At 43.9% G+C, this 144,179-nt stretch overlaps 1 long non-coding RNA gene across 1 annotated transcript; it reads left to right on the top strand.

Moving 5' to 3' along the window:
• The first annotated feature begins 872 nt into the window (after positions 1-872).
• LOC137568843 (uncharacterized) lies at positions 873-82,158 on the top strand. Its single transcript, XR_011030986.1, has 3 exons — positions 873-1,002; positions 1,115-1,216; positions 81,767-82,158. It is a non-coding gene; the product is annotated as an uncharacterized lncRNA (long non-coding RNA).
• The last annotated feature ends 62,021 nt before the right edge of the window (positions 82,159-144,179 follow it).

A 144,179-nucleotide genomic window follows, 5' to 3' on the forward strand; every position in this document is an offset into this window, starting at 1 on the left:
AATGTGTGTTTGGGGGAGGGGGGGGCGCATTTCCTACTTGCTTTTTTTAGGGTCACTTTACTCATACCCGGGGAGAAAACATGGCCCCACCGACTTTGGGCTGCACTCTTACTAGAAAATTTTAATTGGTCACACCCACTGTGTTATGGACACGCCCACTGCATTCTGTGGCCACGCCCACTTTTAGCCGCCTGCGGGGGGGGGGGGGGGAGCGCCATAGGTTTGGGGTGCCTAGGGGAGCCCAAACCCTAAATACAGCACTGGTTCAGCCTTAACCCCCTCCCACTTTCAGGTGGGGAGGGTTGTTAAATTCAGGTCTACCAATCATCTCCTTGAAGAAAAGTGTGTGGCTCATATAGAGGGACAACAAGGAATAGTAGTTTACACCAAAAAAATGGTATTTCGTTTTTTTAGCTCACTTCTAATCAACTCACATTAGTAGACAGAGCGAGTGATAATAATAAAAATAATAATAATAAAACATTGAGACAGTAGCTTTAAAATGTTACAATGATTGCTTTAACTTATTCCATGGTATTTTTAAAACTGTTAGGGCCTGTTCATACTGGCTGCGTTTGCAGAACGCATGGAATTAGTACAGAAACGCATGTAAAAAACGCATGCGGATGTACGCGTTTTTTACGCGTTCCAACGCGTTTTTTTGGTCTGTTGCAGCAAAGCGTTTTTTGTCTAAAAGGGGAAGTGTTTAATAAAGATGGATGTGTGCAGCTGACATCATATCCTGGGTGTGGGTTGTGAAGGTGTTTTGAAGGAGAAAGGAGTGATTTGTTTGTGCTGAGTGTGGAAAATGTCGTATTTAGCTGCATTAGCTCTGATTATTATCATTGCGATTTACATTCAGAAGAAATCAAGGCCCAGGAGGTTCTGGGTACACCCCTTATTGAAGGAGCGGAGAGAAAAGGGGCAATTTTGGACGTTATATGACGATTTGCGGAAGCATCCAGACAAATTTTTTAGTTATGCCCGGATGTCCATTGTCAGGTAAGATGTTAGCTACTTTCTGTGCTTCATCACTTGGTAGTGAACAATTATGTTATGTGCAAGTCTATGCAAGTAATATTAATGTTTTAATATTTTGTATGTTTCTTTGTAGTTTCGACGAACTTTTGGAAGACATGTTTACTGAACTGCAGTATCAGGATACCACTTTCCGGCGTGCTGTTCCTCCATGTGAAAGACTTCTGTTAACTTTAAGGTACTTATATTAACCATGTTGTCAGTATGAAGCCCCTTATATTGTATGCAACCTTGTTAAAGTGAAGCAGAGACGAAGCACCCTCTTGTATTTCACCATATATATCAGTGGGAACATTAGAGAAAACACCTGCCCTGCTCTCTGTTAACTGTTCAGCTTGCTTGTTGTCAGCCCTGATATAATCCTCGACTGAGCATTCAACCTGGATTTGCTCATGAATCATTACAGCTGAGTCATTATAGCAGAGCCAGAAGGGGGCAGGCTTGGGTTGAATAAGACATTAGAGAAGACAGACTCAGCTATACACTTTGCGTATAAAGTTAGACTGAATGCTCAGTCGTGGATTGTTATCAGAGGTGATAACAGTCAGATTAAGCAGAGAAAAATGAAACAAAGAGCTGATTAGGTGTTTACTGACATGTTCCCAATAATGTATAAGTTACAAAACATGCAGGCCCTTCATCTCTGGTTCTCTTCAAACATGAAGCTAGCCCAGTCATGAACAAACTTTTTTTCGCTACTTACCTTGAACTTCGCTCAGACCCAATCTTCCACCACGTCCCTCGCCGAATATTATTGAAAGATCTAACATCATTTTTAGAGTATTCCATAGGAGCCATACTTTACACATTGTATTCATTGGAACTGAACCCTTGTGAGAAAAAATCTATGCAAAATGCTGCACAAAAATATGTTATATAGATTAATTTGTGTAACAGACCACTATCTGCTACTGATCCGTTTCAAATTCAAAGCGACAAAAATGCATCCAAACTGCAAGATATCTACACATCCTCATACACACCTTGTTTCCTAGACATTCATCAGCAAATCTAACAATGTTTTCAAGATTCGTCAATCACTAGTGCTGGATTACATGTGCACATAAACTGTACATGAATGTCTGGTAAACTATATATGTATGAGAATCTGCAGAAATTTTGCACTATCAATACATTTCACAGGTACAGTAACCAGTTCGGCCTATCTGGACGAGCTTCCTCGTCCAGATAGGCACTGCTGCTGCCGCCGCCTCGTGCGCGCGATCGGGCGCGCCCCCGCGCGCGCTCCCGCTGCCCGCCGCTAGCCCCCCGATCAGTGAATGGGAATATAATTCCCATTCACCGATCTATCTTCCCCGCAGAAATACCGACGCTTTCTCTCCAGAGAGCGTGGTATTTCTGCCCCCAGGAAACATTTCCCCTACTTTTAAGTTCCTAGATGCGAAATTGTTCGCATCTAGGACTTTTTTCACTGTGGCCATCTTGTGGCCGAATAGTAAACTGCACCACAATTTATTTTTAATTAAAAAAAAAATATATTTTACATTTAAAATTAACAGTTTCCCTCCCACACCAAAAATTACCCACATACACTTTTTTTATTAAAAATAAAAATAAAAAATACAATTAAAAAAAAACAAAAACAACATAAATAGTTACCCAAGGGTCTGAACTTTTTAAATATGCATGTCAAGAGAATATGTTATTATATTATTTAAAATTATAAGCTTATAAACAGTGATGGACACAAATTGAAAAAATGCACCTTTATTTCTAAATGAAATATTGGCACCATAAATTGTGATAGGGACATCGTTTAAATGGTGTAATAAGCGGGACAGATGGGCAAATAAAATACATGAGTTTTAATTACGCTAGCGTATATTAATTTCAAACTATAATGGCCAAAAACTGAGAAATGATTTTTTTTCATTTCTTTCTTAATCTTCCTGTTAAAATAGATTTAGAAAAAAATAATTCTTAGCAAAATGTAGCACCCAAAGAAAGCCTAATTAGTGGCGAAAAAAACAAGATATAGATCAATTCATTGTGATGAGTAGCAATAAAGTTATAGGCGAATGAATGGGAGGTGAACGTTGCTCGGATGCATGAGATTTTCGGACTGCGGTGCTGAACCGGGTAATGTAGGGGGAACCGATCTGTTAACCTCCCTGGCGGTAAGCCCGAACTGAGTTCGGGCTATGCCGCCGGGAGGCACCGCTCAGGCCCCGCTGGGCCGATTTGCATAATTTTTTTTTTGTTACACGCAGCTAGCACTTTGCTAGCTGCGTGTAACCTCCGATCGCCGCCGCTACCCGCCGATCCGCCGCTATACGCGTCGCCGCAGCCGCCCCCCCCCCCAGACCCCGTGCGCTGCCTGGCCAATCAGTGCCAGGCAGCGCCGTGGGGTGGATCGGATTCCCCTTTGACGTCACGACGTCGATGACGTCGGTGACGTCATCCCGCCCCGTCGCCATGGCGACGGGGGAAGCCCTCCAAGAGATCCCGTTCTTTGAACGGGATCTCTTGATCTCTGATCGCCGAAGGCGATCGGAGGGGCTGGGGGGATGCCGCTCGGCAGCGGCTATCATGTAGCGAGACATTGTCTCGCTACATGAAAAAGAAATTTTTTTTTTTAAAAAAAACGTATTTGCTGCCCCCTGGCGGATTTTAATAAACCGCCAGGGAGGTTAAAGGACTTCCGAGGCCAAAATTAATAAAATCACACTATACCTTTTTTTTGCAGAATCCACGGAGGACGTCCTGCCCGTCCTCCGCTCTGTTCCGCCATCAATGCACGTCTTATTGTTCCCCTACGGCTCGGCCCGACCCCACCGAACGGGTCGCATGGATGCCACCTCTAATATGGCCGCCGCCTTGCTCCGCGGCTGCGCAGTACGCTTTGTCGCTAGCGCGACTGCGCAGCCTATTGCCCGCCTCCCGCCGCGTACTAGGTCCCGGCATGCTCCCCAAGCGTACGTCAGGCGGGCGCACACAGGCTGCGCAGTCGCGCTAGCGACAAAGCGTACTGCACAGCCGCGGAGCAAGGCGGCGGCCATATTAGAGGTGGCATCCATGCGACCCGTTCGGTGGGGTCGGGCCGAGCCGTAGGGGAACAATAAGACGTGCATTGATGGCGGAACAGAGCGGAGGACGGGCAGGACGTCCTCCGTGGATTCTGCAAAAAAAAAAGGTATAGTGTGATTTTATTAATTTTGGCCTCGGAAGTCCTTTAAAGAAAATTATCTTTACAATCTGGTTATATACAGCATTTTCCAAATTTTTTTGTGTATGGTGGGGAGTTCAGCTAAATAGAATGTATTGTGTACATAATGACTGTGATAGTACATGGAGGAAGATACAATTGGTGAATGAACTATAATTACTTGTACAAATGTGTATAGACCATAGCTGAAAGGATTTTTCCAGCAAAATAACTAAAATAAGTGCTACTTAGGCTGACCTTCATACAGCCCCAAGTTCGTAACATATCCCTTGGCGCAGCTGTGCCTGTACTCTTTAGCTGCAATAGATTTCCATTCCCCAGCGACGGCGTTAGGGCGACTTCAAGGTTGTGCTGTACTGTGCCTGCGTAAGTAGTGGTGTCAAACACTTCCATGTGACGTGGAGCGGACTGCACAGGACAGTATTACTACTGCTGTGTTTCTAATACCCATTCACGTTACGTGGCAGTGTTTGACAGCACCACTCATAGAGGCGCAGTGCATGACAACCTTGAAGTCGCCGTCACTGGTGAATGGTACTCAATTGCAGGTAAAGACTGCAGGCACAACTGCACCAAGGGACATGCTTCAAATTTGTGGCTGCAGGAAGGGCAACCTAAATGGCAATTATTATTTTTTAAGATACCTCCTTTCACCTACGTTAACCAAAACATAGTGATGTAGTGGGTTAAAAATTACGTTTCGGTGATGTTTTAAGGGGATATTGCAGGGGATACTTCTCATGAAGTATAAAGTGTGCTGTGAAACTATGTCACATTAATTATAAGAGTATCACAATGTCTTTAATTTGGTACAAGATACTATAGGAATGCAGGTTTGTGTTGGAGTAACCTCAATTAATCATTACAACACGCAAAAGAACCCAAGCACATCCCAAGAAAGAAGGGGTGTACTGCATGAATAATGAAAAACAGTAATTTAGCAATAGGTTCTGCATATCCAAGTGTCTGTGTAGGGAAATTACCACAAAATGAGGTACCACTATTGAAAACATTTTAACGTACTACATTACTGATTTTTGTTATAGTGCTTGTTCCCAAAATTCTTTTACTATACTATGAAGTAATGTCAAAAGTGCTTAACCATAAAAATAGAGTTACAATCTTAACAAGAATTCTAGAATTGTAAACAATATACTGTTCAACAGAACATAACATGACTAAGGTAACACAAAGTCAACCGTTCTATTTTTTTAAAGATCTGTTAGGTACAATGATTCGGTCAGCGAAGATGAGATAGTATTCATCGCTGTTGCACCTTGCCCACTCATGCAGGGCCAGGCCGAGGCATAGGCTGGAGAGGCTGCAGCCTCAGGGCGCAGTGTAGGAGGGGGCGCACAATTCATTCAGCTGTCATTCCTAATTGTGTTTGAAGCAGAAAGAAATAAGAAAAGGGGATACATAGCAGTGACTGCAAGCCAGATAACTACATATTAAGGTGTTGGGGAGGTTGTGGGCCCTGTGGCCCTCTTAGTCTAATAGTAATCAGTGTGTGACAGCTGAGGTGGGAGGGATGGAGGGGCGCACTTTGGTGTCTCAGCCTTGGGTGCTGGAGGACCTTGTCCCTGCTCTGCACTCATGTCACCATGTTGCTGACCTACTTGCTGTGGCCTATTGTGTTGTGCATCACCTTCTCCCAGTGTGTGCATGTATTGTGGAGAATATGCGTGACGTGGAAGTTGCATATAAGGTGCATGTTGCGACTCATGTACCTGTTCAAAATCAGGACGCACATTAGAGTGTGCAATAGCCTGATAGGGGTAGTTAAGTGTACGTCCCATTGATTCACCACCGTAAACGCTAGTACGAGGCATGGCACAGTGAGAGTATTGCACATTGGGTACATTGGTTGGGACTTGGTGGCTTAACATTGGTGGTGGAGCAGTTGTAGGAGCCTGTTCTGTATCCTCTGATACACAGCTTTGAATTGTGTCTATTAATGCATGACGTAAACGAAACATGTTACCTTTTGGTACAGTCTCGATAAGTGTGATTAAACTAATTGCAAGTGTGTAGGCGGGATTCTTTTCTCTTTCCATCACATTCATGACAGATTTGAGAGAAGTTAGTAGGTCGTCACTGTCACTTTTCTTACTTTTTTTCTTTGTATGTTCACTTGCTATGCTTCTAGATACTGTAGAAGCAGCCTTGGTAGAAGTATTCCCTCTGTCACTAGTAGATTGAGTATCAGAAGTTGTTGGACTTGGAGTATCGGAAATGGTACAATCACCAACAGATTCCAACATGGTACTTTCACTGTCTGAGTCGAATACAACCATTGTCAGATTATCCTCCGTGCTAAAAAACATGAACAGACATTATTAATGATGTATTCATATTAATGAAAAGTAAATAAATAAATAATTATGCAAAACAATGAGTTGGAAACATGGCGGATTGGGATTACATCTACAGTGCCGTTTAAAAGCACAAAGACCCACGACAGTGGCAATAAATTTCATGCTTGGGACAGTGAAACTACCTCCCTCTCCGCTGTCTTCTACTAATGGATGGTCTCCAGGTTCCGGTGGCTTCACTCAACTTCCTGTCCCGGCAACAACTTCAAACACTAGACCAACCTCTACTGTTTACACTTCCCATGGAAGGAAGTGAAGTCCACCCACCAGGACCTGCAGAGCAACGCTTACAAGAAGACAGCGGAGACGGGGAGAGTGACATTGGTGGGAGCAGATACTGCATACAGGGTCTACGGCTAGTTCTGAAGTTAAATAGATTGTGTTCAGGTTTATGATGCAATCTATTCACAATCTGTTTAAAGTAAACGCACTCATATCATCCCTCTATGTTCAGATTACATCAAAGAGGGATCTATTTGTTGGCCGATCGGATGGGAAATTGCGCTGAATGTGGCTATCAGAAACACATACAAATCCATTTGTATCACAGAGGATAAATAGCCACCAGGAGATTAGTAAAGCAGTGATGACTCAACTACACAGGATATATACGTATACTGTGTCCCATTTTTCCATTTAACTTCCTTTTCAAAATTGTACACGATGCACAAACAGTAAAATAGTTACAATAAACCTACTTTCGTAATTCCACACAGGGGCGTAGGAACTCCATATTTTGGGCGAACTTGTATGGTTTTCTTTTTGACAGTCCAGAACCACTTCTTGATTCGTGAATCTCCAGTTTAAGATCTTTGATATAAGCGTCTTTGACTGATCTCCACCGTGTTTTGCATTCAAGCACTATTAAGAAAAAAACAACAACAAAATGGACTAGGCGTATAAACAAACATAGTGATATCAGCTACAGCAAACATAAGCATAGCACTACTTGAATATTGGTTACTATCAACACATACAAAACTGCAACAAATACACATTATACGGCTAGCAGGGGTGCCACTGCTGGGCTGAGGTAGCTATAGGTAGGTAGGTATAGGTGCCCTTGCTGAGCTGAGGTAGGTATAGGTAGGTAGGTATCGGTAGGTATAGGTGCCCCTGCTGGGCTTAGGTAGGTATGGGTGCCACTGCTGGGCTGAGGTAGCTATAGGTGCCATTGGTGAGCTGAGGTAGGTATAGGTAGCAGAGCCGGGACAAGGTCCTCCAGCACCCAAGGCTGAGACACCAAAGTGCGCCTCCCTATCCCTCCGACCCCAGCAGTCACACACTGATTGCTATTAGACTAAGGTGCCCTAGAGCCCCCAACACCTTAATCTCTAGTTATCTGGCTTGTAGTCACTTCCATGCATCTCCTTTTCTTATTTCTTTCTGCTTCAAACACAATTAGGAATGACAGCTGAATGAATTGTGCGCCCCCTCCTACACTGCGCCCTGAGGCTGGAGCCTCTCCAGCCTATGCCTCGGCCCGGCCCTGATAGGTAGGTAGGTATAGGTGCCCCTGCTGGGCTGAGGTAGCTATAGGTAGGTAGGTATAGGTGCCCTTGCTGGGCTGAGGTAGGTATAGGTAGGTAGGTATCGGTAGGTATAGGTGCCCCTGCTGGGCTTAGGTAGGTATGGGTGCCACTGCTGGGCTGAGGTAGCTATAGGTGCCCCTGCTGGGCTGAGGTAGGTATAGGTAGGTAGGTATAGGTGCCCCTGCTGGGCTGAGGTAGCTATAGGTAGGTAGGTAGGTATAGGTGCCCCTGCTGGGCTGAGGTAGCTATAGGTAGGTAGGTAGGTATAGGTGCCCTTGCTGGGCTGAGGTAGGTATAGGTAGGTAGGTATCGGTAGGTATAGGTGACCCTGCTGGGTTGAGGTAGGTGTGGGTGCCACTGCTGGCCTGAGGTAGGTATGGGTGGGGCAGATCATGGCTGCAAGGTATTTAACAGTGACCCCCGACTGTACCCATCCACTACACCACTATACAAAATACAATTGACCATATGTCAAAAAGATAACAATTACACCAAATTAGTACTCACTTAGTTCCTCTTTCTCTGAATCTTGAAGGGTGGTGTACCAATGTTCTGCGAAGAAATGTTCAGCTATCTCGAACCACACGAGCCTGGTGTGGCTAGGGTCTTTGTACAGCGTATGACCCTTGTCATATAGCTGAGGGTACAGCTGTACCCTCACTATGAGCTCCTCTGTGGAGAAAGTTTTTCTCCCTACATCCACGCCGCTGCTTTTTGCAGGAGCAGCGGCGCGCCCTCCTCTCTTCTTCTTCGGCGCCATCTTGAAAGGAACTGACGTCATCCAGGAAACACAAAAGAATGCTGGGAACCGCGGAGGGAAACGCACGCTAAAACGCAATAGTACGCGTTTTTGATACGCGTCCATAGACTTTCATTGCGTCCGTTTCTATGCGTGACGCACAGAACTGCATGCAGCAATGCGGATAAGAAACGTATGCGTCTCATACGCATACATGTGAACTAGTCCATTCAAAAGCATTAGGAGCCGTTTCTATGCGTATTTGCTACCCGTGAAAACGCCTAGGAACGCGCATAGTATGAACGGGCCCTACGTGTTAGAAGATTACTTGATACTTCCCCTACTCCATAAAAAAAAGTTTTTTTGTTACCATTTCTATACCTTTTTGAGAGATTTAAGCATTTTTTATGAAGATGGAAAATAGTAGAAATTCTGCTAGATAGGGGCACAGATAGCTGTACAATCTCTGAAAGAGTCCCTTTTGAGGTGCCTGAAAAGAAATAATAATAATAATAATAATAATAATAATAATAATAATAATAATATAAACAATAACAGAAAATAAATAATAATAATAGTAATACTACAATTGTAGAAAAGAAATAATGATAATAATAATAGTTATAATTAAAATGATATAAACAACAACAATACACCATCCAGGACACCTTTTGAACAGAGTATGTTTATTGCTTGTTTCCTCTGGATGCTCATCTTATACCCTAAAAACCAAAGCTCATTTGGCTTTTCCCTCTCTGCAAAGAATAGGTACAGTATTATAATTATTTATACTTTTTGTTTTGAACATTAGAACTCTAGACATTATGAGACAACCACGTTTATACCAGTCATAATAAACATTCTCCATTGCACAGGGCTCAAACTAAGTGCCATATTTTCGTTGTCCTGTCCTGAATGTAGAATATAGATAGATAGATAGATAGATAGATAGATAGATAGATAGATAGATAGATAGATAGATAGATAGATAGATTTATTTATATTATGTATGCTGTGCTAGTAAAAGACAAACATGGGGTATATAATAACACAGAGAAAAGTATACACCAATATGCTATATACATATATATATATATATATATATATATATATACATATATATATATATATATATATATACATATATATATATATATATATATATATACATATATATATATATATATACATATATATATATATATATACATATATATATATATATATACATATATATATATATATATATATATATATATACATATATATATATATATACATATATATATATATATATATATATATATATATATATATATATATATATATATATATATACAAATATACAAACATATTGGGTTTACATTAAACTGTAGATGGAATACTTTGTTTCTTCCAATTTGTTGTCCCATACATGCACACACACTGGAGATTCGGCACCGGCACCGGATGGTCTGACCTGCATATATGCTGTGTGTGATCGCGCTGTTGTACCAGTAGCTAGCCGCATACGCAGCCACATAACACATGACTAAATACAGGCATCTATAGTTGCAATGGCAATATACTGTATATATACTGTCAGTGCACGGATGGAGGGTAACTCGTAGTAGCCGTACAGAGCAGTGACCGCCGGTGTAATACATATCTCTGTGTTCTCTCTCTGGTTACCTTGTAGCTGTCAGCTGATTGTAAACAAGCGCTGAATGCTGAGCAGGACTGCCTATAATGTGACCTCGGCTATTTTCTGCTGTGTGATGGTTTGTTTGTTGTGTCTTCCAGCGTGTCAGATGTTCGGGGAAAGTATACAGATGAAGTGATAGCGGAGCTTGAGATTTAGCACACCCCGCAATGACTGGCTCTTTACTTGCCTTTGGGTGCGGGGGACTATATTTGCATACCAGAGTGCTAGACTTCTATTCTCATTTTTATGTCATGATTTTCTTTTTTTGTTTGTTTTTTTTGTTATACCAGTTTATCATTTGGGCTAGAAAACGGTAAAAGGCAAATCAAATGCTTTACTTTCTAATTTTGTTTCATTCATTTATATTCATTTAACTATGTTTTATCAGTACTAGTTCAATATTTTTTTTATACTACTTTTGTATATACAGTATATTATAATACTGTTGTTATTACTATTAGATTTATAATGTGAATGATGTTTTTTTTTATTTACACATTAACTCTCAGCATTCAAAATAAACAAGGTTATTTATAAAATAATAAAAACATAATTGGGTTTTCCAAATTATGTTTATTTTTATGTGTTTAGCCTCTTTTTACTTTTGCCAGTCAGAGCTGACTTGATCTAGAGGGTTAAAAAAACTCTTTCCTGGACTTATTTCATTTTGCATATATGTGAAATAATGCCCAAGTAAATCATGTATCCACCTTATGATATGTGATAACAAAAAAAAAATATGTATGCTCTGAGGTAAATGTAAAAATGTGATGTGCATAGAGTGGTCCTCTGGGCTGAACCAAATATAATGCCATTTAGGAGGAGACTTGTTTAGTACAGGTGAGATGACCTGTTTGTAGGGGCAATGAGACCCAACACAGCAGCACACAGACCTATATAAGGATGTGTGTAATAAGTTCCCTGTGTGACTATTGTGTATAACATCAGCTATTCAGCATTGAAGTGATTAGAACAGCATCATGTACAGTAACTCTGCTATGTGGCATTATAGGTGCCCATTAACAGTACAATTTTTCACTAAATCTTTCAATGCGATTTGAATGATCATAACTAATCGGACGGCAATTATCGATTGTTCACATTTACTGAACAATTCTTTTTCAAATTCAATTGCCTTCATAAACGGCGAATTTTCTATACAATTCGATTGTAAAAATTGCATCGAAAAATCGCATTTGGTGAAAAAATTGTACCGTTAATGGGCACCTTAAAGCATAGGAAACCCTTCATTCACATTCTGTATAATATGGACAAACAGAGTCATGCTTACAATTTACAAACAGTGTAAACAGAACAAAGGATAAGATTTAGGGAAGGGAAGGTGACAGGAAAAAAGGAAATTACCTGTGTATGATTGGCTTGAATTGAACATTGTCAGCTATTGCGCAAGCAATGGATTGAAAACCAAAAACAGAAAAACAGCTGATTTATTCAAACCAGTTCATGGGAAGTGGAACAGACATCCTGGTCAAGGAGTCCCACATTCTGATTGGTTGTTCTCAATCTCAACTTCCAATCCTGCACCTGCTCCAGCACTCCTTGCACTATATTTACAGGTATGAATGGTTTCAAATTAAAAAAAAAAAAAAAAAGGATCATGTTCAACTCACGCATACTATACATAGCATCACAATTTAATTTAGAGCTCTCACCAATTTATTTATTTTTGTTAGGGGGAGGGCTTGGATAGCATTATAGGCGTCCTCTGTCAGAGAGTATTTAAAAGTATTCTGTTATCTGGTTCCTGTCACTCTGACAGAGCGAAAAGTGAAGGAATCATGGCAGTACAGAAAAGAAAATAGTAATAGTGCGAGACATTGCTACCTTATGGTTTTTTATCATTGACTGCGTTACCTCTGAAAAGACTAACTAGCGTTCTGCTTATGGTAATAACAACTAATGGAACAGGAATTACTGTAATGTCTCTACAGCCAGGATCCAGACCTAAATAGACAAATATCCAAATACAATTTAACCCCTCCGTATCAAATTTATTATAGTAATACAGGATGGAATTGTACTTTAACATTCATTTTATATTCTAAAATGCTTTAACTGAATATTTTTTTATAATTACTTGTAATTCATGTTAAATTTACCGTCTGTGATCAAAATCATTAAAACATAATCCAACTGGGGATGGGGGGGGGGGGGGGGGAGAGGGGGGGAGAGAGAGTCCACATGAATCTGTAAACTGCTGGCACACACACATACTAGCATGGATATGGACTGATTCCTGTCTTTTTTGCACTGTGTTTCTATGCAAATAAGGTAAATCTTGATGTATAAAATAACAAGAATTACTGATTTAATATTCAACACTAAAGCTAGGTGTACACACGCACACACGCACGCACACACGCACGCACGCATGCACACACACACTTGATCCCTTGGATGACAGTTCAGGGCCAATAGCAGTACAAGCAAATTGCTAGCCTAGAGCAGAGTTGTCAACTCATCCCTTTAAATACTGACACATCTATGTTATACAGGTTCTGGGGCTTCTCACACATAATCAGTGCCTAAACTGCATTTAACTAGCCACAAGACATGTATAATTCATAAGCGTCATTATTTAAAGGGATGAGTTGGCAACACTGGCCCAGAGGCTAGTGACACATCTGTTGCTATAGAGAGAAGAGGTGGGACAATGCACTGTGCATGAGGAAGCAGTTTCTGGCAGGATGAGGGGGACAATGGCCTCAATTCACTAAGCTTATCTCCTGTCATTAATAACGTTTCTAGAGTTATCGCCATGGTGATGAGGCATGAAGTATTCAGGAAACATTTTATAATAATAATAATCTGAACATTTATATAGCGCTTTTCTCCTGTCGGACTCAAAGCGCTCAAGAGCTGCAGCCACTGGGACGCGCTCAAGAGGCCACCCTGCAGTGTTAGGGAGTCTTGCCTTTAACTCTTTACTGAATAGGTACTTGACCTAGCCAGGATTCGAACCCTGGTCTCCCATGTCAAAGGCAGAGCCCTTAACCAGTACACTATCCAGCCTCAGACAATCCTAAAGTTAACTCTTCAATCCTTAAAATAACTCCAGAATTCTAAAGTTAAAGACAGGCTGTAAATTAACTGCGTGTGAAAATAACTACAGAGGAGGTAACTTAACTACAGAAGAGGTAACTTAACTACAGAGGAGGTAACTTAAAGGGGTTCTTTCGCAAAAAAAGTAGGCAGTTAAAAAATGTGAAAGATGACAGGTTTTGGGCCAGTCCATCTTTTTAAGGGGGATTCTCAGGGCTTTCTTTGTTTTCAACAGCATTTTCTGAACAGCAGTTTAACTGCCAAAATAGCAAGATACCAGCCGGCCTCCCTAATCACTTGCACACTATTATGTCAGTTAGATTTTGCAACTGCGCCTGCACAGTACAGCCCGGCGGACGTCCGATGACGTCAGCGCGCCGGCGTGGGACGCAGAAGTGCCGGGCCTTGGAGCGCAGAAGAGCCCGACCTGGCAGCCGGCCTGGCCAGGTCGGGTCGGCCACCGGAGACCACAGGGAGCCTGCGGAGCGGCGGCGAGGGCACCTCCTGCCTGCCACGGGCTGGAGGAAGCCCCAGGTAAGTGGAAATTGATTTTTATTTTTTAGGCACCCTCCCTGAACCTTCCCTTTAAAAAGATGGACTGGCCCAAAACCTGTCATCTGTCACATTTTTTAACTGCCTACTTTTTTCGCGAAAGAACCCCCTTAAGGAATGAAGAGATAAGATAGCTCTCTCACTGTATGGTGGCAAGTTTTCTCTTGCCTTATTATCTCCAGCATGATCTTAGTGAATTGAGGCCAATGTGTTGTGGCCTCGGTTGGGTGTCCATGTTGCTAAAGATCTGGCATGCCTCTTGCCCCTGTGGTTCATCTGCTCCATCAGTGTTCATCTGGTCATTGTATTCCTGTAAAGTCTGCAATCCAGCTGTGTTGTGGGCCGCTGCGCACCTCTTCCATCACGTTCTTGTGTCCAGGAAGTGCAGTTACAGTTTCAACTAACTGCACATGCGCAGAATGCTTCCAGCCATGAGAGAACGATCAGGTCACATGCTCAGTATGGTGCTGACAGCAGTGCAAATGAGGGGACCAGAAGGACGGCAAGAGAGCAGATGGACTAAAAGGGACTGGAAGAAGCTTTTATCAATGTGTCTCAAGTACACTTTAAAGAGAACCCGAGGTGTGTTTAAAGAATGTTATCTGCTTACAGAGGCTGGATCTGCCTATACAGCCCAGCCTCTGTTGCTATCCCAAACCCCCCTAAGGTCCCCCTGCACTCTGCAATCCCCCATTAATCACAGCCGTGCTGTGAGGCTGTGTTTACATCTGTAGTGTCAGTCTCGGCTGCTCCCCCGCCTCCTGCATAGCTCCAGTCCCTGCCCCCATCCCTTCCCTCCAATGAGCAGGGAGGGGAGGGATGCAGGCGGGGACCGGAGTTCTGCAGGAGGCGGGGAGAGCAGCAGACTGACACTATAAGATAAACACAGCCAGCTCTGACAAGCTGTTTGTCAGCAGCGTGGCTGTGATTTATGAGGGATTTCAGAGTGCAGGGGGACCTTAGGGGGGTTTGGGATAGCAACAGAGGCTGGGCTGAATAGGCAGATCCAGCCTCTGTATGCAGATAACATTCTTCAAACCCACCTCGGGTTCTCTTTAACAGCTACCTTGGCAGAGTGAGCTGCCATTTAATCAGAAGCTTTTAGATCCGATTAGCTCCCTGCAGGGTTCCAGTTCAGTTCTTCCCTCTATTTCTGGTTCATGGGAAACCAAAGTTTGCCATTTCAGTGAATGTTTTAATTATCAGTTCAGCTGCACAAAGCTTAATTTCCCCCATGTGACTGTGTATACCAAGCATCAGGGCAGGGATGCAGAACAAGTATGGCAGAGTTAACTTTGACCAACTTCTCTGGCAGCTTCAGATGCACTTTGGGCATGTCCACACCTAACCACTAAACATCAAATAGTTCTACTGCATCAAAATTCAATACAAGGCAGCTTCACCTTTGTTGTGTACTGTAACTGTATGGTAACTTCATGTAATTCTCTGCACACGCTGCATTCACTCTGCTAATGGACAGGGAGGGTTATAAAGTGTTCAAACGTCCGTGTTTTCTGCATTGCATAGTGTTGTCAATTTAATATTAGAGTACCTAAATTATAAATTACAGTTTGCTTTAAACCTAATAAGTTGCCAAGATATATAAACTCACACATGATAAAGTGTGATTTTCTCTCCCCAAGGGTCCGCATTCCACATATGGTCTTGATATCCCCGCCCCCAGTATGAAATTGGGCCTTGGGCCTTTTTTTTTTACCAAACCATAGGTGAAAAGGATGCTGGGGGATTGATGTTATAACTCCACCCCCCTCATGTCCATGTGATCTAATCTAGGCAGACAGACAGACATCTGAAATAAGAATTATAGCACACAGACATGATGAGATATGCTGCAGCAGTTTTCCTGTGTCTTCTCTCTCCTACACACTGTGAAAAGAGAAGTAATTTGATCCAGGCAGACAGAGAGCAGGGGAGGGAGGGGCAGGGGATTTAACCAGGCTGAAGAGGTGGGCACAATGCTTTAGAAAGGCTTCAGCTTTAGGAGGAATTATTATTATTATTGATTTATAAAGCGCCAACATATTCTGTGGAGCTGTACAAAGTAGGAAACAAACATGAGGTACATAATAATACATACAATGGTGTACACCAATATACAAGATACATAATTAGTGACAAAATACAAAGAATGATACAAAATATAGAATTGGTAATGACAGTGATAAAAGTAACATGATGAATAAAATGTATAATGATTTCCAAGACACAAAAGGGGGAGAGATCCCTCCCCTTGCAAGCTTACAATCTAAAGGGAATGGGGGGAAACAAGAGGAGGGGTAGTATGCAACAAATATATAGAGGCAGTGTGTTTTAGGATACCTAGTAGGAGTGGCCTAAGGTAGCGCATATGCTTGTCGGAACAAATGTGTTTTTAGAGAGCATTTAAAGGTAACAAAGGTTGGCGAGTGACTGATCTGTTGTGGGAGGGCATTCCAGAGGAGGGATAAGGAAGTGCTGCTTACAGATATAAATGTTAGTCTGTTCTATCATATATGATGCACCAGATGTAAACTTTATATGTTATCTAACTGTACACAGTCCTAGACTACATATATGTATTGCCCTTCAGACCTTTTGTGGGCTGTAGGTGGTCTTTAATTTATTATTATTATTATTATTATTTAGTATTTATATAGCGCCGACATATTACGCAGCGCTGTACAGTGTATATATATATATCTTGTCACTAACTGTCCCTCAAAGGAGCTCACAATCTAATCCCTACCATTGCCATATGTCTATATTATGTAGTGTAAGTACTGTAGTCTAGGGCCAATTTGTTAGGGGTAGCCAATTAACTTATCCGTATGTTTTTGGAATGTGGGAGGAAACCGGAGTGCCCGGAGGAAACCCACGCAGACACGGAGAGAACATACAAACTCTTTGCAGATAGTGCCCTGGCTGGGATTCGAACCAGGGACCCAGCGCTGCAAGGTGAGAGAGCTAACCACTACGCCACCGTGCTGCCCATTTATTTACAGTAAAGAAGAGCAGGATGATAAGCCAATGTTGTGCTTCATCTTCATCATACTGTCCAGTCAGCATCAGAGGTATAAATATTGGGGAAGAAGCCCTTGCAGCTGCAGTAGGGCCCAGGTATGTGGAGGGGGGCTCCAACTACTCACCCCCTCCCCCTCTAAAACATGGACTCTCATAGCAGTTGTTGTTGTCACCATAGTTGTTAAAGTGGAAGTAAACTCAGAACTTCCTCTCTGCTCTAAAAGATTGGCCACAGAATGATAACCCTTATTGGGGAAACAATTGTCTTTATTACAATTTATGAAATCCTGAAAAAAAACATGAAGTTTAACTTGGTGTCACTTTTGAAGCGAGCGGTTAAGCCTCAGTGTTTAACTAGTTGAGGACCACAGACTTACACCCACCTAGTGACCAGGTCATTTTTTACAATTCAGCACACTGCAGCTTTAACAGTGTGCTGCACAGCCATACAACTTAGCACACAAATTAATCTTGCCCCCTTTTCTTGCCACTAACAGAGCTTTCTGTTGGTGGCATCTGATTGCTGCTGCTATGTTTTTTGTTTTTTTTAACCACTTCAGGACCGGACCCTAACCCCCCTTAAGGACCAGGGCATTTTGCGGTGGAGGGGGGTGCGCGCGTTTGGGGGGGTCGGGCGGCCGGATCCCGTCTGTGGTGTGCTGGGCTGTGTGTCCCCCATTGAGATAGGTGTCCCCCCTGTAGCTGGAAGCAATCACTCACCTTCCAGGCTCCAGCGATGAGCCGCAGAAGCCACCTCTTCTCCAGCCGGCATCTCCGCTCCGTCTGACGCTCAGGTCGGGTCGCGGCTTGATGACGTCAGATGGAGCGGAGATGCCGGCCAGAGCGGAGGGGGGCGCCGATCGTCACTGGAACAGCATGGAGGTGAGTGGATCCTCTTCTTTTCCCCCCTGCCGCTGCCGCTGTCAAAGTGATCACTATGATCCGACGGCGATCGTAGTGATCACGTGATCAGCAGCCATACGCGATGGCTGCTGATCACTCGAGGGAGATATCAACTGTCATATGACAGCTTAATCTCCCCCTCCGGGTGCGCACGATTGCGTCGGGAGAGGTTCTTTAGCGCGGACGTTGAATGAACGTCCGGTCAGAAGGGTACCACCACCTGCCGGACAGTGATTCAACCTACGGCGGTCCCCAATAGGTTGAATTATTAATTTTAGTTTTTTTTTTGTTTCCCACCCTCTTCATTCCCCCCCCCCCCCCCGTTCCCACCAAGAGCCAATCAGTGAGATCGTCTCTCATAGGCATCAGCCTATGAGAACGATCTGTTTGTTATCCTCTCCTGGGGACAGCTCAGTGACAGAGCTGTCACCCGTACAGCGCTGCACTAGAACTCAGTGCTGTACATGGACTTTCGGCTGTTTTTTTTTCAGCCTGCCAACCACGATCGCGGCTGGCAAGTTGTTTACCAAGCAGAGCTCCATAACTCAGCGGGGATGAGCGCTCCCCGTTAATCTCCTCCCCCAGGACTTGACGCCGAGCGGCGTTAGGTGGTCCTGGGGGAATCCACCTTGCGGCAGCCAATCGGCATTAGGCGATCGTAAGGTCGTTAATTTATGGTAGAGCTCTCCTGTGGTCTATTCACAGCTGCTGATAAAACAGTTTGATCTGCCTAAACAAACAGAACAGAGAAGTGAATTTCTTTGGCAACTACAGGTGTAACTCAAAAAATTTGAATACTTAAAAGGTGAATCTAGTATATGAAATAGGAACACTTTGTAGGTGTTTTGGATTAATTAGCTGATTAGAGTCTGACACTTTGAGCCTAGAATATTGAACCTCTTTTCACAATATTCTAATGGTCTGAGATTTTGATTTTGGGGTTCTCATAAGCTGTAAGCCATACTTATCTAAATTATAACAAATAAAGGCTTGAAATATCTCACTTTGCATGTAACAAGTCTATTTCATATATTAGTTTTACCGTTTAAGTTAAATTACTGAAGCAATTGGACATTTGCACGATGTTCTAATTTTTTGTGTTTCCCCTGTATATGTGCAATAAAGACTTTTCCTTGTGTGCTGTGCAAAAATGTGGGTTCACTTTAAGTGTAAAAGGAGTTATGTTGGATACACCTTTAAGGGAGATGATCATGGGGATCAAGGAGAAATTGAATTTTTCATTTTTAATGTCTATGGTCAATGATCTCTGTTTATGAACTATCTACCACCATCCACCATCATCAATCCAATCACTTGATGTCTGCTCATTTTAAGTTATTAAACCCTGCAACGGAGTGCATTGATTTCCAGTGAAAACACTTGTGAGAACATACAGTATGTAGTCCATTTCTATAGTCTTTCATTGTGTCCGTCAGCACATGTAGCATCTGCAGTGTTCAGAAAAGTCATAAAAGATGGAGCGTTGCATTCCCATACTGCAACAGAGACAATGAATACATTGAAACCGGTCATGTCTGAATGGATTGTATTGATAACATAAAATCTGCCGTTTATCCTCATTTATTTTTCGCTTAATAACGCTCCATTTTTAGGTCTAGTGTGAACCTACACATAATGTAATGGATTGAAGTTTGCAAACCTCAAAATCTATCATCACAAATATAAAGGGTGTTCTATATTTCAGCAATTTCATTCATATTACTCCTCCACCAACTTTTCAAAAAATACTGCTAATAATTACACCCACAAAACAATTCCATACTACAGTATTCCAGTAAGGATAAGTCAACTTATGGAGACCCAAACGTTAAACCAACAAGATTTTATGCAGTAGAGTAAAATCAACTTAAAAGCCCATGTAATAAAATACTGCAAAGTACAGTATTGCTTTCTTGAAACATGGAAAGTGCTGATCAAAGCTATACACTATATAACTCATATTACATATATGCACTAATAGTGACTACAGTCCTTTATTGACAGCTTGCTGGCTCTTATTATGGGGAGAGGACCAATGGGACAAGAAGGCATTTCTTCATGACACATTCACAGGCATTGGGAACGACAATGGGGAATAGTATGTCAGCAGAAAGCCATGAATCAGCTTCTATGTGGCTCCGCACTTTGAAAACTGTCAGACTTGGAGCAGCCTCCCAGATGATGATAACCATGCTTTTGTTTTATAAAGGAGCCGATTCATCTGCTGCACAGAGTTCAGAGGGTTTCGGCGGCTCTCTGCACGCAGGTTCCTCTGTGGATTTGGCCAGTGTTGACAATGGTCTTATGGAGAGTTTAATGTGATAAATAGCAACATTTAGCAATTACCCGCATTGTTCTTTAGAACTCATAGTAGCGCACTCTCAAGACTCCCACCTCCCAAAATAGAAACACTTCCCATGTAGAGTGCACTCTGTCAGTGTACTGTATTCATTCATTCTTATTTTACTCTACCTATTATCTTTCCGAGTACAAGGAAATAAAGGGGGAAAAAAGGACAAAACAAAAAACATTTTTTTTGAGAAAAACTTTGATAATAAAATTACTTTAGAAAATATTAACTAAATATTCAATCTAGATAGAATCTAAACAAAAGCAGAACAATAGCGATAATAATAAAAATAATTGGAATTTATACGTGGACTTTGGTTGATTTAGTCACCAATTCTCTAGGTTGAGAAAAAGACACGTCCATCAAGTTCAACCTCACAGATCATCTCCCTGATAGTGTTGTTGTTCGAATCCGAGTTTACTCTATTTGGAAACCTTGATAATGCCATCCAAAGCAGTTCAGCACCATTAGGAACGGAGAGAGTCACAAAGTTGCATTCCAGGTCATGCTTCACATGACTACGATGCTTCCTCCTTCTGACTTGGAAGGAGGAAGTGCAAGTGTTACATGAAGCGGGATTTGGAAATTAAATCTTTTACTCTGGCGGAGATGGTGCTGAACTGCTTTGGATGGCATTATCCGGGTTTCCTTATTCAGGAACCCAGATTCAAACAATTCCCTTGCAGGATCAAGGTATCTTCTTCCTACATCTAGCAATCCTAGCTGTGGATTCCCTTTAAAGTAAAGAAAGCATTCAAAACCTTTTAAAATGCAGTTATAGAATTTACAATACTTACTTCCTGTGATAAGATAGTCCATATTTAACCACTATTAATGTGAAGAGGTGGTAAAACCTTCTTTTTTTCTTTCACACATAGATTATGTCCTCTTGTTCTTTGTACAGATCTATGGATAAAAGTCGAATCTGCCGAGTTTTTCTATTGCCCTAAGGTATATTTATACATATCAGTTAAGTCACTCATTTGTCTTCTTCCAAGCTAAATAAGCCCAGTTTCTACACCCTTTATTGGTAAGAGATCTTCTATCCCTTATTAAATGAGTTGCCTGTCTTTGTACCTGTTTTGTAATGCCAATGTCCTTTCTGTAGTGTGGTGCCCAAAACTGTATCCCATACTCCAGATGTGACCATCAAGGGATTTATAATAGCATACTAGCATCTTGTGATTTTATGCATCAAAGAATTGTATTTGCTTTAATTCCTGCTGCTTGGCATTGAATACTGTTGCTGTTTATCCAGAGATTAATGAAGTGAGTTTATTCCCCATCGATGGTGCTTATAAGGGTCACCTAAAGTGGGAACAATATGAAAGCTGCCATATTTATTTTCTTTTAAACAACTTCAGTTGTCTGGCACTCCCGCTGATCTGTTTGGCTTCAGACTGAATCAACAAACATCATGCTAACCATGTCAGTTTATTTTACAGTGGGTTGCAAAAGTATTTGGCCCCCTTGACGTTTTCCACATTTTGTCATATTACTGCCACAAACATGAATCAATTTTATTGGAATTCCACATGAAAGACCAACACAAAGTGGTGTACGAATGAGAAGTGGAACGAAAATCATACATGATTCCAAACATTTTTTACAAATAAATAACTGCAAAGTGGTGTGTGCATAATTATTCGGTCCCCTTTGATCTGAGTGCAGTCAGTTGCCTATAGACATTGCCTGATGAGTGCTAATGACTAAATAGAGTGCACCTGTGTGAAATCTAATGTCAGTACAAATACAGCTGCTCTGTAAGGGCCTCAGAGGTTGTCTAAGAGAATATTGGGAGCAACAACACTGTGAAGTCCAAAGAACACACAAGACAGGTCCAAGACAGGTCAGGGATCAAGTTATTGAGAAATTTAAAGCAGGCTTAGATTTCCAAAGCCTTGAACATCCCACAGAGCTGTTCAAGCGATCATTCAGAAATGGAAGGAGTATGGCACGCCATCCACCTAAACTCACAGGCTGAACAAGGAGAGCGCTGAACAGAAATGCAGTCAAGAGGCCCATGGTGACTCTGGACGAGCTGCAGAGATCTACAGCTCAGGTGGGAGACTCTATCCATAGGACAACTATTAGTCATGCACTGTACAAAGTTGGCCTTTATGGGAAGAGTGGCAAGAAGAAAGGCATTGTTAACAGAAATGCATAAGAAGTCCCGTTTGCAGTTTGCCACAAGCCATGTGGGGGACACAGCAACCATGTGGAAGAAGGTGCTCTGGTCAGATGAGACCAAAATGGAACTTTTTGGCCAAAATGCAAAACGTTATGTTTGGCAGAAAACTAACACTGCACATCACTCTGAACACACCATCCCCACTGTCAAATATGGTGGTGGCAGTATCATGCTCGGGGGGTGCATCTCTTCAGCAGGGAGAGGGAAGCTGGTCAGAGTTGATGGGAAGATGGATGGAGCCAAATACAGGGCAATCTTGGAAGAAAACCTCTTGGAGTCTGCAAAAGACTTGAGACTGGGGCGGAGGTTCACCTTCCAGCAGGACAATGACCCTAAACATAAAGCCAGGGCAACAATGGAATGGTTTAAAACAAAACATATCTATGTGTTAGAATGGCCCAGTCAAAGTCCAGATCTAAATCCAATCGAGAATCTGTGGCAAGATCTGAAAACTGCTGTTCACATTGCTGTCCATCTAATCTGACTGAGCTGGAGCTGTTTTGCAAAGAAGAATGGGCAAGGATTTCAGTCTCTAGATGTGAAAAGCTGGTAGAGACATACCCTAAAAGACTGGCAGCTGTAATTGCAGCAAAAGGTGGTTCTACAAAGTATTGACTCAGGGGCCGAATAATTACGCACACCCCACTTTGCAGTTATTTATTTGTAAAAAATGTTTGGAATGATGTATGATTTTCGATCCACTTCTCACGTGTACACCACTTTGTATTGGTCTTTCATGTGGAATGCCAATAAAATGGATGCATGTTTGTGGCAGTAATGTGACAAAATGTGGAAAACTTCAAGGGGGCCGAATACTTTTGCAACCCACTGTATCTGAAACACCTAATCTGCATGTTTGTTCAGAGTCTATAGTAAGAAGGCTTTTTGGACCATTGTAACCCCTTACACACTCCAATGAGTTCTGGTTCAACATGAGCATGCTGGTTAGTCTGTAGTTTAGAGTCTATGTAAGCATATTAGAGGCAGAGGATCAGCAGGACATCCAGGCAATTAGCATTGTTTAAAAGGAAATAAATATGGCAGCCTCCATATCCCTCTCACTTGAGGTGTCCTTTAATGAAAACTTGTGTCCTTTAATGGAATTTTGCCTATGAGTGATAGTGAAGTTATAATGCATCTGGATGCTGGAATTACATTACAAACAATTTTACACTGTAGCTTTAGAGAGGTTGAAGTCACAGACCACAGGTACTACAGCTGTTAATGCAGCTGACATCCATGGTGGGGTGATCATGTAATATTTTTTTAGATTGTATAATTGTTGTACAAATGTGTCTGTGCACAAGTTCTGTGTTATGCTCCATCATCCTCACAGTTGTTTCCATAGCTCCTCAATGTAAATGGTCAATGAAGCAATCCTCTACATTTACTTGAGATCTCGTTGTCATAATGTTTTATAATCCCATTGTGAAAAGTACCTCCCCAACCAACCCTGACACACTTAATAAAAGTCACATAGCAGGACTGCTGCAGCAACATTGCATTCTCAGGTGAACCAGAGATGAGTGGATGGCTGGAAGAGAGGAGAAAACATGTCCTGTAGTGTTTCCCTGTGGCTGCTAATTTGTGGATTCTTCTGACTAGCACTTATTTAAGAAAGCCAAGCACAAGTTATTCATTGATGGTAAAAAAAAACATATTTATGGTTTGTTAATTGTGCCATATATACATCCTATAACTGGGAAAAACAGAAAGCCAACAATATACATCAGATGAACCAAAAAACGTAGGAGTTTATCCTACTGCAATGTCAACAGGCCATGAGAGATATTTTGCTAAGGCTGCATAGCTCCAGCGCGGTGTGGGAAAAGAGGAGCTGCTTATTAATGAAAATGCATTGGTGATCTATCTACCACCGTGACCCACATCAATCCGGTTGAATCACTTGCTAGGGTTGATTTCTCTGCTCATTTTAAATTATTATAACCTGCAATAAAGTACAGACAGGAAATTCATCACGTCTGATTTACAGTGAAAGCACTAGTGATAACATACAATATGTAGTCCATTTTTATAGATTTTCATTGTGTCTGTCAGCACATGTAGCATATGCGGTGTCTAGAATAGTCATAAAAAACATATTTTACTGGTTGAACTCGATGGACGTATGTCTTTTTTCAACCAAAATATCTATGTAACTATGGTTTGTTATGTGTGCCATATATACATCCGATAACTGGGAAAAGCAAAAAGCCAACAATATGCATCAGATGAGCTGAAAACTTAGGAGTTTATCCTACAGCAAGATAATGACTCAAAACATAAGTCCAAGTTATGCCAGGATTACCTCAGGAAAAAAGAAAAAGATGGTAAGCTTGTAAACACAGAGAGGTCAGCACGGTCACCAGGCTTAAAGAGACACTGAAGCGAAAAAAAAATGATGTGATTTGTATGTGTAGTACAGCTAAGAAATAAAACATTAAGATCAGATACATCAGTCTAATTGTTTCCAGTACAGGAAGAGTTAAGAAACTCCAGTTGTTATCTCTATGCAAACAAGCCATTAAGCTCTCCGACTAAGTTAGTCCTGGAGAGGGCTGTTATCTGACTTTTATTATCTCAACTGTAAGTGAACTGTTTACTTTTTCTCTGCTAGAGGAGAGGTCATCACAGACTGCTCTGAAAGACTCATTTTGAATGCTGAGTGTTGTGTAATCTGCACATATTATAGAATGATGCAATGTTAGAAAAAACACTATATACCTGAAAATAAAAGTATGAGAATATTTTCTTTGCTGCTAATCTTCTAGTAATTATTGATAGTACGCAACCAATTCACTATACCATATATATTTTTTCGCTTCAGTGTCTCTTTAAACCCCTTTGAGCTGGATTGGGATTAATAGGACAGAAGAGTGAAACCAAAGCAACCTACAAAGGCCACATATTTATGGGAACCTCTGCAGCAGAGTTGGGAAGAACTTTCTGATGAATATTTGACTTCCATTGTAGAAAGAATTCCACATGTGTGTTCAGCAGTTATATCTACCAAAAGTGGTTACATTGATGAGTCATAAGTTTAGAATATATTTTGCTTTAAACATGGATTCCACAATTTTGTTTTTTAACTTCAAACATAAAATCTCTTGATCATCAACACCATTGATGCGGCCCCTGGTTGTTTGCGCGACCCAGTGGACAGTGCCGTGCGCAGCAGGCTATGGGGGTGGGGGTGGGGGGGGGGGGGCTGGGGTGCGGCTGCATAGCTAGCATAGTTGCCCCAGTGTAGGGAGTTTAGTTGCCTCAGTGTAGCTAGTATAGTGCCCCAGTATAGCCAGTATAGTGCCCCAGTATAGCCAGAATAGTGCCCCAGTATAGCTAGTATTGTGCCCCAGTATAGCTAGTATAGAGCCCCAGTATAGCCAGTATAGTGCCCCAGTATAGCCAGTATAGTGCCCCAGTATAGTGCCCCAGTATAGCCCCCCAGTATAGCTAGTATAGTGCCCCAGTATAGCCAGTATAGTGCCCCAGTATAGCCAGTATAGTGCCCCAGTATAGCCAGTATAGTGACCCAGTATAGCCAGTATAGTGCCCCAGTATAGTGCCCCAGTATAGCCCCCCAGTATAGCTAGTATAGTGCCCCAGTATAGCCAGTATAGTGCCCCAGTATAGTGCCCCAGTATAGCCAGTATAGTGCCCCAGTATAGTGCCCCAGTATAGCCCCCCAGTATAGCTAGTATAGTGCCCCAGTATAGCCAGTATAGTGCCCCAGTATAGCCAGAATAGTGCCCCAGTATAGTGCCCCAGTATAGCTAGTATAGTGCCCCAGAATAGTGCCCCAGTATAGCCAGTATAGTGCCCCAGTATAGCCAGTATAGTGCCCCAGTATAGCCAGTTTAGTGCCCCAGGATAGCGCCCCAGGATAGCCAGTATAGTGCCCCGGTATAGTGCCCCCCGCCCGTCCACGCCGCTGTTATTACCTTAACAGCTGCCGCTCTCCCCTCTCCGGCGCGTGTATATTCAAGCAGCGTATCTCCGGCTGCTCTGTGTGATGCGGAAGGAAGCAGGGCAGCGGCTTCCTGTAACGGCGATTTGTATAGCCGTTACTATGGTAACCAAACCCTGCCTCCTGCGCATCACATACAGAGCAGCCGGGAGATACGCTGCTAGAATAAATACATGCGCTGGAGAGTGGAGAGTGGCCGCTGCTAAGGTAATAACAGCGGCGGCCGCGGGGACGGGCGAGAGGGGGATAAGAGGACGGCACACCAGGCAACGTTCCGCGGCACACTAGTGTGCCGCGGAACACTGGTTGAAAAACGCTGCTCTACCAGAAAGCAAAGCATCCAAGCCTGGGGACAAGTGATTCTTACAAGTAATTTTTTTTTCATTTTTTATCTCCTTACAATATCTAGATAATTTCAGTGTGGCAAGTAGAGATAAAGTTATTGGCAAATGAATGGGTGGGGCATGATGTGAAAATTGCTTTGGTTTTGAAAAGAAAAAAAAAACCTGTGGTAAGGAAGTGGTTAACCAGTATTCCCAAGGCATGCATGCAAGTACAGTGCAATGCGAAAGTTTGGGCAACCTTGTTAATTGTCATGATTTTCCTGTATAAACCGTTGGTTGTTACGATAACAAATGTCAGTTAAATATATAATTTAGGAGATACACATAGTGATATTTGAGAAGTGAAATTGATTTACAAAAAGTGTGCAATAATTGTTTAACCATTTCAACCCGCGGGGATTTTTCTCCTTATGCATCAGAGCAATTTTCACCTCCCATTCATTCGCTAATAACTTTATCACTACTCAACACAATTTATTGATCTATATCTTGTTTTTTCCACCACTAATTAGGCTTTCTTTGGGTGGTACTTTTTGCTAAGAATGATTTTTTTTATAAATGCATTTTAACAGGATTAATAAGAAAAGAATTGGAAAAAAATCATTATTTCTCACTTTTCGTCCATTATAGCTTTAAAATAATCCACGCTACCATAATTAAAATCTATGTATTTTATTTGCCCATTTGTCTCGGTTATGACACCATTTAAATTTTGTCCCTATCACAATGTATGGCGCCAATATTTTATTTGGAAATAAAGGTGAATTTTTTATTTTGCGTCCATCACTATTTACAAGCTTATAATTTAAAATATGTTCATAGTATACCCCCTTCAAATGCATATTTAAAAAGTTCAGACCCTTAGGTAAATATTTATGTTTTTGTTTTTTTTTATTGTAATTTTTTTTTCCATTAAAATTTTTATTTGGGTAATATTTTGGTGTGGGAAATAAACAGTTAATTTTTAATGTTATTATATGTGTAAATTGTAATGTAAAAAATATGTAGCTTTAGTTTTACTATTTGGCCACAAGATGGCCACCTTGAGTTTTTTTTCTCCTTGTGCCTCTTGCTAACCAGAAGCACAAAGGGGACGGGGAAAAACATTTTTTGCTTTTTTGCAGAAAGACTGAAGCCTCTAGTTAGAGCGCTTCAGTTTTTCTGCTGGGGACACGGATCGGTGATCGGGAACCATGTTCCCGTTCACTGATTCCAGGGCTACCAGGGGACAGCACGGGTGCACGGGAGCGCAATGAGAGTCTGGATTCTGGTTGAAGGTATGTTGGACCATTCCTCTTTACAAAACATCTCTAGTTCATGCAGGTTTGATGGCTTCCGAGCAGGGACAGCTCTCTTTAAATCACACCACGTATTTTTAGTACATTTTGAGCAGTGTTAGGGCCGTTGAAAGATCCAGCTCCGGCGCAGCTCCAGCTTTGTCACTGATTCCTGGACATTGGTCTCCAGAATCTGCTGGTACTGAGTGGAATCCATGCATTCCTCAACTTTGACAAGATTCCCAGTTCCTGCACTGGCCACACAGCCCACCAGCATGATGGAATCACCACCATATTTTACTGTAGGTAGCAGGTGTTTTTCTTGGAATACTGTGTTCTTTTTCCTCCATGCATAACTCCCCTTGTTATGCCCAAATAACTCAATTTTAGTTTCATCAGTCCACAGCACCTTATCCCAAAATGAAGCTGGCTTGTTCAAATGTACTTTAGCATACCTCAAGCGGCTCTGTTTCTGCTGTGGGCGGAGAAAAGGCTTCCTCTGTGTCACTCTTGCATACAGCATCTCCTTGTGTAAAGTGTGCCGAATGGTTGAACAATGCACAGTGACTCCCTCTGTAGCAACATGATGTTGTAGATCTTTGTTCTTGGTCTGTGGGCTGACTCTGACTGTTCTCACCATTTGTCGCTTCTGTCTATCCGAGAGTTTTCTTGGTATGCCACTTCGAGCCTTAACTTGAACTGAGCCTGTGATCTTCCATTTCCTCAATATGTTCCTAACTGTGGAAACAGACAGCTAAAATCTCTGAGACAGCATTCTGTATCCTTCCCCTAAACCATGATGGTGAACAATCTTTGTCTTCAGGTCATTTGAGGGTTGTTTTGTGACCCCCATGGCGCTACTCTTCAGAGGAAATGAAAAGAGGAGGGAACATTACAATTGACCCCCTTAAATAATCTTTCTCATAATTGGATTGACCTGTGTATGTAGGTCAGTGGTCCCTGAGCTTACCAAGCCAATTTGAGTTCCAATAATTAGTTCTAAAGGTTTTGTAATCAATAAAATTACAACATTGCCCAAATTTATCATTGTGTGTCTCTTCTATGTGATGTATTTAACTGACATTTTTTTATCGTAACAGCCAAGATTTATACAGGAAAATCATGATGATTAACAAGGTTGCCCAAACTTTTGCATCCCACTGTAGATGCTGGAAAATTTGGGCACAGCGTGAATCAGAAAAATGTCTCACCCTGCTAGTGCAGATTTCCCAGTGGCATAGATTACTTTACTCTTTCCATGCCACAACGGTCTCAAGGGCTAGATGCAATTTGGCTGCAAGCTATTGCTGGCGGCTGAATTGCACAGTTTTTTTGTAATTTGGGCACTGTCTTTTGCCCATGCCAAAATTATCCTCTGAGCGCTGCTATAGCTGTAATTCACATTACATGCTATGGCAGCACCCTTTTTGATTGTCTCGGTTCCCAAGTCCTTCTCCAAATCTTATGTATGCCATTTATTTTATTTAGTGCTCTACTACTGTTGTACTACTGTTGGAACGTCCAAGGTGCATGACTTTACATTTATCAACACTACATTTTGTCTGCCATATGCCTGCCCATAGGGACATATTATCATGCTGTAATGTGTCACTATGCTGCTAAGTGTCTATAATTATTCATTATTTTGTATAATCCGCAAAGATGGCAATATTAACCTTTATTCCATCTACTGGATTGTAGATAAATGAATACGTTGAAAAGGGTTGGACTTAGTACTGGGTCTTGAGGGACCCTACTGCTAATAGTTTCCCATTTTGAGCATGATCTTTTTACCACCACTGTTTGCCTTCAATACCTTCATTATCTCTCTCTCCATGCACACACATTTCCTCTTAGTTCTTGTATCTTCAGCTTATGCACCAGGCTATTGTGGAACATAGTGTCACGGTCACCTACCTGTACGGACTCGGCGGCTGACACGAACGGATGTCCGCGTGCGTCCTGGGGCAGGCCGCCGCTCCATTAGGCGTGGGGTCTTGGCGGTTTGCGTCCGTTCGCGTCATGTGCGGTGGCATTGGCCTCAGCGCCGGAAGGCGCGGGTTGAGTGTACTGCGCAGGCGCGTTGCGGAGGGACGTCCGCGTGTACATGACGTAATTACGCATGCACGCGCACGCGTACGTTTGGACGCGTTGACGCGGCCATGCGTCAAACGGCCTATATAAGTCCAAAGAGAACATGGCCTCAGTGCTGTTGTATTGCAGCAAGTGAGAGGTTCTCCCGTGACGTGAGCTTTGACTCTGCCCTTGTTCCTGTATTCCTGTTATATGATTGCCTGCCTGGTTACCGACTTCTGCCTGTTACGACTACCCGCCTTGTTACCGACCTCTGCTTGTCTGACTACCCGATTTGTTACCGATTCCTGCTCTGGACGACTACCTGCTCTGTTATCGACCCTGGCCTGTATGAGAACCCGCTCCGTTGCTGACCTCTGGAAAAGGATCAAGACTACGCTGTTGCCTCACTATCCAACTACTGCATCGGTTGCTGAGTTATTGCACACCCGTACTCAGCCCGCGGAAGTGCTGCAGATTCATCCTGGTCACGCCGCTTGGTCTGCTAGCGCTTCTGCCCTTTGCCTCCCAGAAACGCTGTCCTCACTTCAGAGGTTCTGTGGGGTGACTTGCAAGAGCCGCTGCCCTCCACACTTCAGACTCCAATACTGCAGGTACGTGGTCTGTTTCGTTACACATAGTCTCAAAAGTGCCAAATTAATTTAGATTATCATTTTCCAAAGAAATTATGAAACAGACAAAGGGCTCTAAAAAGAGGTTTTCAATATTTTTTTTTATTTTTAAAAAGGAAAAATGCAGTGTGAATTTCATTTGACAATAGCTGCTATTTTGTCTGGATCAATACATTTGATTAACTTTAAAGGTTGTGGAAAAAATGTGTCTGTACAAAAGCAAAGTACAAACTGTAACAATCGGTGAAGCACAGAGAGGATCTGATTACCGGTGATCTGCAGTATCACTGGGAATACAGATGTATACCAGATTATAAGTGATCTGCAGTATCACCGATAATCCGATATACTAGCTAACCTCTGTTCACCTGAGTAGAGTGTAGTGTTTGGTGTAACAGTAACACTTTAGAGGACTAGGCCTCAGTGCAGCAAGGAGTACTGCACAGATTCCTTCCGCAGACCTGAGCTCTCCAAGACGGGAGGAGTCAGACTGACAGTAGGAAGGATGGTCTGAAAGTGACACTCAGGAGGAGGTGTCACTGACAGGACGGGGAACCGCCTCCAATAGTAAGGTTGGTTCTCGAGGTCGGACAAGCCAGGTAGTACACACACGGACAGATACAGTACAAGATCAGAAGACAAAGGCGGAGTCTAAGTACAGGCAGGGTTCGGCAACGGGGTATCAGATATATTGAGGTACAGAATCAGGAGGCAGAAACGGAGTCTAGGAACGAGCCGGGGTTCGGCAACAGAGTATCAGAAGTATCGAGGTACAAGATCAGAGTTCAGGGGGATAGTCAAGGCAGGCAAAGGTCATAACAGATAATCACAATCAAACTAGTACTTTAGCTATCAACAGAATCTAGCTAAGTGTAGGATTACAGCTCCAGCTGGTCCCGGCACACTTGCGGATCTGACTACGGATCTGGGTGCTCCCACATATGTGATCGCAACGCCAGACAAAGAGCAAGTGAACAGCCAGCAGTATATATACACAAGGACCTTTCCAGGACCTCCCTAATTGCTGGACCAATGAGAGTTGTGGAAAATGTCAGCTGACCCTCCTGGTCAGCTGACTCACTTCTGGCTGTTATTTAAACTCAGCCTCTGTGCCACTCTACTCTACTCTACTCTACTCGTGTCACTCTAAATCTTGGTGGACTATCAGTCCCAGCCACACCAGTACTGTCTTGCAATGTATCTTGTGAACCGCTTGCGGGGGCCGCCTCCAATGCGGATTCCGCCGTTCTCAATGCGGATTCCGCCGTTCCCAATGCGGATTCCGCCGCTCTGCCTAAGCGGCATGCGGCGGTTTTTCCGCGTTGTGACGCCCTGCTGGACGCGGAAACAGCCGCCTCACTTTGAGAGACGACGGCTTTTCCGCGTTTCCTCACAATTTGCTTATATTTTTTTCAATATGTAAACAAATAAAAAAACATAAAGAAACAAAGAAAGCCATACATTTTCATGAAACAAATGGACAAGAAAGCATACAGATTACAAGATTAGTAGCACAAAGACATTTAAGGCACTCCAAGTATAAAACTTGCATCCATAGGAAAAAATATATAGGAGATGCTCAGATGTAACATGTGTAGCCGAACTTGAAAGATTGTCACCCCCTCTGCATAATAGCGGAAACCCAGTGCCAACAGGTGGAGTTCAACTGTATTGAAGCGAAAGCCCACTGCCAATTGTCCCCCAAAAAGGCAGGAGTTAAGCTATAGCCTAACTCGGGTGCCCAATTTAACCACATGGCACACCATAGACACAAATTTACATTGTGGTCTATGGCAGGTTTCTTATTTCCGGACCAGTAACAGGGCCCAAATTACCTGCCTCACACAAATAGTATATAATAAGTGGTTATGTTCAATATTGATGTAATTCAATTCTAAAGGATTAAAAAAAATCATATTGGCATGTTGCAATGCGTTTCACAGGTCTAGCCAACTTCATCAGATGTTTTTGCCATTTTGGCTACAATCTCACACTGGTATGAGCACCTCGATCTAGGCACACAGACACGTTTAGTAACACTGCATAGACTGCAAGTCTGGTGTTGCACATAGAGATTCTGAAATTTGCTTTAAAAATCAAAAATTAATGGTTCAAGTAAATGTTATTGTTCTAAACTAATTAAGCAACATTTTTAGAAACGCCAAAATGTCAGTGACTTTCCTAGCACTGGACGAGAAAAACAGTTTAAAAATCCCCTGACTTTTCTAGTAGGATAATGACCTACTGTATACTGTACATATAAAGTGCAATTTTAATTATTTTGACATTTTGAAATTCTTTTTTTCCCTTTTCCCTTATCCAGTCGCATATCTGTTCCTACTCTGGTGGCAATAGGTATGCTAACATGGTGCCTTGATGGTGCTCGATATGCCATTGCCCCAAGACCAGCAAGTTTTAATATCTGAAGAAAGCCAAAAAAAAAAAATCAATTTCGGAAATAATGCTGAGAATCAAATTTTAGAGCAGATTTCCTAAACAGAAAAAAAAAATAAAGCAATGAAGTCAATGAGTACTGTTGTGTGGAATATGTTTGAATATACTGCCAGATAGGGATTTGTTCAAATTCAAGTCAGTTGGATTTGTTGGAATTTTGGGGGGAAATTTTGTTTTATTTTCATTGATTAACCAGTTGAGGGCCGCAGTGTTAAACTCCCCTAAAGACCAGGCCATTTTTCACAAAAAGGGCCACTGCAGCTTTAAAGGGATACTGTAGGGGGTCGGGGGAAAATGAGCTGAACTTACCCGGGGCTTCTAATGGTCCCCCGCAGACATCCTGTGCCCGCGCAGCCACTCACCAATGCTCCGGCCCCGCCTCCGGTTCACTTCTGGAATTTCTGACTTTAAAGTCAGAAAACCACTGCGCCTGCGTTGCCGTGTCCTCGATCCCGCTGATGTCATCAAGAGCGCACAGCGCAGGCCCAGTATGGTTTGTGTCTGCGCAGTACACTCCTGTTGACATCAGTGGGAGCGAGGACACGGCAACGCAGGCGCAGTGGTTTTCTGACTTTAAAGTCAGAAATTCCAGAAGTAAACCGGAGGCGGGGCTGGAGCATCGGTGAGTGGCTGCGCCAACACAGGATGTCTGCGGGGGACCATTAGAAGCCCCGGGTAAGTTCAGCTCATTTTCCCCCGACCCCCCTACAGTATCCCTTTAAAGAGACACTGAAGTGAAAATAAACTTATGATATAATGATTTGTATGTGTAGTACAGCTAAGAAATAAAACATTGGGAGCAGAGACATAAGTCTAATATGGTTTCCAGTACAGGAAGAGTTAAGACACTCTAGTTGTTATCTATGCAAAACAAGTCATTCAGCTCTAATGCTGGGTACACACTATGGGCTTGATTCACAAAACGGTGCTAACTGCAGCTGTTAGAACGGCGTTTTAGCGCGTTTTCACGTGAAAAAATGGGTTTCGCACGAAAAAACAGTTATCACGTGCAAAAATTTGCGTTCACGCGTCAATGCGAATTTACCGCGCATTAACATTCGTGTTCGCACAATAACACACATTTTTTGCGCAAACGCTACCGTTAATGCGTGGAAAATTTGCATTAACGCGCGGACGTGAATTTTTGCACACAATAACAGGTATAAGCACTTTTCACAGCGTGCTAACAGTTAGCATGGTTTTGTGAAACAAGCCCTATAAGATTTTATGGTCGATTTACTGCATTTTCTGATCGATTTCCGATTAAAGTTAATGAAAGTCGATTGGAAAATGCTCTGACATCGATCGGAAAGCAAATTGGACATGTTGGAAATAATCGATCTGACAGTAAATCGACCATAAAATCTCATAGTGTGTACCCAGCATTAAACTTTCAAAGTCGCAGAGAGCTTTGTGAAGTTTATTATCTCAGCTGTCAGGCTTTTTCTTCTGCAGAGAACAGTTCAGGCAGGTCAAAAGTTCACAGCCTGCTCTGTAAAAATCATTTAGAATGCTGAGTAGTGGGGAAACTGCAAATATTAGAGAATGATGCAATGTTATAAAAAACACTATATAACTGAAAATAAAAATATAAGGATATTTTCTTTGCTTCTAATATTCTAGTAATTATCCGTACTACACAATCTATTCATTATATCATAATTTTTTTTTTGCTTCAGTGTCTCTTTAAGGCCTCGCTGCAGAGCCGCACAACTTAGCACACAAGAAAATTCCTAGAAACTATTAAAATATATCTGTAGTAAAGAAAAAAAAAGATAGATACTAACCTATGGAGAGGGAAGGCTCTGGATCCTTTAGAGCAGGGGTAGGGAACTTATGGCTCAGGAGCCAAATTCTTAAATTCCAGAAGTGAACCAGAGGCGGGGCCGGAGCATCGGTGAGTGGCTGCATGGGCACAGGATGTCTGCGGGGGACCATTAGAAGACCTGGGTAACTTCAACTCATTTTCCCCCGACCCCCTACAGTATCCCTTTAAACGTCATGGCTGTTGTCACCACGGCGGCCGCCTCGCTTCATCACGGTGGCCGGCGTGACAGTATACCTGAATGATTTATCTGCACTGTTGTGCAGAGCTCCAATAACTAAACTGGACTATATTACACAACTAGCACTCACTACAGGCAAAGGGGGGTGTTAGCTTCAGTGATAATGTGTGCACAAATTATTACCTAATAGACTTCCCCACGGCGGTGACGTACCCCCTTGGGGAAGACCTAACACTAATCTAACGCTAAAAACATAATAATCCTTGTGCTGCTTATCAAATGAATACATTCATAAATTTCATAAAACAAACAGACAAAAAAGTGACAGCGCTCAAGGATGCACCTGAATTGCAAGCCTACAGAAGCAATGCAGAGCCCCTCTGGAACTAAATGCATTCCTTGAATACAAAACAGATGCAAATTATGCGCTAATTCTAATCTAAATATTTTTTTTTTAAGTGGCATTGTGAAGCAGTGAATGCAGCTAGCCAAAAGTATACTTACATTCAATTTGCACAGTGGGAGACATGGCAGCGCTTTCAAACAAAACTTCTACCCCAATTCTTGTGACCATACAGAAATTTGCTCAGACGTAAACATCATTCAGAAAATGACAATTTTTTGGTTCATTTTTAATGTGACAGGTGTCTCTGCTATAAAGCAATGGCTATTTATTCCATTATTATCATTATTACCTGGGCATGTTGTACACATTTATTTTTGGAGGGCACCATCTAAACATTGGAGGGTTACCCTCTGAACATCCAGACTACTACTTCTGCCTGTTTTGCTCCCTCCTCTTGGATCCGACAGCCCTTTACCCTGAGGCCGGCTTCAAACTATGTATTGGTGGCAGCACCATCAAAAACAGGTTTGCAGGGATTACCACGTTAATATGCGGTAATCCCCTTCTGGCCAGGATCCAAACAAGAAGTGACGCTTGCTTGCGGTACTGTTTTGGAGATACGGCAGAGGGCAGAAGTATGTTGTAAAAATATGGTTACGCGCATCCACGCCGCAACGTCGCAATGCCAACATTTTGGCAAACCCTGCGTTACCATAGACTTACATAACTTCCGGTCTGCCGCACGTTGCCACAGGTCGTTGTAAACGTTAGTTTGTCCCCGCGGTAGATCGGCAACCTCCGACACACCGCACCGCATGCTGTATGAAAGCACCCGTAGGCTTTCATTAGAGTAGTGGTGAGGTGCGGTAAAATGACCCACCGCACCAGTGTGAAAGGGCCCTAGAAGGAAACTTCGAGAAATGAACCCTGTATGTATATAGAGAGTTTAGCCTGTCTAATTCCCTGTCATTTAAGTCTAATCGAAAGTTGTAATTTGATCTCTCCCCTGTGTCACATAAAATAAATGCACCCTGTATGTATTCAGAGAATTTAGTCTGTCTAATTCCCTCTCATTTGAGTCTAATCACAAGTTGTAATTTGTTCTCTCCCTGTGTCACATGACTGCCATGGCAGAGATGGCAGATAAGCTGATTTGAAAGCACAGGATGTTATCAATATAGCCATTTGGTTCCCAACTGCTTCTGAGCTCAATACTTTTGCTGATCTGACTTACTGTTACCAAATTTTGCCTAGATTTTGAGTACTCTCTGCCTGCCGCCTGCACTGACCTCTGCCTGGATTTTGACTACTCTCTGCCTGCCGCCTGTACCGACCTCTTCCTGGATTTTGACTACTCTCTGCCTGCACCAACCTCTACCTGGATTTTGACTACTCTCTGCCTGCCGCCTAAGACTGATAGTAAAGGGAAAAAAGTCCAAAAGGAATCACGTTTCTGGGAAGGTCCTTGACGATCACCACACTATGGAGGAGAATGTCTTAGGCCTAGGGAAAGGATGAGACCGGGAGCCCTTATCGTGCAGTATCGTTAGGACAAGTGGAATAAATGATAATAAATGATAATGTGGGTAATGAATACTCACAAAGGTGGGTTGCGCTGATGCAACCAATGTCAATCGTATGCGGAAAGGAACCGTTTCTACTCGGTGTCCTGGAACACACTGGGACCAGGCGGTCGCTCTCCTCCTGTGCTCCTATACCAGGGGCAAACCAAGGATTTTCAAGGGTGCCACTTTGGGTGGGAGGAGGTTGCCACTCTGGGGGGGGGGGGGGGAGAGGAGGGTGCCAACATGGGTGGGTGGTAAGGTGCCACTTTGGGTGGGAGAAAGGTGTCAACATGGATGGGTGGTAAGGTGCCACTTTGGGTGGGAGAAGGGTGCCACTCTGGGGGGAGAGGAGGGTGCCAACATGGGTGGGTGGTAGGGTGCCACTTTGGGTGGGAGGAGGTGCCACACTGGGGGGAGAGGAGGGTGCCGACCTGGGTGGGCAGGAGTGGGTGCCACACTGGGTGGGGTGAAGGGTGCCACTCTGGGGGGAGAGGAGGGAGGAGGATGTCATTCTGGGTGGGTAGGAGTGGGTGGGTAGGAGTGTGTCATTGTGGGAGGAGAGGACAGAAGAGAGTGCCAACACGGGTGGATGGTAGTGTGTCACTTTGGGTGGGAGAAGGGTGACACTCTGGGGGGAGATGAGGGGTCCAACCTGGGTGGGTAGGAGCGGGTGGGTGCCACATTGGGTGCGTGGTGGGGTGAAGAGTGCCACTCTGGGGGGAGAGGAGGAAAGAGGGTGCCACTCTGTGGGGGTTGACTAAGGGTGCCAGTGGGCAGAAAGCAAGATCGCGGCACCAGCCGCTGAAGTGTAATGCAGGGTAGGAGGGGGGGGGGGTGACATCAATCCTCCCTCCCTCTCCATCAGTGCCCCCCTTTTTAGTCCACTTGCAGAGAACGCGCAGCGGGCGTTTACTTTACTTGAGTATCTGCGCTCCGGCCGGCTTCTTCATTCTGCTTCCTGTTTCGTGTCATGGAAAACAGGAAATAGAATGAAGCTGGCAGGAGCGCAGAGACAGGTAAAATAACGCCCGCAGCGCGTTCTCTGCAAGTGAACTCAAAAAGGGGGCACTGATGGCGAGGGAGGGAGGAGTGATGTCGGCCTCCCTCCCCGCATTACACTTCGGCGGCTGGTGCCACGATCTTCCTATCTCTCCACTGGTGTGGGGGGAGAGCAGCAGGGGGGAGGATTCAGGGCATCGGTAACCCCCCCCCCCCCCTGCGTGCACCAGTGTATACACTGGTGGATGGTCTCATCAGTAGTATATTAGCACCTGAAAGAGGTGAAGGATACAGAAGCAGAATGGTGGAGGCGCCTTTAGAACTTGTCAATGAATCAATATTGGAAATGCAAAATAAATAAAAAGAGGTAATAAAATAAATAAAAAGGAGACTTTATTAAAATTAAGGAGTTAAACTGTAGACAACGCATTTCACGGGACACAGCCCGCTTCATCAGGTCATTAAATATAAACCTAAAATCAAAACATTTACCTTAAAATTCCGATCAAGGAACATGTAGTCAAGAATAAAAGTTTCACAATTCAGCACTGCACAGATAACAAAAAAACCCTTAATTTTAATTAAGACTCCTTTTTCCACCTATGTGAGTCCTCTGATGAGGTAAGATACCTCTTTTTTATTTATTTTGCATTTCCAATATTGGTTCATTGACAAGTTCTAAGGGCGCCTCCACCAATCCGCTTCCAAAAGGAATCACGCTTCTACTGCACCGATTGTGATGTCGCCCTCTGTGCCATTCCCAGTTTCAAATTATACCACACGTACAGTTTCACTATTTTTTAAGTTTATTCATAAATTTAATTATTTCAAGAATTTTGTGTTCTAGTCTTTTATTATACGCAGGATGTCTACAAGACCTTTAGTCTGACATATTTTAGTGAGTTATGACTCAAGAAGTGGAGGCCTAAAATTCTTGAAAACAATGTACCGCTTTTAGACCCATAAATCCTGACAAATGCACCACCAGGGAGGTTAAAGTACTCCTGAACTGAGAGGAATATGGAGGCTGACATATTTATTTCCTTTCTAACAATACCAGATGCCTGGCAGTCTTGCTGACCTCTTTGGTTGCAGTAGCATCTGAATCACGTACCTGAAACATGCTAATCCAGTCAGACTTCAGTCAGAGCAGCTGATCTGCATGCTTGTTCAGGATTGCTGCATAGTGCAAATGTACATAATGTGTGCAGAATTGGGACAATCAGAATTGACAGGAAGTTTACATATGTCCCTGATAGGGGCATTTCCTCAGTCTCTATTCTAGTGATCAATGTGACTGAGAACAGGAGGAAGTGAGGTAACCCAACTGGAACTCCATAATAAAAATCTGACAATCAGATAGCAAATTCTCAGCTTAGCACAAAATTGGGAGCCCTGCTGAGAGACACTTAGCGATGTGAATTGTTCAACGTACTCTGTGGAGTGCTATGGGAAATGTGTCATATGGCTACATAAGTGTATACTAATAATGCTCCTGTTAGTTGTTACTCTAATGCTAAGCTGTTAATCAGAACAATAAGTTTAATCTTTTAAACACATTACTAAAAATTCATATCAAAATGAGTGTTATCTTGCTTTTTATTTCCTATTTATTTTTAAATGCAGTCTTTTAATGCACTGTTTAGGCAATGTTGTCATTTTTACTGTCTGCCCATAAGAGCTATGCAATCCAGAAGCAGGCCAGTCGAGAGAGAGGACCTCTGTTTGTTTAATTACTTCCTGAACGACTCGTTTTGTCTTATTGGCTAATCTACTTTTAAATAGGCAAACCTTTCAAAGAAAGCATAATTGTTTAGTTATACTTACTTCCCCAGCTATATATCATGCCTATCAAAATTAAACGTTTCCAACATACCTCCATGAGGCTCCCGAGCCGCACATCACTCCACTAATAGGTTTAACATTTAGCAGTGACCTTTTAGATCTGTAGGAAGAAATGTAAAATAATACCGGGCTAATAACAACATTTTGTCAAACTGTTCATTAAACAAGGTATGCCATCTGAGTGCCTGATTACATATGAAGCTGAAAGACTATTTCATTTTTTTTTGCCCTTTGCAATGACTTGGGAATGGCTCATGTATCAGTTTGTCAGGGTGAGTGTTTATGGTGTGTGCATTCCACAGAGCATAGCTCATGGTGGCACTGGTGTGACAATGCAAAATATAGTTCAGTTTGATAACAGGAGGTGTGTAGATGGCATAGCGTGACTGTTAGATCAGCTGGAGTATACCACCACGCAGCCTATTGATCTCCTCTGAGTTCAGGCAGTCGGTGTGAAGAATCCACACTCCACCACCAGCACCTTCAACCAGGGCCTCCCATCCCGTGTGTTGCTACCACACTACAGACAGCCACGAGCGCTTGTACACAGAACTGCTCTCTATGCTCAAAACCATTGCTCCCTCCCCAATCTCCATGCTCCCCAGCACATGTTCTGGTCACAGACACACTAGATGGTCTCTCACCATTACTGTTGCTGTCCAAATGGAGCAAATTTAAAGAGAACCTGGGATCAGCCATATGGGTGTATTTATACTTACTTGGGGTTTCCTCCAACCCCATTAGGTGCGTGGGGTCACACACCATCCTCTCCAATCTCTTGTAAATCCCCTCATTAATCTGGCCGGCCACGCTCTTCTGCACATGCACGGCTCAGCCACACCCCCAGTGCACTCCCAGAACCTGGAGCATTTTGTGTCTGGTGGCTAGATAGAGTAATGGTTAAGGGGTCTGCCTCTGACGTAGGAGACCTGGGTTCAAATCTCGGCTCTTCCTATTCAGTAAGCCAGCACTTATTCAGTAAGGAGTTTTTTGGGCAAGGCTCCCTAACACTGCTGCTGCCTACTGACTGCGCTCCAGTGGCTGCCTCACAAGCGCTTTGTGTCCGGCAGGAGAAAAGGGTTATACAAAAAAAGGAATTACGGTATTATTAGTACTTTGTGGGGGCAGAACGCTCCCGGGCCTGGGAGCGTGGCAGGGGTGCATGCTATGCTGGGTCCTACATGCGCAGAAGTCCATGATTGGCCAGATTACTGGAGGGATTTACAAGAGAACAGAGCAGCCGGCGAGGACAGAGAAGGACCTCAAGCACCTAATGGGGCTGGAGGAAGGCACTGGTAAGCAAAAATACACCCACACTGCCCATCTCGGTTACACTTTAAGATGCATTAAAACCACTTGAGCCCAATCTAAGACTACATTGGTTCTGACCTACCTCCTGGCTCCAACCAGGTGGCAGATTATACTGGTTTCAGTATCAGAAACTCTTCCTATAAGTTATTATTGCTTTACATTGCTATGTAGTCCCACCCTCCTAGTAATGCTTAGCCTAGGCTATGATGTCGCACCCCAGAGGACTCTGAGAGACTAAGGCCCATACGCAAGTCACTTTTTCACCCGAATTTTCTCCTCTCCTTCCATCTTCGATTTATAACTTTTTAGCATTTTGCAATGGAAAAAGTCCCGACAAGTACTTGAAAAAAGTGCTATAAAAATTATTTCAAGTATTTGCTTGGTGGTGGTTTAAAATTCATTTTATTGGCAAGTTTGGAAATTTCACCGAGGAGAACACTTAGGTGAAAAAGTGAATTGCATATGGCCCCAAGTGTTGTTTCTGCTTTCAAGCAAACATTCCACAGTGATGCCTTGCCAGCAATAAAAATGTCACCCTATGTGATAAATTTAGGAAAATAATTCATGGTGAGGAAAGAGTTTACAATGGGCAAACATTTATAAAGTAATACTGTAAAAAAATAAACTATTATATTCACTAAGTTATATTAAGTAATATTCATCTTTAAAATGGGACACCTCGTGGTAAAAAACACTTTTTAATCAGAGTGTGGCATCAAGTAAATAGTATTGATCTGGTCACTTAAAGAGACACTAAGGCGAAGAAAAATGATGATATAACTTGGCCCTCCAGCTGTTGAGGAACTACAAGTCCCACAATGCATTGCAGGAGTCTGACAGCCACAGTGATGACTAATAAAGGCAAATGCATTGTGGGATTTGTAGTTCCTTAACAGCTGGAGGGCCAAGTTTGCCCATGCCTGGCCTAGTTATTTGTGTGCTTGGTACTATACATACACATGTCTATCTCATCATGTCACATGTCACCTCGGTTGTCCTTTAAGTAAAGTACATACAAAATCTAGATACTTACCACAGCAAGGGGAAGCCTCTGGATAGTGTGCAGGCTTTCACAATTTAAAAAAAAAGCAAAATTTATTATAAAACGTAATAAATATTTACAAAAAAAATAAAATAAACATCCGAGGGGCGATTAGACCCCAACAACACAAAGCTCTGTTGGTGGGGATAAAAGGGAGGGGGGGGGGGTAGGAGGAATCACTTGTGTGCTGAGTTGTGTGGCCCTGCAGCTTGGCCTTAAAGCTGCAGTGGCCCATTTGTGGAAAAATGGCCTGGTCTTTAGGGGGGTTTAACACTGCGGTCCTCAAGTGGTTAAGGTGACACTGAAGCAAAAAAAAAAAAAAAAACCTTATGATATAATGAATTGTATGTGTAGTACCGATCAGTCATGCTCGAATGTACCCAAATTCGATTCGAGTACATTCGAATTCGGGTCTGGGTCAAATTCAGATTCAGCTGTGTTCACGACCATAGAATTCGATTTGAATTTGAGTCGTGATCGGTAATTGAATTTGGGTAATAGTCGTGATCACGAATTCAGATGGCCTTAAAGCATTTTTTTAAGGGAAATCACAATTAAATAGGTGTAATTTATAAAAAAAAAAAATTTGATGGAAAACTTTTTTTCTGCATTTCTTTGTTTATGCTTCTTCACCCTCTTAAACTTCTTTTTCTTCTCTCCATCTTTTTCTTCACCGTCTTTTTTTCCTGTTTTACCATCTTCTTTCTCATCACCATCATCTTCATCATCTTCTTCTTCACTGGCACCTAGTTCTTCTTCTTCTTCTTCACCTGGTTCTTCTACTTCTTCTTCTTCTGGTTCATCTTCACTTGGTTTTTCATCTTCTTCTTCACCTGGTTCTTCCTCTTCTTCATCATCATCATCTGGTTCTTCTTCTTCATCATCATCTGGTTCTTCTCCTTCTTCATCATCTGGTTCTTCTTCTTCTTCATCACCATCTGGTTCTTCTTCATCTGGTTCTTCTTTTTCTTCTACTTCTTCTGGTTCTTCTTCTTCTTCTTCTTTACCTGGTTCTTCTTCTTCTTCACCTGGTTCTTCTTCTTCACCTGGTTCTTCTTCTTCTGCACCTGGTTCTTTTTCTTCCTTTTCCCCTGGTGTTTCTTCTTCTTCTTCACCTGGTTCTTCTTCTTCTTCTCCACCACCATCTTTTTTTTGTGTGTTCATATTCTTCCTCTTGTACCCAACTTAATGTTTTTCCCTTAACTCAACTTACAACTCAACTGTTGTAATTTTTTTCTTCAACACCATAGCGAAATTTGTGGCATAATAGCTAGTGGCACATGGCAGCAGTGCATACTTCTGTGGACCCTGGCGGCAGGAACACAGACAGCAGGAGGTTAAATGCAGCAGCAGCAGGAGGAGGAGTGACGTGTGGCAGAAGGCAATGTAACGGGCCATGGTACCTAGCATTGGTACCACGGCTGTAATAATAAACACCATACAGCAGGAAGTTCCGGACAGCAGTCATGAAGCCCACATTGTGTCCAATGCACAACTGGGACAGCACAGTTTTCAACTCAGACACCTCAGAATTTTTTTTTTCACACAAAAAATGTAGCTATTGTAGTGGCGTAATAGCAAGTGGTGCATGGCAGCAGCGCATAATTATGTGGACCCTGGTGGTGGGAACACAGCAGGAGGTTAAATACAGCCGCAGGAGGAGGAGGAGGAGTGACATGTGGCAGCAGGGAATGTAACAGGCCATGGTACCTAGCGTTGGTACCACGGCTGTAATAAACACCATACAGCAGGAGGTTCCAGACAGCAGTCATGAAGCCCACATTGTGTCCAATACACAACTAGGACAGCACAGTTTTCAACCCAGACACCTCAGATTTTTTTTTTTACACAAAAAAATTTAGCTATTGTAGTGGCATAATAGCTAGTGGCGCATGGCAGCAGCACATAATTCTGTGGACCCTGATGGTAGGAACACAGACAGCAAGAGGTTAAATACAGCAGCAGCAGGAGGAGGAGGAGTGACGTTTGGCAGCAGGCAATGTAACGGGCCATGGCACCTAGCGCTGGTACCACGGCTGTAATAATAAACACCATACAGCAGGAGGTTTCGGACAGCAGTCATGAAGCCCACATTGTGTCCAGTACACAACTGGGACAGCACAGTTTTCAACCCAGACACCTCAGATTTTCTATTTCGTTACACAAAAAAATTTAGCTATTGTAGTGACGTAATAGCTAGTGGTGCATGGCAGCAGCGCATAATTCTGTGGACCCTGGCGGTGGGAACACAGACAGCAGGAGGTTAAATGCAGCAGCAGCAGCAGAAGGAGGAGGAGTGACGTTTGGCAGCAGGCAATGCAAAAGGCCATGATACCTAGCGTTGGTACCACGGCTGTAATAATAAACACCATACAGCAGGAGGTTCCGGACAGCAGTCGTGAAGCCCACATTGTGTCCAATACACAACTGGGACAGCACAGTTTTCAACCCAGACACCTCAGATTTTTTTTTTTACCAAAAATTGTGCTATTGTAGTGGCATAATAGCTAGTGGCGATTGGCAGCAGCGCATAATTCTGTGGACCCTGGCGGTGGGAACACAGACAGCAGGAGGTTAAATACAGGAGCAGCAGCAGGAGGAGGAGTGACGTTTGGCAGCAGGCAATGTAACGGACCATGGTACCTAGTGTTGGTACCATAGCACCTACAGATAAACCAGGCCAAATTAGGGTTTTAAGGTTTAAGTTGTGAAAAAATAATTCCCAGGCACCTCATGTCCTCTTCTCGCTGACAACAGGTGCCTGGAACGTGCCTTCAATCCAGGCCTGGCTGATTTTCAAAGATGTGAGTCTGTCCACGAACTCTGGGGACAGACAAGAGCGCTTCTCCGTGACCACGCCACCGTGACCAAGCACCTCTCAGCAGACAGCACGCTGGAAGGGTGGCAAGACAGGACTTCCAGGGCGTACTGCGCCAGCTCACTCCAGATCTGCAAGCGCTTGACCCAGTACTCCAAGGGGTCCACAGGCTCCTTGCTGGTGTCAAGCCCACTGAAGGACCCCATGTAGTCGGCCACCATCTGTGTCAGGCGCTGGCTTTGACTTTGAGAGGAGGATGCTGCTGCATGCACCTCCTCTCTCGGCTGCTCTAACGTCATGTAGAGTGCCTTTGTCAAGGACAGCAGTTCTCCTGGGCACCTGATGCTGCTGCTGGCTGCAGGCACTGGCTGCTGTGCTGGCTGGACAGGGACAGAGGGGGTGCAAGGCTGGGGGAAGGCTTCCTCCAATCGCCGAACAAGGATCTTCTGCAACTCCCTTGTTCGCTGCTCAGGGTCTCCAGCAGGCAGGAACTGAGCCACCTTCCCCTTCAGCCATAGGTCCAGGATCATGCTGATGCAGGCGTCCTCCCGAGCCCGCATCTGTTTAACCCTGGGGTCTGTGGGCAGGCACCGCAGCATGTTTGCTGCCATGGGGAACAGGGTGGACCGTCCAGCAGAGACATCAGGGTCAGTGGCCTCAAGTTCGCTGTCCTCCTCCTCTGGCCCCTGAGCCTCTTCCTCCTCTCTCCACCCTTGCACCACTGCAGCAGCGCTCTGCTGTTCCCCCTCAACAGCAACGTCCAGGACCTCCAACTCTTCCTCCTCCTCCAACAACTCAAAATATTGTGCAGAAGTGGACTGAGCAAGTGGCTGCTGTTCCAGCTGGATCAGGGCCTCCTCTTCCACATCCAGCAGATCACAAAGTACCCTGTCCAGCAGACAAACAAAGGGCACCCACTGGCAGAGAGATGCCCATTCCTCGCTGACCAGGTTGGTTCCCTGCAGGAAGGGAGCCAACACCAAGCAGACCTGCTGCATCTGCCCCCACTGTGAGTTGGAGAGGAGCTGGAGTTTGGTGGTGCTGGCGAGAGTGCCCGCAACATTGTGTGGAGGTTGACAGCCCTCCTCTGCTCAACCAGCCACTCCAACATCGCCAGGGTAAAATTACAGTGAGTTGGCACATCAATGACAAGGCGGTGTCATGGCAGGCCCTCGCGCTGCTGCATGTCGGCCAGGTTTGCTGCGGCAGCGGCTGAGCGGCGGAAACTGCGCACAATTTTCCGAGCCACTTCCAACAGATTGTCCATCCCCTGGTAGTTGCGCAGGAACTTCTGCACCACCAGGTTCAGGACCTGGGCCAAGCATGGGACGTGGGTCAAGTGTCCCCTGTTGATGGCAGCCAGCAAGTTGGCCACATTGTCGGACACCACCAATCTGACTCTGAGGCCTCTGGGGGTCAGCCACATCTTCTCCTGGTAGCGGAGCACGTTGGCTGCCGTGAGACTGTTCTTCCCTAGGCTTCTCATCTCCAACAACAGCGCTTGGAATGGCGGGCCTTCACGCTGCTGTTGAGGCGGGGTCGCTTGGCGGCGGGAGCTGGTGCTTCTCCCCTGACCCCGCGTGGTGGCACCACATAGTGGACAAATGGTGCCTCTGATGCGCCCGAGGATGAACCTGCTGCTTCCTTGCTGGAGCATTCCACCAGGCTGACCCAGTGGGCCGTGAAGGACAGGTAGTGGTCTGTCCAAAACAGCTGCTCCATGAATCCATGTAGACGTGGATCCGCTCACTCACGGCGTGATCGAGCGAGCGGCCCAGGTTCGCCATAGCAAAGCGGTGCAATGCTGGGTTCGCCGTGTGGGAGAAGTAGTGGCGGCTTGGGATTTGCCACTCCGGGATCCCGTACTGTATGAGCGTTCTCATGTCACTCCCCTCCTGCACAAAGGAGTATGGCAGGAGCTGGGAGCACATGGCCCAGGCAAGCAACCCGTTCAGGATGCGCCTGTTGGTGGAAGGCAGAACCTTGGTCACAACAGGAAAGGACTCGCTGAGCAGGGTCTGGCGGCGTTTGCCTGCACGGGAGGATGAGGAGGCGGCTGTGGAGGGAGCAGATGAGGCCACTGAGGACTGGCTGCCTGGGGGGGGGGGAGCAGTGAGTTTCTGTGCTCCTGCTGCTGATGCTGGATGAGCAGGAGGGTGTGATGCTGCTGCTGCTGCTTAAGTCTGTGCAGTTGCTGTCTGGCTCTGACCACTGCCTGCGCCACTGTCCTTCAGCTTCAGAAACTCACTGTAGTCCTGAAAATGTTTGGTCTCCAAGTGGGTCTGCAGGCACGATGTACCTAACTTGTTCAGATCGCGACCTCTGCTCAGGCTGGCACCACAACTTTAGCAAATGGCATGGGTCTTGTCGTCAACGCACACAGTGAAGTACCGCCAGACTGGAGATTTCAACTTGCCTTTCAAGCTTGAGGGCTAGGGAGGTTTTTTGCCTTTGGAGGGCTGTGTTTTTTTCCCTTTGCTTGGAGGAGCTTTGGTGCGGGTGGTGGTAGCGGCTGAAGCAGCAGGCTGTGGCTCCTGCCTTCCACGCCCTGTGCTGGCCGCCATGCTGCTGCCGCGCCTCTGTGCCAGAGACGCCTCCTCCTCCGATGATGAGCTGCCTTCAACCAACTGTGCTGGTCAGTGGCAGACACAGCCAGCAGTGGGCCCCTGTGCAAAATTCCAATTGTGGGCCCCCTTGACCTGCGCCACGGCAAAAAATGGGCGTGGCAATGACCGGATGAGGGCGGAGCTAACTGTAATTTAAAGTGATCCCGGGGTGAGAGTGATATGGAGGCTGCCATATTTATTTCCTTTTAAACAATACTAGTTGCCTGGCGGCCCTGCTGATCTATTTGGCTGCAGTAATAAACTGAATTACACCAGCAACAAGCATGCAGCTAATCTTCTCAGTTCTGACAATATTGTCAGAAACCCCTGACCTGCAGCATGCTTGTTCAGGGTCTATGGTTGAAAGAATAAGAGGCAGAGGACCAGCACGGCAGCCAGGCAACTGGTATTACTTAAAAGTGCAACGCAAAGACAGTGCGCCCAAGTTTTGGTGACCCTTTCTCAAGAAAATACACATAATGTGAGCAGATTTGCCCAGAAAATACATTCAATCATGTCGGCATATATGCCCAGAAAATACATTCAATCATGTCGGCAGATATGCCCAGAAAATACATTCAATCATGTCGGCAGATATGCCCAGAAAATACATTCAATCATGTCGGCAGATTTGCCCAGAAAATACATTCAATCATGTCGGCAGATATGCCCAGAAAATACGTGCAATCATGTCGGCAGATATGCCCAGAAAATACATTCAATTATGTCGGCAGATATGCCCTGAAAATACGTGCAATCATGTCGGCAGATATGCCCAGAAAATACGTGCAATCATGGCGGCAGATATGCCCAGAAAATACGTGCAATCATGTCGGGAGATATGCCCAGAAAATACGTGCAATCATGTCGGCAGATATGCCCAGAAAATACGTGCAATCATGTCGGCAGATATGCCCAGAAAATATGTGCAATCATGTCAGCAGATATGCCTAGAAAATACGTGCAATCATGTCGGCAGATTTGCCCACAAAATACATGCAATCATGTAGCAGATTTGCCCAGAAAATACATGCAATCATGTGGCAGACCTGCCCAGAACATACACCTGCTAATATAAATAATAAAAAAAAAACATTTACTCACCTGCAGCAGCAGACCTCCTGTCCCAGCCTCCATCCGGCGCGCAGCTCCCATGGGTAGTTGGGTGGATAGGTAGCCTGGTGGGTGGGTGGGTAGGTAGGTAGCCTGGTGGGTAGGTAGGTAGCCTGGTGGGTGGGTAGGTAGGTAGGCAGCCTGGTGGGTGGGTGGGTAGGTAGCCCTTAGCCGGGTGGGTAAGTAGCCTGGTGGGTGGGTGGGTAGGTAGCCGGGTGGGTGGCTGGATAGCTGGGTGGGTAGGTAGCCTGGTGGGTGGGTAGGTAGCCGGGTGGGTGGGTAGGTAGCCGGGTGGGTGGGTAGGTAGCCTGGTGGGTGGGTAGGTGGGTAGATAGCCGGGTGGTTAGGTAGCCTGGTGGGTGGGTTGGTAACTAGCCCGGTAGGTAGGTAGGTAGCCGGGTGGGTGGTAAGGTAGGTAGCCGGGTGGGTGGGTAGGTAGCCTGGTGGGTGGGTAGGTAGCCGGGTGGGTAGGTAGGTAGCCTGGGGTTCTTTAGGTAGGTAGCCTGGTGGGTGGGTAGCCAGGTGGGTAGGTAGCCTGGTGGGTGTGTGGGTAGGTAGCCCGGTGGGTGGCTGGGTAGCCGGGTGGGTAGGTAGCCTGGTGGGTGGGTAGGTAGCCAGGTGGGTAGGCAGGTGGGTGGGTAGCTGGGTGGTTAGGTAGCCTGGTGGGTGGCTTGGTAACTAGCCCGGTAGGTAGGTAGCCGGGTGGGTAGGTAGGTAGGTAGCCAGGTGGGTGGGTAGGTAGCCTGGTGGGTGGGTAGGTAGCCAGGTGGGTGGTTAGGTAGCCGGGTGGGTGGTTAGGTAGCCGGGTCTTTAGGTAGGTAGCCGGGTGGGTGGTTAGGTAGCCGGGTGGGTGGGTATAGGTAGGCTACCTATCCTGGGCGCATATACCCCCTGGCTACCTATCCTGGGGACATATATCCCTGGCTACATATTCTGGGGACACTGTCTGTTTGTCATTATGTGCATTTACTGGTGAAAATCTCTCTTATGTGCATTTGCTGGTGAAAAGCTGTCTTCTTATGTGCATTTGCTGGTGAAAAGCTGTCTTCTTATGTGCATTTGCTGGTGAAAAGCTGTCTTCTTATGTGCATTTGCTGGTGAAAAGCTGTCTTCTTATGTGCATTTGCTGGTGAAAAGCTGTCTTATTATGTGCATTTGCTGGTGAAAAGCTGTCTTATTATGTGCATTTGCTGGTGAAAAGCGGTCTCTTGTTATGTGCATTTGCTGGGGAAAAGCGGTCTCTTGTTATGTGCATTTGCTGGGGAAAAGCGGTCTCTTGTTATGTGCATTTGCTGGGGAAAAGCGGTCTCTTGTTATGTGCATTTGCTGGGGAAAAGCGGTCTCTTGTTATGTGCATTTGCTGGGGAAAAGCGGTCTCTTGTTATGTGCATTTGCTGGTGAAAAGCGGTCTCTTATGTGCATTTACATGGGGAAAAGCTGTCTCTTGTTATGTGCATTTACATGGGGAAAAGCTGTCTCTTATGTGCATTTAGTGGGGAAATTTTGTCAGTAAAAATAATCTTTTGTCAGTAAATTTTTAGGTATTTGTCAGTAAAAAAATAACGTGAAAGGTTGGTAACACTGGCAGGCTGCGTGGCGCAACGGGAAAGATACAGGCAGCCCACCTCACGCTTGGGCTTGGCGGGGGGAGGAGCCTACGACAGCGAGAGTAGGGTTTCCGCAGGCAGCCATAAATACGCAGTGTGTGACTGCGTCGCACTCGCAGAGCCTCTCAGCCTGAGTCAGTCCAGAGACTAGCAGACTCGCAGGAAGCCAAAGCCAGCCAGGAGCAAGCCCATGGAAGAGGGGTAGGAATGGGGTATCACATGCATGCGGAAAGAGGTGGAAGGTGTGGGTGTGATTAGGCAGGACACTGGTGTGGTTATGTGGTTGGGCGCGGTAAATTTAACCACTCCCATAGGCGCCAGAGAAAATCTTGCACCCAGGTGCCAGGCACCCCAGGCTCGCCCCTGCCTGCGGCACTAAATAAACTCACAGACTAGCAGTACAAATTAAGTAAACGAGTACTTAGGTAACACAACTACTAGTAACTATAATCCCTAGTAGTAGTGTAGTCTACAGTAGTCGATAACTAACTTTTGTGACAGACAATGAGTGACAATAAAAGTCTGTCTCACATGGATGCAATCAATAGGGTCGGGCAGATGACTAGGGCCTCGGCTGGAGGCCTTCTGATTGGCCCAATGACGTCATCCCCTGGATACTGAAGCCGAATTCGTGATCACGCATTAACACCCGTGATCATGGGCGAATTCGAGAGTGACTATTCGGGTACATTCAAATTCGAATTCGGGAGCAGTAGCGATCTTCGAATTCGAGTTCTGCAATCATGAAAATTCTGGTAAATTCGAATTTGCGTTGACTGGCGAGCAACCCTGGTACGGATATTATTAATTAACATTAGTAGCAACATTAGTAGTAACATTAGTATTTTTATTTTCAGTTATATAGCTTTTTATTTATAACATTGCATCATTCTGTCATATTTGCAATAACAAACCTTACTCTGGCCCAGATGCAATTCACTTTTTCTCCCGAGTTTTCTCCCAGGTGATATTTTCACAACTTGTCAAAAAATGCATTTTAAGCCACCAGCAATCAAGATAATAGTACAAATAAATTTGATAGTACTTTTTCACTAACGTTTAGGTACTTTTTCAATTGTAAAATGCTGAAACATTTCTTTAAGGAGAAGAAAATGATCTCCTAGGACACAGGTGAAAAAGTAAATTGTATATGGGCCTCTGTATTTTAAATTATGAAACAGAGCTAATGACCCTTTGAACTTCATTGCAGGAAAACCCTTATCTACCTTATCTAAATCTGTCTCTGACTCTTTCTTTGATGTAAAAGTGGTTAAAAAAATAGGACTGTCTCTGACCCAAGTTGCATAGATACTAAAGTTTCTTAACTTTTCCTGTACTGGAAACAATAGTAGACTTGTGTCTTTACTACGAATGCTCTATATCTTAGCTGTACTACACATACAATGCATTATTTCATAAGTTTATTTCCACTTCAGTTTCCTTTTAAAGTGACCCTTAAGCCAAAAACACCTCACCTTTACTCACCTGGGGCTTCCAATAGCCCCCTGCAGCTTTCCGGTGCCCTCGCCGTGTCCCTCCGATCCTTCTGTCCCCGGCGGCAGCCACTTCCGGTTTCGCCGTCAGGACTCGACAGGCTGGGAACGCTAGTGATTATTCGCGTTCCCAGCCACAATAGCTCCCTCTATACTGCTATAGCAGCCCTCTATGGGCTTGATTCACAAAGCGGTGCTAACCTACTTAGCAGGTCTAAAGTCTTTAGACGTGCTAACCAGGGTGCTAAGTAGGTTAGCACCAGATTTCTCAATCAGATCGCGCACAAAGTTTTATGCGTGCGCTAAGTCCCATAGGCTTTAATGGGCACTTCGTGCGGAGCGCCCTGCGCTCTGTGCAGTGCGCACGTAAAGTTTTACGCGCATAAAGTTTTGTGCGTTTAAAGTTTTATGCGTGAAAAGCTTGTTTAGATGTGCTAAGGGGGTTTTCACAGGCGTGCTAACAGTTAGCACCGCTTTGTGAATCAAGCCCTATGCCTGTCGGGTCCTGACGGCGAAACCGGAAGTGGCTGCCGCCGGGGACAGGAAGATAGGAGGGACACGGCGAGGGCACCGGACAGCTGCAGGGGGCTATTGGAAGCCCCAGGTGAGTAAAACTCATCTTTTGTTTTTGGCTTAAGGGTCACTTTAAAGCGGATCCGAGATAAAAAACTAACTATAACAAGTAACTTGTCTATATATCTTATCTAAAGTTTAGATAGTTTACACAGCAAATCTAGCTGCAAACATCTTCAATAGAATATGATTAATTCTTCCTGTGATACAATGACAGCAGCCATGTTGTTTGTAAACATTACAAACAGGCAAGCTTATCTGCATTTTCTGTGAAAAAAATGTAATCCCCCCTCCTCCTCCCACCTCCCCTCTGCCTCTGAAATCTCTGGCTAGTAACCTCCCCCTCCTCCTGCCCAGACTGAGCTCCCATGAGCCCTTGCTACTGCCAAGGCTCTCTGAAAAACTGTGGGCGAGGCTTGTTTAGTTTATAGGGAATTAAAGTATTAAAACAAAAACAAAAAGTATTTGGCTTGAGGGATGCCCTATAAACAATAGGAAAGGAACACAAATATGCAATGAGTAAAAGTTCATCTCGGATATACTTTAAGTTGTTTGATGATGACTGTTTTTCAGATACTGTTTGGCTTTGACCCAGAAATGGCCCTTCTGTTTGTCTGTGTGAATGTGTGACTCTTGTAGTGACATTAAATTCTGAGTTCCCTTGGAAGTGGTCATGGTTTGCTCTAAATGGTCCAATGTGACTTGTAATATAGTACTACCTACTTTTTTGCATTGTCAAAAATAAATGAACATGAAGAGCATGATACAAATTCACAACATCAATAGCAATACCTATAACTTTTTAATTTACGTTTGCAGACAGAATGCACTGAAATGTTTCCTCTGAAAATAAAGCAAGGGCTGAATGGGAAAAGCCCTGATAAAATATGACTCAAGAGGGAAACAAGTGGAGTTCATATAGTGTTTTCTGATGGAAGCCGACAGTAATATGTAGAAAGAAGTACGTGTTACTCATATTTATGGTGCAGCTTTATCTGGGGAAGAAGCCTATTTAATGACTGTGGCATTCAGTGCATAATGATAAATAAGCGGATTTCTTTGTCTGAGGAGGAAAGAATGGGATGATTGTGCTTACCTTTGGTAGTGCAGGTTAAAACGAGGAAACCTCATATTATTTGTCTCAGTCTAATATGGTGAATGTGAAGTGGATGCTATTTATATTGGTTAGATATTAGAGCTGTACAAGGTGTGGATCAAGACAGAAGGGAGAGCTTAGAACAGCATAGTTGTGGCTGACTAATGGCAATTTTCTGCAGCTGTGCATGTTACATCATACGCTCTATATCATTATATACATAGGTTATATGGATGCTTCCAATTGCATGCAGACAATCTGGGTCCATGGAAGTTAACCTTCATAATTAAAGAGGTTGTATTTTGCCTTTTATCTCATATTGGCCTCAATTCACTAAGAGCAGATTGCTAAAATAATTTAGGTCGGTAAAATGCCACATTTCAGTGTGGTAATAAGGTAAGTGAATTGGCATTTGACAAGGTGATCAGTTTAATCAGCTGTTTTCTGCATTAGTGACTGCGGTTGTGCTTAGTGAGTGGCCAGTCTTTTTCATTTCTCAAATCTACAGTGGGATGTGAAAGTTTGGGCAACCTTGTTAATCATCATGATTTTCCTGTATAAATCGTTGGTTGTTACAATAAAAAAATGTCAGATAATTATATTATATAGGAGACACACACAGTGATATTTGAGAAGTGAAATTAAGTTTATTGGATCTACAGAAAGTGTGCAATAATTGTTTAAAGGGAACCTGTACTGAATAAAATTATTTAAAATAAACACATGAGGTAACTTCAAATGAACATTACATAGTTACCTTGCCATCAGTTCCCCTCAGAAGCTCACCATTTTCTTCTGACAATGATCCCTTCCAGTTCTGACAACATTTTGTCAGAACTGAGATATATCAGTTGCTGTCAGTTATATAACAGTTGCTGTCAGTTATAGCTGAGTGGACAACGGATGTGCCCGGTAATGTCCATGTTTCCCTATGGCTCAAGTGGACGATGTTACAGTTTAACAGTGTGCTGACAAGAAAGCTGTTATGGGGTAATGACCATTTTCAAAATGGAAGACGGAGAATTCCATTGATCACAGTGGACAAACAGGATGCAGGAGAGGGGAAAGAGATTGAGGAGTAGACTACATGGGAGGTAAGTATGACCTGAATATGCTTATTTTGAATTTTAATTTTCAGTTCAGGTTTTCTTTAAATAGAATTAGGCAGGTGCATACATTTGGGCATCACAAAAAAGAAATTAAATCAATATTTAGTAGATCCTCCTTTTGCAGAAATCACAGCCTCTAAACGCTTCCTGTAGGTTCCAATGAGAGTCTGGATTCTGGTTGAAGGTATTTTGGACCATCCTCTTTACAAAACATCTCTAGTTCATTCAAGTTTAATGTCTTCCGAGCATTGACACCTCTCTTTAACTAACACCACAGATTTTCACTATACATTACATTCAGGTTTGAGGACTGAGATGGCCATTCCAGAACGTTGTACTTGTTTCTCTGCATGAATGCCTTAGTGGATTTTGAGCAGTGTTTAGGGTCGTTGTCTTGTTGAAAGATCCAGCCCCGGCGCAGCTTCAGCTTTGTCACTGATTCCTGGAAATTGGTCTCCAGAATCTGCTGATAATGAGTGGAATCCATGCGCCCCTTAACTTTGACAAGATTCCCAGTCCCTGGACTGGCCACACAGCCCCACAGCATGATGGAACCACCACCATATTTTACTGTAGGTAGCAGGTGTTTTTCTTGGAATGCTGTGTTGTTTTTCCTCTATGCATAACGCCCCTTGTTATGCCCAAATAACACAATTTTAGTTTCATCAGTCCACAGCACCTTATTCCAAAATGAAGCTGACTTGTCCAAATGTGCTTTAACATACCTCAAGCAGTTCTGTTTGTGCTGTGGGTGGAGCAAAGGCTTCCCCTGCATCACTCTTGTATACAGCATCTCCTTGTGTAAAGTACGCCGAATGGTTGAACGGTGCACAGTGAGTCCATCTGCAGCAAGATGATGTTGTAGGTCTTTGGTGCTGGTCTGTGGGTTGACTCTGACTGTTCTCACCATTCGTCACTTCTGTTTACCCGAGATTTTTCTTAGTCTGACACTTCGAGCCTTAACTTGAACTGAGCCTGTGGTCTTACATTTCCTCAATATGTTCCTAACTGTGGAAACAGATAGCTGAAATCTCTGAGACAGTTTTCTGTATTCTTCCCCTAAATCATGATGGTGAACAATCTTTGTCTTCAGGTCATTTGAGAGTTGTTTTGAGCCCCCCATGTTGCTACTCTTCAGAGAAAATTAAAAGAGGAGGGAAACTTACAATTGACTCCCTTAAATACGCTTTCTCATAATTAGATTCACCTGTGTATGTAGGTCAGGGGTCACTGAGCTTACCAAGCCAATTTGAGTCCCAATAATTAGTTCTAAAGGTTTTGAAATCAATAAAATGGCAACAGTGCCCAAATTTTATTTAAACAATTATTGCGCACTTTCTGTAAATTCAATAAACTTCATTTCACTTCTTAAATATCACTGCGTGTGTCTCCTATATGATACATTTAACTGACATTGTTTATCGTAACAACCAATGATTTTTACAGGAAAATCATGACAATGAACAAGGTTGCCCAAACTTTCGCCCCCCACTGTATTAGAACTTTGTTAAATCACCATTCATATGAATCAGGAAGATCAGCGGGAAAATCAAATAAACTTTGCTATGCCTAAGTTGAATTTCCCGCTAGGTGCTTATTAGGATTTCTAGTAACATGAATGGAACACTGTGAATTTTACAGTATATATGGTATGCCTCAGACAAGCTCTTGATCACTATAGTAACAGAATCTGGAAGGGACCAATTGCAGGCAGCATGCTGCAAGAAGAGAAAAAAAAGTAGAAAGATAAAGACAGAAGACATCAGATCTACAGAAATCAAAATAAATGCGCAGAAGAAGCAACACAAAAGAAAGTACAGAAGATGATGGAGTATACATATATGAAAAAAAGAAGAAAAAAAGCACACTAGTAGAGAGAAATGTACAGATGAAGAATGGTTTCCTGGGCAGTACTATATGCCGCCAGAGAGAGATGGAGGGAATGCGAACTTACGGGAACCCTTAAAGGGACTCCGAGCAGTGCAAAAACTATGGAAAGATGCACATCATTTGAAAGCTCTCTTTCTCCTCTTTCCAATGATATATAAACCGCCACCCTACGCCTTTTAGTTTTCGCTATTTTCGCGATTGAAATTGCCGCGGCCGCGATTTCGATCGCGAAAATAGAGAAAACTAAAAGGCGTAGGGCAACGATTTAGGTGTCGTCAGAAAGAGGAGAAAGAGAGCTTTAAAATGATATCCATCTTTCCATAGTTATATTGTATTACACAGGACGACTTTTTGTCAAAGTCAGCAGCTGCATTCAGCAGAATGGAGCTTCTGACACTGGGGAAAGTGTCGTCCTGTGTAATACAATATAACTATGGCTTGATGGATATCATTTTAAAGCTCTCTTTCTCCTCTTTCTGACGACACCTAAATCGTTGCCCTACACCTTTTAGTTTTCTATATTTTCGCGATCGAAATCGCGGCCGCGGCAATTTCAATCGCGAAAATAGCGAAAACTAAAAGACGTAGGGTGGTGGTTTATATATCATTGGAAAGAGGAGAAAGAGAGCTTTAAAATGATATGCATCTTTCCATAGTTTCTGCACTGCTCGGAGTCCCTTTAACGAAGATGGAGAAGACTGAAGACGGCTGCATGGGAGCGATCTGTGCGGATGGGGCTTGAGGACGCCCCAGATATGTATAAAACTTTTAAGATTCATCATCTCTGGTTTACTTTAAGAGTTCCCTCAAAACTCACCTTTTACAGCAAACGTATGCTCTAACTTAGGCCATTCTCCTTCAACTTCTGGCTAGATTTTACTCCTTACTAAATATAACCGAAAACACACTGCCTCTAGCTATTAATATTATATACTACCCCACCTGTTGTTTCCTCCCTATTGCTTTAGGTTGTAAGCTTGCAAGGTCAGGGCTCTATCAGCCTTTTGTGTCTTGGAATGTTCTTTATATTTTGTTCATCATGCTGCAATTGTAACTGTAATTACAGTATAATCTCATTATAGTAAACTCCAAGGGACCAGTAAAAGTGGTTTACTATATCAGAAGTTTACTATATCAGATATTGTCCTAGAAATGGCCCAGCATGCCCTGGTACATTTTCCGAAACAAAGGACCAACTCTGTCCTTCCATTGGAGGTACAGTACAAGCACTTGCACATTTGGTGGACTTCAAGGTTAAGTATGCCTTAGGGTTGCATAGCCAGGCTGGACAAATTGCTAGTATCAAGGCCTCCTTAAAAATTGCAGTAATCACTGAATAGAGGCAGCTGCTCGCTTCCTGTGAGTGACTCCGATACCTCTGCAGATGGGACTTGCAACACGTTTCCTGCAAAACTTTCTGTTCACACTTAAGCCAGTCATGGAGCCTCTCTTCAAAATGCAGCCAATCATGATAAGCAACTTGCATCTGTAATGCGAGTTCCTCTGATTCCTCCGCGGCCGGACTTAGAACTCTCCTCTCCACTCTCCTTAGTTAAGCAGCGAATAGCCTGCTCTGATCTGCACTACAATTGATAGTAACTGGGAGGTAAGAGGCATCCCAAATGAAAGATGACTTAAATGGGTGGTGTTTGTAAAAAAGGCTTACCTGAAGGCAGTAAACCACTAAAATGAATAATTCAATATTCTTTATTAGCACTGGAAACAACACTTTTCACGGGTCGCTGCCTGCTTCATCAGGTCAATAGTATTAGGTAGCCAGAGATACCCTCAGTATTAAGTAGCTAGATGTGCCCCTGACTGAAGGGAGATCTCATCAGTGGAATGCTGAGAGCTGGGTGAGTAACCTCTCTTTTACACTCTCATCAAGACTCTGCATAGGGAAGGAGGGAGAGGGCACTCAGGGAGGGGAGTGAGCAGCCTTTCCCTCATCAGGCGCCTGTAGGCACGTGCCTACCCTGCCTTATGGTAAATCCGGCCCTGGCGCCACGGAATGTGTTGGCCATTTATAAATAAATAATAACAATAATAATGTGATAAGCTATTACATTTTAGTCTGGTTTAAAACTGCACTGTTTGTTTTCTATAGCTCAAGTGTCTTTTCACATAATTTGCTATTTTTCCAGCTTTACCCTGATTTTAAAGAAAACAAAAATTGAAAAAAATAAATGAAAATAAAAAATAAATAAAATGAAAATAAGTTTTTCTATGCCTCTGTATGCATAGAAAAACAGAAGGATGTACTTTCCATCTCAGTAAATACCTGAATCACATGCCTTTGATTAGAATTGGGTTTTCAGAAGACATATGTTGTCTGTTTTTTTGTGTCAATGACCTCTAAAAGCAATGTTATTTTGTAAATGCAGATAAATCATATGTTTACTTGGTGCTGATAGTTGTCAAAATGAAACAACATCAAACAATCTGTCTGACTAAATTTCAAAGTCTAAGATTCCTTCAGGGTATAATATATACTATATGTAGCAAGCATTATGTCCCACACCAGAAGACAGGTTACATGGTAACTTTGGATATCAGGTAGCCAATAGCATTCCATGCACGTTCATACACCATGGATTACACGAGTCTTAAAGCAACACTTAGACAAACTGTGGAGAGCAAAGGTCCAGGATATTCTCATTGGTCCACTAAGAGGACAAATGGGGAGCCAAGGAAGCAATGAAGATGCTTTTGCCAGGGCTCCAATGAAGAGGTGGAGAAGGAGAGCAGTGGTGGTTACAGCAAGTCAGGTGAGGCGATGCAGAATGATGGGAAGCATCGGGGAGTGTCAGTGCCAGGTAGGCCTGGCATGCAGTGATGGACATTGGGTAAGTCCCAGGAGCCTTCTGGCTCTAGAGATTAATGTCGGGTGCACATGCATGTCCCAGGGGAGCAAGGCAGCAGTGCCATGGTGCTGAAGGACAGCTCCACAGCACACATACCTCACTCCCCCTCATTTGGAATTGCAGGGGACACAGGGACATTGCTTGAACTAATAGCTTTTTACTCTCAGACATCGCTTCGGTGAAACCAGCAACTGAATTTGCCAGTAAATTCTGAGCAATGTCAGTTGATAAGAAGATCATTCGTTATGAGAATTGCACAAAGGCCTCATGTGTCTAGGTTGTAATTTCCAGGGTGTACTTGTGACCAGTTTTAAGACCCTATTTCTAGCAATAGAAAATTGTCACAATAAAACTTTTTAAAGGAGAAGATTACCCTGTAGTTCTGGATATATTTATCTTCTGCTAAGGGTATTTTTTTTTAATGTTTTTTTTTCTGTGTTCCCATTCACTGATATCCAGGCTAACACACAGCGAGAGGATCGAGCACAGGTGTGCACACAGGAGCGAGCATAGATATAATGCCGCGGATGGCATTAGTAGTTGAAGCAAAGCAAAACTGGTATTTCAGAAAGCACGGTACAAGTTTCTTACTCCAAAGGAGTATTTTTGATTTTACTGCACTACAGTGGTCGATACTATGCACATTGTAGTTTGCCTTCTTAAAACTTAAGATATTTGTGACAATTCAGCTTTATGTGAGCGACTGCGGTCTCCCACAATGCATCACTACTGAATATGCAAATTGTCTCTTTATGCTATCCCCATTTCCCAGATTACCACAGTTCCCTTTTTACATGTATGCCCATACTCCTCCTGAGAGTTCTGTCATGTAAACACCCATCATTTCTTTCTCCTCATGGGTGTTTGCAATACTGTAGGTACTGAAGTGAAGGGCTGCTTATGGTTATACAACCACAGGGGAGCTCCAGAGTTATAGACCCTAATTCAGTAGGGATTGCATACATTGTTCTTCATTAACTGTGAGCGACTATGCAAATGGATGGCTGACCAAAGGTGCTTACTGCCCTACTAGACCACAGATTTAAGTATTATACCAGGGCTGGCATTATATCACTGTGGGGGAGGAAGCTCAAGTCTTATTAGGAACAAGTTTGTACAGCTAGGCCCATTTTAAACAAGTAAATTTGCCTTTAAACAGATTGGACCAGATGAAAGAAATGGTTCCTTGCAGGGCCAAAATGTAATTATTATTTTCCCACATTTTATCAGTAGGGAAACAGTGATGAGCAAAAATGCCAATATTCTTTTTGCATTAATTTTGCACGAGAATAATGTTAAATTCGACTTTCAACCAAAGATGCTATCGAAAATCATTTTGTAATAAGTTTGTTGGATCTTTTTGCAAATTTTGGCACTAAAAATAAACAATTTCGTGCTTTTCTCAAATTTTTGGGATAAAAATATCAGAATCGGAAATAATCAGAAAAATGTATTTCCTTTAACCATATTGCAAAAATAAAATGCATTTTCGCAAGTATTTTCTCGAAATCAAAAATCACATTTTCAATCGGACAATGCAGGGAAGCCTTTTCCAGTCACTGAGGGCCTCCTGGTGGCTGTGGGTCCATAAGTAGATACTTAGTTTGCTTATGGTTTAGCAAAGTTTTGAAAGCTCGAGATAATGTGGGAAATATGTTTAACTAAATATGACAGGAAGAAGATAGTGAATAAATGTGAGGTTTGAAAGCGAGCACAGACTTAAATATAGACATGTGATTGATATCAGCTTAATGTACTGCATATAATCTTATCAGTGTGTGCTAATGTTATACAAACTTATGGTTCATTAGCAGTTATACAGTATCTATAATTGTTTATCTCCTATATTTATATAGTGCTGATATATCGTGCTATGCAAAGTACCGTATATGTGTGTACCAATTATAGAAATAGCATAGCAATCATTTTGTATTTCCTAAAAAAACAAAACAAAAAACGAAATGGTAAGACACGCACACACACACAACACACACGCAGACAACATGCGCACAATACACACACACACACACAACATGCGCACAACACGCACACAACATGCGCACAACACACACACACACGCACGCACACAACGCGCACAACAGACACACGCACACAACAGACACACACAACACACATACACACCACAATCTCTCACTCACACACACGCATGCTAAGTTTACACAAGTATGATCTGAAGACGTAACCTACCATACTAAAATATAAATCCTATTTCAAAGAGATTTTGTATTTTCTTGCAAGTGATATACATGTTTTCGCATTGCTAATATTTGTGTAAATAAAGACAGACTTTACTTCTTACCCTCCAAAGACTTTGTCATCCCTTCCCTGACAAGGAGCATATTGCTATTAAAGTAGAAAAAAAAGCACTTTCTAATGTTCTTTAACCTCCTGCCATTTGGACTTGCTTTCCCAAAACAGATATGTTTGAGTAAGTGGCCCATTAGCATTATAGTTCTGGAAATGTTGCTTTCTACCAATGAACCTCTTGCCAGATATGCCTAGGCTGATATTCTGGCCACTTCACAAAACCAAGGCTACTGAGTGGATCTTGACTCCAAATCAGCGCCAGTTCCAAGTTCTCTGCAGCCTAAGTAAAGCAAATGTCAGACAGTGTTTATACAATGTTAATCAGCATAGTTAATGTAAAATACACCAGCATGAATTATGATAAATCTTCTGACTGGGGATAAAGATAACACGTGGAGGTGGAAGCAGAGGATATCTTTCTAGAGGGGAAAATTGATGAACAAGCATTCCCTTCTCATGGCCCTCGCTATGCAATAATTTATCTTTAACCACTGGGATTTTCAGTTCCGGAGAATGGAATGTGTGCATCAAATGACCCCTAAAGTAAAATATGTTTGTCACTATTTTCAACTTATGTTCACCTTACAGTAGGAGAGGAGAAGGGAAGAGGAATCAGTTTGACTGATTTGGAATTTCCAAGCTGAGTAGCTCTACGTTGCTGTTGCTGCAAGTTGTAGTCTTAGAGAAAAGTTTTATCCCCATGCACTTGTTATCAAGAATCTGGCTCATAAAATAATAACAAAGCACTCAGCTGAGAATTATGTATGATGTAGTTAACCTAATGCCATGAAAGTATTGTATTTTTAAACAAATTAACTATTCTTTCATTCAAAGGAACAGCATCATTTTCATGATCTTGTGACTTTTAAAGTGATGTATTTGCACACTTAGTTAGACCTACTTTTACTTCTAAGAGATAATGGAATACATTCATTTTGCATGATGCAATGTAAATTTTAAGTTTTCCTGCATCATTATCCGCACATGTTAGGAATAACGTTCTTAAGTGATTCAACCCCTATATGTGCTACACGCAAAGTATGAAATCATTTCAGGCAAAGCACAAAATGTTGTGTATTTTGTGCTATGACTAGCCGTCCTATAGAATGACTAAAGGTAATCCAGGCAAAGTATATAATGAAAAATGGCAAAACATTTATTTGTTTTATTTATTCATTATGGTACCATTTATGGCATTTAACCACTTCACCACTGAGGGGTTTTACCCCTTGAGCACCAGAGCAATTTTCACCTTTCAGCGCTCCTTCCATTCATTCCTCTATAACTTTATCATTACTTATCACAATGAAATGAACTATATCTTGGTTTTTTTTGCCACCAATTAGGCTTTCTTTAGGTGGGACATTATGCCAAGAATTATTTTATTCTAAATGTGTTTTAATGGGAAAATAGGAAAAAATGTGGGAACAAATTTATTATTTTTCAGTTTTCGGCCTTTATAATTTTTAAATAATGCATGCTACTGTAATTAAAACCCATGAAATGTATTTGCCCATTTGTCCCAGTTATAAAACCGTTTAAATTATGTCCCTATCACAATGTTTGGCACCAATATTTTATTTGGAAATAAAGGTGCATTTTTTTCAGTTTTGCGTCCATCCCTAATTACAAGCCCATAGTTTATAAAGTAACAGTGTTATACCCTCTTGACCTAAATATTTAAAAAGTTCAGTCCTTAAGGTAACTATTTATGTATTTTTTTAATTGTATTTTTTTTTTATTACAAAAAAAAGTAAAATTGGGGAGTGTGGGAGGTAATGAGTTAATTTTTAACGTATAGCTAATGTATTTGTATATGAAAAATGCTTTAGGGTGTAGTTTTACTATTTGGCCACAAGATGGCCACAGTGAGTTTTTGTTTATGCGATCTGCAAGCGTACAGGAAGTACGCTTGCAGGAAGTTCAGGGAGGCTGGGCAACTTTTTTTTTTCACAATGATCTTGCCGCCTCTCGTAGAAGCAGCTGATCATTGCGGGGGGCTTAGATCAATGAACGGGAAAGGTTTTTCCAGTTCATTGATCTTCGGGCGATTGGGCGGCGGCGTGCATGAGCGCGGGGGTGCGCGGACGAGCGAGCGGGAGCGTGGAGAGCGGCAGGAGCGGCATCAGGTACGGATTTCTCTGTCCCTTGGTGGTAACAGGGTGGAAAAAGGGACGGAGAAATCCGTACGGCTGTGGGTAAAGTATTTAATCTTGGATTTCTGTACTAACTTCGGGCTCTTGTGTCTTCAAGAATGAGTCCCAGCTTGATGATGTCATCAAGCCGGGACTTGGTACTTGCAGACACAAGAGGCCTACCATCAGCACAAGTGAGGGGGAGAGTCAATCGCAACAGGAACCAGGAGGGGTGAGAAATACTTATAGCCAATCTGATGCCAATCTCTGAAAGGGGTGGTTAGTGACCACTAGACTTCCAGGATATTAAGTGGGATCCTTAACCTCCCTGGCGGTATGATTATTTCTGGATTTTAGGATCTAAAAGCAGTACAATTTTTTTAAACCCTAGAAGCAGGGGGAGATGAGTTGAAATGCTGCCACACTGCACTGCCTCTGCATACCTCCCAGCAGCTACCTGAGTTAGGCTCAGGATTACCGCTCCTGGCTTTTTTTTTCAACCCAAGCCAGACTCGGGTTACCGCCAAGGAGGTTACCACTATATATCGCTAGACTGCCAAGGAATGCTTAAAGGCAGAGCAGGGATTTCACTAGTCCACCAGGAAATGTGGAGGGAACCACTACACTACTAGGGAATGTTTAAAGGGGAAGGAGGCAGGACCTCTAAACTACCAGGGAATTCCTTAAAGGAGAAAAGAGGAGGACCACTACAGTACCAGGGAAAGTTACAGGGGTAAAGCAGCACTGCCAGACTACCAGGGAGAGCTGTGGGAAAGGGGAAGGGGGCACTCACTTATCAGGAAATACCAAAAAGGGAAAGGGGGGACCACTACACTACCCCTGAAAAATAAATGAATTCGGGGAAGGACCACTGAACCCCAGAGAAAGGTCCACTAGACCTCACCCCAGAGAAATCTATAAATAAAATCTCCAGGACAACTTTAACAAAATTAGAGGGCTATTACTATGAAACACTGCACTTTATACATTGAAATATGTTCTTGTCATTGAGAAGCCTTTTTAGGTGTCTGTAACATATACTGTATATGTAAATAGACAACTGATTATGAAAAAAGCAGCAATCAAGCCTGACACCTTCTATTTATAAAAGTCAGATTTTTTTCTTTCCTTTTTAACCTTTCTAGCGGTGAGGCCGAGCCTGACTCATCCTAAAAAAATTGCTGGAATCAGTAAGAATGAGTCAGTCTTGTTTATTTATTACAATTATTTAAGAACATCAAACCTTCTGTATTACAATTATTCGCCTACGTTGTCGTTGGCATGCGGGATCCCTTGTGGGCATCTCACGGCTTCCCTGCATGCGTATTCCCGTCTTCTTTATAGCGATTCCTGGCAGTGATCGCTTCTTCTTTCTCCTTCGTTCGCTTCCTGTCCCCATTGTGTCCCTCTGATGGCGCTGCGTGCACCCTCTGGTTTCATCAGCATCATCACATCAGGCGGCAAATTAAAACTGTTTGTATTGGATTAAATACAAACATCTGTATGTTTGTCTGTAATGTCTGTATTAGACCTAATATAAAAATATGTAGAAAAAAAAACCAAGCTAATAATAAATAAAAAAAAAATAAATAATAAAAATGTTAAAAACAAAAGTGCTTTTTTTTATACTGTACGCATGCTAGCGGATAGCTTGCAAGACCACAACTTGCAAAAATGCTCACAATATATAGAAACGCTTAAAAAATGGTACTGCTTTTGGTACAAAAATTGCAGGGAAATTAAACACTGGGGAGTTTAATTTCACCTTGTTTTGAGACAATAATTGGCACCATATACAGAACGTATTGCTAAGAAAAATAACATTGCGATTGTACTTATGGAAATGCTATACAGAACACATCTAGATCAAGTCTGCAAGATGGAATCTTGAGAAAAGTTAAAGTTTTCACATGCAGGGGTGATCAGAGACGTAGCTTCAATATTTAATGTTCAGTTTCAACCTCCTAAATCACCGTCAATAAGAAAAGAGAACATGTAACATGAAAACCCTGATCAAGGCCTCCATGAGAACATTCTTATCAATGACCCCGATAACCTGTGCCTAACATGCTGCCAAATAGCTGATGTATCTTCATATGAACTGGTAGAAACATTCATTTGTGCTAGACTATGCATTTTCTGTACATTTCATTTCTCCCAGATGTTGTAGTGTGTATTTACTACTGGAGATGGCCAAAGGATTTAACCAGCTGCCACTGCTATGGGTATTATTATGCTTTGAAGAATTGTCAATAGTTTTATGTCAAACCGATTCCTGATTCAAGGATATTGCTTTCTATGTTTGTAAAACATAACTGAGGTAGATCATTATTACTAAAAACATAATCTAAATATCTGAACATCTCTGTCACTCATATAATACTCCCTCAATGAACACAGGTACGCTAAATGGTTTTGGAACAGATTTTAGATTTCCAGAATTAAGGTTAGTCCTCTATGACTATAATATCTAATTAGAAGTACTGGATTAAATATAATAATGCACTAATGTTACAGGGTTGGTTCACACAGACGCTTGGCGGACTTTTACCCCTGGCATCCGGGGACCGGAACTCATTGTTGAAAACTCCCATTCAAGCGAACGGTAGCTTTTGTATTGGGCTTTTACCAGCGTTTACTATCCCAATTTTTCTAGTCGTTTCAGGTGATCCTGGAAGTCGCATGTATCGATTACTGCCACATCTTTGTGCCCCCCTGTGAGGATAAAAAATCCTGATCAAGACAGGAATTGCACTCACAAACATCTGAGAAGTTCAAGCGTATAGCGGAGGTACTGCAGGTTCCCAGGTAAACCTCCCACACAAGCGCTGCTTCGATATCTCCGTGGCTTCTATGCCATTCATCTGGATCCATTCACAGCGCTCGTGTGGGCGGTTTACCTGGGGACCTGCTGTACTTCTGCTATATGCTTGAACTTCTCCGATGTTTGTAAGTGCAATTCATGTTTTTCATCTGAATTAAAAAGTGGTTTTACACAATTCAGAGCTGTTTAGTTTATAGGTGAATACCTGCAATTTTTGGACAGAAAGTTTGATGCTCATCCCCCTATGCTTTTGAATCCTACCTCCGACACTGATTGTGGTATAACTATTTATATATGGTGGAGCCATGGAGGTCATGTCTCCCACGGCCAGTGGTGGAGGGCTATTGCAGGCAGCCTACGATTTTACACAATTTTGCTTTTTCTTCTGTTTCTGTTCCATATACATGTTGGTCACGAGTATTGGGCTGATTGTAGAGGATCAAGATCCCCCTGGATGGATTGAAGTTAAAACTTGTCTGGGACATTTTAAGGAGTTCCTTTCTGTGCAAGTAGCAATAGCCTGTGTTTTGTACTCTTATGGCCCATACTCACGGGCTACATAAGTGGCCGGCACACGTGAGCCAGCGGCAGTTGCGGCGAAGTTGCGGCGGCAACTGTCGCCGGGCGATTGACCGTGCCAATCGCCTGGCGACAGCAGCGACAGGTGCGCGCCCGTGTTGCGCCTCATACTCACAGGCGACCTGTCGCTGCAACACGCGCGCGCTGCGTGTTGCGGCGACAATTGTAGCCCGTGAGTATGAGCTATTAGATCTGAGCGTGATCTTCCTTTTCATCTTTTACTACATATGATTTGCTCCACATTTTCTCTTCCTGACATGACAAGCACTAATCCTTGAAATGGGCAATTTGGGCACAAGCAGCGCCTAGTAGAGAAATTCTGTAGGAACGGCGGGCATGCTGGGAGCAGTAGTGTTAGGAGTATGTGGGCGGAGGTTAGTGTTAGAAGTATGTGGGGAGTGGTTAGTGTTAGGTGTAGATAGGGGAGGATTCAAACGAAAATCAGGTTACAGAGGGTGATAACAGAATATTGTTACAATTACTGATATTCTACTATAAAATATACATTATATATTGGTAAAATAATTTTGCGCTCCTTTTTTTCGTGCCTCTCTTCCATACACAGCTTTACCTGTCATCACCAGCATTAATCCTGTTCATTCCTGTGTGGCTGTCATCCCCAGCCCACCAGGCTTGTGCCACAAATCTGGGATTCTGGTCCCACTACACAATGATCAGGTCAGGATATTGAGCATCAAAAGGAACCCTTGCACAACTACTCCTCTCCCTTGGAGTTCTGTGTAAATGCTGATGATGGATTCCTGTTGATCTTAGGACCTCTGCAAAGTCTAAAGTTGAATAAACAAAATACAAAATATCAGGTCCTCAACCCATATATGAATTATATTTCAGATGAGCATTACCTACAGATATGAGTTTGGCTCTCTATGTAGCCTCAGTGATTGCACCAGTTAGCACTACACCTGTGGCTGCATATCAGCTGTGTGTCTGGTAAACAGTATTTTGAATAGCACTATATTCATCACATGCATGACATCCTGCAGTATATAATATTCACAGACAACAGTTATTTTAGGAAAATGAAGTATAGGAATGAGCAGAACATGGAACCTGTTCAGGATTTCTATTTTTATTACTGCAATATTTTGACACAGGCATTTTCAGTACACTACAGCACAAGGCAGGTGAATCAGTGGGGGAACAGCATCATTGATATATATGCAGTGACTGGCTCACTTCACTGGCTAAAATTCTTTAGTGGGACAAGCTTTGGTGAAAAAGGCACAATGCCACTAGGTGGCAGTAAAGTATCCTAAACAAAGTAATGTAACAAGCATCCTTGCTACAGGAAAGTCCAAGCTTTTAAATGTTGTTTAGGAGATTTAAGGCTGAATATACAAATACATAAGCAAGGATCTTCCCCAAAACAAACAAAAAAAAGAAAGAAAGAAAGAAAGAAAAAAGAACAGAAAAAGAACAAATTAAGCACAGAGACAACTTTTTCCTAATTTTGGATCTGTATATACCACAGTCAATTTTAACCACTTCCCCACTGCCCATAGGTGGCAGAAAGTGGCCAAACACATGTACGCATGCACATGTATGTGCACCCTACACAGTATCCGTAGGCATATTGCGATTGCGTCGTCTGCAAAACAGATCATTTTAAAACAACTGTTTTGCACTGCAAAAACAGGGTTTTTAAAACGTCAGTTTTGCAGGAAGTGAAACAACTCGGATGCAGTTGAAGTGCAGGCTTTCATGTCTAATTCAGTGGGGTGAACAAAGCAATTGCATAAAAATATGAGGCGACTAAAGCATTTTTAACACAATCCCTTAATTTCAGGGGCTCAAAAGTAATTAGACAAATTAAATACTGTAACTGGAAATAAAATGTTCATTTCTAATACTTGGTTGAGAAAAACAAAAGTTTGCTTTCCTAAAACAGAAAGAATTTGCGATAATTCAGGTTGGAGTGAGCTTGAGATGTCTCCCAGAGCAATACTGCTGAATATATGCAAATTAACCATTGTGCCCTTAGAAGCTAAACACACCTCCAGAACCGCTGGAATGCAATGATGTGTCAGCTCGTTAAATTGTACAGAGCCATAATAATCCAACATGCATACAGACTGTTTCGGATTGTTTGATCCTCATCAGTACATGGCATAGATTAATTTGGCTCTATGCAGTAGGGCTTGTAACACCGAGAGGGACATGTTACCCAGCAAGCTCATGGTGACCCAGAACTCATTGGAGTGTGTAAGGGACTACAATGGTCCTAAAAGCCTTATGGTCAATGGTCCTTGAAAACCCTTTGCAGGCAATGCCAGCCTGAAGTCTTGAACTCATGGACATCACCAGATGCTGGGTTTCCTCCTTTTTAGTTTCAAAAATATTTAGTGTGAAGTTGAAACAAGATATACAAAAGCGAGAAAATGCAAAGCCTTATGGCCATAAATGATAAAAGCAGAAATTGGGAAAAAGGTAGCAGGAAATAGCTGATTAAAAAGTGCATTTCATCGAGCAAAGGAATCAAGGCAAATGTAATCAACATCAAGCATCATTTCAAAACCTTACATACGGACTTGAATATCGGTCATAATGAAAGAAAGTACAATTTGTAGTTATTTAAAATATAGACAGGGAGTATTGGACCCCCCCAGAGCACATATTCTGAATCCAGGATCTCAAAGTGGTGATTTCGGGGGTTTCCTCCTTTTTAATGCTCTGCCAGGCCTTTTCTGCAGCAGCTTTCAGTTGCTCTTTGTTTGTGGACCTTTCTGTCTGAAGCTTAGTCTTAAATAAGTGAAATTCATGCTCAATGGGGTTAAGATCAGGTGGTTGATTCGGCCATGAGTTTTGCAATTCTTTTCCTTAATAAACTCCTGGGTTGCTTTGCCTGTATGTTTTGGGTTATTGTCCATCTGTATCATGAAACACTGCCCAATCAATTTGACTGCATTTAGCTGTATTTGAGCAGACAGTATGTCTGTGAACATCTCAGAATTCATTTGTCTGCTTCTGTCCTGTGTCACATTATTACCACACACTAGTGTCCCAGTACCCGTGGCAGCCATGCATGACCTAGCCATCACACTGCCTCCACTGTGTGTTACAGATAATGTGGTATGCTTTGGCTAATGAGCTGTTCCACAACTGCTCCATATGTTTTTCTTGCCTTAATTCTAGTAGAGGTGGATCTTGGTTTAATCTATCCAAAGAATATTTTTCCAGAATGGTGCTGGATTTTTTTAGATGTTCTTTAGCAAAGTCCAATCAAGCCTTTCTATTCTTGAGGTTTATGAGTGGCTTGTTACTTGCAGTGAACCCTATGTATTCACGTTCATGCAGTCTTCTCTTTATGGTAGATTTGGATATCCATATGTCTACCCCCTGGAGAATGTTGTTCTCTAGGTTGGGTGTTGTGAAGGGGTTTTTCTTCACCATGGAAATGATTCTGCAGTCATCCACCACTGTTGTCTTCCATGGTCATCTAGGTATTTTCGCATTGCTGAGTTCATCAGTTCTTGATTTCTTTCTCAGGATGTACCAAACTGCAGTTTTTTCCACTCATATTATAGTAGCAATTTCTCAGATGGGTTTTATTTGTTTTCGCATCTTAACTACTTGCCGGCCGCTCCCCACCAATTGCCGTGAACACAGCGGCAGCCCCAGGACCGCTCCACGCCGATTGGCATGAACAGCTTTCAATTGGGCTAGCAGGAGTTTGTGCGAGGCGATGCACGCGCATCTCTGCTTGGAAGGCGGAGCTCTGCTCCTCCTTCAGTCTCCCAGCGGCAATCTCCCTTGGAAACTGTTAGATGGTGAAACCGCCATCTAATAACCCTGTACAGCGCTGCGATCTAAGGCATTGGGGGAGCAATCAGACCCCACCAACAGAGAGCTCTGGTGGTGGGGTGAAAAGGGGGGGAATCACTTGTGTGCTGAGTTGTGCGGCCCAGCAGCAAGCCCTTAAAGCTGCAGTGGCCCAATTTAATAAAAAATGGCCTGGTCTTTAGGGGGGTTTAACACTGTGGTCCTCAAGTGGTTAAGGATAACTTCTTTCACCTGCATGAAAATCTTCTTTGACCGCATGTTGCAAAATCTTCCACATGCAAGCACCACACCTTAAATTAACTCCAGGCCTTTTATCTGCTTAATCTTGCCCACACATGCCCATGCAATAGCCTTAAGGTGGCCATACACTGGTCGATGTGCCATTAGATCGACCAGCTGACAGATCCCTATCTGATCGAATCTGATCAGAGAGGGATCGTATGGCTGCCTTTACTGCAAACAGATTGTGAATCGATTTCAGCCTGAAACCGATTCACCATCTGCTGAGCTGCTCCTGCCGCCTGCCCCCCCCCGTATACATTACCTGATGCTGGCTCCCGGGCATCTTCTCCGCATTGCACGGCTCTGTTCCGGCTCCATCCCGGCGCTTCCTGTGTTACTCCGTGACCAGGAAGTTCAAATAGAGCGCCCTCTATTTGAACTTCCTGGTCACTGCAGTGATACAGGAAGCGCCGGGATGGATGGAGCCGGAACAGAGCCGTGCAGCGCGGAGAAGACGCCCGGGAGCCAGCCTCAGGTAATGTATACTTGATCGGATCGGCCGTCGCTAGCGACGCGCACTTTACCCGCGGGCGATCGAAGGGTAATTTCCCGCACGGCGCGATCGACGGACCGATCCGATTTCGGGTGGAAATCGGTTCGGCGGCTGCGTTTACCGTGAACCATTGGCAGCAGATTCGATCCCAGGATCGAATCTGCTGTCGAAACGGCCGCGAATCGAGCCAGTGTATGGCCTGCTTTAGTGTCAATTGTCCAATTACTTCTGAGTCCCTGAAATGAAGGGATTGTGTTAAAAATATGCTTTTGTTGTCTCACATTTTTATGCAATCATTTTGTCACCCCACTGAGATAAAGCTGAAAGTCTGTGCTTCAACTGCATCTAAGTTATTTCATTTAAAATGTATTGTGATTATGCGCATAACCAAAATTAGAAGAACATTTTCTCTGTCCAAATATTTATGGACCTAACTGTAAATATGTTGGTAATTAATTACCTGTAATTGTATCATTAGGTTTTAGAAAGTATGGGGGACTTCAGAACTGACTAAAGGGGGAAGGGATGAATATTTGTGTTCTCTTTTTTTTAAGGTAATGGTGGTGGTCGGGTGGTGGAACAAAGCGGTGGTATTATAGGAAATCCAATCTAGCAGTCCTTTTCAAACCCCAGAATTTCTCAGTGGTTGATACTCAATTTAAAGAGAAAACATTTTAAGCCTTCACACACACAGATCTCACTACAATAAGGCCCTCTTCACACTTGCGTTTTGACATGCAAACGGACCGGATCCGGATCGGATCAGGACCTGATTTGGATCGGAACCGTACGGTTCCGATCCGGATCCGGATCCAGTCCATTTGCATCAGGAATGTATCAGGCTGCCAACCGGATCCGTGTGGTAAAAACAGCGAAATTACTAATAAAATTGTTGGGGTCAGCAGAAGGTGCACCTGGTGCACCTGTAGAATCAGGTCCTCCGCTGTTTAGGCTTCACCTCCACCTCTGACATACTGCCAAACAGCTCCAGCACATTAGTCACTGCTGCTCCACTGCTGCCCATGTGTCCCCATCCGAAATGGCTGCTAGAATACGCATAGGAAGTGGGGTAGAACGTCAGGTGTTTGTATCCTGTGTGTTCTGTGCTTTCTGTTTCCCATAGGTTTCTATTTCCGGATGGTGCAGTCAGGCTCTGGTCCGGGTGCGTGGGCCGGATGATCCGGACCCGAAAAATAGTGCATGTTGGAAAAGTGTCCAGAGTCCGGATCCGATCCGGCTCCGTTCTGTACGGAACGTACGCATGTGAACGTCCGCATAGACTTTGCATTGCTATGCGGAACGTACGTTCCGTTTGTACAGTATACGGATCCGGACAGGGAACGCTAATGTGAACCGGGCCTAACACTTATAAGGACTTGTAATGATTCAGTAATAGTTATAAAGCAAAATTATATTCAGTTCCCAGAATCCCCACTTTCATTACAAAGGTGGATTACTAGTTCCAAGGTAATAGAAATTGCCAATCAAGGAACTGCTTCTCCCCTCTGCATAGCTCTACACTGGCTCCCTATCTGCTTCAGGATCAATTTTAAGGTTCTGTGCCTTACCTACAAATCTGTGCACAAGACCTGCCCAACTTACATTTCTGAGCTTGTCAACAGATATATACCTGCCCGCCCCCTCCGGTCCTCCAATGATCTCCGCCTGACCTCCCCACGCATTTCTCATTCCCATGCATGCTTACAAGACTTCTCAAGAGCTGCCTCCACCCTATGGAACTCCCTTCCACTCCCCCTCAGACTCGCTCCTTCCTTCAACACCTTCAATCAAGCCCTCAAAACACATTTCTTTAAAATGGCCTACCCCACATCTACCACACTCTAACTCCAAATCTAAAATCCAAAAAAGCGTTATTGGCAGGACCAAATACATTATCATTGCCAAAGCAAAACAAAGCATTAACATACATGGGGAGGGGGTTGTGGGAATAAGGGAGGGAAGGGTATAGGAGGTTTGGGAATATAGTCCAAACGTGTGTGGAGGATGTAGGGGACAGTATGGGGGGCTGAAATATATGGTCCATAGGGGGGTATTGGGGGTATACAGTCCATGCGGTATCATGTTCCTTTCAGTTGGTGGCAGGCTGTGACATATCGGGCAGCTATTTGCACGGTTGTTTCCTCCTCCCCAGTAGGATGTAGAGTTTCCTCTCCTCATCTGTGGAGGTAAAATCCTGAATCTGGTCAGAGAGTCTCTGGAAGTGGACAGTGGGTCTCATCCTCCAAGACCTCCTGGTCGCATTGTCTGCACAGTCTCTCCTCCCGGGGCTTCCATGTCTGTCTGTGCCACCCTGTCTCTACCTCCAGGCTATGGGCACTCAGATGGTACAGACTCGAGGTCTGTCTGTCTTTGTGGTGGTGTAGCCTCTCCAGATATGGAGCCATTGTGTACTCCCTCTGTAGTGATTGGTAGACAGTGAGTTTCTGGGAGTTCTTTATGTCACTTCTCCATTCCTCTATGTATCATTCCTTGCAGCTTTCTATAGTCCCTTTTATTTGCAACAAGGGGTGACAGTCAACCACCTTTTCCACAGTCCTACCTTATGTCCTCCCCGCACCCTTTAGATTGTAAGCCTTTGGAAGGGCCTCCCCCCTCCCATAGTGTGTCCTTCTTAATTTTACTACCCCAGCAATGACACCCTTCTCATTGACTAATGCGGACTTGTTTTGCCGTGTCTCTGTAAAATAGACTTTATACCTTGATTGCATGTAAACCTTGAGCTATGTTGTATAACCGTTTGCTACCTCTTTGTCTGTCACCCCTTGTTGCAATGTATGTATCCCTATTTATTGTCCAGTGCTGCGTAATATGTTGGCGCTTTATAAATACAATTAATAACAATAATAATAATGCTGTTGTCCCAGCAGTGCTACAAAAATCATCAGAAATGGAATGATCCATATTCTTTGCCAGGTACTGTCCCAGTTGTTTAAGCGTTATTACATGCTGTGCTACCTTTGTCCTAGAGGCTTACTGTATCACAACTGTCGGGGCATCAATAAAGGGATTTATATTTCTACATTCTGAAAGCAAGATGTTTTGAATCAGGGTGATACCATTTATTGGCTAACTTAGAGATGAATAAAAGCATACATTTAAAAAAGTTGCAAGCTCATTTAGGCGCACAGCTAAAGAGAACCAGAGACGAAGCACCCTCATATATTTTACCATATATTTAAATGGGAACATGACAGTAAACACCTACACTGCTCTTTGTTTCATCTTTCACTGCTCAGTCTTCTTGTTTCAGCTCTGATAAAATCTCCAACTGTGCATTCAGTCTAGCTGTGCCCCAGAATGATTATAGCTGAGTCAGTCTTCTGTGATGTCTTTTCAAGCCCAAACCCACCCCCTCCTGGCTCTGCTTTCCTGCTATGAGGAAAGCAGAGCCAGAAGGGAGCAGGCTTGTGCTTGAAAAGACATCACAGAAGACTGACTCAGCTATAATATTTCCGGGGCAAAGCTAGACTGAATGCTCAGTCAGAGATTTTATCAGATCTGATAACAAGAAGACTGAGCAGTGAACGATGAAACAAGGAGCAGAGTAGGTGTTTACTGCCATGTTCCCATTGATATATATGGTAAAATACATTAGGGTGCTTCGTCTCTGGTTCTCTTTAAATAACAATGTTAATAACAATAACAGTAAGTAGAATTTAGGAACAATGTTAAATAACAACAGCCATAACAAAAATGGTAAATAACAATTTAATTGCGGTATTACATTATCAGTAAATTTACAGGTCTACAACCTGACTACAACCTAACCTCTCCCTACTCTCACACAGAACCCTCCCCTGGTGGTGCATATCTCTAAGACTCCCCTGGTGGTGCCTAACCCTAAGACTCCCCTTGGTGGTGCCTAACCGTAAGACCCCCTCTCGGTGCCTAACCCTAAGGCCCCCTAGTTGTGCCTAACTCTAGGACTATCGCCGGTGGTGCTTAATCCTAAAGCCCCTCCCGGTGGTTCCTATCCTTAAGATCCCCCAATCCCTGACTTTATCAACTGCTCCTAAATAAAAGGTAAGCTTTCGGCTAATAATTAGCCTTCATCAGACTTGGTTCCTGCAATTACATTCTGAAAGGAAAACAAACAAGCAAAGGTCATGCAGTCAGACTATTATTTCCTCAAGCTGGGCTTTTGACTTGGAATGATTTCAGAACCTTCATCTAACATACATTCTGGACTTGCTTTCTGCATTCTAGACATATTTTTTTCCTCTCTAGTACTGATGATTGAGAATCATAATATTCACCAAAGCAGACACCTTCCACTGACGCATAAAGTGATAAAATGAAGATGAACCCAATTATGCCAGCAGCTGTTGCTCAAAAATCATCTTGCAAATAGTTAATTAACCTGAAGCTTCATCCTTTATTGGCTGAATGTTATTCCCTGGAAATATCCATGTTAGGAGAGTTTTCTGCTCAGCCCTACTCTCCTGGCTTGTACTTGGTTTGGCCCATTGTATTACACAGAATGAGATATGACTTCCAGGTTAGGACTATTATTTTCCTAGGAGTTTACATGTACCCTGACAGCCAGGACTGTATATATTACATATATTAACCACCTGCTGGCCTAAGCTGTTCAGTGGACCTGGTTAGCAGTCAATACTCATTATTTGTTGTATCCTAGGTTCAGGAGCTGACTTATTACTGCAACCATTTGTTTCGTGTGAATCCTTCTGCTGCTGAAGCCAAAATCTCCTCAGTTTTCTAAAATGAGAATAATTGTGGATCTGTAGGCTTTCCAGGAAAACTGTCCGTTCATCACTGTACAGTTCAGCTCAAAATAACAGGATTATTCTGAGAAGCAGATCTGAGATTTTCCAAAGCCTTTTCAGCTATGGATAATATTAACAGGATATGCCTATTGACTGCATCTCTGCCATACATGAATCATGCTAGCTCAATAATTGGTCACGAAAAAAAATCAAGAATGAGCTATGTGTCTGCATCCACAGTAGTTCAGAATCCCCTTCACAAGGAAGGTCTGTGGCTGCTGAACTATAACCAGCCATTTAATCACTCCCAAACAAAAATAAGACTAACTTTCTGGCAACGGAGCTAACTCTATGAGCTGGCCAAGACTACAGTCTTCTGCCAATTTCAATCATCTATATTGGTATACTGGTGTATGAATGAAGAAGAGGTTCCATTATATTTTAGATACACCAAAACCTAATGTTAAACATTAACATTTCCTCTTGGCTATTTCCATTTATGTGATTTTTTCATGTTTTATGGAACGAAAATTACCATTACAATACATGCTAATACTAGTCAATACATTAGTTTCCATGTAATGCAAATTTTTGTTCGCGATGTGCTGTTTGAAAAAATCAGACAGTCTGCTGCATTTTTTTTGGCATTGCGCACACATTCATGTCCACATTGCACGTGGCTCTGCATGTGAAATACAACAATTTGCATGTGTTTTACATAGAAAACAATGCAGGAGGAAACTGTCCAATGTGCTAGCCGCATATGAAAATTTGTAATAAATAGCATAAAGTTCACATACCGGTAGTTTTCTTTCTCTCCATGTGCAAATTTGCATGTATTCTTACACATAAAATGCAAACATGTAGTGCAAACTTGGCATGAATTCTCTTTGTTTTTATTACAACTGTATACAGATCTTTCCAGTTGCCCTACTTTAAGTTGGAGTAAATCTTCTGTTAAAGCAAGGAGTTTTGAACCAGGATGATTCAAAACCTCTTACTTTTACTGATGGCTAACTTGGTACAATATTCGACTGCTACTACCAATCCTCTGTTAGACTAGACTGGGAAAAAGGGGAAAATCTAGACACAAGCTGGGTATCAGAACAACAGAAAACAAAACTCTTGTAAACCCCGAGCAGCTGAAATGGAACTTGTATTAAAACTTGACTACCTAGCAGAAACCAGGGACAGTGACTGACTGTATGCTTATATCTCTCTACCATTTGTAAGTATTGCTAGGCCACTCTCGTTTTACTTTTCTTTAATCACAGCAACTTCAGTAGCGCTGCCACACTTATTTCTGGTTTCCGTTGCTTGTGTGTACTGTAATATGTATCATTTGTAGATAAAGTTTTATATAATCCTTTGAGATGAAGATACGAATTAAATGGACTAAAAGGTTTTTAAAGTCCAATTACTCCTGGTTTGTGACCAACCTGCTTTGCTTTGTTCTTCAACAAGTGAGCTAAGCATTTGAGATGCTGGGCCATGTTTTCTTTGGATGTGAGTCACTTATTGCACATGTGCCAAGGCCTCTCTTGCTGTCATGAGCTGAGCTGTCAGAGTATGTTTAATTGCCAAAGGAAATTGTAGTCATGATGCATTGTGACGTCTGTACTGCTCCAGATTATTGTTGCTCAGTTCCTTGGTTACAGCAATGAGGAGAAGATAAAAAGAAAGGATAATCTAAAGTGTTAAGAAACATTAGTGATCTAGTAAAGATTGTGTCAGATGCAGAGGCGAAAAGATAAAGCTCTGGGGCCCAGGTGTAAAGTCTGAACAGTCTCCTGTCGTATGTCAGAAGCCTTCAATGGACTCCTTCAACCTCAACACTGATTTCCTCCAAGAAAGGAGTGAGTGACAGGAATTGACAGGAAGTTGACCTAATTTCAGGCTGCATACAATTGCCATGAAATCTGCATGTAAGTCCAAATTATTTGCATTTCATTTACCATCTCCACTTGTAGATGTAATGTGAATACATAATGGTATAAAAGGAAAGCATTATTTATGGGCAGACAACATTTAGTGTAATTTTCATTAACATTCCAAATATTTATAGCTACAGAGTTATGTACAGCTCATATAATAAGGGCTAGTAATGTGTATACTATATAAACAAATTAACCACTTTACCCCCAGTGGTGTGGATTTCTCTGTCCCTTTTTCCACCCTGTTAACACCAAGGGACGGAGAAATCCGCACCTGACGCCGCTCCCACCGCTGTCCGCGCCCCCACGCTCGTGCACGCCACCGCCCGCTCGCCTGGAGATCAATGAACGGGAAAAAATGTTCCCGTTCGTTGATCCAAGCCCCTGCAATGATCAGCTGCTTCAACAAGAAGCAGCGCGATCATTGTGAAAAAAAAAAGTTTCCCAGTCTCATAACACTTCCTGCAAGCGTCCTTCCGGATGCTTGCAAGACGCATAAACAAAAAGTTACTGTGGCCATCTTGTGGCCAAATAGTAAAACTACACCCTAAAGCATTTTTCATATACAAATACATTAGTTATGCACTAAAAATTAACTCATTACCTCCCACACTCCCCAATTTTTTTTTGTAATTAAAAAAAAATTACAATTAAAAAAATACATAAATAGTTACCTTAGGGACTAAACTTTTTAAATATTTATGTCAAGAGGGTATAACACTGTTGCTTTATAAACTATGGGCTTGTAATTAGGGATGGACGCAAAACTGAAAAAAATGCACCTTTATTTCCAAATAAAATATTGGCGCCAAACATTGTGATAGGGACATAATTTAAACGGTTTTATAACCAGGACAAATGGGCAAATAAGTTTCATGGGTTTTAATTACAGTAGCATGCATTATTTAAAAATGATAAAGGTCAAAAACTGAAAAATAAGAATTTTTTCCCCACATTTTTTCCTATTTTTCCATTAAAACACATTTAGAATAAAATAATTCTTGGCATAATGTCCCACCTAAAGAAAGCCTAATTGGTGGCAAAAAAAACAAGATATAGTTCATTTCATTGTGATAAGTGATGATAAAGTTATAGATGAATGAATGGAAGGAGCGCTGAAAGGTGAAAATTGCTCTGGTGCTCAAGGGGTAAAACCCCTCAGTTGTGAAGTGGTTAATTATGCTACACTTTTTAGTACCTATTAAAGCAGTTATTGTTTTTCTCCCTCAAAGAATTCTTATTTGGGGATCCCTGGTCCTCTGACTAGTTCACTTTCTCATTTAGGAAGCCTTTTAAAGAGAATCTGTACTCTAATATTCTTACACTAAAAAGCATACCATTCTATTCCTTATTTTCTCCTGTGCCCCTCTGTGCTGTTTCTGCCACTCTCTGCTGCAATCCTGGCTTGTAATTAACAGTTTTAGGCAGGGTTTACAAACAAACTAACCAGCTTGTAATAGGCTCACATAAACAGAGTGTGTGAGTCATACAGAGTGTGCAGGGGGCCTGCAGAGGGTGTGTATCGTTTCTATCCAATCACAAGCAGCCCTGCACATTCCACACATTCAAGCCTTAGCCCAACAGACACGACAGAGGAAAGGAGATAAGATTTATTACAGAGACAGTGCAATTAGGAAAGGCTGCAGTACGCCAGAGCACATTAGAACAGGCATAGGAACTTATAGGATTGAAGAACTAAGGCTGAAAAATTTGTTACAGAGTCTCTTTAAAAAGTTCTGTGACTCTTCACTATCTGAACCAATTGAGGTAACTAATTTGGTTCTCTATAGAGGAGTGGTTACATACGATATATCATTCGTTGTCGGGTCAGTTGCACACATAAGAATGACAGCAATGCTGGAAATCCCACCTTAAATGCTCTACACCACTTTCACTCACATAAATACAAATATCCATAGAAAACATACGTGAAAAATGAGGAAGAAAGGGGGGGCAGAAGGATTTGGTTCCCAAAGAGGGACTGACCCTCTGAAAAAGGGACAATTGGGAACTATGTTGCAGGAGCTTTCCCACATGTCTGTGAAGATGTGGAATCTACATCTCTTTAATTTTGCTGGCTTCTAGCATGCCTTCTAGCAGGTACAACGTCCATCCATTACTGTACCTTATGTGAAAGTAATATAATACACCAATTTTAAGGTGGCATATTAAAAGTGTAATTGAAAAGCTGCTGTAGCATAGAAAAGTTGCTGGTAACTCCTGACCGATATCAAGTGATAAAAAATTTGCACACAAGCCAGGTTTGTATTATCTGGAATTGCATAGGGCCCTGTATGTTAATGCTGGGGTACACAGTAGGTTTCTGTACCGTGTATCGACCAGCTGATCTGGCCAGCTGATAATATTCAGCTGGCCCGATCATGCCGCTCGACCCGCGCCCGCTCGATTTCCGCCGGCAGACAATGCCAGGGAATCGAGCGGTGATAAGAAAGCGCCGGCGGGGACGAGCACCAATCGATCCACGCACACGCGCGGACGAGCGGGTATGTGCCGGCATCGAGACGCTGGGGTGATCCAGCGCATAAAACGAGCCGTGTATGCACGGCATAACACTTCCTTTGACATTTGTATTAAGGTGGCCACTAATGATCCAATCTTTTTCATCCAATCTTACCATTTCTATGTAATATAAGGTAACTGCCTGAAGCATTCATTCAGTATATTCACTCAATTTACCCTTATACTACATAGATTTGGTAAGATTGGATGAAAAAGATTGGATCATTAGTGGCCACCATGAGTCAGTAGTCTCTGACAATGTTCTAGTTTGCCATTTCTGGCCAAAATTGGTTGCTGTAGCCTCATTCTAATGTCTATTGTTTTCTGTTTCTGTAGACTCATTCTAATTTCCATTGTTTTCTGGTTCTGTAATAATCTAATTTAAATAGGTAAGTTAATGAGTCCTTCACCCTTGAGTGTCCTTAAGGTCTTGACACTTGAACCTCTTCTATTCCAGGGGTGTCCCTTAGCCTTTAGTTGGCTCTCATATCACAAGGCAGTAATGGAACTTTTTCATTGGGGATCCCACCTCCAGCCTTTGAAGATCCTGTTCTACACATAAGGCATTGTGGACTGGACTTATTCAAATGGTTGTGCTGTCTTACCATGTCACAGTGTTGAAAAGATAACTGTCTAGCGCTAACTATCTGACTAATTGGCTGTGTACACATAAATTGTCTTTTGTTGGTGCACTATGGAGCTGCTTCTCTCTGGGTGGAACACGCGTGGAAAACATCGGAGCAGCCGCGAGTCTTGGCCAGACAGAGGCGGAGGTGACTAATCATGGGAGGCTGCACACATGTTGTTTTTAAAGACACTGATGATGTAAGTGCAATTTTATATTGCGTGATTTGGATTAAAAGTTTAATGCACTATTGGAGCGCTTCTTTTTTCTCTCTTTTTTCATGTCACAGTGTTGGCATAGGCAACGGATCCTATGTTACAATGTTAAAAAGGATCACAAGTTTGGGGTTGTAAGGATTTTTACAGCTGTACGCATCTGTGGTATTGACAGTGCACCAATGGAATAGAGGGTCACTTAATTCTTTTAAAACAATGATGCGTTCCATGGATCAGTTTTTCATTCATGCAATTGTGAACCACGCCTTATGCTTTTTATTATAGCAGATTGCCAAACATTGCATGGCAAAACTACAGTCTGTTAAACTAGTCAGCACTAACCCTGCAGTGTAGATGTTTGGGTTTATAAAGACTTCAAGGAGTTTAAAAATGACCTTTCAAAGTTTTGCCTACACACCAAAACACACACATGCTAACTTTTGTGGTGGGGTTTCTGTGACCTTGAAGAGCACGGTGTGCATCGAATTCATTTAAGCCCCCTATCTTTAGTATGTTTATACTAGTATGGCTTTGTACAAAGCAGCCCCGTTTCTTGCCCCGTGCGGAGCGTGCCGCCGCCCGGGGCGCTGTTGGGAGGGGGGCGCTATAATGGAGGGGGGAGCCGGAGCCGCGGGGAGGGCAGCCCGACCTCTCCCTCCCTCTCCTCTCCCGGGCGCCCTCCGTGCTCCCCCCTCAGATGCAGAGTCCGTGAGCAGGCAGGGAAGCGCTGTTTACAGCTCACCTGCCTGGCTCCAAGCGCTGCTCTCCCGCCGCTGGTCTCCTCTCTCTGTATACATACTGATACACGCTGCTTCCGGCTACAGGAAGCAGCGTGTATCAGTACGTATACAGAGAGAGAGAGGAGACCAGCGGCGGGAGAGCAGCGCTTGGAGCCAGGCAGGTGAGCTGTAAACAGCGCTTCCCTGCCTGCTCACGGACTCTGCATCTGAGGGGGGAGCACGGAGGGCGCCCGGGAGAGGAGAGGGAGGGAGAGGTCGGGCTGCCCTCCCTGCGGCTCCCCCCTCCATTATTGGGGGCATCTACCTATCTAACCTATTCTGGGGGCACCTACCTAATCTAACCTACGCTGGGGGGCAGCTGCTAATCTAACCTACGCTGGGGGGCACCTACCTATCTAACCTACAGTGGGGGGCAGCTACCTAATCTAACCTACACTGGGGGGCAGCTACCTATCTAACCTATACTGGGGGCAGCTACCTAATCTAACCTACGCTGGGGGGCAGCTACCTATCTAACCTACACTGGGGGGCACCTACCTAATCTAACCTACGCTGGGGGGCAGCTACCTATCTAACCTACACTGGGGGGCAGCTACCTATCTAACCTACACTGGGGGGCAGCTACCTAATATAACCAACACTGGGGGGGCAGCTACCTATCTAACCTACACTGGGGGGCAGCTACCTAATCTAACCTATACTGGGGGGCAGCTACCTATCTAACCTATACTGGGGGGCACCTACCTAACCTATACTGGGGGGCACCTACCTAACCTATACTGGGGGGGGCAGCTACCTTATCTAACCTATACTGGGGGGCAGCTACCTAATCTAACCTATTCTGGGGGGCACCTGTCTAATCTAGCCTATACTAGGGGGCACCTACCTAATCTAACCTATACTGAGAGGCACCTACCTATCTAACCTAGGGGGGGGGGGCGCAATTTTTACACCCTCGCCCTGGGTGCATTTTAGCCTAGAAACTGCACTGGTACAAAGACACAATAAAAAGATTAGCTTCAATGGCAAAAATTGAAGGTGCTGTTATCAGATAATACAGCACATGCCCACATCTTGAAAAATGCCTGCTCCTAAAAAGAATAAAAAATATAAGGCTTGGGTTGGAAATGGTTAATATGTTCATGATATCATAGACATAATAATACATTACATGTAAACAAATATTTGTATGAAGGGCCATTTGAGAATGGATGCTAACCGGTCAATAAAATTCCTCTCATAAATTACTAAGGAAGATTTGTGTGTGACTGCCTAAACAGACAAAGAAAAATGATAATGTAATGATGATTAAGACAAGAGTACTTTGAAGTCCATGAGACGGTAGCTCCTTCTTGTCTCCAGCAGTGATCGATATCAGTCTTATGCTCAAGGACAGTTTAATAAAAAGCAGGAAAATACTGAAATCTTTGGAAAAAAAATGCGTTCTAAAAATGTATTTTCTTTTTTAAAAAGTTCACTCTTTCTTGAGCGCCCTGTGCCACATTTGCTCTTTGTGCTCTGATATTTAAAAGGAACATATGTTGATTTTCTTAGTTCATCAACTACTATAAAGACTACCGTATATTTTGTTTAAAAAATATCTTAGTTGACAGTTGGTCTACTGCAGGTTAGAAACTGAAATATCTTCTTGGTTTGTTATATTTCATAGTGGTATGTTTTGCCAAAACAATGTTATTTTCAAAAAGTAAAGGATGCATTTTATAGCCAATCAGAGGTATTTTGTACTTCTTAGTATAAACAGAAACCAGGGAGGGTCATAATGAAGGTTACTGTAATCATTTTGAACTTTTTTTGTCATTGATTTTTTAAGCAGTAGTCAGCTAATGTTATAGTGACGCAGGACCTTCTGCCAGCTTGGAGGTGACTGGTCCACAGCTCATGGGATGGTAAAGGATACACCATTTGTTTTTTTGTTTCCGTCAGGGCTTCAATAAATTAAAAGTTTCAGCTGTTGGTATACATCTTAAAATCTCACACCCATGTCCTTCTGCCAATGGACATGCATCGTAAACAAAATATGTTCAATTCGCCTTTAAACACTAATACATTTTCCTCTTGCTTTCAGAATAATGTTTAGGTGTAGGTTTAACTTTGATTAGATTATGAAAAACAAAAGTTTGCCTTCATAAAACAGACGGTACCGTATTTGAAATTCAGATTGGAGTGAGCATATGATGTGTCCCACGATGCATCACTGATGAATATCATCCTTTGTTGTCCCTGTAAGCTAGCCACACCTCCAGAACCACTGGAATGCAATGATGTGTCAGCTTGTTAATTGTACAGAGCCACAATAATCCAACATGTATACAGACTGTTTCGAAATGGTTGATCCTCATCACTCTCGGCTATCCACCTCACCTTTCAAAGCGGAGTGATGACCACGGAGCATGTGGGCTATGTCCTGAGGGGTATTTCCGTCTTTCCAAGCCAGTCTGCGCCTGCCTCTTTTCATACCCGGCTAAGTATATCTTCTACTTATTCACTTCCTTGCAGACCCTATAGGCTGCTTCCACTTGGTCATTAGTGACTCTGACAATATTTAAACTGTACTTTTAGTCTGATAGGTTGCACAGTTCAGGTTATTGCATATGCCGAATGATTGTTTGTTTGTGTTAATATAGCACTATATGCACTTTCATGGTTCCAAGTAGGGCTGATATGCACTGTTATACACAGGTTTTTTGCACTTTATAATTCATACTGAACCCGGGTTCATCCACGAGGGGGCTCATTCTCTGAGCCCCCAGTGGTTACAGGTTGTACATCCACTGAGATTGAACATAACAGATTATTATATCTAGCAGGCCCATTATGTTTAATATGGCTGGAAATACAATATTATGCTGTTTTTAGATGTTTTTAATTTTGTGTATCATTGATATGTGTTTGCAAAGATTGTAATAAAGAGATTTTTTGATTAATACATACGGTCTGCAGTGGTGCTGTTTATAGGGGTATCTTTTCTCTTATAGTATTAGGGATTTTTTTTATTGTGAGCCCCTCTGAGGAGCAGTTAGTTTCAAGACTATATCCATGTAAAATGCTGCAGAAGATGTCAGTGGTAATATACAGTGCTGCCCATAATTATTCATACCCCTGGAAAATTTTGACTTAAAGTTACTCTTTCAACCAGCAAGTAATTTTTTGACGGGTAATGACATAGGTGTCTCCCAAAAGATAATAAGACAGTGACTGATAGTTTCTCTCTATTCCGGAGCTAGTCAGACTATTACATAACCCTCACTGATAAGGTATTACACCCATAAAACTCTTGCATGCCAAAAAATAGCTTTGGAGTGCATGAAATAGATAAAAAGGTCAATATTTTGTAGATTGTAGCTTTAGGCTGCTTTCACATTGGGACGTTACAGGCTGACGTTACAGCAGCCTGAAACGCAGCCCAACTCACAGTAATGAAAAATCAATGGGCTGTTCACAGTGCCCACGTTGCGTTACAGTGTAACGCTGGACGTTGAAAGAAAGTGCAGCATGCTGTGTGTTATAGCAGTTTTAGCCGCGTTAGACTGCTTGCACATGCGCAGTGATTATCCACATGGCTAATTAATATGCACTGCACTGCTGACGTAACTGTTTTCCTCCTGGAGCCGCCGCTTTGTGCGCAGATTGGCTGGCGGGGCCACGTGATCGGAACCACGTGGTCTCCACAGTCTTTTGAGCCGCATAACGCGGCTCAAACTGACGTCCAACTTAAACACTACCAGATGTTGCGTTAGGGGTACGTTATGCGACCTTAACGTCCCCTAAAACGCAACGTCTTGGTGTGAAAGAGGCCTTAAACTGTCAGGCTGTATGAAAAACTGTCATTCAGTTAAGACAATAATATATTAAACCTACTTTTTAATCTTGTCAACAGTAAATAAAACTGCAGGATTCTAAAATTGTAATTTGTAGGAGTAGGAGGATATATGCAATTGTTTATCTCATAAGTTTATTTGCAGTCCAGGGTTGCTTTAATTATAATAATATCTTAGCAAAAGTGACCATTTGTTTTGCCTAATTAACAGAAGCTTTATCTTCAAATGTTTCTGTCATTGTCAAGATGCTGCTGATGCACATATCTTTATCCTGTAGATAGGGTTGCAGTGCTTTTTCTCCAAAACACATTTACCACTGAGTGGGCAATTAGTGTAATTATTTTCTTCCCTGTTGCTCATACATTACACTTTACCTGAGGGTTTACTTGAGCCGATTATGCTGTAGTGTCATATGTAGTGATGATCATAATTAGCTAATTGTGATTACGCAAATTGTCCCGTACATTTTCGCAATTACGCCTATACGTAATTACGATTTGTAAATTCTAGCTATAGCATGTATGGAGGCTGTGCTATTAACTACTAAAGTTGGCACAAAATTAAGAAAATGACATGAAAAATTAAGTGAAATTACAAAATATTACTATTACATACAAAATGATTTACGCTTTTCTCTTAAATTTTGCATTACAATTACGATCCGTCTTTGTGAATTTCAATGCAAAATTTTGCATATGCAAAATTGGTCATATGTTTAAAGCATGAGAGAAGCTATACTGTATGTTCCCTTCTACTGCCGAACAGGATGCCAAGGGTTTTTTTTTTTTTAAATGTATCTTTCTAATGTTAAAAATTAACATTTCCATGCATTAGTACCCTAGCCTATGTCCTACTTTACACATTTGCAGAGGATAACACACACATTTCCTAGCCTACTCTCTATGCTTACAGACATTGCCAGCAATGCAAACTAAACAGCATTCTCTTATTCACCTCCCGGACAGATGGGTATGAGGATAAGTATTCCAAAGCTATAGTGTAACGATTGCGGAATTATCTCCATGGTCAGCGCACAAGATGTGCGCCGACACTGCGGAAATCCTCCACAAGCGTTTAAATAACAGAACCCAGCTTTGGTGCAATGCACCTGTAAAGGGGAATTCCCACCGGCAGATGGAGCTGTGGAGTGAAGAGGAATGAACCCTCTGCACTGCCACAGATGCCAGATAGGAATTGTACGAGGTGAAACAATACAGGGCAAGATAGCCCCTAAAGAGAGAGTGAGCACAGAGACAGAATGTATGTATGTCCACCAATCCAGTCGCCACCCAGCGATGGTTGACATACAAAAGTGAAAACCAAAGTGAGAAAGCAATCGCCAGAATGGCGATTGCTAATAGAGACACAAGACTGAATGAGACAGGGCATGCCTGAGTAAGGAAGACACAGCAAAAACCACAATCTGAACGTCAAAGAAAATAACAAACAAACTACCTTAATGCAGTCGCTGCACGAGAAGCGCAACAGCGACAAAACACGTTAATGGCGCGGTCTCGGCACGAGAAGCTCAACAGAGACAAAACATGCCAACCCTGACTAACAAATGAATCCAACAAAGACGACAGACAAATAACGTTCGTGCTGGACAAGACAGACTAAAGGAGTAACCAGTAGCAACCGCAGCTAAGGTTATACTCTAAGACAGACAAAGGAGATCCACCGCCTCTACCGCCAGGGCGAATGCGATCTAGGAACGAGACCAAACGATTTGTTGCCAGCCGCCGCAGGCGACAGTACAATCACAGGCACCAGACAAAACAGCACAGGAATAAACAGTACAAATAATACAAAGCCTGACTGCACTACAGAGAATGCAAGATGCACTCCCCAATAATAAACTACACTAGAATCTTCGCCAACAATCAGCAGAGGGGATGAAACTCCAGGAAAGTTAGCAGGAACAAACCTTCATGACCAGCAAGGAATTCTGGGAGGAAGTGGTATTTATACTGCAAGCCATCAAAGGAAGCAGCTAAGCAATTTGCATGACAAGTGGATGCAAATTCCTCACCAGAACAGCAACTCTAAAACTTGCAGAATGAAGACAGGTCTCTTTTCCAGGGACCTGCAACACTCAGACCTAAAAAATGGTAAAAAAGCTGTCCGCCTGTGCAGACAGCAAAGCAGATCATTACATATAGCAAGATTTGAAAAGGACATGAGCAGAACTGAGATAGTGGAAGATTAGTAAGGCGGACAAAATAAATACGTAGCATGAATCAAAGTTTTATTAGATTACCAATTAACATTGTGATTCTTCTTCTCCAGCAAGTATTTATTATTAAATCATTTACTGGAGCTTTGTCTTAATGATGGATAACAATAGTTTGCATTGTTTTTAGAGATCCATTTCTGCATTCTTTGTTTTGTGTTAGACCAACTAGTTTATTATTCTAAACTATAAATTCAATGATTTGGTCTTAGGACACATTTTCCGCATAATGCTTTGTGTGCATGATTATTTTATTTGCTAGTCACAGATATCAACAATTTTTAAATGTAAGAGTTTATGTTTCTTTCTAAGAATTTACAGTATATTCAAGACATCTTCCTAAACTCAGCCTGACAAAAATGCCGGGTTTATAAGAAAGTGCAACTGGATTTTGGCAGAAGAGGCAGAAAATTGATGTGATTTATTTGCCTTCATGTTTGTGCCATTCAGTATTATGGATTTGAATGTCTGGCAGCAGTGTAGTCTACTCTTGAACACTTGCAGTTTATTGACAGTGTGCCTCTCCAGCATTTTAAAGGAAGACTATAATGAAGATGTTTTGAGAGGCGGAGTCATGAACAATTCAAGATGACAAAAGATTTGCTGCATGTGAAGCTGAATACTCACCTCCTGATGGGTTCAGGGACATCTCCTTCACGACGAACGTTCAGCGATTCCTCTCCCTAGTCGGGATGTCATGCGACGTCACACAATAGCACATGACAGGGAAGTCAAGCAATCGCGGTACTTTGTGCAGAGTCGTTGGGGACATTAAAGATCTACTGTGACTGTCATTTTCAGCATGCAGTGCTAAATGTTGTTCGCTGTGATTGTGTGCCTGTACCCAAGTCGCGAGTTCACAGAAATTACCGCTAGTCGCTCAAGAAATTGCCAGTCATTGGGAAAATTGAGTGGTGGGTAAGGGCCTTGAGTCTTCTGTCTACCTGGTATCACACAGAAGTGAATGGCAGGTTCCAGGGACCATTTAGCACTCTCTATGCCTATGCAGCTTTAGCCTTACTTGGCACATTGCAAGGGGACTATAAACAAGATGCTGGGGGATTTCTAAAAGAGATACTGTTCTATTTCTATTGTTTTTGTGAAGCTGTATTCAGCATCACACATCACTTCTTGCCTTTTTTGCCAGAATAAATAGAAAAATACAGAAGGAGATGACATCACAAAATAGAAGTATATGAAAGAAGAAGGAAGGTTACAGAAAAGGAGGATCAAAATATACAGGTGAAAAGGTAATTGTTATCATAAACAAACAAACAAACAAACAAACAAACACAGAACATTTATATCGCGCTTTTCTCCTGGCGGACTCAAAGCGCCAGAGCAGCAGCCACTAGGGCGCGCTCTATAGGCAGTAGCAGTGTTAGGGAGACTTGCCTAAGGTCTCCTACTGAATAGGTGCTGGCTTACTGAACAGGCAGAGCCGAGATTCGAACCCTGGTCTCCCATGTCAGAGGCAGAGCCCTTAACCATTACACAATCCAGCCACCCATCATAAAGATAATAGAAATCATATTCTCTGCTTTTATTTCCAATAAACTTTTTTTTTTTAACTTTAACCCTTTATATTAAGTAAGTTGGGGTTAAAATGTCCCTCTAGCCCTATTTACATGGCAGATGACAGACATATGAGAGTCCCCTTGTTATTAAAGGGGTGTATCACGTCACCTCCTCAGAGACCAGGAAATACAGGTGTGAGGAAAGGGTGGGGTAAAATGTTATCATTGCTGAACACAGACTAAATAAATTATAAATGAATATTTTAAAAAAATAAGCAATTTTATTCATTAAAATATTTCCAATACATTTTCTCTTTAAAGAGACACTGAAGCAAAAAAATGTTTGATATAATGAATTGGTTGTGTATTATGGCTAATTACTAGAACATTAGTAGCAAAGAAAATATTCTCATATTTTTATTTTCAGTGATATAATGTTTTTTATAACGTTGCATGATTCTCTAATATTTTCAGTTCACACACTACTCAGCATTCTAAATAATTTTACAGAGCAGGCCAGTGAACTATTGAACTGTTCAGAGAAAAAGAAAATACAGTGACTGACAGTTGAGATAACAAGCTTCAGAAGACAGAGCACTCTGCAACTTTGAAAGTCATGGAGCTCAATGGCTCTTTTGTATAGATAACAACTGGAGTTTCTTAAAGGGGCACTACGACAAAAAATTGTAAAATTTAAAATATGTGCAAACATAGACAAATAGGAAGTAAGTTTTTTTCCAGAGTAAAATGAGCCATAAATTATCTTTCTCCTATGTTGCTGTCACTTAAAGTAGGTAGTAGAAATCTGACAGAAGCGTCAGATTTTGGACTAGTCCATCTCTTCATGGGGTATTCTCAGGGGTTTATTTATTTTCAAAAGCACTTAGTGAATGGCAGTTGCTCTGTCCAACTGCCAAAAAACTGTGTAGCGAGCAGGGAGGCTGGCCAGCTTCATTGTTTAAATCCTTTTTAGAGAATATCTTTATAAAGAATAAAAGCCTTGCTTAGAATCCCTGAGAAATAAATAAATCCCTGAGAATACCCTATGAAGAGATGGACTAGTCCAAAACCTGTCACTTCTATCAGATTTCTACTACCTACTGTAAGTGACAGCAACATAGGAGAAAAGTAATTTATGGCTAATTTTACTCTGGAAAAAACGTACTTCTTATTTGTCTGTTTGCACATATTTTACATTTTACAATTTTTCGCCATAGTGCCCTTTTAACTCTTCCTGTACTGGAAATAATATTAGACTTATTTCTCTGCTCCTAATGATTTATTTCTTAGTTGTACTACACATACAAATCATTATATCATAATTTTTTTTCGCTACTGTGTCTCTTTAATAGCAGACAGTTCAAAATCCAAGGAAGGAGAATCTCTATGGGTTTAATGACATCATAGTCTTAAATGTTTTGTAATGCCCTGAAAATATGATCTAATTCAATTAGGCCAAGGAGCATCATCTGAGTGGACATAATAAAGGGATACAGTTTGGGGCATCACATTATAGAACAACAACAACAACAAATAACATGTGTAGAGCGCTTTTCTCCCATAGGACTCAAAGCGCATAAGCATGGCTCAGACCATCGTGGTACAGAGGAAGAATGCCGGAAATGCCAGGCTAAATAGGTGTCTTTTTAGTCTGGATTTGAATAGCTCCAGGGATGGTGCTGTCTTTACTGGGTGTGGCAGGGAGTTCCAAAGAGTAGGGGCAGCATGACAGAAAGCTCTATCTCCAGATTTTTTGAGGTGCACTCTGGGAGTGACCACGTTTATGGAACCTGCTGATCTGAGGTTGTGAGAGGTGTGGTGCAGCTTCAGCAGGTCCTTCATGTATCCAGGGCCCAGATTGTGCAGGGATTTGAATGTCAGCAGTCCAATCTTGAAGAGTATTCTCTATAGAAAGGACATTGACCTTCTAAATCAGGTACAAAGATGGGCAACTAAATAAATTAGAGGGAGGGATCTCACTGACCAAGGAAGGTTGGACAAACTGGGATTATTTAGCTTGGAAAAAAAAGGCAACTGAGAGGGGACCTGATTAACATGTATAAATACATCAGAGGCATAGCCGGCCTTTGACCTGAGCAACTGGAGCGGTCGCTCAGGGCGCCGGCTTCCAAGGGGGCACCTATAGCTGGCTAAATATACTGAGGGCACCTACACCTAACTTCCTGTACTGGGGGCACCTATAGCTGACTACCTATACTGAGGGAGTGCACCTACTCCTGGCTACCTATACTGGAGGCACCTACGTCTGGCTACCTGTGGGGGGAGACCTACAACTGACTTCCTATACTGGGGGCACCTATGCTTGGCTATGTATGAGTGCCTATACTGGGGGCAGCTATACCTGGCTACCTACACCTATACTGAGTCTGAGGGCATTTTTTTTTGGGGGGGGGGCGCACAGCGGCTATACGCGTAGTGAAAATTGTCGGTGCTGTGCTCTCATTCCAAATTGGGGGGAGGGGCTAACTGTCCCACTTATGTGTCACGACTTCAAAAAGGTTGGAAACCACTGTCCTAGGGGGTAACTCAGGAAAAAAGGTGAATTGCATATGGACCTCTGTGTGTATGCGAGCGTGCGAGAAGGGAATAAAGGGGGGCACAAAAATCAAACTTTGCTCAGGGCGCTGTGAAACCTAAGGCCGGCCCTGATCAGAGGGCAATACAAAAGCTTTTTGTCCCTAGGGTTGTACAATGGACAAGGGGACATGATCTGTGTATGGAGGAAAAAACGTTTTGCCATCTATTTAGAAAGGGTGCTTCACAGTGAGAGTGGTTAAAATCTGGAATATATTACCTCATATAGTAGTTATGGCAAACTCTATATCTGCATTTAAATTTGGTGCTTTCCTTGCATTGAAGGGCATCCATGGCCAGTGCAGTTTTTAGATAAAATTGCTCCAAGGGCGAGTATCAAAAAATACCCCACCCCCCCCCCCCCCCGGCCAAAAAAAGAAAAAAAAACACTGCCAGCTGCACTTGGTGCGCTTCTGTCCGCCTTTTATCAGCACATCGATGTTACAGATTGTTACGTGTTGCTGAAAAACAGACAGAAGTGCACTAGTATGTACAGGCCCTAAAGAGTTTGGGCTGCTGACACTGTTCCCACCTCTTCAGTGACGTGTTGTGGGCAAGCACAGCATTGCGTGAGGGGAGAAATCGACACTTGTGGTGATTGGCTCCTGCCTGCAAGGGGATGGGTGTTGGGCCAGGGATGCTAGAAGCTGTAGCCATACCTCCCAACTTTTTGAGATGAGAAAGAGGGACACTGTAAAGGGAACCTAAACTGAGAAGGACTAGGATTTTTCCTTTAAAAAAAAATACCAGTTGCCTGACTCTCCTGCTGACACTGTGTCTTTAGATTAATACTTTTAGCCACAGCCCCTCAACAAGCATGCAGATCAGGTGCTCTGACTTAAGTCAGACTGGGTTAACTGCATGCTTGTTTCAGGTGTGTGATTCAGCCACTACTGCAGCCAAAGAGATCAGCATGACTGCCAGGCAACTGGTATTGCTTAAAAGGAAACATCCATATCCTTCTCAGTTTATTTTCCCTTTAAGACACACCAAGGGCCAGATTTGTACTTTTTAACACCCGAGGCCCTCTGTCACCAGCCGCCCACACACCAAAACACATATTCCAACCACCCCACACCAGCAGAAAAAAGAACAATACATGAAACTACCAAAGAAAGCTTTTTACATCCCACTGTTCCAGTACTAGGCCCCTCTTTGCTGACGTAGGTTTCTTCATAGCGCAAGCAAGCGTGTCCGTACTGGGCAGGCACAAGTCAGGTCTGCACATACCTGGTAGAACTAAGGCACTTGTGCAATCCTTTTTTTACTCTGTGCACAAGCACTTCATTTTACTGGTCATGTATGGACCTTACTTGCATGCCCAGTACAGATACATTTGCTCACGCTTGTTTTCATACTGAAAAACCTATTCAACTAGAGAGGAACCCAGCACTGGAAAGGTGGGGTATAGGGAGATACAGGAAACCCATGGACTATCCTCTCCTTCCATAGAGGCACCACCGCTCCCAGCAAGCCCTACCCCCCATTATAGAAGTACCACAGCTCTCAGCATACTCCTTCCCTCCATAGAGACACCACAGCTCCCAGCATGCTCATCCTCTCCCATAGAGGCAACACAGTTCCCATATAGTATTGGATTGTCCCTCAGGGCCTCAAGAGATGCCTGCTGGGCTCCTCAGGCCGCCTCCAATGTGATGGAAGAAACAAGGAAGCAGTACTGGGTTGGCACTACAGTAAACACCGGATGCGTAGGGCTGTGCACGATAGGTTCTATAGTGTGCACTCCTCCATGTGCAGCTTCACAAGCGCGCTCAAGCAGTGAGGTAGATCCAAGAACATATAGAAAAGATGGGAAGCTGGCACTGCTGTGAACGCTGGTTTATTAATACAAAAGTATAAAATCACAGTGCAGTCTAGCAAACATGGAGAAAGAGATGGTAGACATACCAGAGTGAGAGGAGGCACAATGGTGGTGGTGGGTTCAGGATGTCTGACGGCCATGTTACGCTAAGTTGTGTAGCCTCTGTAGAAGCGCAATTTAGTGTACAACGGACGTCAGGCATCCAGTACCCATCACCAGCTTTGTGCCTCCTCTCACTCTGGTATATGTTTCATCTCTTTCCCCATGTTTGCTAGACTGCACTGTGATTTTATACTTTTGTATTAATAAACCAGCGTTCACAGCAGTGTTCCTCCTCCAATGTGAAATGTGGTCACCTGGGACCCCTGCAGAACATTTTCAGGGGAGCGCACTCACCTGTCCGGCTGGCTTGCTCCTCTGTGTGCTTCATCCTTGTGGGTGCCTCATGAGGCACATGTGAAGATTTAAAGAGAAAAACTCAGAGGAGCGCGCCTTCAGAGTGTTTCCCTAGCCGGCTCTGGGGCCCTGAAGGAAATCACAATACTATACGGAGAAGCATGCTGGGATCTGTAGTGCCTCTATGGATTAAAGGAGCATGCTAGGAGCTACAGTATAATGCATCTATAAAGGGAAGGGGGAAAGGTCATGCTGGGAGCTGTAGTACCTGTATAGGCTGGGAGCTGTACTTCTGTAGAAGGGGGGCTTGCTGGGAGCACTGGTACCTTTATAGAAAGGGGAGGAGGGCTTGCTGGGAGCAGTGGTACCATTATAGAAAGGGGAGGGGGGCTTGCTGGGAGCACTGGTACCTTTATAGAAAGGGGAGGGGGGCTTGCTGGGAGCACTGGCACCTTTATAGAAAGGGGAGGGGGGCTTGCTGGGAGCAGTGGTACCTTTATACAGAGGGGAGGGGGGCTTGCTGGGAGCAGTGGTATCTTTATAGAAAGGGGAGGGTGGCTTGCTGGGAGCAGTGGTACCTTAATGGAGGAGAAGGGGACAAATAGGCCCCCTAATGCTGTGGGGTGGAGGAGGGGTTGTCAGGACTCAGAAGCAGGGCACCTACTCACAGCATGCAGGCCAGGCAGGGACACAGGCAGCAGAGACACAGACACATCTTGCCCGTTCAGCTGAGCACTCTCCCCTTCCCCCGACACCATGCTTTGCAGTCTGGACTCGGACTCTCAGGGGGGAGGGGAGAAGGGAGAAGCAGCCTGTGACCCTCTCTGCAGGAAGTTATCCCAGGCCAGGCTGTCAGATCGAGCTGCAGGCAAGTGTCATGCCTGCAGCTGCCTGTGTGTTTGCTCTGCCCACCGCTCTTCCACCACCACGTCAGTTATTACTGGCCACCCAGCTTCCCTGCACTTATGAGCCCCCTGCCCGACCACACTCACTATCATTCACTTCAGCAGCTAGCTGGAACCTGCGCCTCCCCCCTTCCCACTGAGAGCAGCCATATCAGAAGAGGGACAGGGGAAGAGCTGGGCTAACTACCTGCCTCTGTTGCCACAAGTCTCGGAAGTCCAGGAGGAGAGAAGAAGCAGAAGGAACCTGGGCAGGAAAACACACACTCCGCAGCAAGTCCTATCTTCCTCCTAGGGCACCCCGACAGCTGCAGTACCGCTGCTGTACATCAGTGTCACCACACGCTGGTCATGTGGTGTTCACTTGACGTCGCAGCCAAGGCAACAGGACGCCCAGGAGGAGTGCAGCTAAGAGGTGATCGCGCTGGTCTTCTTAGGCTGCACCGCGCGTCACCATCTTTCACTCCTACTTCTGCCTGCGCCCCCTTCTCCTCACTGCCACACAGCGCCCCGGGCGGTTGCACGCCCCGCACGGACCTAAAAACGGCCATGTCCATGGCCATAATTACTAGGCTATTCTCAGGAGAGTTGATCCAGGGATTTATCTGACTGCCATCTGGACTGGAGTTGGAAAGGATTTTTTCCTTTTAAGGCTAATTGGCCTAGACCTTGTAAGGTTTTTTCATCTTCCCCTGGATCAACTGGTATATGTGCGGGTTCAAGATGGTGTTTTTTTTCTGGTTGAACTTGATGGTCGGATGTCTTTTTTCAAGCGAACTATGTAACTATTTAAATTTTATAATGTCTTTAATCCCTAATAAATTAGAGATCAACTTACTAACCTCTATTCAGAAAGGCTGGAGTCTGCATCAACTCCACATCATGTGCATGATGATATTATCCTGACCTATTTCTTCGGGGAGGGTCACACTTAAGGCCGTGGGAAAACAGCAGCGTTTTCCTGTGGCCGAATCAGCTGACTGTTGGCAAAGGGGAATCGCACACATTTTTTCCCGTGATTTGGAAAGCCACACACTGCTCCTCTCAGTGCATTGGGAAGCATTATAAGCATTTTCGCAGGCAAACGCCCGCGATTTTTGGCAAGTGTGACCCGAGTATTTTTTGACCTGTTGAAAAAGAGGTTTTCTGAAATTAATTCCTTAATCAACGAAATCCTTGAAACTCACTTGATACTTTCTCCTAGAATGGCTCTACTTGGTCTATTAGATGGTACTCCTGCAAACAAACATTTGCAATATTTAGTAAGAATCTTATGCTTTTATGCTCGTAAAGAAATATTACGTACATGGAAATCAGACAAACCTCCCTTCTTTAACTTATGGAAGAGAACGGTCCTGAAAACCTTACCTCTATACCGCCTAACTTACAAAAGTCGCAACTGCCCTCAATGGTTTGATAAGATATGGGCCCCATGGTATAACAATGTGGATGCCCTTCCTACTGGCCCTGATGACTAAACTCTACCTATAGCTACCCTCTCACTGAGATGACTTTAATCATTGCACCATAAACAGCAGGGTTTTTTGAATAGTGTTGGGTGTGGTGGGTACTGGAGAGCTCACCTCCTTCTACTCTTTCTTTCTTATCTTTTCTTATCTTTTCTTTTTTTTCTTATACCTACCTTCTCTGAAGCCCAACAAAAGTATCTGCTGCATATTTTGCATGACTGATCGCAAATGGTAAACAATGCTAAATATACTATAAACGTTGTATTATGTACTTATGACTGTGCATTTCAGTTTCTCATCTAAACTACAGTCTTACTGTTGTTTGCATATATAATGTGGATATATATCTGAAGATTCACGATGTATATATCGGTTGATGCTATATGATTGTATTCTGCATCTATTTGTATATGGCTGTAATTTTTGTACTATACAGATCCTTACTGGGTCAATGTACCTTTGTTCTTGTTTCTTGTGATTTAAAACAATACAAAATTTGTTAAAAAAAAATGGGGTTTTCTACTTAAAAGTATCCGAATCACTTTTTTTTAATTTTTTATACTCTCTCAAAGGATATTTGTACTTACACAAAGGATACTCTCAAAGGATACTTGTACATACTTGTTTACAGAAATCTGTAGAAGCTCCTCTGAACAGTGAAGTAAATATGTTGAATTGCTGGTTTTCCTCCTGTAAGGAGATATAAGGAGGCAGCAGAGCTCTTATAGTTTCAAGCAGCTGGAGCATGAAGCTTTGTATGTAATCCTTGTGTGCACTTCTATCCCCTGACCTAATATTACACCATCCAAAACACAACTCTTAGGTAAGGCTATTATTTGCAGACCATGGATGCAGAAGCTTTCATTGTTATTGTTATTTTTATTCACAAAGCACCATATTCTTAAGTTGTTGTGCATCCTTTTTATAAGCTTACCTTTAATTCATTTCCTATCAACACAGCTGTCTATACTGAGTGCCTCTATTGAAAGGATACCTAAGCTTTCCCTCAATTTCAAAACGGGGGGAGTGGGCATGTTTAGAAAACGATCATAATGCCCACTGCTCCCCCTGTTATTCTCCATCCAGCCCCGTTATGCTGTAACTCCCTTCTGAAGTCACTTTCTGTTTGGGAGGGTCGGCGAGCAGTGTGCAGGCCTTGGTTGCACGCCTCCCACTGGGAGTGCTCTGTGCATGTGCACTATGTAGTCGTGACTGCTTATACCTATACCTCCAGTCCTTACTATATTACAGGAGGTTTGGTTCCCGGTGTCCCTGTGTGTTTTTTCTCTCCTCTACAGGTCTGGATAAAGTCTACGAAGTTTATGAAAAATACATAATATGTTACAGTCCCCAGTTAACGAACCAGATAGGGACTGTAGGTTCCTTCTTCACCTGAATCTGATCTCAAGTCAGAACACGGTGCGATCTCTGTTCCCTGTACCTTCTCTGTGCCCCCCTGTGCCTTCAGTGTCCCTCCTGTACCACCTCTGCCCTCCCCCCTCACTGTGTTATCTCTGTCCTCCTGTTCCCTCAGTGTTCCGTCACTCCACCTCTTTTCCACGTCTGCCTCCACTGTGTCCCTCTGTATCACCTCTGCCCTTCTTTCCTCCTTTGTGCCACCTTCTATCCTAGTAATGATCATAACGTGCTAATTTCGCTACCACAAAATTCCACGTAACATTTCACAATTACGATTATATGTAATTATAATTATAACTTTGAGTTGATTTCACATGATCCATGCAAACTTCAAGAGGGTTCTGGCGCTGGTTCACAGGTTTTCTTTAAAATGTATACAATGTGTATGCAGAACTCGGTACTCGCTATATAATACATTTTATCAAAAACTGCAAGGCCTTTTTGAGAGAATGTTTTTGACTTGTTCCCACAGAACGGGCCTTCGTATCGGGAAGTTGTTCGTAAGATGGGCCTTCGTAAGTCAGAGACTACCTGTACTTGTATTATACATGGTACGCTTACAGTATGTTGCTTGCATGACAGGCAATGTCTGCGCTGAATGTATAACATGAGTTATGCCGTTTATATAAGGGGCTATGTAGATGATGTAATGACTGGTAAGCTTTACATATGTTGGATACATAAAGTTTACTGCGGGTTAGTGCACATAAAATTAACTCATAATATGTAATGATATAGTATACCTTGATAAATATGTTAGACTGTACAGATTAACTTTAAAGAGGAAATTAAGCAAAAAGGGGAAAAAGAAATAAATATATTGCAAAGTGGGAAGCTAAAAAAATAGAAGACTGATCAAGAAATTATTGATATTCGTAAGACAGCACCCACTGCCATTTTTTCTAACCACACACCCTAACAATGCAATAAGCTAAAAAGTTGTTTTTTACAGATAGACATATGCAAAGAGAGATACTGGTGTTTGGCAGTTGGAAGCAGCCGTATTTCCCACAATGCAACAATGCTCCCACAGTGTGATGTCAGGACCCTGGTGCTGACATCACACTGTGGGAGGGGTTTCATCACAATATCAGCAATACAGACATCCCTGATGATCTATTCGAGAAAAGGTAAAGATTTCTCATGGGAAGAGAGTGGTATCAGCTACTGATTGGGATGACGTTCAATCCTTGGTTACAGTTCCTCTATAACATACTTTCGTGTTAAATGATCCGCCCCCAGTTCTGGAAATAGTTGAACTAATAAGAAGAGCGGATGCCTTGTTGTCAATATCAAGTACATAGCATTTGTTTCTATAGGTAATATTTTGAGTTTTATATTGTTTGCATGGTAAAAGCTGGATTTCAGCATCATCTAGACTTCCGTTTAGCAGCTTGTCCTTGATTTAAGTGTCTATACTGATGAAAAAGTGTCCGCAAGGAAAAACATCAACATCTGCTGGAGCAGCAGACATATAAAACAGTGTGACAAGCAGGACCATTAAACATTCTGATTTTCTTGTTGGGAGGGTTACATGCTGTTGAGGAGAGTATTAAAATGTAGAATTTGATAGTGTGTCTTAAAGTTTTAATGATGTGTTCACGAATAGAAAGCATGCTTCACCCAGTCATTTTATGTCTCCTCTACATAATTAGTTCTATCTGTTTTATGAGCTTACTGTTTTTGCCTTGATCTTATAGAAATAATTCACACTGCTGGGCTATTTTGGTGTTCTGATAATTTACAAAAAGACATTTGGGACCATTATTTAACTGTAATTTTCATATGGTTTCTGGTTAATACAAAATACTGCTTAAAAAAGTAAAGTTTCTAACTAGGTTTGGTTTGGTTTGATGCCTGCACCTTTTTTGGATATGAGCACAATGGTGTATTGGATGCAGTGACCATTAAGGGCTCAGTCTCAATATACATATTCCTGTGTGGTTCCCCAAATGCATCCATTATGTGAAATGCATTGACATGCACTATTTCATAGAAAGCCCATGTCACCATTGACACTGCACATGTTTTGGTGCCATGTCCTTTGAAAAGCACAGCGTGCATTTCGGTGCTTTGCATTGTATTTACTCTTCAATAATAGGCAATGGGAATGAGAGCAAGCCATTGCTGATGCCTTTGTGTTCTTATGCATCTAATACAACATTTTATGGAACTCCAAACTGTGTTCTTTTCATAATTTTTATATAACATGACCTAAATAAATGAGAATGTTCATAGATATTTTGCTTTAAATGTGAACCGCCATAGATATTTTACTTTTAATGTATCCTCAACCGAAGACCCCGGATGAGTATGGAGCTTTGGGTCTCTTACTCCAGTGCCTGCCTGTGTTTGCTAAATAAAAGGTAACTGCTGTAGGGCCTAGGGGTCCACTGTCGTTGCTGTCCTGCAGGATTCCTCCAAAGGTCAATTTTCAATGTGTTCACTGGTCTGAAAGGAAGTACTATGACTTTTCAAGAGGAGTCTAAAAGAGTAAAATAATTTTAAGATTATATAAGGTTAACACTAATTGGGGGTTCACTAGCTCCTTGTATATGCACAACTGTAAAATAGCCTTTATTTAGCACAATGCATTGAGAGTGCACCATCCCCATGACAGCTAGTGTTGGGCGAACAGTGTTCGCCACTGTTCGGGTTCTGCAGAACATCACCCTGTTCGGGTGATGTTCGAGTTCGGCCGAACACCTGACGGTGCTCGGCCAAACCGTTCGGCCACATGGCCGAACTAAGAGCGCATGACCGAACGTTCCCCGAACGTTCGGCTAGCGCTGTGATTGGCCGAACGGGTCACGTGGTTCGGACCCGAACGCGCTCTGATTGGCCGAACGGTCACGTGGTTCGGGTAAATAAATACCCGAACCACGTCATATCTCCGCCATTTGTCTGTGGGTTTAGCTTTGGGTAGGCAGGCAGGGTAGTTCGCGCTCCAGCCACGCTAGCCAGGGTCCCCCCTGTCATTGTGTCACTGCTGGGAACAGTAGTACACCGCTTGCTCAGCCACACTATATAGCATTCTGTTTACTGCCACTCTGTGTACCTCGCTCAGCCACACTATATAGCATTCTGTTTACTGCCACTCTGTGTCTGCTGGGAATAGTAGTACACCGCTTGCTCAGCCACACTATATAGCATTCTGTTTACTGCCACTCTGTGTACCTCGCTCAGCCACACTATATAGCATTCTGTTTACTGCCACTCTGTGTCTGCTGGGAATAGTGGTACACCGCTCGCTCAGCCACACTATATAGCATTCTGTTCACTGTTCTGTGTCTGTTTGGAATAGTGGTACACCGCTCGCTCAGCCACACTATATAGCATTCTGTTTACTGTTCTGTGTCTGCTGGGAATAGTGGTACACCGCTCGCTCAGCCACACTATATAGCATTCTGTTTACTGTTCTGTGTCTGCTGGGAATAGTGGTACACCGCTCGCTCAGCCACACTATATAGCATTCTGTTTACTGTTCTGTGTCTGCTGGGAACAGTAGTACACCGCTCGCTCAGCCAGAGTATATAGCATTGTGTTTACTGCCACTCTGTGTACACCGCTCAGCCAGACTATATACCATTGTTTACTGACACTCTGTGTACACCGCTCAGCCAGACTATATACCATTGTTTACTGACACTCTGTGTACACCGCTCAGCCAGACTATATACCATTGTTTACTGCCACTCTGATTCTGCTGGGAACAGTAGTACACCGCTCGCTCAGCCAGACTATATAGCATTGTGTTTACTGCCACTCTGTGTACACCGCTCAGCCAGACTATATACCATTGTTTACTGACACTCTGTGTACACCGCTCAGCCAGACTATATACCATTGTTTACTGAAACTCTGTGTACACCGCTCAGCCAGACTATATACCATTGTTTACTGCCACTCTGATTCTGCTGGGAACAGTAGTACACCGCTCGCTCAGCCAGACTCTATACCATTGTTTACTGACACTATATAGCAGACTATATAGCATTGTGTGTACACCGCTCAGCCAGACTATATACCATTGTTTACTGACACTCTGTGTACACCGCTCAGCCAGACTATATACCATTGTTTACTGCCACTCTGATTCTGCTGGGAACAGTAGTACACCGCTCGCTCAGCCAGACTATATACCATTGTTTACTGACACTCTGTGTACACCGCTCAGCCAGACTATATACCATTGTTTACTGCCACTCTGATTCTGCTGGGAACAGTAGTACACCGCTCGCTCAGCCAGACTATATACCATTGTTTACTGCCACTCTGATTCTGCTGGGAACAGTAGTACACCGCTCGCTCAGCCAGACTATATACCATTGTTTACTGACACTCTGTGTACACCGCTCAGCCAGACTATATACCATTGTTTACTGCCACTCTGATTCTGCTGGGAACAGTAGTACACCGCTCGCTCAGCCAGACTATATAGCATTGTGTTTACTGCCACTCTGTGTACACCGCTCAGCCACACTATATAGCATTGCGTACTCTGCCAGTCAGTGTGTATATTGCTGGGATCAGTAATACTCCACTCACCGTCAACCACTATATGAGCTCAACATGAGTTCCCCAGAGACCTCCGCTGTGAGCAGCACTCCCAACAACAGCAACAGCCAACGCCCCACGCAAGCTATAACATCCACCCCAGCAGCCAGTGGTCAGCAGCAGCCCTCCCCGGAGGAGAACGTTGTGTCCATCAGTCCGTCGCCAGAGCGATTAATGAGGGCTGCCATTGAGGAGATGATGGGGCCTGATGTGGAGGAGGAGGTCTGGCTCAGGCCAGCATCCCAAGTTAATGTTGAGGACGATGAGGGGTCTGTGTCTGGGGATGTTGGGGTGGCAGAGGTGGTGGGTGGGTCAGACTCAGGAGAAGAGTTGTATGATGAGGATGATGATCGGGACCATCTGTATGTGCCTCAGAGTCCGACCCCGGAAAACATGTTGTATCGTGTGTTTAGGTACTAAAATCTGCGTTCCCTCCCAGTAGTGTTGGGCGAACAGTGTTTGCCACTGTTTGGGTTCTGCAGAACATCACCCTGTTCGGGGTGACTATATAGCAGACTATATAGCATTGTGTTTAATGCCACTCTGTGTACACGGCTCAGCCACACTATATAGCATTGTGTTTACTTCCACTCTGTGTCTGCTGGGAACAGTAGTACACCGCTCACCCGCCACTGTATAGCATTGTGCTCTGTGTCACTGCTGACAATAGTGGTACACCGCTCACCCACCACTGTATAGCATTTCTGTACTGCCACTGTACTGCTGCCAGTCAGCGTGTACTTTAAGGATAAGTGAAATGAGGAAGAAATCCGGTGAAAGAGGGAGGGGCAAGGGAAGAGGTGTTTCCCCTGACGGTTCACGTACAGGCCACAGGGGAGCACCCAAGAAAACCCACTCAATACTGCCCATGTTGTCCAGGACAACAACCCTCACAGATCCAAAAGAACAGGACCAGATAATTACTTGGATGACCTCTCAAGCGTCCAGCAGTGGGTTAAGCAGCACCAGCACATCACGCACGAGGTCCGAGTCCTCAGCCAGTTAAAGTCTGGGCTTTCTTTGAAGACTGCACTGAGGATGTTACCATGGCGATTTGCAAGGTGTGCAAGACCCGCCTGAGCAGGGGGAAAAGTATTAACAACCTCTCCACCACCAGCATGAGCCGCCACATTCTATCCAAACATCCCACTCTGTGGGCAAACGCGGCAGGACAGGGTACCACCAGCAACACTGCCTCCCTTGGGTTCACCAGACTCACCACCAGACCCGCCTCAGCAGCAGCAGTAGCCCAGCCATTGCGTGGTTCACAACATTCACAAACATCAGACGATGCTGACACTGTCACTTTCCGGACTAGTGCTCTTGAGGTCTCCCAGTGTTCATCAAACACAACAACCAACAGCCCTTCGGTGTGCAGCGCTACGGTTGAGTTGTCTGTCTCTGAGATGTTTGAGCACAAGAGGAAATTGCCAGCAAATGACCCCCGGGCCGTGGCAGTAACAGCCAGCCAGCATAGCCAAGCTTCTGGCCTGCGAAATGCTGCCATATCGAGTGGTGGAGACAAACAGCTTCAAGGGCATGATGTCAGTGGCCATCCCACGTTACGTGGTTCCCAGCCGCTACCACTTTGCGCGCTCTGCAGTGCCTGAGTTGCATGAGCACGTGGTCAGCTAAATAACCCGAAGCTTGAAGAATGCCGTTGCCTGCAAGGTTCACCTCACCACTGACACCTGGACGAGTGCGTTCGGCCAGGGTCGATACATCTCCCTTACCGCGCACTGGGTGAACCTTGTGGAGCCTGGCAGCGATTCCTCACCTGCTACGGCGCGGGTGTTGCCCACGCCGCAAACAGCTGGATAACAACAGCAGCACCTACCTCTCTGACTCCTTCTCCTCCAACGCATCTCAAAGCTGTACCTCATCCGGAAATGCTAACCCAGCACCAGCAGCAGTAGGATCGTGGAAGCAGTGCAGCACAGCTGTTGGCATGCGTCAGCAAGCGTTGCTGAAGCTGATCTGCCTTGGGGATAAGCAGCACACAGGGGAGGAAATTTGGAGGGGAATAAAGGAACAGACGGATTTGTGGCTGGCACCGCTGGACCTGAAACCGGGCATGAAGCTAGACACCTGGCACGAACTGGCAATGTACGCAATAGAGGTGCTGGCTTGCCCGGCAGCCAGCGTTATGTCGGAACGCTGTTTCAGTGCTGCCGGAGGCATCATCACAGATCGGCGTATCCGCCTCTCCACAGAAAATGCAGACCGTCTGACTCAAATTAAAATGAATCAATCCTGGATTGGAAACGACTACGCAACACTCCTGGACCCCAACCAAGTAACATGACCGATGAACATCTGGGATGGTTTAGCGTTTCCGGTCCCTGTTTATTGAACCTCTCATCTGTATTACATTTATGACTGCATGGCGGCAAAAAGCATTGCTGCTATATCCGCACGCTTTTTGTCCTCATGCAAGGCCTGGGTTGTTGTGTCTCACAAAGCGTGGCCTTCTCCTCCTGCGCCTCCTCCTGTTCCATCACGTGTGCTGCTGCTGCTGCTGCTGCTGCTGGGTTACCGTTGCCGGTCCCTGTTTATGGAACCTCTTATCTTTATTACATTTATGACTACATGGCGGTACAAAGCATGCTATCCGCACGCTTTTTGTCCTCATGCAAGGCCTGGGTTGTTGTGTCTCACAAAGCGTGGCCTTCTCCTCCTGCGCCTCCTCCTGTTCCATCACGTGTGCTGCTGCTGCTGCTGCTGCTGCTGGGTTACCGTTGCCGGTCCCTGTTTATGGAACCTCTTATCTTTATTACATTTATGACTACATGGCGGTACAAAGCATGCTATCCGCACGCTTTTTGTCCTCATGCAAGGCCTGGGTTGTTGTGTCTCACAAAGCGTGGCCTTCTCCTCCTGCGCCACCCTCCTCCTGTTCCATCACGTGTGCTGCTGCTGGGTTAGCATTACCGGTCCCTTTTCCTGGAACCTCTTATATGTATTACATTTATGACTGCATGCCGACAAAAAGCATGTTACCTGTGCAAAGAAAACAGACATTTCCCGCATTTAAAAGACAGTTTTCCCTTTGAAACTTTAAAATCGATTTTCTCAAAAACTATAAGCTCTTTTTGCTAAATTTTTTTTCCTCTTGTACCCACTCCCAAGGTGCACATACCCTGTAAATTTGGGGTATGTAGCATGTAAGGAGGCTTTACAAACCACAAAAGTTCGGGTCCCCATTGACTTCCATTATGTTCGGAGTTCGGGTCGAACACCCGAACATCGCGGCCATGTTCGGCCTGTTCGGCCCGAACCCGAACATCTAGATGTTCGCCCAACACTACCCCCAGCCACGAACAATACCACGGGAACGTGGAGCAGCAGAAGCCCCCTGTGATGGCTGCCGCGGTTGTTCTCCTTCCGCCGCCTCTTCCTCCTCCACAAAAACACCTTCCTCATCATCACCATCATCAGAGTCTGACTCCTCTCCTTCCCCACACGACTCCTCTTCTTGCTCCTCCTCCCCCCTCTGTGCTGCCGCCGGCGTTGTGGAAACATCGGGTTCGTGTGTAAATGGCTCCAATGAATCCTGCTGCCCTAACTCTTCTTGTTCACGCTCCTCCACAGCTGTATCCACCACTCTACGCACGGCACGCTCCAGGAAGTAGGCGTAGGGGATCAAGTCGCTGATGGTGCCCTCATCGCGACTCACCAGTTTGGTCACCTCCTCAAAGGGCTCCATGACCCTGCTTGCATTTCGCATCAGTGTCCAGTTGTTGGGCCACAACATCCCCATCCTCCCAGATTGTGTCCTTGTACTGTAATGATACAGGTACTGGGTGACGGCTTTCTCTTGGTCTAGCAGGCGAGAGAACATCAGCAGGGTGGAATTCCAGCGAGTCGGGCTATCGCAAGTCAGGCGTCTCACCGGCAAGTTGTTTCTACGCTGAATCTCTGCAAAGCGTGCCATGGCCTTGTAAGAGCGCCTGAAATGCCCACACAACTTCCTGGCCTGCTTCAGGACGTCCTCTAAGCCTGGGTACTTGGACACAAATCTTTGCACGACCAGATTAAGCACATGTGCCATGCAGGGTATGTGTGTCAGCTTTCCCAAATTCAACGCAGCAATGAGATTGCTGCCGTTGTCACACACCACGTTGCCGATCTCAAGCTTGTGCGGGGTCAGCCATTGCTCCACCTGTTTGTTAAGAGCAGCCAGGAAAGCTGCTCCAGTGTGACTCTCCGCTTTCAGGCAAGACATGTCTAACACTGCATGACACCGTCGCACCTGGCATGCAGCATAGGCCCTGGGGTGCTGGGGCTGTGTAGCTGGGGAGGAGATGGCGGCACCAGCCAAGGAGGAGGAGGAGGAGGATGACGACAGCGAAGCGGTGATAGCAGGTGGAGAGGAGGTGGCTGGAGGCCTGCCTGCAAGCCGTGGAGGTGTGACAAGTCGGTCCTCTGCGCAGCCACGTACTCCCTGCTTGCTGCCATCGGTCTCCAGGTTGACCCAATGGGCTGTGTATGTAATGTAGTGGCCCTGCCCGTGCTTGGCAGACCAGGCATCCGTGGTCAGGTGGACCCTTGACCCAACGCTGTGTGCCAGAGATGACACCACTTGCCTCTCAACTGCACGGTACAGTTTGGGTATGGCCTTTTGAGAAAAATAATTGCGGCCTGGTATCTTCCACTGCGGTGTACCAATGGCCACAAACTTACGGAAAGCCTCCGACTCCACCAGCTTGTATGGTAATAGCTGGCGAGCTAATAGTTCCGCCACGCCAGCTGTCAGACGCCGGGCAAGAGGGTGACTGGCAGACATTTGCTTCTTCCGCTCAAATACTTCCTTCACGGACAGCTGGGTACTGCTGTGGGCAGAGGAGAAGGAACCGCTCAAGGGAAGAGGCGGTGTGGAGGAGGGTGGCTGTGAAGGTGCAAGGGAGAAAGTGGATGAAGACGATGCACCTGAAGGAGGAAGAGGAGAAGGAGTTTGGCTTGTCTTTTGAAGAATGCTGCTTTTACTCAGGTGTTCTTGCCATAGCTGTTTGTGCCTTCTCTCCAGGTGCCTTCGTAAGGCACTTGTCCCTACGTGAGAGTTGGCCTTTCCACGGCTCAATTTTTGCTGGCAGAGACAACAGATGGCTTTGCTCCGATCTGAGACACACACGTGAAAAAATTTCCAAACCGCTGAGCCCCCCTGGGGTGATGGCGCTACGGTGGTATCAGCAGCAGCTGACGTTGAAGGGCATGTGTGCTCCCTGGCCATAGCTGGCGATACATGGCACCGGACACTGCCCCCAGCTGTTTCTGAGGACGAGCTCCCTCTGCTTCTATCATGGGGTCGTCTCCTCCTACTCCTCTCTGACTCCTCCTCTGAACTGTCCCCCTGGTCATCTCCTCTACCGGGAACATATGTGGTATCCATATAATCGTCATCATAATCCTCCTGGCCAGCTGCGCTTTCCTCAGACACCTCCTCAAGTGCACCAACTTCAGGTGGTCCACCATCATCCCCATCCACACACGTTACGTCCATACTATCGCCACCTAACTCAGACGTATGAGGTGGTGTACCTGCGCCATCTTGTTGTTGTTGCAGTAATGGCTGGGAATCAGTGATTTCACCACCAAATAACTCCTGCGAAGTGTCAAATGCAGCGGATGTGGTGCTTGTTGTAGCGCTGGTGGCTGCGGGAGATGAGGTGTTCTGTGTTAAATACTCAATCACCTCCTCACGATTTTGGGAAGTGATGGCACGTGCCTTCTTCTGAGCACTGTATTTTGGGGCAGGTCCGCATGAAATCACAGCAACACCACCTCGCACAGCCACAGACCTGCCGGTGCCTGGTGGCCTTCCTCTGGGTCTGCCTCTACCTCTTCCTCTACCTGGTTTGTCCATTTTGTCCATCTCGGGGGGATGCTAGCTATATGCAGTGAGGTGGGTTCTCACTCAACACAGCAGGTAGTTAGATGCAGTGAGGTGGCCAGGTGGGTTCACACTCAACACAACAGGTAATTAGATGCAGTGAGCTGGGTTCACTCAACAGTAAAGGTACTTAAATGCAGTGAGGTGGGTTCTCACTCAACACAACAGGTAGTTAGATGCAGTGAGGTGGCCAGGTGGGTTCACACTCAACACAACAGGTAGTTAGATGCAGTGAGCTGGGTTCACTCAACAGTAAAGGTACTTAAATGCAGTGAGGTGGGTTCTCACTCAACACAACAGGTAGTTAGATGCAGTGAGGTGGCCAGGTGGGTTCACACTCAACACAACAGGTAGTTAGATGCAGTGAGCTGGGTTCACTCAACACAAGGCTAGGTATATGCAGTGATGAGGTGGGTTAAGTAAACACAACAGGTACTGGGTAGTTAGATGCAGTGAGCTGAGTTCACTCAACAGTAAAGGTACTTAAGATGCAGTGAGGTGGGTTCTCACTCAACACAACAGGTAGTTAGATGCAGTGAGGTGGCCAGGTGGGTTTACACTCAACACAACAGGTAGTTAGATGCAGTGAGCTGGGTTCACTCAACAGTAAAGGTACTTAAGATGCAGTGAGGTGGGTTCTCACTCAACACAACAGGTAGTTAGATGCAGTGAGGTGGCCAGGTGGGTTCACACTCAACACAACAGGTAGTTAGATGCAGTGAGCTGGGTTCACTCAACAGTAAAGGTACTTAAGATGCAGTGAGGTGGGTTCTCACTCAACACAACAGGTAGTTAGATGCAGTGAGGTGGCCAGGTGGGTTCACACTCAACACAACAGGTAGTTAGATGCAGTGAGCTGGGTTCACTCAACAGTAAAGGTACTTAAGATGCAGTGAGGTGGGTTCTCACTCAACACAACAGGTAGTTAGATGCAGTGAGGTGGCCAGGTGGGTTCACACTCAACACAACAGGTAGTTAGATGCAGTGAGCTGGGTTCACTCAACAGTAAAGGTACTTAAGATGCAGTGAGGTGGGTTCTCACTCAACACAACAGGTAGTTAGATGCAGTGAGGTGGCCAGGTGGGTTCACACTCAACACAACAGGTAGTTAGATGCAGTGAGCTGGGTTCACTCAACAGTAAAGGTACTTAAGATGCAGTGAGGTGGGTTCTCACTCAACACAACAGGTAGTTAGACTTAGATGCAGTGAGCTGGGTTCACTCAACACAACGCTAGGTATATGCAGTGATGAGGTGGGTTAAGTAAACACAACAGGTACTGGGTAGTAGTGTTGGGCGAACAGTGTTCGCCACTGTTCGGGTTCTGCAGAACATCACCCTGTTCGGGTGATGTTCGCGTTCGGCCGAACACCTGATGGTGTTCGGCCTTTTAAGTTCGGGTTCGCCCCGAACTTCTAATGGCCGCCGAACAGGGCCGAACAGGGCCCCTGTTCGGCCGAACAGGGTCCTGTTCGGCCGAATACTGCCCCCCTATGGGGTCGCAGGCATAAGGGGGGAGCATGTCCCGATCGCGGGGGGGGTCGGAAATTCCCCCCACCCCCTCCGCTAGCGCTCCCCCCTCTGCCCGCTTCCCCATTCAAAAGTTTAAGCAAAGTACCTGTAGTGGATGGCCTGGCAGTGGGCGGCACTGTGGAGTGAGGAGGAGGAGTCCGGAGAGTGACGAGTTGAGGGAGGCCGGGCAGCGGGCGGTTCAGCAGAAGTACCCTTGTGGTACTTCCGCCCTTTCTCTGACCTCACGCCCGCTGCCCGGCCTCCCTCAACTCGTCACTCTCCGGACTCCTCCTCTTCACTCCACAGTGCCGCCCACTGCCAGGCCATCCACTACAGGTACTTTGCTTAAACTTTTGAATGGGGAAGCGGGCAGAGGGGGGAGCGCTAGCGGAGGGGGTGGGGGGAATTTCCGACCCCCCCCGCGATCGGGGCATGCTCCCCCCTTATGCCTGCGACCCCATATGGCCCCCAAAAGCTGGATGTTCGGAAAGTTCGGGGTTCGGCCCGAACATGCCGAACATCTCGGCCATGTTCGGCGAACTTTCCCGAACCCGAACATCCAGGTGTTCGCCCATCACTAATGACAGCCAGGAACTTGGTATTTTTCAAAAGGTTCAAAAGATAACAGCCTTCATATTCCTCTTACTTTACCCCATTAAGTACGCTGTTGTGCTTTTGAGACTAGGAAGGCTGTAAACCTGTTTTGACCCACTAAATATGAATCCACCTACAGTAAATTTTAGTCTAATTGCAGCTACGGCCATTATTCATCCTACTTATATTATAAATGGGAAAGTTCGGATGTTTGGATGTTTGTTACTCAATCACGCAAAAATGGCTGAACAGATTTGAATGAAATTTGGCACACACATAGTACATTACCTGGAATAAAGTATAGGATACTTTTTATTCCCCTAACCAAAAAGTTGGCGGAGACAAATACAAATTTAACTGGGAAAATGGAAACTGCAGCCATTCATACACTGTTGATGGCAGGGTTCTCAAACTTTGCACCGCTGGTCGCTGGGTGACTAGGATTAATATTCAGAAAAGTGGGTGGAGCCGATAAAAGCCAATCAAAATACACCTATTGATTTTCACGGGGAATGTTTACATTTCTGCCATTCTTGCACTGTTAATGGCACAAGCCTCAAACCTGGTACAGTTGATCATTGGGTGACTGGGGTTCAAATTGAGAAAGGGGGTGGAGCCACAAACAGCCAATCAGATTTGTTTCATTCCAATGCAAATTATTGATGCCAAACACCGCAAAGCTCACAAACTTGGTAATTGAGTAATTGATTAATTATGTGTTAGGGTTAGGAAAAGTGGGAGCAGCCAACACCAGCCAAATACATAAGCGGTCAGTGGGCGGAGACAAATACAAATTTCATTGATAACTGCAGCCATTCTTACACTGTTAATGGTAGGGCTGTCAAACTTTGTTGAACCCCAGTCACCCAATGACCAACTGTACCAGGTTTAAGGCTTGTGCCATTAACAGTGCAATAATGGCAGCAATTACATATTCCCCTCGAAAATCAATAGGTGAATTTTGATTGGCTTTTGTAAGCTTCACCCACTTTTCTGTATATTAATCCCAGTCACCTAGTGACCAATTGGTCACTAGGTGACTGGGATTAATATTCAGAAAAGTGGGTGAAGCTTACAAAAGCCAATCAAAATTCACCTATTGATTTTTGAGGGGAATATGTAATTGGTGCCATTGTTGCACTGTTAATGGCACAAGCCTTAAACCTGGTACAGTTGGTCATTGGGTGACTGGGGTTCAAATTCAGAAAAAGGGGTGGAGCCACAAACAGCCAATCAGATTTGTTTCATTTCAATGCAAATTATTTATGCCAAAGACCGCAAAGCTCACAAACTTGGTCATTGAGTAATTGTGTGTTAGGGCTAGAAAAAGTGGGCGGAGCCAACACTAGCCAAATACATACCCAAGCAATGTCAAAAATACAAATTTCATTGGGAAAATGTAAACTGCAGCCATTCTTACACTGTTAATGGTAGGGTTCTCAAACTTTGCACATTTGGTCACTGGGTGACTGGGATTAATATTCAGAAAAGTGAGTAGAGCCTACAAAAGCCAATCAAAATCCACCTATTGATTTTCAAGGGGGAATATTTAATTGCAGCCATTCTTGCACTGTTAATGGCACAAGCCTCTTGCAATATTAATCACCTGTACCTGGTACAGTTGACCATTAGGTGATCAAATTCAGAAAAGTGGTGGAGCCACAGCCAATCAGATTTATTTTATTTCAACGCAAATTATTGATGTCAAAGACTGCAAACCTCACACACTTGGTCATTAAGTAACTGAGTAATTGTGTGTTAGGGTCAGGGAAAGTGGGCGGAGCCAACACCGGCCAAATACATACCCGGGCAACGCTGGGCCACCAGCTAGTTATCTATAAGTCAATAAAAAAAAGTTCTCAGCTTTCTCCATGCTGTGGAGAACACTGTTTCACTTTACTTGTGTGTTTTTCTGTTTGATGTAAAGACATTAAAATTAATAATCAATTATTTGGGATTTATAGAGCACTGGCACATTCCACAGAGTACATAGTCATGCCACTATTGTTCCTCAGAGGAGCTCACAACCTAAACCCTACCATAGTCAAAGTATAATTGACCCAATCCAATTCACTTTTTCTCCTTCATTTATTCCTAGGAGATAATTTTGCATCTACTGTTTAAAATAACCTTTGCCCTTTGCAACTGAAGTACCAAATGTTTGGTAAAAAACACTGTCAAAATTATTTTCTTGCTTGCTGATGGCTTAAAGGTCATTTTATTTACAATGTGAAAATATCACCTAGGAAAAAACTTAGGAGAAAAAGGTCATTGGATTGGGTCCTATGTCTCTTCTATAGCCTAAGGCCATTTTCCGCAGATCCGATCAACTTATGTTTTAGTGACATGGGACTAAACCAATACAAAACATAGGGAAAAAGGTATAAACAGAGGAAAAGGAATAGTTTCCTTATGATTACCTCTATTCAATCCACATATGGAGATAATCATTGCTAGCACAACGCCAAAAAGAGCTAATGCAGTTACTGGAGGAGGTCCCACTTTGGGCCCCTCAGGTGTAGGGACCCTGGCGCGGTTGCAACTTCTCCATCCCCTATTGCTACACAAGTAGGGAAATACTTTTTCTTCATTCCCTCCGGATGAAATTGGGTTGTTGGCGGTGGATCAGATGCTTGCAGTGTGTTAACTTCTGTGTATATTTTTGCCTAGCCAAGCCCATCATATAAAGCATAATACATACATAATAAGATAAGGCAAGTCTGGTGTTTAATGCCAAGCAGCACATACAGAAACAAGAGATTTGTTCCTAAACCCTTTTCCTCCACGCTTTTATCCCAGGCTGCAATTTGTTAACATCTGAAGTTTTAAATAATGAAACTAGAGGAGTTACACTTCATAAAATATTTCCTTTTTATAGGTCTTTTCCTGCTGTATCCAGTTTACAGGTTCCCTGATTAAACCCACTTGTGAGACGTTGTCCTTTTATCTGTTAGGAGTGCTGAACGCCACGGGTTGTGCTTAAAATAATCTAGACAATGCTTTTTTCTCTTATTTATAAATAATCACTATTATGATCTGCTAGTGTTTCCTCCACTCACTGGCACGATCATTATCTATATCACTGTCAGATCCCTATTCTGAGATTTCTTCTAGCCATATGATTTTTTTTTCTGTGCCCGTCAAGTGTTATGAAGTTGCAGATGCTACATTAAAATAACACTCTATTAATGGGAAAGGCATTTGAAAGAGGTACCAGGCAGGCCACATTTTCTCACACTTTGCTCTTTTTAAAGTGAACCTGAGAACTCACATAAAAATAATACTTTGGTATTAAACTTCTTTGTACGTTCTCAATAGACAGCTGAAATTGTTTAGCATTAAACGGCATTGATTGAGATAAAACCACATTAGGCAATGTTATAAGTTTAAGTGGAGTATCAACATGATTATTGTAGACAAAGGTCACACAAGTGTAGTTGGAACTATTTGAATTCACAAAGCAATTGCCCTTCATTGTGTTCTGGCAATGAGGGTATAAATGTTGAATAAAGGATTACTGAACATGTTTTGGAAGAGATGAATAGGAAGTTTGTAGACCCAGAAGTGCTTAGAGGAAGCAAGAAAAGATAGTGAGAGTAGGGAAGCCCAGTGAGATGTAAATAACTCCAGACCGATGCACACTTTATAGTGATTTTATGCAAATGAATGCAGCTTGAATCAATTCAATGCATCCAATCGGTCCCTTTTCAAGTGACATATATTTTCCTCAATTCAGAACTATTTATATCTCATTGACTATCACTTGTTAAAGTGTAACTGTCGGGCATAAAATCAAAAATCAATTCTTTATTTTTATCTGGTAAACAAGTAATAAGGATGCTAACCAGGCAATCCAAAAGTTAAAAATCACTATTACTATTCTTGTTTATAAATGACTGACTAAGCATTACCTGGTACTCATACTGTGCTGTGTGATTTGGTTTTCTTGTATTCCTGTATCGTCATATTGCTGTATGTCACCCCTAAATATTGTCTGTAGCCTAAATTAATGTTCAGCCCTGCGTAATATGTTGGAGCTTAATAAATACAATAAATAAATAAATAAATGATCATTCCCCAGTTTACCTGACTCTTATTTGGTACATTTATTTATTCATTGTATTTATAAATCGCCAACATATTACGCAGCGCTGACATTGCCACTCAAAGGAAGTTGCAGGGCATGCTGGGTTGTCTATTTTGGTTCTTTACTTTCCTCTCAGACTTAACTAATGCAGCATGATTGGCTGAAGCCTCTTTCCCCCCTGTTTTTCTCTCTCACACCTCTGTTCCTCTCTGATTGGCCAATATTTCTCATGCTTAGACAATGCACTTTCTATTGCAGAGCTGGGTGGGAGTGCCTAAAGACTGTGAGGAGGGCGGGCAATGCATACACAATCAGGCAGAGGAGAGTAAGGGAGGAAATGACATCAGGATTGGCTTCAAGATTGGCACAGTTAAAATGGAGAATCCTAATGCTGGATACACACGTTGCGTTTCCACGTTCGATGCGGCGTTCGATTCGCGTCGATTCGATTATTTCCGAGCATTTCAGAGCGCATTTCGATTATTTTTAAGTCGAATGCCATGTAAAGTATGGCAAATCGACCTAACGATCCATCGACCTGCGAATCGGACATGTTGGAAATAATCGAATCGACGCAAATCGAACGCCGCATCGACGCGGTAACGCAACGTGTGTATCCAGCATAAGAAGCAATACATGTTATGCAAGTAGAGCAAGTATTTATCTGCTTGTACATGTGAGATTTTTTTCTGAGATAGCATGGCTGACAGCTCCTCTTTAAGAATGAGGAGACAGAAGAAGAGAAGAAAGAGGTGAAAAAGCCAAATACACATGAATTCTTGAGGATATATATATATAGCTAGCTAGCTAGCTAGCTAGCTAGATAGATAGATAGATAGATAGATAGATAGATAGATAGATAGATAGATAGATAGATAGATAGATATACACAGTCCTTCACATCATTATTCATACCCCTGACAAATTCTGACTGACTTAAAGTTACTTATATTCAACCAGCAAGTATTTTTTTTTTTTGATGGGAAATGATAATAAGACGATGTACAAGAGGCATAATTGTGGGGAAAAAAAAACATTTTTAGCTTTTATTTACATTTGAGCAAGAAGTGTCCAGTCCAAAATTATTTATACCCTTCTCAATATAAAATAATAGAAAAGCCTTCATTGGCTACTAGTGCCAGCTGCATTCACTGTTTCAAAATCACTACAAAAAGCTTTAGATTAGAATTAGTACACAATTTGCATCTGCTTTGCATTCAGGGCGTGTATTTAGTTCCAGAGGGGATCTGCATTGCCTCTGTAGGCGTGCAATCAGATGCATCCATGAGCGCTGTCACCAGTTTGTATGTTTGTTTTATAAAATAAATCTGATTGGCTGTGGCTCCACCCCATTTCTGGATTTGAACCCCAATCACCCAATGGCCAACTGTGCCAGGTACAAGTGATTAATATTGCAAGAGGCTTGTGCAGTTTGCATTTTCCCAATGACATTTGTATTTATCTCCGCCCACTGATGTCCCGACATTGCTCGGGTATGTATTTGGCTGGTGTTGGCTCCACCCACTTTTTCTAACCCTAACACACAATTACTCAATGACCAAGTTTGTGAGCTTTGCGGTCTTTGGCATCAATAATTTGCATTCAAATGAAACAAATCTGATTGACTGTTTGTGGCTCCACCCCTTTTACTGAATTTGAACCCCAGTCACCCAATGACCAACTGTACCAGGTCTAAGGCTTGTGCCATTAACAGTGCAAGAAAGGCAGCAATTACATATTCCCCTCAAAAATCAATAGGTGAATTTTGATTGGCTTTTGTAGGCTCCACCCACTTTTCTGAATATTAATCCCAGTCACCCAGTGACCAATTATGCAAAGTTTGACAGCCCTACCATCAACAATGTAAGAATGGCTGCAGTTTACAGTTTATCAGTGAAATTTGTATTTGTCTCTGCCCATTGCCCTCTTATGTATTTGGCTGGTGTTGGCTGCGCCCACTTTTGTAACCCTAACACACAATTACTCAATAACTCAATGACCAAGTTTGTGAGCTTTGCGGCCTTTGGCATCAATAACTTGCATTAAAATGAAACCAATCAGATTGGCTGTTTGTGCCTCCACCCCCTTTTATTATTGTAAACCCCAGTCACCCAATGACCAACTGTACCAGGTTTGAGGCTTGTGCCATTAACAGTGCAAGAATGACAGCAATGAAATATTCCCCTTAAAATGAATAAGTGGCTTTTGTAGGCTCCATCCTCTTTTCTGAATATTAATCACAGTCACCCAGTATTCAACTGTGCAACGTTTGAGAACCCTACCATTAACAGTGTAAGAATGGCTGCAGTTTACTTTTTCCCCAGTGAAATTTGTATTTTGTCTCCGCCCACTGATGACCCAGTTGTTGCCCGGTTATGTATCTGGCTGGTGTTGGCTGCGCCCACTTTTCTTAACCCTAACACACAATTAATCAATTACTCAATTACCAAGTTTGTGAGCTTTGCGGTGTTTGGCAATCAATAATTTGCATTGGAATTAAACAAATCTGATTGGCTGTTTGTGACTCCACCTCCTTTCTCAATTTGAACCCTAGTCCAACATTGATCAACTGTACCAGGTTTGAGGCTTGTGCCATTAACAGTGCAAGAATGGCAGAAATGTAAACATTCCCCGTGAAAATCAATAGGTGTATTTTGATTGGCTTTTATAGGCTCCACCCACTTTTCTGAATATTAATCCCAGTCAGCCAGCGACCAACTGTGCAAAGTTTGAGAACCCTACCATTAACAGTGTAAGAATGGCTGCAGTTTAAATTTCCAGAGTTAAATTTGTATTTGTCTCCGCCCACTTTTTGGTTTTTGGAATAAAAAGTATCCTATACATTATTCCAGGTAAAGTACTATGCGTGTGCCAACTTTCATTCAAATCCGTTCAGCCATTTTTGCGTGATCGAGTAACAAACATCCAAACATCCAAACATCCGAACGTTCCCATTTGTAATATAAGTAGGATTACAGCAATCAAAGGCTTCCTATTATTGCACACCAGATTTTTGCATGTCTCCAAAGGTTTTTTTGTCCATTCATCTTTAGCAATGAGCTCAAAATCTTTCAGGTTGCAGGGTCTTCTTGTCATCACCCTGATCTTTAGCTCCCTCCACAGATTCTAAATTGGATTCAAGTCAGGACTCTAGCTGGGCCACTCCAAAACGTTAATGTTGTTGTCTGCTAACCATTTCTTCACCACTTTTACTGTGTGTTTTGGGTCAATGTCATGCTGAAATGTCCACTGGTGCCCAAGGCCAAGTTTCTCTGCAGACTGCCTGATGTTGTCGTTGAAAATCCTCATGTATTGCTCTTTTTTCATGATGCCGTTTACTGTGATTAGGTTCCCTGGTCCATTGGCTTAACCCCTCCCCCCCCAAAAAAAGCATTCAGTTCCCACCACCATGTTTGACAGTGGGGAAGGTGTTCTTTAGGTTGAAGGCTTCTCCTTTTTTACGCCAAATGAAGGAAACTTCATTGTGACCAAACAATGAATTTTTTTTTCATCTAACAGTGACCATAGCACAAGGCCAGAAGTCTTCTTCTTTGTCCAGATGAGCATTTGCAAAGGCCAAGTGAGCTTCTGTATACCTTATCTGAAGAAGTGGCGTCCTCCTTGGTCTGCATCTGTGGAACCCAGCAGTGTGAACCCAGCAGATTCACCAGGATGGCCTTTGTGGAGATCCTTGGATTCTTTTTCACCTCTCTCACTATCCTCCTGGCCAGCACAGATGTCACTTTTGGCTTCTGGCCATGTCCTCTGAGATTTTCCACAATGTGGAACATCTTGTATTTTTTTAATAATACTTTGCACTGTACCCACTGGAACTTGAAAACTTTTAGAAATGACCTTGTAGCCCTTCCCTGACTTGTGAGCAGCCACAATGAACAGCCGCAGGTCCTCACCGAGCTCCTTTGTCTTAGCCATGACTGTCCACAATCCAACTGCAGAGAGCTGCTGTTTTTCACCTGTTGAGTTGATCAAAACAGCTGTTCCCAATTAATCAAGATAATTGGGATGCTTTAGAACAGCTTGGACTATTTGGAATGGTATAGACCTTTGGATTTTCCCACAGACTGTGACAGTTTGTGAAGGGTATGAATAATTTTGGACTGGGCACTTTTTGCACAGATGTAAATAAAAGCAAAGAAAGGTTTTTCTTCTCCAAATAATGCCTCTTGTAAATCGACTTATTATCTTTTGGGAGATAGCCATGTCATTTCCTGTCAAAAAAGTACTTGCTGGTTGAATAAAAGTAACTTTGTCAAAATTTACCAGGTATGAATAATTATGGGCAGCACTGTATATATATATATATATATATATATATATATATATATATATATATTTATATATATATATATATATATGCAGAATTTTCTAGAGGAGATTGTTAATATACAATTTTTGATAAAATAATTTCACTGTGTGTAAACAGCAGTGTTGGTGTTCAGATGCAGTGTAGTAAATTCAAACACCAGAATACTCTCAACCGCCACTGTTCAGCATCCAAACAAGGGGGACAGGGTCAGGAGGAGTTCACTGCTCACAAACGGAAGTAGGAAGTATTAAAGTCACGTGAAGGGCAATGTGACACGCAAGGCAGTGAACTCCTCCTGACCCTGTCTGCTCATTCAAGTACTGAACAGCGCAGTTGGGAGTATTTGGGTGTTTGAATTCACAACACCAAATTTGAACAGCAACACTAGTAGACAGATTTATGAAGGGTTTACAAAGGCTGCATAACAGGCCAGGATGTAGGAAAAATGACCTGCTATTTGGGAGAAAGGTTTGACAAACCTCACCAGGGTCATGTTTCACCATTGCAAGGGTTGCCGTACGGTCATGCCATTGCTAAGTATAAACCTGGTAAATGTAACACTAAGGGAGGCCACAAACGATCCAATCTTTTTATCCAATCTTACCAAATCTATGTAGTAGAAGAGTGAACTGAGTGAATATATTAAATATATACTATAGGCAGTCTTATATTACATAGAAATGGTAAGATTGGATGAAAAAGATTAGATCATTATTGGTCACCCTTAAAGAGAACAAAGGCAAACCTGTGGAAAGAAATACATGAGATACTTACCTAGGGACTGGATCTCTTGGAGTTCCTTAGGTCCAGCTTCATCCTAGACAGGTCAAAGTATACAAAGGTTCTTATCTATTTCTTCTAAATACCTCATGACACTTTAGCAAAATTGTGATGACCTGGTTTAATTTTCAAATCTTAATACTTATGTACATTAGCAAAAAATAAATAAAAAAAAAAAAACATGACATACTGTATGTCCTTTTGGTATTCAAATGTGTAAGCTGTACTTTTAAACTTTTTAGTCAATATACAGGAAAGAGAGTTTGATAAAGAACTATATAAGGGGTCAAAATGTTAGTCTTTGAATCTTCTAAAGTTAGCCAATAAATGGTATCATTCTGATTCAAAACATCCGTCTGAAAATCATTTTAACGTGTCTTTATGCCTTGACTGAAGTAAGAGTTTAATGTTTGATTAAGTCCATATTAATTATAATTTGTTTTTGTCTGGCCATTATAATTTGTAATTGGAGCTATCTACCTCACAGGTGACTGAATTGAAGTGATCTGGGTTTACTTGTAAATCTCTCCAGTCTGCATTTTTCCTCTGCTGAGGAAACCTTTGCTTTGTGCTGCTGTTTACCTCTTTCACTCTCTCTTTTTTTCACTGTCTGTTTTATAGGACGGGGAAGGTCTGTCAGTTTTTGCCTGTTTGTCATCACCGTCCCATAATAAAAGTTTGTGACACAACACAGGTGGTCAGACAGTGCTATCTTTTTAGCAGGTCTCTGGATCATATGTCTGAAAAATTACAGTGTAGTGTAAAGCAATAAAGAAACCAGTACATAAGGACTGTCTTCATGAAAAAGTTTAACTATATAACTTGTTAGCTGAATAAGTTATGACAATGACATCTGTGTGTTTAACCCATTCAGGTTCCATCGTTTTCACGTGAGAAATGTTCACCTCCCATTCATTAGCCTATAACTTTATCACTACTTATCACAATGCACTGATCTATATCTTGTTTTTTCCGCCACCAATTAGGCTTTCTTTGGGGGGTACATTTTGCTAAGAGCCACTTTACTGTAAATGCATTTTAACAGGAAGAATAAGAAAAAAATGGAAAATTCATTATTTCTCAGTTTTCAGCCATTATAGTTTTAAAATAATACATGCCTCCATAATTAAAACTCGCGTATTGTATTTGTCCATATGTCCCGGTTATTACACCGTTAAAATTATGTCCCTATCACAATGTATGGCGACAATATTTTATTTGGAAATAAAGGTGCATTTTTTCTATTTTGCATCTATCACTATTTACAAATTTAAAATAAAAAAAATATAGAAATATTTCATCTTTACATTGATATTTAAAAAGTTTAGACCCTTAGGTAAATATTTACATGTTTTTTTTTTTATTGTAATGGTTTTTTTTTTTTTTATACTAAACATTTTATTTGGGTACTTTTGGGAGGGTGGGAGGTAAACAATAGATTTATAATGTAAATGTGTGTTAATTCTTGTTTTTCTTTTTTTCAGGTGTAGTATTACTTTTTGGCCACAAGATGGCGGCCATGAGTTTGTTTACATGACGTCACTCTAAGCGTAGCACGCGCTTAGAGTGACGCATCGGGAAGGAGACGGCCAGAAAAAGCTCAGCTTCCAAGAGAAGCTGTCGCTTTTTCAGCGGGAGAGAGGAATCAGTGATCGGGCTCCATAGCCCGATACATTGATTCCTTGGCTACCGAATCCGCAGCCGGGAGTGCGCGTGCACGCGCACGATTGGCCGCGGGGGCGCGCGGTAGCGAGCATGGTTCCTGGACGTAGAAACTACGTCCAGGAACCAAAATAGGTTAATGTATGTATACACAGGGTATGTGTGTATATAGATAGATGGATGGAGAGAGAGAGAGAGAGAGAGAGAGAGAGAGGGCCCTTTTCCACTAGCAATCACTAGCGTTTGCGCCAAACGCTACCGATTGCGATTCAGCAAAGTCCTTTTTTTCCCCGTTGTTTGCAATTGCGATTTTGCTATGCACTGCATAGCATAGCAAAATCGCGGCAATAATCGCTCCGTGGCACAATTGCGCTTTTGTAAAAATCGCGGTAGTGGAAATTACCTACCGCAATTCCTATGTTATTTAGCAAACCCTAGCAATTTTAAAATCGCTAGCGATTTGCGATTTTGAGATTCAGCAATCGCAATCGCTGTAGTGGAAAGGGGCCCAGAGAGATAGATATCATTGTTTTCATTTTCATACTGAACTATTAAAGAGAACACAAGGTGGTTTTTTGGGGGGAAGATAGGACACAGAGGCATGTTCTCTACCTCATAACACGCCTCTGTGTCCCCACACCGGCGCTCTATAGCCCCCTGAGATTAGCGACACTATTTGCTGCTATCTTGGAGGGAAACATAGGGGAGAGGGGAGAGGGATTCCCTGTTTAAAACGCCCCTAAGGGGCGTTCCTGCAGGTTTTCCCAAGCTGCCAATGCCAATAGGCAACTCTCTCACTGGCCGCACCCCCTGTCACTTCCCGCCTCCATGCATACTGTGAGTGAGAGAATGAATCTCTCATCCCAGCGTCGTGACCCAGAGGTCATGAAAGTGAAAGCGGCGGAGGAGCGGCAGGAGCTGCGGTTTTGGAGGCTACACCTGATCTGCTCAGCCACCCCGGATCAGGTAGCCTAGTTTTTTTTATTTCATGAACCCACCTCGGGCTCTCTTAAGGGGGAGAAGTAAATTGTAAAAGTTTATTATTACCTCATCCTTTTTTGGGACAAGGAGATGCTAATCATTCTGGATTTCAGCACATCAAAATATGTTGGCATTTTATAAATCAATAATAATAATAAAAATTGCATATTTGAGGCAAATTGTATATAGTTTGGAATTGGGACAACCGAAGACACTTTATGTCAACTTTGATTGGCCAAGCTCCAAGCTTCAAATAATTTGCATTAAATATGAATGCAAGTCACAATTGTTAGCATCTCATCGACCTTCTCTACTTGTGGCCTGTATGTAGAATTGGTTTGGGTGGCTTTATTGGAAACCAACCACTTCTACAGTTCTAAATTTGGTGACCCCTCCATACATGATGCTCTCTGTGATAATGCTTTCTTTTATTTGGTCCAGAGCTCTGGTTTCTGGGAATAATGGTGGCTGATATCTGGCATAGAGTGGATACAGTAAAATAAACTGTGCCTTGCCACCTATGGAGGGTGAGCAGAAAGTTTCATTTTTCTGGGATTTGTGGAACATTAACCACTTTATCCACCACTACAGTGTATTTACATCCAGGGATGGTCGTAGTCAGCCAACTTCGCTACGCTGAGAAGTAAGATAATACTATAAGCATAACCATAAGTGACAGCAGGGTGTAAACTATAAACACAGTCTTACACCAGATAGTCCATAGAGCTGACGGGGGGAATGATGGGGAGAGAGAGTTCTAGAGTTTGACAGCAAAGAGGAAAAAGGAGCTCCTATGCCTCATTGTTCTCATGAAGATGACTTGAAACCTGCAGCCTGATGGGAGCCAACTGAAGAAGCGGTGGCCCGGGTGTGAGGGGTCATTGGCAATCCTCAGTGCTCTGGAACATAGTTTGGACTGGAGTTGTGGAGGAGGTCGAGTGAGGGGTGGGGTCTTCTGATGATCCTCTCTGCTGATCTAATGACCCTCTGAAGTATATATCTGTCTCTGGTGGAGGAGCCAGCATACCAGACTAGCATTGATGAACAGAGGATGGATTTAATGGTGGCAGTATAGAAGCTTGTCAGCAGCTCCTGGGCCATGCCGAACTTCTTCAGTTGGTCAGTTGGAGGAGAAAGAAAAGTCTCTTCTGGGCTTTCCTTTGTGCCTAGAAGGCGGACGTTGGCCACTCTTTCGACCTCAGTGCCATCAGTGTAGACTGGTGGAGGTATGGGGGCATGCTTCCTGAAATCTGCTATCAGCCTGAAAGTTTTGGCTGCGTTAAGGACAGGTCTGTTCTTCCTACACCACTGGCATATTCTGTCGACCCCCTGTTGGTAGGCCTACTCATCATCGTTCATCACAAGGCCAACATTGGTGGTGTCATCAGAAAATGTGATTACTTTTACAGAGTTCCAGTGGATCTTCAGTAGAGGGAGAATAGGATTGGAGATGGAACACAGCCTTGTGGAGCCTCTGTGTTTGTGATCCTTGGTTGAGAGGCGATATACCCCAGCTTGATGACTTGGGACCTGTTGGTCAGGAAGTCTGTGATCCAAAGGAGAAGGGCGGGATGGACATTGAGTGCCACAAGATTTTTTTGAAGTATGCAGGGGAAGATGGTGGTAAAGGCCGAGCTAAAATCCATTAGCAGGATCCTGATGTATGGTACCTTTATACTGTCCTTTACTGCTGACCCATACACGTGTGCAACTTTCTCAGGGTTCCCATTGTATGGGCCCGGTATGTAAGTTTTGTTTTTATGATATTTTTTATGCTGTTTTTACTATGAAAACTCCATATTAAACGATTTACACTTAGAGTTGCCGTTTGTTTGGTTTTTATTATGTTTACTACTGATATTGATTCGTGAGATGAATCATTGCTGAATTGGTGGATCCTGGACAGACTGTTGCTTCCTGATGTCCTACCAAATCGTTGATACAACCTTATAATGTGGGTTGTCACCAGCTGGTAAGCCTCTTTCCTTTTTTGTTGGTATCCATGAATGCAGAGCTGTCAAAAACCTGAGTAGTTCTTGCCTTTTTCATGATTGCTATCTCAGTAAAGAACCAGCCTTTAAAGCGTTGCTATCATATAAATCCAGCATAGGGGGGTCTGAACCCTCTATAACAGTAATTATAGATTGACGGTATACCTTGAAATGAATCAGAGCACTCAGTATATGATTTTATATAAAAAATGTATTTGCTTATCATACAGCATATATACAAAATATGAACAGTTCCAAGTAGTGTATCCTTCAAACAGTATTCCATCTCATCAAGGCTTTAGAGCCAAGCAATCATCAGTCTTCTAAGTACATTCAAAAAAGAATATAATAGTTGTGTTATGTAGAATAAGATCAAAAGTAGTCTCATTTAATTTGTATCAATAGTTGTGTATCTAGTAGCTGTGTAAAACTTGTAGTAATCTTCTTAAAGAGAACCCGAGGTGGGAATTACTAATACTATTGGGGCACAGAGGCTGGTTGTGCACACTAAGACCAGCCTCTGTTGCCCCATCGTATGCCTCCATGTCCCCCCTGCTCGCCGCTATAGACCCCGCAGTGCTGGCGACACGCAGCGTGTCGCCAGCACAATGTTTACCTTAGCGCTGTCTATCAGCGCCGCTCCCCCGCCTCCTCCGCATCGGCGCACCCGCCCGTGTCCCTTCCCTCCCGCTGATAGGAGGGAAGTGACGCGGGCGGGTAGCGGCGATGCGGAGGAGGCGGGGAAGCGGCGCTGATAGACAGCGCTAAGGTAAACATTGTGCTGGCGACGCGCTGCGTGTCGCCAGCACTGCGGGGTCTATAGCGGCGAGCAGGGGGGACATGGAGGCATACGATGGGGCAACAGAGGCTGGTCATAGTGTGCACAACCAGCCTCTGTGCCCCAATAGTATTAGTAATTCCCACCTCGGGTTCTCTTTAAAGAAATGGTATAGAAAATGGCTTCTAAAAATACTTCTTGCTAAAATCTTAACAGAACTTAATGCTGAAAAATTAATAAAGTAAATCACCAGAATAGTACTAGGCATATTACCCCTTCTCTGTCATCTCTTCAGCATCTAGAACCACATGTGGGAAGGTAGCTTCTGCCTCGTGTGTCTTCTCAGGAGATTGGTAGGCTAGTACAAATTATGAGCTTTCAGGTCCTACTTTTATAGTGATTGGATGCAACATTGCTGCCTAATCTGGAATTTCCCTAAATCCCAGGTTCTGATTGGCTGAAACTTTTGTGCTTCAAACGCTATCTTTGTTTTGAATACAGTAAATAGTTGACATTTAAAATAACCATAACATTTTTGTTTGTAAACTCCTTAATTACCTTATTTTGTGAGAATTAACGTCATTTGGAGTGTTTACAAAATCTGATTAGGTCATTTCTGACGCAGTTAATTAAAAATGGACATCCCCAGCCATCTTGTCTGCAGATTGACTTATTTGCCCCAGACATTGGGACTTTCAAACATTAAAGGGACTCCGAGCAGTGCAGAAACTATGGAAAGATGCATATCATTTTAAAGCTCTCTTTCTCCTCTTTCCAATGATATATAAACCACCGCCCTACGCCTTTTAGTTTTCGCTATTTTCGCGATTGAAATTGCCGCGGCCGCGATTTCAATTGCGAAAATAAAGAAAGCTAAAAGGCGTAGAGCGACGATTTAGGTGTCGCCAGAAAGAGGAGAAAGAGAGCTTTAAAATGATATCTATCTTTCCATAGTTACTTGTATTACACAGGACGACACTTTCCCCAGTGTCAGCAGCTCCATTTAGCAGAAAAAGTCGGCCTGTGTAATACAATGTAACTATGGAAAGATGGATATCATTTTAAAGCTCTCTTTCTCCTCTTTCTGGCGACACCTAAATCGTTGCCCTATGCCTTTTAGTTTTCTTCATTTTCGCGATTAAAATCACGGCCGCGGCAATTTCAATAGCGAAAATAGCGAAAACTAAAAGGAGTAGGGCAGCGGTTTATATATCATTGGAAAGAGGAGAAAGAGAGCTTTAAAATGATATGCATCTTTCCATAGTTTCTGCACTGCTCGGAGTCCCTTTAAACAATGTCATTCATGATGCATTTCTGATAATGTGTCCTACTGCTAATTAGTTTGGAATGTGTCTGTCCTTTCCCAGACATAAGATTGGTCAGGTTGACACTAACACAGACCTGTGAGAGTCTTCAGCAATTTAAGGCTTATTTAAAAAAATACAGGGCTTCTAATATACTCATGTAAATATAAAGCTTATTATATAATTCTTCTTAAAACAATTAATCATATAAGATATAATTGCACATTAAAATGTAATACCGTAATATAAAATCATGTTTTATATATTTGCCTTCCCTCCGGCAGATGTCATCATTTCATCATGTACAGTGATGTGAAAAACTATTTGCCCCCTTCCTGATTTCTTATTCTTTTGCATGCTTGTCACACTTAAATGTTTCTGCTCATCAATAACATAAGTCAAAGATTATTTCTTTCTTTAGAAGGACTGTATTGATTATTAATATTTATATGTAATAACTGAGCATATATATATATATATATATATATATATATATATATATATATGATTGCTGCAGTAATGTGACTTTTAACTTCTTTCCAGTCTTCACACAGTACGCTTATCTACAACCTTGACATTTGAAAGATGCTTGTAACATGAACAAGAATGTTTTAGCTTCTAAACTAAAATAATCTAATTATGAGTTTCACTGCCTGGAATATGCTGAGATGTACCAGAGCAATATTTTAAAGATGTACTCTAACAGTTACCAATAAAAGTTTACATAGAACATTAGAACTTAAAACATACAAATATGACAGCTTTTCGTGCATAAATAAACCACTAGAATTCTGACAGAGCTTTGCCGTGACCCCAATATTTATTGTGGTGGAGATTTGCATGCTCTTATTCTTGGTTGAAGACTCATCTTCTGTTTTTGGACTCCGCGCTGATCATTTATAATTTACCAAAACTAAACTGGGTGTGGCTGCACATGGGTTACCAGCAGACATTTGTCATGTTAATGTACCTCTTGGTGGGAAAAACAGCATTGCAGACTGGAATAAGGTTATGAAAATTAACACTTCCATCAGTGGTCTTTTGCCATGGCTACAATAAAAACACTACAAAATCACAGCTGGCCGAAGACTGAACTGGCAGGACGTTTAAAAAAAAATTCAAGGAATAAGTATGGAAAGGAAACTAATATTCTTTTTTTGTTTATTTTGTTTATTGTAAGAAAGAAGTCAGCAACAGTTATTTCTCTCAGAACATGTTTCCATTATTTAACACCTGTTTTACAGCAAGACCCATGCTTGAGGTCAGAATAATACAACCAAACACTTCAAGAGAAACTTTATTGAATATAACTTAACCTCCCTGGCATTCAATTTACCCATAACCTTTTTTCCTGTAACTTGCCAAAATGTGTCAAGCAAGGGTCTAGTATACAGTGCAGGAGAGTATTAATGTGTATGCATGTCAATTCAGTTCACAGCATGTTTATGGGCATTTATAACCGCCAATACCACAGAGGTTAACAAATAAAATAGCTTATTTTTTACAATATTACTTTATAAATTATTTAGTCAGTGTTTGCCCATTGTTAAATATTTCCTCACCCTGATTCGACTTATCAAAGATCTGTACTGCTGTGTAATGATTGTTTGCTATGAAGTGAGCAAAAACAACATCTAGTCTCCCATAATGCTCTGGGGTAGAGTACTGTGACATCATAGCCTAGGCTAAGCACCATTGGGTACAAACCAACGGACAGCAATATTGTGCAATATATAAAAGTGTTCCTCAACCAGGATAATTAACATAAAAATAGGTATCCTGAGCAGTGTACTACATTCTACTATATGCCCCGATGGTTCCTCTTTAAGTCAAAATTGTGATTTGTGTACCTTAAAGCTACATGATAGGTTGTAGAGATATCCATTTGAATTTAGCCAATTTAATTTGTAACTGTCATCTATGAAACCCTAAGACATAAATTACCCAATTGACCTTCTTTTCTTGGTTATGGCTAAACACAGTGTAATACAGAGCTCCGAAGCAAGCAGCATAATACTTAAACTTCTAAAACTTGTTGAGTGAGGCTATTGGCCATGTTATCAAGAATGTTAGGACAAATTAGCCTGCTTTAACTAGCAGCCATTCTTTTTCACACTTTTAATAAAGGCCAATGCCACACACTAGAATACTTCTCACCTCATTACTACTCGTAAAAGGCAATGATCCATTCAAAGCCCATATGAGAGATGTAAAAAGAGCCTAGTAGCCACCCTCTTTCTGGCACACAGAAGAGAGCTGCTCTTCTCCCCATCCTTTGAAGTTGATCATTAGGATGTTTAGCAGATAAAAGAGCTGAAACACTTATCTGCATAATCTCAAGTCTGACAAACGGTCATGTTTCTCTCTTTTCATTTAATTCCGTGTGGCTGGTGCCTAGCGTCAGTAGTTTGATTGTGATGGTTTAATGTCTGAAACGCAGCTTTCATTTAGCAAGAAAAAGGACATGCTTAAAATTAAGATAAATGAATGTGATGGCGAAGCAGAGCCTGAAACCTCAAAACCGTACATTATTTCCATCCGTCCTGATTCTCTGGAAACCAAGACATGTTCTTCTAAAGAGTGATGTAAACAGTGTCATTTTACTGCTTGCTGTAAACATGATCGATCGCTGGCTGCTCTGTACCCCAAAATGAACCTAAAGATTTCATCAACGTAGAGGAATAGATGCCAGAGACGTGTTTACTGATGTTTCACTGGTAAAAGGACCACTATTGCAAAAAAAATTAAAAATTTAAAATACTTGTAAACACATACAAATAAGAAGTGTATTTCTCCCAGAGTAAAATGAGCTATACATTGTTTCTCTCTTATGTTGCTGTCACTTACAGTAGTTAGTAGAATTCTGACAAAACTGACAGGTTTTTAAATACTCCATCTCTTCATGGAGGATTCTCAGTATTTCAAGTATTCTTTACAAACACACTTCCTGGTCCTGGAAAGGATCTATACAAAGATGCCAGCCATTCCCCCACCTCTGTGCACACTATTCTGGCAGTTGGACTGAGCAACTGCCGTTCACAAAGTCCTTTTGAAAAGAAAGAAAACCCAGAGAGTCCCCATGAGGAAATGGCCTAGTCCAAAAACTTTCAGTTCTGTTAGATTTCTTCTACCTACTGTAAGTGTCAGCAACATAGAAGAAATTTAATTTATAGCACATTTACTGTGGGGGAAATGTACTTTTTATTTGTGTGTTTTCCTGTATTTAAAATGTTAAAAGTTTTTTGCAATAGTGGTCCTTTAAGGCAAATACAATATTTGTGAAGAGCTACAGTATGTCTGCTTCCCAAAAATAATTCCTACACATACAATTCCCTTATTTACATCATAATGAAAGGGATTGGTATCATTATTAATATTGATTTATAAAGCTCCAACATATTCTGTGGCATTGTACAAAGTAAGAAAAACAAGCAGGGGGTACATAATAATGCAGACAATGGTATACAGCAGATATAGACATTGGTACAAAATACAGACTTGGTAATGACAGTAACAAATGTAACATGAATAATAAAATGTATAATGAATGCCAAGACACAGAAGGGTGAGAGAGCCCTGCCCTTGTGAGCTTACAATCTAAGGGGAGTAGTATGCAATATGCATATGAATAGGCTGCATCATTCAACTTTATCAGTTAGCCATTAAACCGTATTACTTTTTTAAGTCTTAGTTTTTTTTTCCTATCTACATGTGATGGATTCAGCAATTCCAACAAATAATAGACCCAAAAATGTAAATGTGTTTTATGAGTTTTTAATGTAAATGTCTTAAAAGAGAAGGTATGTGCCAAGGGGTGAGCCTGGGTGCCTGGCACCTGGGTGCAAGATTTTCTCTGGCGCCTATGGGAGTGGTTAAATTAACCGCGCCCAACCACATAACCACACCCATTTCCCCACAAAAGCAATTTTAATGGCAGCCAGATTTCCCCACAAAAGCAATCTTAATGGCAGCCAGATTTCCCCACAAATGCAATCTTAATGGCAGCCAGATTTCCCCACAAAAGCAATCTTAATGGCAGCCAGATTTCCCCACAAATGCAATCTTAAAGGCAGCCAGATTTCCCCACAAATGCAATCTTAAAGTGAATGTTTACCGTTTCTAAAAACAAAAAGTCGGATACTCACCTAAGGAGAGGGAAGGCTCGGTCCTAATGAGCCTTCCCTCTCCTCTCCCGGTGCCCGGTCCCGCGCAGGATCCCCCGTGGCAGTATTCGATCAGTTCGGTCAAATACTGCCACTTCCGCATGCCTTCGGGAGCTTTCGGGAGCACTCGGGCGCGTACGTAGTATGGAGCGGCCCGTCTTCGGAAGCCCGAGTGCTCCCGAAGCCTTCCGAAGTCCCTGCGGCGGCGGACGCGAACGGGGGAGCCAGCGCAGCACCGAGGGCACCGGGAGAGGAGAGGGAAGGCTCATTAGGACCGAGCCTTCCCTCTCCTTAGGTGAGTATCCGACTTTTTGTTTTTAGAAACGGTACCCATTGGCTTTAAAGGCAGCCAGATTTCCCCACAAAAGCAATTTTAATGGCAGCCAGATTTCCCCACAAAAGCAATCTTAATGGCAGCCAGATTTCCCCAAAAATGCAATCTTAATGGCAGCCAGATTTCCCCACAAATGCAATCAATGGCAGCCAGATTTCCCCACAAATGCAATCAATGGCAGCCAGATTTCCCCACAAATGCAATCTTAATGGCAGGCTTTGGCAGCATGCCAGCACAGCAACTCACCTCTGGCTGGGTCTGGGTGGAGGAGGTAGGAAGATATAGGCTGCCAGGCAGACAGGCAGGCGGCTGCAGCTGACTGTGACCACGGAGGGTGGCGCATTAGGAGGAGTGGGCCGGCCCGGGCTGCGGGCACTCACTGCGTCTGTGCTGGCGCTGCTAGAGTGAGTCTCTCTAGCTCTGTCCACGCAGGAGGCACGCACGCACCACGGGTCGGGCGGGCGGGCAGCCGCGTTAGTCCGACACGCTGAGGCTGTGGCTCCTCCCCCCGTCAACTACGTGAGGTCAGGTGGGCTGCCTGTCTCCCCATTGGGCTGCGCCGACGTCTACATGTGACGTCAGACACAGCCGCCCGCACAGTGTGTAGTTCGCAGGGAGAGGAGTGCGGAAATCCTCATCCAGGGGCGCCGCGAGGAGATAAGATAAGACGGACGGGACCTGCCGGCGCCTGTCGGAGGCCGGCGCCTGGGTGCAATGCACCCGCAGCACCCGCCCAGGCGCGGCCCTGTATGTGTCAACATTCAGCTTTATGTGAGCAAGAAAGGCTTCCCATGATGCATCACTGCTAAATATGCAAATAATCTCTTTGTACTCCTAAAAGCTAAAGAAACATTCATAACCACTGGTGTGCAGTGTGCCTAAAGCCTACACATTTTTCAGAGCCATGCTAATCTATTATGCATACAGCTGTTTACAGTTGTTGCTCCTTATCAGTGCAAGGCATTGAATAATATGGTAATATGAGGTATGGATTGTGAACCAAGTAGTAAAGAATACCCAAGTAGCTCATAGTGACCCAGAACCACAAGCATGGCCGTTTTTTTGCACCGTGCGGGCCAGGCGACCGCACTGAGCGCAGCCTGGCAGGTGATGGAAAGGGGGGAGCATGCAGGAGGAGAGCTGCTGAGACGGTGATGCTCGTTGCAGGGAAACAAAAGTACGCCATCGCAATCACCGTCCTTTCCACACTCTTCCTGGGCGTCCTACGGCTTTCTACTTCCGGTTTGACGTCAAGTACATCACGTGATGACACTTGGTGTTTGTGGGTCAGACTCAGTTCAGCACCGATGACTCCTCCTGGCTCTCTCTTCACATGCCGTGCTGCGCGCCTGTCAGTCTGTGTTTCCCTGCCTGGTGACCCATGCGTGCTTTCTCCCCTGGATGGGCGTTTCTTCGGCTGGTGGTCACAGTAAGTAGAATGCTCTCTACTTGTGACCTGCCGGCTGTCACCAGGCTCAGGCTGTCCTGTCTGGCTCTGCCCATGTCCTCCGATTCGGTGGGGATGGGGTGGCGGCGGTGTTGCGCTCTCTATTGTAATAATTATTTGTGGTGTGACTCCCTGATGATCTGGCTGATGTGTCAGATTGGTTGCTAGGGTGGCTGCCACAATTCATTTTTTTGGGGGGGGGGCGGGGAAGGAGGGGTCTCTCTGGCTGAGGGGGTGTTGGAGGACCTGTGCCACTTGGGAGGGGGGCTCTCTAGCTAAAGGAGGTTTGTTGGCCTATCAGTGCCTTTGTAACCTGCACTGAGTGGGGGTCTGACTGAGGTGGTATTGTAACTACCACCCGAGAACTCCTCAGCCAGAGACCTCCACTCAGTGGTGGTTACAGACAGTGGCTCTGACAGGCCAACAAATCTCCCATAGCTAGAGAGCCCCCCTCCCCCCCCAAGTGACACTTGCAGGTCCTCCAACACCCCCTCAGCCAGAGAGCCCCACTAAGTGCAGGTCACAATGGCACTGTGACTGGCAGGCCCCTAAGCTAGAGTTGAAATATCATACACCACCTGTACTGGGAAGGGGTGGGGGTTCTCTGGCTGAGAGGTTTTTGAGGCAATGGAGCAATTTTGTGGTACCTGGAGTCAAAATGGGGGAGGGAGCAATACAAAAGGGTCCTTATTTTACAGGAGCTGTAATTTGTTTAACCTTCCTGGCGGTAACCCCGAACGTAGTTTGGGGTAAGCCGCGCAGAAGGTTTTCTCAGGCCCTTCTGGGCCGATTTACTTAAATTTTTTTTTGCTGGACGCAGCTAGCACTTTGCTAGCTCCTAGCTGCGTCAGCACACCGATCGCCGCCGCCCCGCGCTCGATCGCCGCTATCCGTCGCACCGCACGCCCCCCCCCCCAGACCCCGTGCGCTGCCTGGCCAATCAGTGCCAGGCAGCGCCGAGGGGTGGCCCAGGACTCCCAATGACATCACGACGTCGCTGACGTCATCCCGCCCCGTCGCCATGGCGATGGGGGAAGCCCTCCAGGAAGTCCCGTTCTTTGAACGGGTTTTACTGATAGGAGATCGCCGAAGGCGATCGAAGCGGGCGGGGGGATCATGGCCCTAGGCTCGCTACATGATTTAAAAAAAAAACTGCTGCGCTGCCTCCTAGTGGAAATAATTAAACCGCCAGGAGGGTTAAATGGGTGCAAAGGAAACATCAGGCATTTAAAAAAATAGATCTATTTACCTGTTGCTTCCTCCATCCCCTGGCAGCCTATGTGTCCCTTGCCGCAGCTCTGCTCCCAGCCAGGGTCCTGAGGCCCCCCCCTTGCAGCATCGGTGGCACCTGCACAAGTGCGCAGCTCCAAAAATATGCACCTGCGCATTAGCTCCCAGCTATGGAAGCATGACCGCGAGCAATGGGGACGCGTGCAGGCCCAGAAGCCGCCAACATTGTCAGGTCGGTGGCTGCTACGGAGGGGACACATTGCCTAGGGCCTGATCTATGTTAAGATTGTGCATGAAGAATGTGTAATAGAGGAAGAATCCCCTCATTCCCCTGCAGAGTACCTGCACATTACTCTTACCCACAGTTACATTGCCTAGGGCCAGTGGTGCTCAAATACCCCTTTTTAAAATTCGAGTTTGGTCGAATTCGAATAGTAAATTATTCGAGGTCAGTCGAATATTCGAGTCGAATAATTTTTACTATTCGATTCGACCTCGGAATTCGAGCTCACTATTCGAGTCGGTATTCGAGCTCATTATTCGAGCTGACTATTCGAAATGGCCTTAAATAGCTTCCAACACTTCTTTTGAGGGTGAATGATGCAAGAAACCTCTTTTTTTCCAAGTAACAACAGCAAGTGATTATGTGGGGATGTTCCTTTAAAAAAAAAAAGGTGAAAAGAGAAGTTGTGTCCAGAATTTTGTTCAGTACTGTATATACTTCTTCTTCTTCTTCTTCTTCTTTATCTTCTATATCTTCTTCTTCTTCTTCTATATCTTCTTCTTCTATATCTTCTTCTTCTATATCTTCTTCTATATCTTCTTCTTCTTTTATATTGTCTTCTTCTTCTTCTTCATCTTCTTCATCATCATCTTCTTCTTCTTCATCTTCTTTTTCTTCATCTTCTTCATCTTCTTCTTCATCTTCTTCATCTTCTTCTTCATCTTCTTCATCTTCTTCTTCTTCATCTTCTTCATCTTCTTCATCTTCATCTTCTTCATCTTCTTCATCTTCTTCTTCATCTTCTTCATCTTCTTCATCTTCTTCTTCTTCATCATCTTCTTCTTCTTCTTCATCTTCTTCATCTTCTTCTTCAACTTCTTCATCTTCTTCTTCATCTTCTTCATCTTCTTCATCTTCTTCTTCTTCATCTTCATCTTCTTCTTCTTCATCTTCTTCTTCTTCATCTTCTTCATCTTCTTCATCTTCATCTTCTTCATCTTCTTCATCTTCTTCTTCATCTTCTTCATCTTCTTCTTCATCTTCGTCATCTTCTTCATCTTCTTCATCTTCTTCTTCTTCATCTTCATCTTCTTCTCCTTCTTCTTCTTCTTCTTCTTCTTCTTCATCTTCTTCTTCTTCATCTTCTTCATCTTCTTCTATATCGTCTTCTTCTTCACTTATTTCTCTTTTCAATTTTTTTTTTTTAAAGAAATGCAGCTATTTTTGAGCGTAACAAATAGCTGGTGGCGCACGCATGTTGGAAGCGCCATTGTATGTGCTCCCTGGCAGTGGAAACACACAGACAGCAGGAGGTAAATTCAGCAGCAGGAGGAGGAGGATGAGTGTGTGGCAGCAGGCAGTCAATGAGGCAGGCAGCGTGACATAATAGCCCTGGTACCTAGCGGTGATACCAGGGCTGTAAATAAACACAGCAGGCAGGAGGTCCCAGACAGCGGTCGTGCAGCCCACATTGTGTCCAATACACAACTGGGACAACACAGTTTTCAACCCGGGCACCTCAGAAAAATTAAACCTTTTTTTTTTTTTTTTTTTTTTTTTTTACAACAAATTACACAGATATAGCTATTTTTTGATGTAATAGCTGGTGGCAGAGTGGCAGCAGAAGGTAAATCTGTGTACCCTGGCAGTGGGAAACACAGACAGACAGCAGCAGCAGCAGCAGGAGGAATGGAGGAGTAATTATGTGTGCAGCTATTGTTTGACGTAATAGCTGGTGGCAGACTGGCAGCAGAAGGTAATTCTGTGTACCCTGGCAGTGGGAAACACAGACAGACAGCAGCATCAGCAGGAGGAATGGAGGAGTAGTGTGAGTGTGGCAGCAGGTAGGCAGCGTGACATAATAGCCCTGGTACCTAGCGGTGATACCAGGCCGTAAATAAACACAACAGGAGGTCCCAGACAGCGGTCGTGCAGCCCACATTGTGTCCAATACACAACTGGGACAACACAGTTTTCAACCCGGGCACCTCAGAAAAATTAAACCTTTTTTTTTTTTTTGGTTTTTTTTGTTTTGTTTTTACAACAAATTACACAGATATAGCTATTTTTTGACGTAATAGCTGGTGGCAGAGTGGCAGCAGAAGGTAAATCTGTATACCTTGGCAGTGGGAAACACAGACAGACAGCAGCAGCAGCAGGAGGAATGGAGGAGTAATTATGTGTGCAGCTATTGTTTGACGTAATAGCTGGTGGCAGACTGGCAGCAGAAGGTAATTCTGTGTACCCTGGCAGTGGGAAACACAGACAGACAGCAGCATCAGCAGGAGGAATGGAGGAGTAGTGTGAGTGTGGCAGCAGGTAGGCAGCGTGACATAATAGCCCTGGTACCTAGCGGTGATACCAGGCCGTAAATAAACACAACAGGAGGTCCCAGACAGCGGTCGTGCAGCCCACATTGTGTCCAATACACAACTGGGACAACACAGTTTTCAACCCGGGCACCTCAGAAAAATTAAACCTTTTTTTTTTTTTTGGTTTTTTTTGTTTTGTTTTTACAACAAATTACACAGATATAGCTATTTTTTGACGTAATAGCTGGTGGCAGAGTGGCAGCAGAAGGTAAATCTGTGTACCCTGGCAGTGGGAAACACAGACAGACAGCAGCAGCAGCAGGAGGAATGGAGAGTAATTATGTGTGCAGCTATTGTTTGACGTAATAGCTGGTGGCAGACTGGCAGCAGAAGGTAATTCTGTGTACCCTGGCAGTGGGAAACACAGACAGACAGCAGCATCAGCAGGAGGAATGGAGGAGTAGTGTGAGTGTGGCAGCAGGTAGGCAGCGTGACATAATAGCCCTGGTACCTAGCGGTGATACCAGGCCGTAAATAAACACAACAGGAGGTCCCAGACAGCGGTCGTGCAGCCCACATTGTGTCCAATACACAACTGGGACAACACAGTTTTCAACCCGGGCACCTCAGAAAAATTAAACCTTTTTTTTTTGTTTTGTTTTTTTTTGTTTTGTTTTTACAACAAATTACACAGATATAGCTATTTTTTGACGTAATAGCTGGTGGCAGAGTGGCAGCAGAAGGTAAATCTGTGTACCCTGGCAGTGGGAAACACAGACAGACAGCAGCAGCAGCAGGAGGAATGGAGGAGTAATTATGTGTGCAGCTATTGTTTGACGTAATAGCTGGTGGCAGACTGGCAGCAGAAGGTAATTCTGTGTACCCTGGCAGTGGGAAACACAGACAGACAGCAGCATCAGCAGGAGGAATGGAGGAGTAGTGTGAGTGTGGCAGCAGGTAGGCAGCGTGACATAATAGCCCTGGTACCTAGCGGTGATACCAGGCCGTAAATAAACACAACAGGAGGTCCCAGACAGCGGTCGTGCAGCCCACATTGTGTCCAATACACAACTGGGACAACACAGTTTTCAACCCGGGCACCTCAGAAAAATTAAACCTTTTTTTTTTTTTAATGGTTTTTTTTGTTTTGTTTTTACAACAAATTACACAGATATAGCTATTTTTTGACGTAATAGCTGGTGGCAGAGTGGCAGCAGAATGTAATTCTGTGTACCCTGGCAGTGGGAAACACAGACCGACAGCAGCAGCAGCAGGAGGAATGGAGGAGTAATGTGAGCAGCTATTGTTTGACGTAATAGCTGGTGGCAGTGTGGCAGCAGAATGTAATTCTGTGTACCCTGGCAGTGGGAAACACAGACAGACAGCAGCAGCAGGAGGAATGGAGGAGTAGTGTGAGTGTGGCAGCAGGCAGGCAGCGTGACATGATAGCCCTGGTACCTAGCGGTGATACCAGGCCGTAAATAAACACAACAGGAGGTCCCAGACAGCGGTCGTGCAGCCCACATTGTGTCCAATACACAACTGGGACAACACAGTTTTCAACCCAGGCACCTCTGAAAAATTAAACCTTTTTTTTTTGTTTTGTTTTTTTTTGTTTTGTTTTTACAACAAATTACACAGATATAGCTATTTTTTGACGTAATAGCTGGTGGCAGAGTGGCAGCAGAAGGTAAATCTGTGTACCCTGGCAGTGGGAAACACAGACAGACAGCAGCAGCAGCAGGAGGAATGGAGGAGTAATTATGTGTGCAGCTATTGTTTGACGTAATAGCTGGTGGCAGACTGGCAGCAGAAGGTAATTCTGTGTACCCTGGCAGTGGGAAACACAGACAGACAGCAGCATCAGCAGGAGGAATGGAGGAGTAGTGTGAGTGTGGCAGCAGGTAGGCAGCGTGACATAATAGCCCTGGTACCTAGCGGTGATACCAGGCCATAAATAAACACAACAGGAGGTCCCAGACAGCGGTCGTGCAGCCCACATTGTGTCCAATACACAACTGGGACAACACAGTTTTCAACCCGGGCACCTCAGAAAAATTAAACCTTTTTTTTTTTTTAATGGTTTTTTTTGTTTTGTTTTTACAACAAATTACACAGATATAGCTATTTTTTGACGTAATAGCTGGTGGCAGAGTGGCAGCAGAATGTAATTCTGTGTACCCTGGCAGTGGGAAACACAGACCGACAGCAGCAGCAGCAGGAGGAATGGAGGAGTAATGTGAGCAGCTATTGTTTGACGTAATAGCTGGTGGCAGTGTGGCAGCAGAATGTAATTCTGTGTACCCTGGCAGTGGGAAACACAGACAGAGAGCAGCAGCAGGAGGAATGGAGGAGTAGTGTGAGTGTGGCAGCAGGCAGGCAGCGTGACATGATAGCCCTGGTACCTAGCGGTGATACCAGGCCGTAAATAAACACAACAGGAGGTCCCAGACAGCGGTCGTGCAGCCCACATTGTGTCCAATACACAACTGGGACAACACAGTTTTCAACCCGGGCACCTCTGAAAAATTAAACCTTTTTTTTTTTTAATGGTTTTTTGGTTTTGTTTGTAAAACAAATTACACAGATATATAGCTATTGTTTTACGTAATAGCTGGTGGCAGAGTGGCAGCAGAAGGTAAATCTGTGTACCCTGGCAGTGGGAAACACAGACAGACAGCAGAAGGGCAGTACACAGCAGCCCACTGTAGGTGTAAAATGTGTGGCTGCAGGCGACGTAATAGTCAAAGTGAACCAGGCTGGCTTAGTGAGCAGGAGCCAGGAGGTGGTAAAGGGTGGTAAGGCACATTAACGATGGTTCTTAGCCAGTTCATGTCCCCCTCTCGCCGACAACAGGGGCCAGGAACTCGCCTTCCACCCACGCCTGGTTCATCTTGAGAAACGTCAGTCTGTCCACAGACTTGTGAGACAGACGTGAGCGTTTCTCGGTGACCACACCACCAGCTGCACTGAAGCAGCGCTCGGACAGCACGCTGGAAGGGGGGCAGGACAGCACTTCCAGGGCGTACTGCGCCAGCTCGCTCCAGATCTCCAGGCGCTTGACCCAATACTCCATGGGATCAACAGGGGCATCGCTGTCAAGCCCGCTGTAGGACCCCATGTAGTCAGCCACCATGCGGGTCAGGCGCTGGCTGTGACCGGAGGAGGATGCTGCTGCATGCACCTCCTCTCTAGTCACTGCTGCCGGAGCCTCTACAGTCCTGTAGAGCTCGTGGCTGAGAGACAGCAGGTCTGTGGGGCGCTTGCTGCTGGATGCAGGCACCTGCTGCTGCCTCTGTGCTGGCTGCTGGACAGTGGGGGTGGAAGGCTGGGGGAAGGCTTCCTCCAAGCGCTCAACAAGGGCCTGCTGCAAGCTCCTTATTTGTTGCGCTGGGTCTCCTCCTGCAGGCGGCAGGAACTGGCTCAACTTCCCCTTGAGGCGTGGGTCCAACATCATGCTGATCCAGATGTCCTCCCTCTGCTTCATCTGGATCACCCTGGGGTCCCTGCGCAGGCACGTCAGCATGTGCGCTGCCATTGGGAAGAGGCGGGCCACGTCTGCTGGCACATCGACGGCAGTGCTGCTGTCCTCATCCTCCTCCTCTGCCTCGTCAGCCTCATCCTCTCTCCACCCCCGCACCAACTCAGCTGCACTGTGCTGCTCCCCCTCATCACCAGCAAGGTCAGGGACCTCCACCAAGTTCTCCTCCCCCTCAGAGGTGGACTGTGCAGCTGCTTGCCGCTCCTGCTGGTCCAAGGCTGCCGCTCCCTGTTCCAGCAAAGCATCGAGGGCCCTGTTCAGCAGACAAACCAGGGGCACCCACTCGCAGACCATAGCATGGTCCCTGCTCACCATGTTAGTGGCCTGCAGAAAGGGAGCCAGCACTAAGCACACCTGCTGCATGTGCCTCCAGTCATCATCGGGGACGATGGACGGGATGTTGCTGGTCTTGTCCCTTCTCCGAGCGGCGGAAACAGTGGCCAGGGCAAGGTACTGGTTGACAGCGTGCTTCTGTTCAACCAGACGCTCCAACATCGCCAGGGTGGAGTTCCAGCGAGTCGGAACGTCAAGGATCAGCCGATGGCGTGGCAGCTCCAGCTCCTTTTGCACGTCTTCCAGGCTCGCACAGGCTGCAGCCGAGCGCCGGAAGTGACGCACAACGTTCCTTGCCGTTTCCAGCAGTTCGCCCATCCCCTGGTAGGTGCGCAAGAACTTCTGCACCACCAGGTTCAGCACGTGGACAAGACAGGGGATGTGGGTCAGGTTTCCCCTGTCTATTGCGGCAACCAGATTGGCCCCATTGTCGGCCACCACCTCTCCGACTCTGAGGCCTCTGGGGGTCAGCCAAATCCTCTCCTGCTCCTGGAGTTTGGCCAACACATGGGTTGCCGTCAGCTTGGTCTTCCCAAGGCTGACCAAGTGCAGCAGCGCTTGGCAGTGGCGGGCCTTCATGCTGCTGCTGAGGCGGGGGGTTTGGCCAGGTGTGCCAGAGGATGGCAGAGGATCGGAGGAACCTGCTGCAGTTCCCCTGACCCTGCGGGGTGGCACCACCCACTGTGTTGCTGCTGCTGCTGTGCCCGCTGCTGCTCTCCCATCCTCACCCCCTTCCACCAAGCTGACCCAGTGGACAGTGAAGGACAGGTAGCGGCCTGTCCCGAAGCGGCTGCTCCAGGAGTCCATGGTGACATGGACCCTTTCACCAACCGCGTGCTCCAGCCCTCGCTCCACATTGGCCATCACAAAGCGGTGCAGTGCAGGAATGGCCTTGCGGGCAAAGAAGTGTCTGCTGGGGAGCTGCCAGTCTGGGGCTGCGCAAGCAAGCAGCGCACGAATGTCGCTCCCCTCCTGCACGAGCGTGTACGGCAGGAGTTGGGAGCACATGGCCCGTGCCAGCAAGCCGTTCAGCTGCCGCACGCGACGGCTGCTGGGAGGCAGAGCCCTAACCACCCCCTGGAAGGACTCGCTCAAAAGGCTCTGGCGTGGCCTTTTGCTGGCACGGGAATCAGCAGACACAGCGGAGGAGGCCACTGAGGACTGGCTGCCAGAACAGGCCTCAGTGTCGGCGGCAGGAGTTGCAGAGGGGGGAGGAGCAGTGCGTTTCCGCACTCCTGCTGGTGCTGCTGGAGGAGCAGGAGGGCGGGTGGCTGCTGTTGCTGCTGCTGCTGAAGGCTGTGCAGTGATGGGTGTGGTGCCACTGCCAGCACCAGATGCCTTCAGCCTCTGGAACTCCTCATGCTGGTGGAAATGTTTCGCAGCAAGGTGGTTGATGAGCGAGCTGGTGCTGAACTTTAAGGGGTCTGCACCTCTGCTCAACTTCCGCTGACAGTGGTTGCAAGTGGCGTACTTGCTGTACACAGTGGGCATGGTGAAATATCGCCAGATTGGTGACAGAAACATCCCCCTACGGCATGGAAGCGCTGCTGCCTGTCTCCCTGTGGTGGTTGGGGGGGGGGCTTGGGTGCGGCTGGTGGTGGTACTGGCAGATGCTGCTGCTGCTGAGCCTGAGACACCAGCAGGCTGTGGGACCTGCCTACTGCTGCCAATGCTTGCAATGATGCGCCTCCTTGCAAGGCCCACAAGCGCATCCTCCTCCTCCTCAGAGCTGCTGAGGACGACATCCCCTGGAGGTGGTGGCACCCAGTCTCTGTCTGTCACCGGGTCATCATCATCCTCCCCCTCCTGAAACATGTCCTGCTGGGATGATGACCCCCCAAACTCCTCTCCTGATGCATGGATGGGCTGCTTGACTGTCGCCACAGTCTTGCTGTCCAATCCCTCATCCCCCAAAGTGCCCATCAGCATCTCCTCCTACAAATCGCCAACAACAGCAGACAATACCCTGATGGTGCCTGGGGTAAAAATACTGCTGAGTGACAGGTCGCCAACTTGTGACGGTGAACTGGCCTCCTCCCCAGACCCTGCTGGGCAGCTGCTGCGAACAGGGGTGGTGGTGGTGGTGGTGGTGGTGAGGGTGGAGGCCTCGGATGCAGAGCTGATGGCGGGCTGCTCATCCTCCGTCATCAGTTGCACCACAGTGGATGCATCCTTTTCCTCAATGGGACGTTTCCGACCCGGCTGGAGGAAAATAGGAGCAGGTGCTACACACTGCTGCTGCTGTGTCTCTGCAGCGTGAGTTGCAGATGCTCCTGCTGGGCGGCGCCCAAGGCGTCCACGGCCAGTGGCTATGGGAGGAATGTTAGCCACTGACGCTGCTGCTGCGGAACTGTGCATGGTGGCGCGGCCGCGGCCTGCCACAATGCTGCTCCCTCTCCTCCTGATTCCCTTGCTGCCCTTCCCCTTGCCCAAACCGCGCTGGCTGCCACTTCCAGACATCTTCGATGTTTTGGGCGTAAAGACAAAAGTTTTTGAAAAGGGCGGGAGAAAAGTGGGGTACTTTAATGGAGTGGGTTGGTGGGTGAGGTGACTGAGTGAGTGTCCCGACTCGCTAGTACAGTAAGTAAGTAGTAACAGTCAGGAAGTACAACTAGCAGCAGTTACAATAATCAGTAGTAATCACAAGGAAATAGAGTGTGTGTACACTACAGACAGTGAGTGCACGCACGCGCAAACACGCGCAGGAGCTGGCCTATGAACAGAGAGTGAGTGAGTGTCCCTAGTACAGTAAGTAAGTAGTAACAGTCAGGAAGTACAACTAGCAGCAGTTACAATAATCACTATCAGTAGTAATCACAAGGAAATAGAGTGTGTGTACACTACAGACAGTGAGTGCACGCACGCGCAAACACGCGCAGGAGCTGGCCTATGAACAGAGAGTGAGTGAGTGTCCCTAGTACAGTAAGTAAGTAGTAACAGTCAGGAAGTACAACTAGCAGCAGTTACAATAATCACTATCAGTAGTAATCACAAGGAAATAGAGTGTGTGTACACTACAGACAGTGAGTGCACGCACGCGCAAACACGCGCAG

Source organism: Hyperolius riggenbachi, chromosome 1, assembly GCF_040937935.1.
Source record: "Hyperolius riggenbachi isolate aHypRig1 chromosome 1, aHypRig1.pri, whole genome shotgun sequence".
Taxonomy (NCBI): domain Eukaryota; kingdom Metazoa; phylum Chordata; class Amphibia; order Anura; family Hyperoliidae; genus Hyperolius; species Hyperolius riggenbachi.